Consider the following 142,996-nt stretch of genomic DNA (forward strand, 5'->3'; position numbering starts at 1 on the left):
CTGTCAGAGGCCATAAGAAGATCATTTGTAACCTTCACTAAAACTGTTTCTGTACTGTGATGAGCTCTGAAACCTGACAGAAGCTCTTCAAATAAGCCATTCCTCTGCAGATGATCTGTTAGCTGTTTGACAACTACTCTTTCAAGAATTTTTGATGTGAAAGGAAAGTCAGAGATTGGCCTATAATTAGCTAAGACGGTTAAGTAACGGTTTTTATTACTGCCAGCTTGAAGGCCTGTGTTACATATTTGATTAATAGAGATAGGTTGACCCTATTTAAGATTGGAACATTAATTAATTCTTTGAGCAGTCTTGTAGGAATGAGGCGTAACACGATGATGGTTTGGAGGAAGTAATTACTGAAGATCTCAGGAAGATCAATTGGAGAAAAAGAGTGTAAATAAATATCAATGGTATTAAAGCAGCTGTACACAGTGTTACTTCTGTGAGATGGTTATGGGTAATTTTTTCATGAACTCATTATTAGTTAAGGTTAGAGGTTGGCTCAACAGAGCTCAAACTTTTTGTCATCCTGGCTACAGTGCTGAAGAGAAACCTATGGTTGTTCTTTTTCAGTGTTCTTCAATCACTAATAAATAATATTACTCCGTTACATATTCCATATGACCCCCCGCCGGTTGTGGATGTGGATACGTGGCCATGCCCCATAGCTTACATGCCCTGGCATATTGCCCATGGTCTTGCAGGTTCATGCAGCCAGTAGCCCCTCGTTGCGGCTTTCTGGTTAGTTTTCTCCAGCCATCATCGGTAATTTACATTTACATTCCAAGTTGCTGCTGCAGGCTGCGTTCCCCTGACGTATTCACACCGGCCCACCACTCACTGACATGTCTAAGGCTAAAGTGAGGAGAGTGGCTGCCTCACAGGCAATGGGGAGCGTCCAGGCCCGTGGTCTTCTACAAGCACGACATCCCAGTGTACTTCAGACCCAGCCACACACTCAGACAAAATCTGGTTCATCCCAAAGACAAAACTCCTAAACACAAACTTAACAATGTAGTATATGCTGTACAGTGCAGCGAGGAATGCTCAGACCTCTACATCAGCGGTCCCCAACCTTTTTTGCCTCACGGACCGATTTATGCCCGACAATCTTTTCACGGACCGGCCTTTAAGGTGTCGCGGATAAATACAACAAAATAAAACTAGTACCGGTACCGAAAAAAAGAAGATTTATTCATAACACACGTGAAAAGACCCAGGAAACCGAGTTAACGATAAAAAAGATAACAAAATAAAGCTGAAAACCGATAAAAACCCTGAAAACCATACATTTCACACCTGAGCCTCAACTCTCGCGGCCCAGTACCAAACGTCTCACGGACCGGTACTGGTCCGAGGCCCGGGCGTTGGGGACCGCTGCTCTACATTGAAGAGACCAAACAGCCACTTCATAAACACATAGTAGAACATAGAAGAGCCACCTCGACGGGACAAGACAGGGCTCTCCATCTGCAATCCTAAGGACAAAGGTCAGTCTTTTGAGGATGCCAGTGTTTACATTTTGGACAGAGAAGACAGATGGTTTGAAAGAGGAGTGAAAGAAGCCATCTATGTCCACTGTGAGCGACCATCTTTGAACAGAGGCGGTGGTTTACGACATCAACTGTCTACCATCTGTAATCCAGTTTTGAGATCCCTTCGCAGATGTTTTAACGCCCACTCTCATCATGGGTCATTTGACCTCAGTAAATCACATGATAACGTGGGTCTAGGCTTCACAATGGGTTCACCTAAAACCATGGCTGATTGTGACCCACACCCGTTTTCATACCTTGGATCGTGTGATTAGGTAGAGGATCAACAGGGGGTCCATGACCCTCTTGGGGACACTCCCATAGGGCTTAAAATTTAGGACTCTCCACCAATTGCTCTTAGAACTGAAGAAGCTTCTTCGGATGAGAGGTGAAACATCTTCAAGGAAACTTGAACAACATTTCAGCTTCTTGTTAAACATAATCAAAATCTTTTAGTTCTCCCTTATACAAGACTGAAGAATGGGGGAACAGAGCCTTTCAGTCAGTGGGCTCTGGAAAAGTTTACCACTCCAGCTCCATTTAGCTGAGTCTGTGGACTCTTCAAAAAAAAACTATTGTACATTTTTCTGGCCTTAATCAGGCCTTCAGCTGACATTCTGTTGTTATTTATATTTTTATTTATTTTTTTTCTGGTTTAATATAGTTCTCTATTAACATTGTGATTTATGAATTTTATTGTGACCCTTATGTCTGTGAAAAGGGCTATATAAATAAACTTTATTTACATTACTTTATATTGAATGGTAAAAACTGCTATTGAGAAAAGTGCAAGAAAAAAATCTGGAGATAGAAATGAACACAGTGGGTCCTCTTTGATTGTTGTCAGTCATTTGTATTCTTGGAATTTGTTGGTGGAGTTAAATAGAACCTATTACAGAAAATGAAACTTGCTCACATGTCCTTTGTCTGCTACATATGACTTACGGAACATCTTGGATTTTTGATACAGTCATTTTCTCATGTTGAAAGAAAATATTTTTGTGTATTTAGGAAACCTACTTCAACAATATGTAGATTATGTAAGTTTGAATATTTCTGCAGCAGATGGCTCCGTTTAGGTTTCCAGCCAGACCTTCAGTGCTCTAAAAGAGGAAATACTAGAAAGCAGGGGAGACGCAAATGATGAGAACAGAAAAAGACGACGTGAGGAGAAGTGGAGAGAGGTGGAAAATAATAGGGATTTGAGGGCAGCAGACAAGTAAAGATGAGAGATGAATGAGGGGAGTAAGAAAAGCAGACAGCAGGGAGAGCTAATGTGTCCCCCAGGCATTACGTTACAACATCTGGTTTGTTACTCTAAGCTTCTCAGACAGACTGAGAAATACAGCCAAAGTACTTGCAGGAATAACCTTGTTGTGGTTGTGGTGCGGTAATGGAGACAAGACAAAAATAACAAGCAGCTTAGGTAGCTTATGAAAGAAAAGATCTTTGAAGAACAGTCTGAAAATAAGAAATTGTTGGAAGCAAGAGGATGTTAAATCACACATCAATCACTCGGAAAGGAAAATAACTTCGTTTGCCGTGTCTGTCTGCAGCCAAAGGCAGAGAAGTATAAATGAGGCAGAAAGACAGAGAAATAGCTGTAGTTCTTGCACTAATCTGCGAAGATTTCACTTTACAAAGACTCTTACTTCAGTGCCAAAACAATTGTTTGCATAACGATAGCCTAAGTCGCCTTTCCTCTAAGCCCAGTCAGAGCAGCAGATGCCTGCTGAGTGCTTTCTAAATAGACATCCTGCTCCATGAGTCCAGACATACAGACCACAGGGTCACATGGTTGAAGTTTGAATGTGACTCACATCCTCCATCATGTCACTCCTTTGCTTTTCCTGGAGGTCCTGCAGGTCTTGGATCACATTACACGAAGTAGGTTAATGGAAGTAATCTTGTGATTTTATAGCGATAAATGGCAAAAGGTGACATCCACATATATTCTCTGCTTATTTGTGTATCTCATCACGATACATCTGCTTTATTAGTCTGTGGTCATTTTCTCAAAAGAAATTCTTCATTCTTCACTTCTTCATGCTCAGTTGTGGTTTTTCTGTAGGAAATCCTGTGGGTCTGGAGTTATAGAATGACTGTTTATCATTAGCCAGGTTTATCTTTAAAGGATATTAAACAAAATGCTAATGCATATAGTTGTGTTTCTATTCAAGAGCGATTAAAAAAAAAATTTTTTTCTTTTTGTAATCGTAAAAGTACCCCTATAAATGTCTGCCCCTGTCTAAATCAATAAAGAAATGACAAATGAACTTTGGACTACTGCAGAATACTGCAGCAGTGTCCTGTGCCTTAAGCCAGGTATAGAAACAAGTGACTGTGAGGAAAAGTTCTAACGGTGAGGGAAGTGATCAATGCGGCAGGTATACTGAGGCCTGAGACAACTGATAGTTTGCCAGAATTGCTTCAGGGCTGACCAAAAATCATGTTTATTGGCCTCAACAAACTCCTACCACATCTGAATTTTTGGTTCAGCTACTGACAGTACTGCAATCCAGTTGGACTGCTAATACCAGTCACTTACCTCTGGAGTCCCACAGGCTAATCAAGCCTGATAGCATTCCTTTAGCTTGGTGGCTCCCTTCACCTCTGGTGTCCATCATCTGGTGGACAGACACCAACCACCTTTCACCAACATCTTTGTACTGCAACATTAGCACTAGAGATGCTCAGTATGGTCCACTCAGACTCAGTGTCCCAAGCCTTCCTCTTGAAAGATGTTGAAGAGCAGCATTCTCTTGAGCACCCTCAGCAACCTTGGACCCAAGGGCTGATGGACATGATTGGGAGGAACAGCCAGCTTGATCTAAGCCTGAGTAGTGCTTTGTTATTGAAGTTCTGTGCAAACCATAGTTTGTCTATAATGAACAGCATCTTCAAGCATAGATGTGTCCATAATTGGATGGGACCCATGGCACCCCATAATTTTGTAATTGTATCATCAGATCTGTGATTGTATGTTCTGGACATCTGGATGAAGAGAGAAGCTGAGGTGTCAGATGATCACTAACTGATGGTGAGTTGGATCAGGTGGCAGGGAAGGATGCTGGAAAGGCCTGGCACACCTAAACATACAGTGAGGGTGCTCTGGGAGTGCTGTTAAGAGGTCCCAGACTGTGAGATCTTTAGCTCCCAACTCCAGCAGAAATACAACAGCATTCCAAGAGAGCCTAGAAACATGCAGTTCAAATGAACCATGTTCCGCACCTCCATTGTTGTGGCCACTGCATGGAGCTGTGGTTGTAAGGTAGTTGGTACCTGTTGTGGTGGTAATCCTCAAAGCAGATGGTAGGACATCATAGGTGTAGGAAGTCATTGGTTGACAAAGCAATCCTATCCACCTTGATTATTATGTGGGACTTCTGAGGGAACTGATGTGTAAAAGCAGGGCCTGCAGCATAAGCAAGACCACAGAAAAAGACTTTTGTTCTGCCTCAAACTGTCCACTGACTCAAAAGAGGAAAGTTGTGCTCTACTTACATGGTGTGTAGTGTAGGTGGGGCGCTGCTGACTGCTGGCATAGATCACACACAATAAATAGCCATATACGTGACAAGTAAGAGTCGAGACAGCAGGGAAACACAGCTAAAACAAATTAGAGACAGTGACAGGGGCAGCAAAACTAAACAAAAGCACATGAGGCAAGAACTATCAAAATAAGACAGGAAACTCACTGAGATGCAGACCAAGACTAAGACACACCACTTGACGTGGGAAGACAACAGCACGCACAACAGACAGACATGACAGAGCTGAAAGACAAGCCAGGGAGCTAGAGACAAGAGAGAGAGAGAATCTCGCAAGCCACAGCTGCCTCCTATAGTAGGAGTGCTGTACAATAAAGGAAATGTGGAAGGGAGGATCCATCACCAGGGAGGCACCACTGCTACTGTGCTACTGGCTTATCCTTCTGGAGCCAAATCCAGGAACTAAAAAGGATCATACAAGATAATTTATTAATTATTGGACTTTATTGTTATGGACACACGCAGCCCAAGACCAAGTGCTTAACAGTCATACATCCAATAAAATCGCACACACACACACACACACACACACACACACACACACACACACACACACACACACACACACACACACACACACACACACACACACACAATATATTCATCTTGCAGATTCACACACAGTAAACTTAAAAAGATGGTCACACATGCACATCAAATATAAAAAAAACTAGATAATAACAAGATAAAGTAAAACACAATATTAATAAACTTAATAAACTTTCACAATAAGGCTGTCACCTAAGCTGTGTAGCACCAGTTTCACCCACAATAGCTCTGGTACAACAATCACTCCATAAAGGGAACCAAACTTTCTATGGGAAAGAAAGTCTCCAGGACAACTCCAGGAAAAGGTCCCACACTTAGCCACCCAAGCTGCAAGCACGTAATTTATTCTGCTTAGGCTATCTAAAGTGCAGAAAAATGCTGCAGTCAACCACTGTAAGCGGAACACTGTAGGCAAAACAATACAGGGCAGGCTAAACTCTGATAGTAAGCGACCTGTGCAGACAAGACAACAGATCTCAGAGAACAGACCGTCACAATTGTGGCCACTGCCGGTTATACATTCCTAACTTTAATTATGGCTGGAATGCCAGAAGGCATCAAACATCAGCTGATGCTGGAGACAGAGCCCTAAAAGTAAAATAGTAAAATTTGTATATTTAACAATTGGCATTTATTAAGCATGCCGTCTCCAAAGACACTTTCCAGAATGAAAGGACGCTGTATCATAATTATGGTAGTTGCGTTGCTGTTTGCAAAGGAGTACAGAGTGAGAAGCAAAGCCTAGATGACTTTATGCTGAGGGAGATGCTGACCCCCAATTAAACTGCAGGTATGCAGCACAACAACAATAGGGAGAGTATTTGATTTTTGTCCTTCTTGTGAAATGCTGGTGCGCCTCTTTATTTGCTCATAAAATCTGTGTGTGTGTGGAGTTCACCCATCCAGTCTACTTTGTTTTGTGGACTTGGAGAAGGCATTCAATTGTATCCCTCAGGTTAACCTCTGGGTGGTGCTTTGGCAGTACAGGGTGTCTGACCCCCTTTCTTACGAGACATTTCAGTCCCTGTACAACTGTTGCAAGAGCTTAGTCTACATTGCATGCAATAAGCTGGACTCGCTCCCAGTGTGTTTTGGACTCTACCAGAGCTTCCCCTACCACCAATTTCTAGGCGTGGTCAATTAGTGGCATGGCTCCACCTTGGTGGCCTCAGAATCTCATCCTTCCTTTTGTAGATGAAGTGATTCTGATGGCTTCATCAGGTGGTGGCCTCCGGCTTGCATTGGGGAGTTTCGCAGCCTAGTGCAAAGTGGCAGGAATGAGAATTAGTCCTCACACAGAAAAAGGTGGGGTGCTGACTCTGGGTTAGGGACAAGTTGCTGCTCCAAGTGGAGTTTAAGTAACTTGGTATTTTGTTCACAAATGAGTTGAGAGGGGAGTGGGAGACAGATAGTCTGCAGGGATACTCAGGCTGCACTGGTCTATCGTGAAGGAGAAAGTCAGCTCCACTTCTTGGTTTTCACTTTGGGCTTCCCAGTACCAAGATGGTGACGGCAAAAAAATGCGTATTTTGAGGCTTCACAACAAGACTTGACTAAATTAATGAGTGATGTCAGTGTGGTTGTATTTTATTTTATTTTACATATAAGGTCCATGGTTGAAAAAAAGCTGTTTAGGTGAATTACCAAAGCTAGTCATTTTTATGGAAGACTTTATGGACCATAATTGTGTTTATAAAGTCTTATTAACAGAGTTGTTATGGTTTTAGAACAAAGACATTTGATGAACTGTAGAAGATGTGGTTGCAACACGACTCTTGAGAAACACTGAAAAACTACAATTACTGTTATGCTGAGTGTGGGATGTGCTTTGATAAAGACAGTCTAATATTATGCATAATTAACTGTGGGAAAACTGTAACTTCTTTGTAAGGTAAACTTCCACTCAGACTGGCTGCACTGAACCTAAAACTTTGTCAGTTAAATCAATATAGACCTGTAAATTTTAGGAAGGACTATAGTTGATAGATTTCTTAAACCCTGCACTTTATGTTTTGCTCTCGCAGGCCATAAAGATAAAGAAACCATCTCAGCAGACAGATGAATGACACTTTTTTGATCAGCTGAATTAGGTATAGTAATAAAAACAAACCTGGAGGTTTTAAAGAAACAGCAGTGCCTGGTATTGTTCAGTGAGCAAATATTTTATCTTTCATTATTTCCACTGAAATAATGAAAGATGAAATATTTAGAATTAAACATTTACTATAGGTGCCATTTATAATGTAAGTCATTATAAATGGAATCTAAAATTTAGGAAGACATTATACACTGTCTTAAGTGGGCATAAAATGTCAACTTTGAAGAAGTTATTGTAACTTTATGTAAGCATTCTGACCACAGCAGGTTCTCCCAAGTACATGTGCCTTGTTGGGACCTTGCAGGTGCTGCAGGATTTCTGTCTATTACACATGTTACCATTGGTGTTCTTATTAACTATGGCCCCAACTGCCTTCAGAACATTAACAAGCTCCTCCTGTCCAAATAAATTTAGAATTATTATTTCATAATTATATAATTATTATATAATTATTTTTCATACTTACCATCCATCTTACAATCCAATTACCACCCAACTTGAATGTAATGTTGGCTTGCTAGAAGGTTCAGTGTACCACCTTTGTGAAGATTTTTTTTAAAAATCTTTATTATGTACTGTAAACTGTCTTGCGATCTTCCTTGCAAAGCACCTCCCCTCCTCCTTTGATGCAGGTTCTGCATTAGTCACAGTCATAAGTCATATCTTCATTCTGTGCTGGAGCCTTACATCCATACATGTAAGAGAGCTATACTGCCATCATCTAGTGCTACCATTAGCTCAAATAAACAAAATTAATTAGTTCATTTGAAATCATTTTTCTCTGCAAGAGCCTTGAGGTGCCTGTTGTTGTGATTTGGTGCTATATAAATAAAATTGAATTAAATTGAATTGGAAGCAATGCTAACATTGCTCTGCCACAGCTTCGGGCTTATTCTTTTTTCTTCAGTGTAGGTTAATGTTAAAACATGAAAGGATGTAATCATAATTTACATAAAAAGAAAAAAAAGGTTGTTTTATTGTGATGATATTGATTATGTGAATGTATTAAACCAAACTACATGTTCTGTTTGATTTTGAATTACAAAGTGGCTATTTATTCAAATGAAAGTGGCAAAAAAAAAACCACCAAACTTTTCACAGTCAAAGTCTCTTTATTTGTCTCCCCTGGGAGAAATTTGCTTTGGACTGTACAGGCCTATTGCACTCCTCCACATAATCATAGAAAAAAAAAAAAACACCCATCTCACCCCCTGCGGGCGGTTTATCCTTCAAGCTCGGGTCCTCTACCAGAGGCCTGGGAGCTTGAGGGTCCTGCGCAGTATCTTAGCTGTTCCCAGGACTGCGCTCTTCTGGACAGAGATCTCTGATGTTGTTCCCGGGATCTGCTGGAGCCACTCGCCTAGCTTGGGAGTCACCGCACCTAGTGCTCCGATTACCACGGGGACCACCGTTACCTTCACCCTCCACATCCTCTCGAGCTCTTCTCTCGAGGAAGAGCTCGAGAGGTATTTCTCTTGGTATTTCTCCAGCTTCTCGTGTTCCTTCTTCCTGATATTGCTGTCATTCGGAACCGCTACATCGATCACTATGGCCGTCTTCTCCTGTTTGTCTACCACCACTATGTCTGGTTGGTTAGCCACCACCATTTTGTCCGTCTGTATCTGGAAGTCCCACAGGATTCTCTAGATCTTGTTTTAACATATGGCATAGAAACTGAACATTTAACAGTGTTTCCTGAAAACCCTCTGCTGTCTGATCATTTCCTGATAACATTTACATTTACAATAATTGATTACACAGCAGTGGAGAGTAGACTTTATCAAAGTAGATGTCTTTCTGAAAGTGCTGTAACTAAGTTTAAGAATATAATCCACCCACTGTTATCATCTTCAATGCCCTGTACCAACATAGAGCAGAGCAGCTATCTGACGCGCTACTCCAACAGAGGTTGATTATCTTGTTAATAATTTTACCTTCTCACTACGCATTGCGACTCTGGATACTGTAGCTCCTGTGAAAACTAAGGCCTCAAATCCAAAGTCCCTGACTCCGTGGTATAATTCTCAAACACGTAGCCTAAAGCAGATAACTCGTAAGCTGGAGAGGAAATGGCGTGTCACAAATTTAGAGGATCATCATTTAGCCTGGAGAAATAGTTTGCTGCTTTATAAGAAAGCCTCCGCAAAGCCAGAACATCTTACTATTCGTCACTGATTGAACAAAATAAGAACAACCCCAGGTTTCTCTTCAGCACTGTAGCCAGGCTGACAAAAGTCAGAGCTCTACTGAGCCAACAATCCCTTTAACGTTAACTAGTAATGACTTCATGAACTTCTTCACAAATAAAATTTTTATCATTAGAGAAAAAATTACCAATAATCATCCCACAGATGTAATATTATCTACAGCTACTTTTAGTACCATCGATGTTAAGTTAGACTCTTTTCTCCAATTGATCTTTCTGAGTTAACTTCAATAATTACTTCCTCCAAACCATCAACGTGTCTTTTAGACCCCATTCCTACAAAACTGCTCAAAGAAGTCCTGCCATTAATTAATGCTTCAATCTTAAATATGATCAACCTATCTCTAATAATCGGCTATGTACCACAGGCCTTCAAGGTGGCTGTAGTTAAACCTTTACTTAAAAAGCCATCTCTAGACCCAGCTGTCTTAGCTAATTATAGGCCAATCTCCAACCTTCCTTTCATATCAAAAATCCTTGAAAGAGTAGTTGTCAAACAGCTAACTGATCATCTGCAGAGGAATGACTTATTTGAAGCGTTTCAGTCAGGTTTCAGAGCTCAGCACAGCACAGAAACAGCTTTAGTGAAGGTTACAAATGATCTTCTTATGGCCTCTGACAGTGGACTCATCTCTGTGCTTGTCCTGCTAGACCTCAGTGCAGCGTTCGATACTGTTGACCATAATATCCTATTAGAGCGATTAGAACATGCTGTAGGTATTACAGGTACTGCACTGCAGTGGTTTGTATCATATCTATCTAATAGACTCCAATTTGTACATGTAAATGGAGAGTCCTCTTCAGACACTAAGGTCAATTATGGTGTTCCACAGGGTTCAGTGCTAGGACCAATTCTATTTACATTATACATGCTTCCCTTAGGCAGCATCATTAGAAGACATAGCATAAATTTTCACTGCTATGCAGATGACACGCAGCTCTATCTATCCATGAAGCCAGGTATCACAGACCAATTAGTTAAACTGCAGGAATGTCTTAAAGACATAAAGACCTGGATGGCCGCTAACTTTCTGCTTCTTAATTCAGATAAAACTGAGGTTATTGTACTCGGCCCTGAAAATCTTAGAAATATGGTATCTAAGCAGATTCTTACTCTGGATGGCATTACCTTGGCCTCCAGTAACACTGTGAGAAACCTTGAGTCATTTTTGACCAGGACATGTCCTTCAACGCACATATTAAACAAATATGTAAGACTGCTTTCTTCCATTTGCGCAACATCTCTAAAATTAGAAATATCCTGTCTCAGAGTGATGCTGAAAACTAGTTCATGCATTTATTACTTCCAGGCTGGACTACTGTAATTCTTTATTATCAGGATGTCCTAAAACTCGCTGAAAAGCCTTCAGCTAATCCAAAATGCTGCAGCAAGAGTACTGACAGGGACTAGAAAGAGAGAGCATATTTCTCCTGTTTTGGCTTCCTTCATTGGCTTCCTGTTAAATCCAGAATTGAATTCAAAATCCTGCTCCTCACATACAAGGTCTTAAATAATCAGGCCCCATCTTATCTTAATGACCTTGTAGTACCATATCACCCTATTAGAGCACTTCGCAGGCCTACTTGTTGTTCCTAGAGTATTTAAAAGTAGAATGGGAGGCAGAGCCTTTAGTTTTCAGGCCCCTCTTCTGTGGAACCAACTTCCAGTTTGGATTCGGGAGACAGACACTATCTCTACTTTCAAGATTAGGCTTAAAACTTTCCTTTTGCTAAAGCATATATTTAGGGCTGGACCAGGTGACCCTGAATCCTCCCTTAGTTATGCTGCAATAGACGAGGCTGCCGGGGATTCCCATGATGCATTGAGTTTTTCCCTTCCAGTCACCTTTCTCACTCACTATGTGCTAATAGACCTCTCTGCATCGAATCATATCTGTTATTAATCTCTGTCTCTCTTCCACAGCATGTCTTTCATCCTGTTTTCCTTCTTTCACCCCAACCGTCGCAGCAGATGGCGCGCCTCCCTGAGCCTGGTTCTGCCGGAGGTTTCTTCCTGTTAAAGGGAGTTTTTCCTTCCCACTGTCGCCAAAGTGCTTGCTCATAGGGGTCATATGATTGTTGGGTTTTTCTCTGTATTTATTATTGTGCTATCTACTGTACAATATAAAGCGCCTTGAGGCGACTTTTGTTGTGATTTGGCACTATATAAATAAAATTGAATTGAATTGAATTGAATTGATCTTAGCTCGGTCATTCTCCATCACCCTTGGGGGCATCTCCCATTTTGACCTCGGGACTTCCAGGTTATACTCGGCACAGATGTTCCTGTACACTATGCCGGCCACTTGGTTATGGCGTTCCATGTATGCCTTGCCTGCTAGCATCTTGCACCCTGCTGTTATGTGCTGGATTGTCTCAGGGGCATCTTTACACAGCCTGCACCTGGGGTCTTGCCTGGTGTGATAGACCCCAGCCTCTATGGATCTTGTACTCAGAGCTTGTTCTTGTGCTGCCATGATTAGTGCCTCTGTGCTGTCTTTCAGTCCAGCTTTGTCCAGCCACTGGTAGGATTTCTGGATATCAGCCACCTCCTCTATCTGCCGGTGGTACATACCGTGCAGGGGCCTGTCCTTCCATGATGGTTCCTCGTCTCCTCGATGTTTCTTGTCTCATCCTGGACTGTGGTGCTGACACTCACCAGTCCCCGGCCCCCTTTCTTCCGCTTGGCGTACAGCCTCAGGGTGCTGGACTTGGGGTGAAACCCTCCATGCATGGTCAGCAGCTTGCTTGTCTTTATGTCAGTGGCTTCTATCTCCTCCTTTGGCCAGCCTATTACCCCAGCAGGGTACCTGATCACGGGCAGGGCATAGGTGTTGATGGCCCAGATCTTGTTCTTACCGTTCAGCTGACTCCTCAGGACTTGCCTGACCCCCTTGGTGGTTGCAGCTTTCCTAGCGGCCTCTTCATGGTTCCCATTCTTCTGCGGGATCCCCAGGTACTTGTAACTGTCCTCTATGTCTGCAATGTTGCCTTCTGGTAGTTCGATCCCCTCAGTTCTGACTACCTTCCCTCTCTTTGTTACCATCCGACTACACTTCTCCAGTCCGAACGACATTCCAATGTCATTGCTGTATAGCCTGGTAGTGTGTATCAGTGGATCGATGTCTCGTTCACTCTTGGCATACAGCTTGATGTCATCCATGTACAGGAGGTGGCTGACAACCGCTCCGTTTCGTAGTCGGTATCCGTAGCCAGTCTTGTCAATGATCTCACTGAGGGGGTTCAGGCCTATGCAGAACAGCAGTGGGGACAGAGCATCTCCTTGGTAGATCCCGCACTTGATGGTGACTTGTGCTATGGGCTTGGTGTTGGCCTCTAGTGTTGTACGCCACATCCCCATTGAGTTCCTGATGAAGGCTCTTAGGGTCCTGTTGATCTTGTACAATTCTAGGCATTCCAGTATCCAGCTGTCGGGCATTGAGTCATAGGCCTTCTTGTAATCAATCCAGGCTGTGCATAGGTTGGTCAGTCTGGTCTTGCAGTCTCGGCTGACTGTTCTGTCTACCAGTAGCTGGTGTTTTGCGCCTCTGGTATTCTTGCCAATCCCTTTCTGTGCCCCGCTCATGTATTGACCCATGTGCCTGTTCATCTTAGCCGATATGATGCCTGACAGGAGCTTCCATGTAGTACTGAGGCAGGTTATTGGTCGGTAGTTGGATGGGACGGTCCCTTCTTGGGGTCCTTGGGGATCAGGACCGTCCGACCTTGGTTAGCCATTCCGGTGTCTCTCGTTAACTAGCAGCTGGTTCATTTGTGCTGCCAGACACTCGTGGAGTGCAGTCAGCTTCTTCAGCCAGTAGGCGTGAACCATGTCGGGCCCTGGTGCTGTCCAACTCTTCATACTGGAGACCCTTTCTTGGATGTCTGCCACTGTGATGGTTACTGGACCCTGTTCAGGGAGGTCGCTATGGTCTGCCCTCAGATCCACTAGCCACTGAGCATTGCCGTTATGGGTTGCATCCTTCTCCCATATGCTCTTCCAGTATTGCTCCGTCTCCAGCCTTGGTGGTGCTGTTCTCTTATTGTTCCCTTGCCACTGAGAGTACACCTTTGCTGGTTCTGTGGAGAACAGCTGGTTTATTCTCGTGCCTTCTATCTCTCTGGTGTACCTCCTCAAGCGGCTGGCCAAGGCCATACACTATGTATACATATATATATATATATATATATATATATGTGTGTGTGTGTGTGTGTGTGTGTGTGTATATATATATATATATATATATATATATATATATATATATATATATATATATATATATATATATACAGTAGTGTTTTTGACACGGGCGGTTGCCGGGGCAGCATAGTGGTGGGGGCGGCATCACGGGCATCGGCAAAAAAAAAAAAAAAAAAATTGCTTCGTACTCATGCTGCCCCGACATCATGCGCATTTAGGGAATGTCGAGGCACCGATCGGTTTTCTATCGCCCATTTGCTGGGAGTAAGGGCGCCCTCCGTTTGCGAGGTGCGCCTGCTGCTTGCAGCACAGGGAGGAGAGGGCGGGGCCGGGAGACATGCTGCTTCCAAATAGAGCACATTTCATTCATAATGTTGTAAATCCAAGCCCATTATGTATTCATGATTTGAATCCTGGGTTGTGCGAAATCCCAGAAATAAACCCTAGACAAAGTGAATCTGTGAACTAAGGTGTAGGTCTATTAGGTTATGATTCTGGGGTTGGGGGATGGGTGTTCATACTGGAGTGCAAAATTAAAACCAAGATGGACAAGAAAAGTTCAAAGCCATCAGTTTAGAAAAAAGAGAAAAGAGGAGGAGGAGAAACGAGCAAAAGATACAGGTAAGCAGATGTGTCATTGGATCATGGCAGGTCATGTATCCTGAAACAATCAGAATCAGAATACTTTATTAATCCCTAAGGAAATTATATGGGTTACAGTTGCTCCAGGAAGAAATGGTAAAAATAGTAACAGTAACAGACTAAACTCCAAACAATACATTATGTTACAGATTTTAATATTAATTAGTCATTTTCAGTTGTTGATTTGTCCTGTTCTCATTGTATGACGAATTATGATGGCTGTCTGGTAGCCGTTTGCATACTATGCATACTCTCTCTTCATATGTGTGTGTGTGTGTGTGTGTGTGTATGTTTCTCTGGTGAAATTCAGTATGGTTCCGACAACAGTTTTATGTTAATGTACAATCCTTAATATGTTTTGTGTGTGTGTGTGTGTGTGTGTGTGTGTGTGTGTGTGTGTGTGTGTGTGTGTGTGTGTCTTGGCGGGGGGGGTAGAGGGAGTGTTCGCCCAGGGCACCAAACAGGCTAGGACCGCCACTGTACATATATATATATATGTGTGTATATGTGTATATATCTATATACACACTGTCAGGTTTTGTGTGGAGGCGAGGAAGAAGGAACCCAAACGCAGGACTCGCAGGTAGGTGAAGACTGGTGAAGGTTTATTATAAGGAATGGATGAACAGATGGTGAACTGACACTGACTGGCTGGATAACTGAATGGCTGACTGAACTGAGGGAACATACGGAAAGGACAACGTCACACGAACATCAACATTAACATCAATGCAAAATTATCAGACTCTCAAGCAATGGCACTGGATTCGCCACTGACATTAGGTGAACTCCAGGAAGCCCTGATAAGTATGCCCAATAATAAGGCTCCAGGTCCAGACGGCTTTCCTGCAGAATTCTACAAAGAATTCTGGACGATTCTAGCACCAGTTTTTTACAGAACGTTGTTGGAAATCAAAGAAAAGGGCAGACTTCCATCAAATATGAATTCTGCAAACATTAATCTCCTGCTAAAACCAGGCAAAGACCCTGTATATCCCTCAAGCTATCGTCCAATATCCCTTATAAATGTAGACCTCAAAATTATCTACAAAGCTCTCTCGAAGAGACTAGAGAAAATAACCCCCTCTTAATTCATCCTGACCAAACTGGTTTCATAAAGGTAGGCACTCATCAACAAATACACGTAGATTACTTAATTTGATAGACTACTCATACAGTAAAAACCTTGAAACTACAATATTTTCTTTAGATGCAGAAAAAAAGCGTTTGACAGAGTTAACTGAAATTTCTATTTACAACTTTAAACAAATTTGGTGTTGGATCTTCTTTCATCAGCTGGTTAAAAATATTATATAATTCCCCAACAGCTTTTGTCAGAACAAATGACCAGACATCCTCCAGCTTCTGTCTCCTGAGGGGCACCAGGCAGGGATGCCCACTCTCCCCTTCACTGTTTGCAATTTTTATCGAACCACTAGCAGCAGCAATTAGACAGAATTCAGTAATTAAGGGCATAAAATGCCTACCTTTTATGAAACCAGTCACTTGCCCCTCCCTTCCTTCCCTCCCCATCTCCAGCTGCCTCCCTCTTCTCGCTCCACCACAGTCACCCACACATGCAGGGCCTTGGGGTAGGGGTGTGTCACCAGGGTGCAGGGAGGCATCCCCCCCTCTGTCCCCTTCTGGCTGCCTCTGCCTCAATTTTATCCCACAACTTAGACATTCACATTACTCACACTCTCATTACACATACATATAGGATCTTGGGGGTGGGCACGCCACACAGAATCCAAATTACCATCAGGGTGTACACCTCACCCCTGGCGTCGTTGCCCACCTCTCAATTTTAAATACACGTAGACATTGAGGGCTAGCAGGAGGGGCTATGCGCCTACCTGCTGCTCTGGCAGGTAGCTCCATGCCCTCCTGGGTTTTAAATGCACCTTAGAACACACATACATCAACACTACATATGAGCGGGTGGAGGGAGGTTTGAGTCTTCACACACCCCCCGTTCTCTGCGGCCTGCTGGAGCGGGGGCTAGGAGGAGGAGTTGGCCGTCCGACTGGGGTCTGGAATGTGGGGCCTCCTGCTGCTGCGGAGTCGGGGCGGTCTGCTTCTCCCCACCGCAGGGAAAAGGGTAACACCACCTGGGTCTGGGTGCAGTTTCCCCCTCCAGGGGCAAGGGTACCCGGACCCGGTTCTTAGAGTACGCTTGGGGAGAGTGATTGTGTGTACAGCGTCTCTTTATGTCTGTCTCCGCGTTGGTTGAGTGTGGAATAATTGCCTATGAGAGCATGAGGGTGGGAATGGATGTTTGTATCTGTGTGTGCCTGTATGTCTGTGTCTATATGTCAGGTTGGGTATCAGACGCCACCTCTCTGGGGACATCTCAGGCCCTCCAAGGTTTGGAGGCCTATCTCCCCCCACCACTTCCCCTGCCGGTGGTGGACGCCCTCAGACATCGGTGCGTTGGTGGTTCTCTGTGTCCGGGGGTGGGCGCCCAGGTACACACTGGCTCACTCCATGGCGGCTGCTTATCGGGGCCTGGAGCCTGGGGCTCGCTCGGGCCACTTCGGAGGCGGGGTGCCCTCGGCCTCTCGGCCCGGGGCTCGGTCACTCAGGCACAGCTGGCTGCCGGCGGAGCTCACGGGCACGTCACTGCAACCCCCGGCTTCTGCTCGCGGCTGCTGAATGACCCCTCATCTGGGACTCTCCTCAGCTCTTTCTGGGATAGTGACGCGGCTGCCCCTCTGTTGGTCTTCCTTGGTCTCTTGTGTTCTGGGGGCCTCTGGATGTCTGGAGTTTTGATCTCCTCCATACCTGCTTCATGCCCTGGAGGACGGGGCAGTGGCCCCCCACACCCTCTAGCAGATCATTACATGAAGGAACCTTTTAAAAACAAGCGCGTCCATGCTCACAGGTGCACACACGGGTGATCACGCACAAACTACACCCTTTTTGGCTCTTACCTCAAAGCACACTGTGCGCTGTCGATCTTACGTGCTGCACAATAATGTCTAACATTTAGTATTTACTGTCATATTCCCATAGATCATTGTGATGTTCTTTATTACCCTCGTTTTCTTCTGCTTGCTTTCTCTTTCTTTCTCAACAGGTGAACCAGATGATCAATATATGTATTTTTTTGTCTGCTTATTTTGTTGGTTTTTGGTTTTTTGCCCTTTTTCCCCGTCCCTCTTCCCCGCTGTTTTTCTTTCCCTCTTTCTTTCTCCCCTTTCTTTCCCCCAGTTAAGTCTGTCCCGTATTCAGCAAGTGAAAATAAAATAAACAATAAAAGGTGAATCAAATGGACCATTACGGCAAGGCTGGGATGGTCCATTTGGTAAAGTAAATCCGTTGGGCATCTTTCTTCGCCTTTAGACAATAATTCTGATGGCAAAAGAACCAAACGGGACAGGTTAAAAAAAAAAAAAAAAAAAAAAAAATCAATGACACGACAAAGAACTGGTGAAACCGAGGAGCTTAAATACACAGGTTGAATGATGACAATGATTGGAAACGGGTGAGTACAGGGCTGAACATAATCTGACTAATGACACAAGCTGACATGGGAAAAAACAGGAAGTGAGAACATTAATGTGGCAAACTAAACTGAACATGAACAGAACTGAATCACTGGGTCACCGACCCAGGAACCCTGACACACACACACGTGTGTGTATATATAAAAACAGAAGATTGCTTAAAATAAGTAAATAAATAAAATAAAAATACATTTGTCAGTTTTGTCAAGACTGAAGAGAATCTTTCTCCTTATGAACAGCTAAATTATAGAAAACAGATAAAGATTGTGGGTAGAGCAAAGAGTCTCGGGTTACCATGACACTTTCACGGTACTGGGCCCACACAGTTTTTGTCTAAGCTCCCTTCTTGATAGTGATGGTGGTAGCATGAATGATCGAGTGTATGACCTTTTTAAATTGTTTCATAAAGTAAAAAGTTAAAATGGAATAGTATAATGCTTTAAAAATAGTTTACCCCTCTCCATGTGGCTAATAATCAGGCTCAGTCATATCTTAAAGATGGTACCATATCACCAATAGAGCTGTAGTAGTGTTGGGGGGAGTTGGGTGAGGGAGGTTCAGGCAGCAGTGGTAGGTAGAACTGAGTGGCACAGCTTTAGTATATTCAGCTGAACTGAACTGATAAATCATTTTCCTTCACAGAGAAGCAAATTTTTACTTTTTATGACCCAGATGATTGTACGATTTTACATTTTTAAAAAAACCTCTCAGGCATAGCCAGATTGTGCATGAAGCTCGAATGGATTCCCAAATACAATGCTAATGAGAGAATGGAAAACTCAGACCACATCTCCCTTTCATTCCTTTCAACTCTTTTCATTTTTTCATTTCATTCCACCTCTTTTACAAAACCATCTCTTTTTTAGTGTCATTATTATTGCTCCTCCTGCCCCTTTGTCTCTGCACCAAATTTCCAGAGTGTGTGTTCCAGTTTTCCAGGCATCTGTTGGATAGGATGGCTGAGTCCAGTAGTGGTTAAACAGTCTCACTTAGGACTACTTGCTGTAACAATACACGTGCTGTAGTTTGAGTTTTCTCAGGCACATTATCACTTTCACATTATAACCTTTATCGTTATAGTCAGTTGCTTTCAGTATTGCAAGCAGTGTTGTGCAAGATCACACTTTTTTGGGCTTTTTTGTTGTTGTTGTTGTTGTTGTTAATGAGGTGCTTTCCAGCAGAAGTTTCTCTCTTCTGAATAATAACCTAAACAGCCAAGACAAACTGAATTCATGGGCTAAAATTATTTGGAAACATGGGCCATGCTGGTTTTTTTATTAGTATGTATGGAGGTAAGGTTGAAACTATCAGAGTAAATGGACAGACTTGTTTAAAAAAAATAGAATAAGACTGTGTTCTCACACAAACAGAAAGGCCTCATATACAATGAGGTTATGTTAGTGATGATTTCTTACTCCAGTGAATTTTGCCATTGTCAGAGCACTGTGATATTCAGTCTAGTAAAGAATCAGTGGAACAGCTGGAAGATGTCACACATTTAGAAAATGTAAATCACATACTACCAGAAGCAGCTGTTAACTGCTCAGCAACCTCCTTGAAATAGCTCAGAGCACTTATTCGAGCAGTTACTTCAAAGCAGTATATATCTTTTAACCAGCTCAAATCTGAAGTTAAAAAAAAAAACATCCCAGGATTTTTTCAATTCCACCACCATCTTTGCTGTTGCAGGATTCTCCCATTGAGCTTTGTAATTTCTCTCCTACTACTGCAGGTAAGCATAAAACACAACGCAGCCAAAAGTTTATGTAATCAATTAGCTCCATCTAGTGGACAGATAGAAAAACTTCACCATTTGAGGTTTTAGTGTCGTGGCAGCTGTAGCTCGGGTGCTTAATAAGGTCCTCTACTACTAGGAAGGTCAGTGGACTGATCAACTCCATTTGTTGACGTGTCCTTTGAAAAGATACTCGGAATGAGTGGTGTGTGTGTGTGTGAATATTAGATTAAAGGCATAGATACAAAGCACTGTATGAATGTGTGTGAATCTTGTACACTTAGAGTCTGAACTGGATGTGATGCCGTCTTACAATCAAATAAACACAGACACCAGGTTTGGTCAGGTTCTGGATCATGGGCGGGGGGGAATGACATTTGTTATGTGTAAAAAGCTCTTACAGGTTACTCCAGCCATTTCGATGTAACAGTCCCTTGAGGCCTACTGTCCTGGTCCCTAAAATTACAGATCTAGGGTCTGTAACAGGTGTGACTGGTAGAATATGTTAGCTTCAGTTGGGTTTTTGTGTGTTCTACCCCTTTTTGTATTTTGGGGGGCTGATTTATGGGCTCAAGATTTTGATTGTTGTATAATTTAACCAAGTTTGTTTTGGGGTTAAATAAAAAGCCTTTCTATGGACTTTAACCTGTGCCTGATGTTCCTTCATTGCTCGTTTCATCACATCCACATTGGCTCCATCTGAACTCTGACCCACAGGCTCAGAGGATAAAACATTTTAAAAAGAGTGCCGACCCAGACTTCCTGTATTGGGGTCCAAGGTTCTGAAGATGTAATAGGCCTAGGCTGCTGGGGGCTTCCATGATGCACTTAGTGTTTCTTCTTCACTCAACTCTTTTAAGTTACTGGGTGTTTTATATGCCATTTTGCATTTAATCATTAGTTATGATTAATCTCTGTCTCTCTTCCATAGCTTGTCTGTTGTCCTGTCTCCCTCCCCTGACTCTGTGCTGGAGGTTTCTTCCTGTTTTTCTTTTTACTGTTTGTGTTTTCTCTCAACAATTTTAGGGTCTTTACCTTACAAGATAAACCAATTTGAGACAATTGTTGTGATTTGGTGCTATATAAATAAAATGTAAATGTTTTCAATTATCAGTTTTTCTTCAGTGTGGGCTCATTGATCCCATGATAACTCATGCTGCGATTAATCTGTATAAAAAGCTTACTTTAAGACTTTCAACTAGGACAGAATGAGACAGGTGATTATCAATGTCAGGAAACAGCATAAACGATTCAGTGCTGCAGCACACGAATAAGTGCATTTGCTTACACATTGCTCCTTTTAATAGCTTAAACATGAAATATTCAAATTCAAAAGAAACATATGGTCCACTTTTTGTGTGAAAGGCAGACATTTTCTTCTTTTTTTTTTTTGTTAGTTTTTGGTAGGAAAAAAAAAAAACAGATACACACATAGTACTGTTGTATACTAATCAGTGAAACATAAAAGTACCTGCAACAGTTCTTAGATAATATTTATTTACATTATGTATTTCAGATAATCATCCAAATCAGTCATTCTAAATTGAATCACTTTTTCATGTTACAAACTGGAGTATGTCTTTATTCGTGATGATTATTCCCTTTCTTACAGACTATATGGAAGTGCTATTTCATTATGTTCAGCTGCCGGATCTCATCCACTCTGTTGTGGTGCAACTGGAAGGCGGGAGTGACCCAACGGCCGCACGAACACTGATCTCCACACCAGCTGAATGAGCCCAGCTTACAGTTACACTTAGGACACAGCAGCTACACACACACAAAAATATATAAGAGAAAGGAAGAGAGAATGAGCAAGAACTGTAAATTAGCAAAAGGTGGTCATATCAAACATTCATATTTGCTCAAAAGTTGTTGGGCGGTCAAAAACAATGATGCAAGAGAAAAATGACAAGTTTTTTACCTGTCCATCCATCACTCCAAGTAAGGCTTGCTCCATCCATTGCACTGGCTCAATAAAGTATGATGTACACTGGACCTCTCCTGAACAACAACACATCAAAAGATTACAAGTTCAGTAAGTGCGATTACTATGTAGTCTTTTTATGGATGTATGGATGTACTGTGAAGCCAGTTTGAAACAGTCAAGCTTTCTTCAGTTTAGCCATGTCAACACAATGTAAAATCATTTCAGAGATAACAAGTAACAACAATGGTGATCAGTTTTCTTTGCTAACTCAGACTTTCTGCTTTAAGATATGTGCAAGCTCAAATAAAAGAGTCTGTTTAATGCATTACTTCACTCTTTATCCTTTCACAAAATGACCTAATCAAGAGCCTCTGACACCACCAAGAGAAATAAGTCATGGCTTAAAAAAAACAATAAACAATTACAACAAAATTCAACACAAGTGCTCCAAACAAGACTTAGTGAGGGCAATATTGCAGAAACTTAAATACGATTAATACTCAATGCACTTCTGGTGAGGCTGTTTATTCAGCTGTCCCTGTCATAAAAGTAAGAAAACACAAATATCTTAGAAACTTTTTAAGAAATCAATCTGAAACTTGCTTAAAACTAAAAAATTATATTACTATTTATTAGATGAAAAACAAACTGAATTCACATTTTTAATGCCAAAATTTGAGCCGTCACACTTCTCTGACAAGTCATAAATTAAATTACTCAACATTCAACCACTAGAATGTTTTTTTAAGGAATGCAAGTAAATAAATAACTAAAATTAAATCTCTGGAAAAAAAAGATAATGTGCTTTACTATTGTTTTTCAGCTTTATTGCAAAAAAGTTCATTTGAAAATTCCTGGATAACATCAGTAATTATATTTTCTGATTAACTAGCTTGTAAATATAGGTGGGGCATCTGTTAATAGAAATATGAAAAATGGTAATATTAATACTGTTAATCTAGGGCAGCTGTATCTCTGTAACATAAAAAAAGAACATGTGGGTGAAAAAAAGTCAATGAAATGTTAAAAAAAAATACCCAGATACTATTAAAAATGACATTGTCAATAATTTATTGAGTGAATGTTCACAGTATGTGTTCTTACCAGTAAGGTTACTGGCCTTTTTGTGACTAAAGGCCGAAGCTCCTTCTCCTACTAAATGACTGAGAATACTGGAGCCACGAAATAGAGTTCGACTGCAAGGAGAAAGTGGAGGTTACTGCCTGCAGAAGCTGTAGCTCAAACTGGCACACACACCAGGCTGAATACCCCCTTTTCTCCATTCAGAAGCAGAGTCACTCAGTTCCTTGGATTCCTTAGATTACATTAGGAAATTACATATCCTATCCAAGATGTACAAACTTCAAGACAAACTTTAACAATACCAGGATACATTGGTGTGAAAAGTGATTGCCCCCTAACCCTAATAACTGGTTGGGCCACCCTTAGCAACAACTGCAATCAAGCGTTTGCGACAACTGGCAATGAGTCTCTTACAGCGACGTGGAAGAATTTTGGCCCACTCATCTATGTGGAATTGTTGCAATTCAGCCACACTCAAGGGTTTTGTCTCGTCAGTCCACAGAGTATTTTCCCAAAAGTCTTGGGCATCTTCAAGATGTTTTCTGGCAAAACTGAAATGAGCATTTATGTTCCTTTTGCTCAGCAGTGGTTTTTGACTCTGCCACGCAGGCCATTTTTGCCCAGTCTCTTACTTATGGTGGAGTCATGAGGTACATGTGGCCTGCAGTTCTGTGAATGTTCCTCTGGGGTCTTTTGTGATCTCCTGAATAGGCCATTGCTGTGCTCTTGGGGTAATTTTGGTCGGCCAGCTACTCCTGGGAAGTTTAACCCCTATTCCGTGTTTTCGCCTTTTACAGAGTTGTGTAGGAATTTTCCAGACTGAGAGTCACTTTTTCACACAGGGCCCCGTACGTTTGGATTAGTTTTCCCCTTAAAAATAAACACCTTCATTTAGAAAATGCATTTTGCGCTTACTTTAAACATTTAAGTGTGACAAACAAAACCAAAAAAAAAGGAAATCAGGAAGGTGGCAAACACTTTTTCACACCACTCTAAGTAGTTTGCTATGATCGGCTGTGAGTCATAAATTAAACTGTGGACTGTTGAGCTAAGAAGTAAAATCATCAACTTAACAAAGTGTTTTGTTTTTTTTGTGTGCCATCAGCTTCTTCCTATTAAAGACAAGTAATTTGAAGCATTCAGGTTCCATCTCTCACCTGCACTTCCTGCATCGATAGGATGCTTCAGAGGAGCTGGAGTGGGCAGGGTCAACAGCAAACACCTCCCTAGGCACCCTCTGTAACTCTGCTCAAACACATGCACACATACAGAAAGGAAACATATAATTTAAGAACAAGAAAGCACAACACAAATAACAAGAAGAGTTCAAATGTTTAACTATAATCTCAGAACGTGTGTGTGTGGTTACCAGGGTATTTTTCAGTGATCTTGGTTAGTCTGTATTGTTTGTACAGAGGACTGGAGGTATCCACCTCACACTGCATTGCTTCGTACAGACACAACTGCTCCTCAAAACCACTGTTGACCCTAAAAGACATACATTTCAGCAAGTGTGCTTTGGAGAATTAAAAAAATATATATATAAATTTTATGTGTGGAGTAAGCAATATAATCTCTGCAGAAGATAAACATTAAATACAAATAATAGTACTTTAAAGTGAAACACACACTTACTGTACATCTGGTTTGAGGCTCTTTAGTCTGTGATAAGCCTCAGTGAATCCCAGTTTGTATCTCTTCATTAGATAAGCAGTAACAATGGTGGCACTGCGACTCCGACCAGCCTGACTAAAACACACACAAAACCATGTTTGCAGTTTGCCACTTAACACGATTATTTCACATTTCATGTTTTCACAAGCTTGAGTATAATAAAAGGAGCATTTTTTAATCACAATATTGAAATTTGATATATAAAATTGCCTTACCAGTGAACCAGTGCAGCCCGGCCACCATCCACAGCCTCTTTAATGAACCCGAAACTGGTGTCCATGTAACTGAGGAGGTCAGAAGTCTCTTCATCTAAGACATCAATCCACTTCCTAACAAAGGCTCTATCATCAGGAAACAGTGGGTTGGGGTCTACAGAATCTACAGACAGGATGTGACTGATGTTCGCACTGACCAGTTCCTGGTGGTCGTTGAGGTTAGCTGCAGTGCCGATGTACAGCCCAGGGTCCACCAGAATCATGACTGCAGAGACATATAACCATGTCTATAACCATTTTTGTAGACCACATTTACAGCTTTAAACATTCTGATCACTGCCCAATTTCTCAAATCAAACCTTTATATTTTTTCCCCCTTTGGATCATTTTGGCATTTCATTTGTTAGATACCGATTTAAAATTAGAAGATTAAAATGTGAACATAAAAATATCAATAAGCATCAAAAACAAAAAATACTTTTTATACATACATACATACATACATACATACATACATACAAGTATAGGAATAGAATACATTTATGTTTTAATCTTAGAAGCAAATTTGGACCGCTGTCTGAATTTTAATTTCAAAGGTCACCCGGACATAAAAAGGGTCGAATCATCAAACAGTTTGCTGTCTTTGGCTTAAAATACGGTTTTTATTAAAAGCTTTTCCTCTTGGAAGTCACTGCTGCCACCATCGTTGCTGTTATTCATCAACTGATTACCATTCAGTGCCATGTTTCTCTATATATTGTCTCTGACACAGCAAAAGATTAAAAATAGGATGCTTTAGTTCAAAGAAACCGTCATTAGTATTATTTTCAAGTAACTACTTTTGTTTTCTGTGTCGCAAGTAGTGATCGTGTTCGGTTCAGTTCAGTTGCCAAAATATCAATCTGAACTTTCACTTTAAAATCTACTCATTCTGACAACCCACACACCCTCACATCGTTCACTCACTCGCGATCTCTCGCAGTCGTTTTCGCCTTTTTGCTGATTCTCACCTGCTTTGCCTTTTAGTGTGTAACGCAGCTACTGATTTAAGAGAAAGTGAGTGCAGTGAAATACGTTACAGACTCAAATAAAATCCCAAAAAGTTAACGTGTAGTCTCTGTATCAGCATTTGGTTCCTGTTTTAAAATGCTCGGTCGGAAACGTAGATGTCAACACAAACACGCGTCGTTAGTTCCGACCTCGATACTTTCAAAATAATTTCAATAACTATAATAAGAATGGCAGAAAATTAAATAGTCAAAACGTATTTACATATACGCTCTATGTACAGCCAGTATCTCTGACGTTAAACAAAGCAAGAGGAACACAATTGCGAATACCAAATTTGGGTCATTTTATTGATAAAGGGTTTTTTTTACTTGTTTTTCCCACCCACCCCTATCGATCATACCCCAGAAAAGTATTAATTGAAGATAAACCAGACAACGCTCGGAGAGCAATACAAAAATTCCAATAAATAATCTGGAGACCCTCTTGGCTCTTGGTTAGGGTGAATTTTTAATTTCTCTTAGCTATTTGTAATTAGCTGAACGTGAAAAGTATGTTAACTACATTTAATTTTCAGTTCAGTTCATTTTTATTTCAAACATATACATTCACCAACATTTCATAATATCATTCCATGCAGTTGTTTGAAAAGGAGTAGGCAGAAGTATATACTTATTTAGCCTTACCCCCTTATGTTTACATCTTAATCATTTCCTCATCATCTAAATTGAAAGAGGAAGTCTTACTTTGTTTGATAGTTCTTACATCATTTTAATAACTTTTCAAATGGGAACAATGCATTTAATTTACAACAAAGATAAAGTCAACATCACTTTACACTTCATTCTGTGTTTTACATCACTTTGTAAAGTGCAGAAAAGCCAAAATGTTATGTGAGGACACAGGGTCTGGGCAGATTAAGTAAAAAAGGGGAAAAGCACTTTGAAGTATTTACATATGGGATTTGATCTAGGCAAATATTTTCTGTCACTTAGGAACTCTCTCCCCCCCTCCCCCATATTTTGAACCATATTTTGTGTCCTGTCTGCTCTGTATTCCAGTTACTTGAATGACTTGCAGATGTCAGAACAGCTGCTGAATTCAATAACAGACAGAAAAGCAACATTTCAAACTGTGATTTTTCATTTCTGCTCAAACCTTTTTCCACTTCATGTCAGACCGATTAATTTCTGTTTCACGGTCCTCATTGTCTTCCACAGAAGGCACTTTCTGTGCTAAAAGCAGGGAAATTAAAAATACATTACAAGCCTATGTTGTGCATAATATGTGACAACATTCAAATAAAATGATAGGAAAACACGTGAACTCACAACCACTCAACCTGGGCTGTCCCCTTGATGTACTCATTTCTGATCCTGTCCATCTTGCTCACTCCCGGTGAAAACCTTCAGCTACCAGCTCCAGTTTTGGTTCCAGACGATTTGTCAGAATCACAAGATGCTGGCAGATGTGTAAAAATAACTGCTTGGTGGTGGCTATGGCGGAACCTCCACAGAGGCCAGCAGGTGGATGAGGGAAAGGGGAGGAAGGAGGGGGAGAGACCCGTGGCGGCCGCCGGGCCGGCCGCGTTTCGTGTTGAGCTGAAAAGGAAGCGATTTGTCCCGTACTTCAGCTAGAATGAAAAAAGACACAAAGTTGGAGTTATTCTGTGTCTTTACGCTGCGCTGCTGCCTCTTCTTCTCTTATTCTCTCCCCCTCCCTCTCCTGCCGCTACTTGATGTCGGTTTGGATATCCTGGTGAGAGGGAAACATGAAGATGAAACCAGGAGATGTCCTTACTGAATCATCAGAGCTGAACAGGTGATGGAGAAACAGGTTTACCTTTTAGGTGACATGAATGAGTTGAAGGGAAGTTATGAAGTGTTTCTGAGAGACAAACACCAGGATCCTTTTCTACGTAGCTGACAGCTGGTAACTGTGCAGGGGCGGGTCTAGCAAAGTTTTGCCAGGGGGCCAGGTAGGGCATTAACAGGGAAAGGGGGGCACGAAGAAATACTTTTCTTTCTTATTCCATTTAAAATGTCTAGCTTTTAATAAATAATTATCTGGATCTTACAAGTAAAGTTTTTATCTGATGTAAAATGTATAGAAATCATACATATATACCAACAAGACAGTGTACATCACTGGCACTGTCACTGACAGCGTTTGTTTTCATTCAAAGGCTTTATGGCTTTTCCTATAATACCTGGTGGGCTGGTCTCTAGTCAAAATGCCCGGGCCGATTTTTTGTCCCAGTCAAGCCCTGCTCACTACCATGTTGTAAATCTTCCCTTTTAATGTTGCTGCTGTCACAAGTCACCCTTGACACTTGTCTCCACCCACTCCACTGCCCTGCACTCTCTTCTTGACTGTCTATTGTATTGAATGGGTTACCCCCCAGGTATGTAAACTCATTTGTCTCCTATATGTCTGCTCCTTGCAGCTTTACTGTTACACCTGTCTCCTGCTTATTCACATATATCTACAGTGATCCCTCGCTATAACGCGGTGCACCTTTCGCAGTTTCGCAGATTATTTTTTGTGCAATTTTGCATCCGTGTTTTTCATTTATTTATTTTTTTTAACAGCGCATTGTGTTCTGCGTTCTGATTGGCTGTAGACCATTGTCAATCAATCCCGTGCCGTGTCTCCTGTACAGTACAGAATGCGTTCAGCTTGTCAAATTTATCAAAATCTTCTATCGCTAGCAGTGTGACTCTGAAGTGCTGTACTGTATGTTTGTAAGTTTTCTCCAGCAAACACAAAAATGTCGATGAAATGTTTTGCACCATCAAAGGCACCTGCGGGTTTTATTCTATAATAGCCTACTGGACTTATTTTTCTACGAAGGTTTGAACTTTTAGAGTGTTTAAACAAGATAGAAAAGTGTGAAAGTGTTCATGCCTGTTGGAGAAAAGTGTACAAAGTGTGTAGTGAGGGGTTTTACAGGCATAAAACATCTATAATAATTGTAAAAATTAAAGTTAGCGACTTCGCGGATTTCACCTATCGCGGGTTATTTTTGGAACGTAACTACAGTGATAAACAAGGGACCACTGTATTGTGTCTTGCTTCTACAGACTTTCATTCCTCTTCTCTCCATATCTCTCTTCTCTAATCTCACTATAGATCACAATGTTGTCTGCAAAGATCGGGGACTACTCCTAGACCTTATCTATCTCTCGGTTTGCAATCAAGAAGGGTCATGCAGGGGCATGCAGCCTCCATCTCCCTCCATCATCACTGTTACAAACGCTTTTTTAGTCTGAAAAGTAAACTTTTTGGCTTAAAATGACAACAGCAGACCATTATGAATGATTCTATAGTCCAGTTCTATCTCAAACATCCTATTCATCATCCTAGTCCACATTTTTGGGGCATTTGAGTATTGATTATTACCGAGTTGTGACATATCATAATTTTACAATATTCATAAAAATTATAACTGTCATAAGCATTTATAACTTCCTAAGTCATAAATCCTTTGACAGGGGGCCATAAATCAGTGGTTTGAAAGACAGGGCATATTATCCCTTCTTCAGGGAATTAAATAAGCTTGATTTCCCTAAGGGGAAATAATAAGGCATATGACAGCAACTGAGAACAAAACAAACAAGTTTTATCAAAAGGAAAACTGGATAACAAAATAAAACAGGAAATGACTAATCAGTAATAAGAACAGCACATGGACAGACAGAGTCACAGACATGGAACCACCGGAGACTTTAGGAAAGCGCAAAAGCTGAGAAATAAGGAATCACAAAAACTAGAAAAAATAAATAGAAATTTTATAGACCAAAACACTAACTAAACCTCAAAACCATAACACCCACTCCCCTTTGTGACTAGTCATTAAAGGCTCTCCTTTTCCGAGAATGATGTGTTACTGGGAAAAGCATTAAGTATTAAGAAGTCTTTTGATTTAGACAAACCAAAAGTCATTAACTTGTTTTTTTAGAAAGTGCTTAACAGATCAATAACTGTGGAATGTAAAAACTCAAATTTATCTGAAAACATAAGATATTGTCATACAAGCTTTTCACATTGTGTTCCTAATAAAGCTGAAGTTAAAAGTTGGAATGAGCTAATCACACTAAGTAAACAAAGGAACACATTCCTTTCCCACTACTAAATAAACTTAAGCATGTAATTGGCTCTGACTATAAAAATGAAATAACAAGTAGGAACAAGTGAAGACAGTGAGAGGATGATACCAGGAGGGTGAGGTAATGTGAGCAGACACTGGTCAGCAGCCCACGGTCCCACCAGAGTCATTACCACTGACAGTAAAACTGAACAAAGTGAATGTGAATGGACAGGCACGATGTTGTGTCCCATGGCAGCTACAGACAGCAACAGGCACATTTCTCAAGTGAACTGTCTGACTTGTATATTGTATAAGTGACAATTACATGTGCTGGATGAATGAATCGGTTATTTCTACTGCCAGATGCTCTTTAAATACATGTTTCATGATGTCTGTCTGGACTCTTGTTTCTTTACACCTAACAAGTGTGTGTGTGTTGCTCTGAACTGCCCGCCAACATGCATCCCACAGTCTGTACATGGTCACAATGTGGGGTGCTAATAAAGTTTTACGAGCTGCTTTAATCTGGCCATCTCGCCAATCACAATACCCTGAAGTAACCACAACCATCCTTGAGGGCTTATTAGAGGGCTCCCCATCACACATAATTGACTGTTCAAAATGAACCATATGAAGACAGCAGAACACATACACACATATATTCAGTGAAAAGGCCAGCAGGTGACTGTGAGCAGTGTGGGCGTGTTAATAGTGTGTTTGGTCTGGTGGAGTGACTCATTGACATTGTGTCCATCTCAGTATAGTCAAACAGAGCCTTTCTTCTACTTGAAAATAATCTCATATGTCGTTTGAATAAGCAGCTTCTTATGACCATAACACTGTACATATAAAGAGATGGCTTCAAAAAAAGAACTGATACATCAATTGCCTACCTGTAGGGGCTGTGTACAGAACTGACCTTCAATATATAATTGTATTTTATGCCTGATTAATCCCGTCCATAAGCGGGGACTTGGTCCCTGGTTAGGCATGTTTTTTGGATAGATATGGGCAAATGAAAACATCAGTTTATGTATTGTCAACATTTTAGAGTAGATGTTTGCCAGTACAACAAGTATAGTTGTTGTCAGTCATAAATTCTGAATTAACAGAACAGCTAAGCACTGTGGAAATTACAAAAATCATATATTTATTTATTATAATTATTATTATTACCACAGTTAATTTTAAATCAAGACTCAAGACTCAAGAAGTTTATTGTCATTTCGTATGGCGTTACACAGTCTGAAACGAAATACTGTTTCTCACCAGCCTCTACAGTGCAATAAGCAATACAGATTAAAAAGAATAAATACAGTTTAAAAGAATAAGTTTAAAAAAGAGCAGCGAAAAAAGGCATAGCATGAAATCTAAGTTCTAAAACAAACTCCAGTCACATTTGTTCAGGTAGATAGCAGCAGTCCTTTCACAGAAAGGGATGGTTAAATTAGGTAGTGTGTAGATCTGGGGAGTGTACTGTGTGTGTGTGTGTGTGTGTGTGTGTGTGTGTGTGTGTGTGTGTGTGTGTGTGTGTGTGTGTGTGTGTGTGTGTGTGTGTGTGAGCGTGCACGTGTAGATAGGGGCAACACAGTCCACTTGTTGATAAGCAATCAAGATGGAGTTTAACTAAGGTATTGTGGTAACCTTTTAGTATTTACAGCCCTTTTTATACATAGTGCCATATTTTGTGAGGTTCAGAAATAATTGGACAATTGACTGATAAGCAGTTTCATAACCAGGTGAGGTTGGTTTCTTCTTTATTACATGACAAATTAAAGCAATAAGAGATGTGGAGTTTATTCTGAGTATTGAAGATACATTTGGTCTCTGTTCGCTGCAACTCTGAATAGGAAGTTTAGAGAAATATATGTGCAAGTCAAGACAATCAGAAATAAATCCACAGAAAGATCCAACATTTAAGAGTGGCCAAATCAACCGCTTGTCACCAAAAAAAAATCCTTTTAAGGAAAACAACTTCACAAAATTTAAACAAGTCAAGAATACTTTCAAGGAAGGAGGCATATCATTTTCAAAGTCTACAATCAAGAGATAAACTGAAATACAGAGTGAAACCACTGATTACACAAAGGCCAGATTAGACATTGCCAGAAAATCTGGTATGCTTTTTTGTTTTTTAAAAAAAGAAAAAGAAAAAGAAAAAATATCTTTACAGATGAAATAAAGATGAACTTGTACTTGGGAAGAGAAAAATATGGAGAAGGAGGGAAACAGCACATGATCTGAAGCATACCATATAATCTGTCAAAAATGATATAGCTGCTACTGCTATAAGCAGTGACATAATCAGTTAACACCAGTAACCTGGTTCCTTTGGCATCCCCATGCTATAATTTTGCCTCCACCTCCACCCAAAAAATCTATTTGACTTTTATCCATTTTGTTTTAATGTAGAGCATAAATAAATAAAACTAATATGATGCAGTGCATATACATCAAACTTTAGTAAATGCCTCACTGGATAGACCCCTCTCATTCATTTCTTCTTTTTGCCTCTGTTCATCTCCTCGTTAAAGTCACCCATATGTAGACACTTTTTATGACCCGTATACCAAGTTGAACTATTTAAAATCCACCATAAAAGATTATAAAGCCACATGACATCAGTTTTGGATCAAGTACCTAAGTTGGTTGTTTGGAAAAATGTGGCCAAAAGGTCAACAGGTAGGAGTGGTATCACACGGAACCAAACATCCCTACAAATACTTGTAGTAAATATAGCTTCTGATTTAGTGCTCCTTTTTACTTTCAAAGTGCTTTACGGCACATTTGATCTCAAATACGTAAATATTATTTATGTTACTAGAGTAATTAATCTAATTACTTTTTACTTGAAGTCTTGAAATATGTTACTCTGTGTAGGAGTTGATTTACTGACAATGTAGGAAGTTTAAATGCATGTTGGCAGTTTTTAATTAGTCTGTGGGTGTACTGCCAGTGTGTGTTTGTGTGTGCTGCTAATTAAAAGTGTCCTGTTCGTGTGTGCTTTTGTCTCATATATAAGACCAATAGACGGCAGATGACAGACAGAGTAGAAGAGGCGAGGTGACACACTGAGGAGGTAACTAACTACTGATTATCTCACTTAGATCTGATCTGATATTGCTTACGGATAAAGGTGAAGATGGTGATGATGATTATATCACTGGGGCTTCTCTTTGTTGGACTTGGTATGACATCAGCTGATGCTGGCCCAGGTATGCATCAACATTTACATTCAATCTGTTTTTCTACAATATCGTGCCTTTCGCTGTAGTGAGCCTATACTTCATCCATTAAGCACTGTGATGTCTAAAAATTATATATATTCTTTGATAATGCACTTGCTAAAACAGTTAAGATCCTCTGATCTCTAGTTATGTACCCTAGCATGCCATGTTTATCTGTCTACAGTTTTCTAGCTATGTACCTAAAATACCAAATCACTACACTGGCAATTCCTTCGATGCATCCTTTTTGATCTTCTAATATCCAGTAATGCATTTGTCCTGTTTTGCGATGTATCATGTTGCATTTTACAAACAGAAATCTTAAATAATGTCTCTACTATGCATAATATAAAAACGCTAATATTGAATACTGAACCCAATAACCATAAAATAGATAGAAATTAAATTATGACTCAAGTCACATTTCCTCTGTCTTCAGGCAGCTGTGTGGGTCGATGCGGTGAGGTTTTCAACAGAGGCCGGCAGTGTAAGTGTGACTTCAGCTGCCTGCAACATAAAGAGTGCTGCCAGGACTTTGAAGCTACATGCACCATCGGTGAGACAGATACAATAACACAAAGCTTAAAAACATACAAGTCTACACATCTTTACACCTCTTCTTTTTGGCGACCGTGGTTCAGGGGGTTGGGAAGCTCATCTTGTAACCGGAAGGTTGCCGGTTCGATCCCCCAGCTCTGTCTGTCTTGGTTGTTGTGTCCTTGGGCAAGACTGGTGATGGCCAGAGGGGCCGATGGCGCGATATGGCAGCCTCGCTTCTGTCAGTCTGCCCCAGGGCAGCTGTGGCTACAACTGTAGTTTGCCTCCACCAGTGTGTGAATTTGAGAGTGAATGAATAGTGGAATTGTAAAGCGCTTTGAGTGTCTAGAAAAGCGCTATATAAATGCATTCTATTGTTATTATTTTGTAGACGAGTATTAGGATACAACACAGATGAATAAAAACCGAAAAACTACTCGATGTGGAAGCAATGAATCTATTATTGTTGTTGTGTTAGATTAACTCACTTATCTTTAAGTTATCTGTTTCTGTAAGCTGTTTTGATTTTCTTTTTTATGTTTGCTTTTCAGAGTTTAAAAGCTTTTTTTCTTAAAATATGATCATGTTTCTTTCTGAAGCCCACAAACGCTTCAAGCTTGTTTTGGGCTCTATGGATCTTTTGTTTTTCCTGTTGTCTTTCTTCTGTTTGCTGTATTAATTACTATAGAACACAACTATTTGTGGGTTTGTTTGGGTTTATTTTATTTTGCTATATGTCCTCCTCTTTTTGTTTGTTTAGTAGCTACTTTCATGGAAACATAATGTTTCTAATTGTTTTGTTCTAGAGTTTTCTTCTATTGTTACACTTTACATTTTGCTTTGTAATTTGTGTTAAATTGTATAGCTGTTTAGAGGTTGCTTTCCAAAGAACTGTTCTTTTCAGCCAGTTGCTTCAACTTTGATGATTTCTTTTGTCCCTCTATATATGCTTATCAATATTTTTAAGCTAATTGTACGGGTTTCTTTGATATGATGTTTATTTGGACAACAGGTCCAACACTGACACCAGCCAAATACAAAATATAGTTATCTGTTATACTGGCAGTTTATTTATTTATTTTTAAACCAAAAGAATAATGTAATGAAAAAAAAGCTATGCTGCATTTTGCTGTAACTAATGGACACTCAGCATCTGTCCAGCTGCTATGTTTGACCTAAATGCACAAACAGTGATGAGTTTTTTGTGTGCAGTCTTCTATTAAATATAATTCCCTTATTATTGAAGTGAAACGTACTTAAAAGAATGCGTGACAGAAAATGTGATATTTTATATGACTTCAAATGGTTGAAAAGTTTACCAGTTGGAAGACAAGTGCACGATTGTCAGAAAGTAAAACACGAGATGATAATTTTTCAGTGGTGTGTCTTTTTCTTATCTTATTAAATCCCGTGGCGGACAGAATATCACGGCTTTAAATTTCAAGCCAGTTGAAGCAACGTGCTGTCCTGTGATGACACGCTCCTCTCTGTCTGTGTTTTCAGCCCAGTCATGTCAGGGTCGCTGTGGTGAGGTCTTCCGACGTGGTAAGCTGTGCGAATGTGATCCACTGTGTGTCCTCTACAACACCTGTTGCCATGACTACAAACTGAACTGCAGTAAGTATCCACAGCTACGGGTGCAGTTGCATAGAGAAAAAACAATGTCCCATTTCACAACTCATCTAAACTTGTAGGCCTTTAAGGACAAATGTTATTTCACATAAGATTTGAGCAGATGGTTTAATTTCTAGTTTTTAATTTCTCTCTGTGTTGACAGACGCCACAGTGCCACTCTCACCAGAGTCATATCGTAGTAGGTTCCAGTCTCTAAGGGCCACAGCTTCAGGTATCACTGCAGGAAAATGTATTGATGCCTGTAGTCAGTTACTACAGACATCAATACAAGAATGTTCCTAATGCTTTCATTACAGTTCCTGGTATCTAATTTTAAGCTTTTCTGCTCTGTTTTATCGACCTCAGGAAAGCGGAAATCACAGAAGAACAGGAAATCCTCCAATAGTGAGAGTGAGGAATATTTCACAGGTGAATATAGTTCAAATATTACTGAATATTTACCAGTACTGAATCTGGGAACAGCACTTACTCTGTCCAAAACTAACAAAGCACTAGCAATGCTAAATCCATCCATCATTAGCTTCCTTTAAAAGAGTAACAAAAATGAATAATAATGCTACATTACCGCTGCTGTATGTAGGGAGAGGTCGCTGCCCAGAGCACCTTGGGGATCAGTGTCAAGGTTCTTCAGGCCTCCTCAACTCACTGACTGTTGGCTCATCTGACTCCACCCCTTCCGCTGTACCAGCCAATCAGCTACAACATGGTTTGCACAATTTTCTTTCTTTCGTAACTTAGTTTTTATAATTGCGCAAAATGCAGGTTTGATTAATGGTCATTAAAGGTAATGTCTCTCATTCCTCCTGTAGGTGTGAGTAGCATGCCTGTTGGCCTGCTGCCTGTGATAGTCCCTTCTTCTCACAGCAGAGCTCCATACTCACCAGCACCTGGCTCATCTCTGCCCATCAATAATGCTCCGTCTCTGGGCAGTGGTGCTCCAGTGAGCCCCGTAGCTCATGGAGCTGCTGGCAGTAAACTGAATGCCCAGCTTGTGTTGTCCCCTGGGGGAGCTGCTTCATCTATGCTTAGTCAAGGTTTATTTAACAGAAATTATTTCATAATTGTAGATGAACCAAGATTTGTGTCACTTGTGTTAGGTTCATTAAAAGAAAAACAACTCCCAACATACTACAGTACACAGCAATGCCGTTCTTTGTGCTCATAGGTCTTGTTGTTCCAGCAGGTTCCAGACCCAGCACTCTTCAAGATGTATTACAGGGCTTGGGGCATGGAGGATCTGAAGGACCAGGAACAGGTAAGCAGCTGAAGTTGCCCTGTGGTTGTGGGTGTGTTTAATAAGCTTCTTCTAAATTACATAAAAATGTATGTGTGCGTGCAGGGGTCTTTGCTGATGTCGACCTATGCAGCGATTCTCCCATCAATGGACTGACAGCGCTCATTAACGGGACCATTCTGGTATTTAAAGGTGAGTGTTGTGACTGTCAAATTACGGCTAGGCGTGAGGGGGTTAGGGTTAATGTGTTCTGTAGCTGTGCTGGACAAACTATATCCTCTGCCAATATATGTTGTGAAGTTTAGTGACTGCAGGTTGTTGCAAGCATCCAACAGTTTTTTCATTTGGATTAATGTTAGCATATTAGCTATAGACTGTCCATGTATATATCATACATTGTGATGTTATCAATGCATTTATAGGTTCTGCATTTTGAAGCATCAACATTAGCATTTTTAGCCATGTTGCTCTTTGGAGCAAGAAAGGACCGTTCTTAGAAGAGAAGGCAGAGTGTTTGCAAGTTGGTTAGCAGGTAAAATCAAATAACTGTGTGTGTGTGTATACATCAGTTATACATCTGTGTTAGTGTGAGTTAATTAGTGCCAACTAACAGACTGATTAAATATCTATACTATTTTCTGAGAAATTCAATTTAAATTTCTCCAAAAGGCACAAACATGGCAAACAGCAGCCTCGTAGACAGGTAGTGACTACAGCTGACTATGTTGACACAGCTATCAATCAAAGCAGCCACACCTCCAGCTTTAACTCTTAGCAAAATCCAGATTCTTAAACAAACAAATAAAAAGATGTACTAGGTTGTACACCTGCTTTGTAATGCTTTAAAGTTTGGTGTTTTAAAACAAAGTCACTGAGCAGAGTGATTTACTTCTGGAGTTGGCCTCAAGTGGCCAGAATTTTATTTATTTTGATAATTACAGGTTAGCACTTGGACAGTGATATTATGTAATGTGATTTACAGATTATGTGATGTGCAAGCCTGATATGTGTGTATGTTTGTGTGTATTGCAGGCAAGTTATTCTGGTCTGTTGATCCCATCAGCCGCTCTGTGGGTCAGCCACAAAGTATCACAGACACTTTGGGCATCTCATCTCCCATCGACACCATCTTCACACGTGCCAATTGCAAAGGAAACACCTACATTATCAAGGTATAGATATCGCTAGAATCCATCACAGTATCACAACTACAGCTGCCCCTGTATGTCACCTTTTCTTTCTTGTTTTTTTTTTTGTGTCTGCTAAATGTATAAAGTGCATGTTGTTATTAGTGATACCACAGCATCAGCAACAGCACTGAGAACACAGTATGGAACAGCATAGTCATCAAACAATATGGCATTAATTATAGTGTGCACAACATGAAATGAGGAGCCCGAGTGCAAGTGGGTTGCAAAGCAGTTTGTATAGGCACAGTAACTTTGAGCAGACTAAAACTGCTTAATCAAAGCACTCCATACGAGATTAGATGTGTAGAATATCAGCTGAGCCAGACCACCTCTTTGTGGATAATCTATAAGCATCATCGTGGACGTTTTCATTAAAGATTTGAGGCCTAAAACGTCAGATTCTGACTTTTAAACTAAATACAACAGTTGCTTACCACATTGAAAGGGGATATAGTTTTCAATACTGGATTACTGTACCATGACCTTTTACAGCAACTAGCTATATGAATACAACAAGGAGTAAATCATAGTGGAAGATCAGTCCTAAAAGCAACCTCTGTGCTGATGGATGTTGGATGTATTAATCACTCTTTGTCTCCAGGGGGACCAGTACTGGCGTTTAGATGGGAACATGGTGATGGAGCCGGGTTACCCCAAACCTCTGGTCTCAGAATTCCCTGGTTTGACAGGACATATCAGTGCTGCACTGGCAGTCCCAGCCACCAGGGGCAAACCAGAAACCGTGTACTTCTTTAAGAATGGTGAGGAACAAAGACAGACCCAAAATAACTGACTGACATAGCTCTTCTCCACTGTCATGGTGCCATTGCTAGTGCCCAATTTAACAGTTTCCACAAAATGTAAATCCCCCCCCCCCACCACCACCACACCACACCACACCACACCACAAAATTGTTGGTCCCCAGAAATGAAGCCAATGACATCATTGGTTATGGCAGGGGCTACAGCAACAATGTCATTATTTTTTTGGCAGATTCAACCTTGCACTTAGATTAAATATAAACACAGTTAGACAGTATATACAAGTCTATATAAAACTGAACAAAACATACAGGTAGAATGAATCTATAGTAATGATATCTCTGTGTTTGTCCACTAGGAGAAATTTTGCAGAGCTTCACATTCCCACCAGACAGCATTCCTTCCTGCAGCAAGAAACCAAGAAATTCCATGAATACTGGTTTGTAGCTCAACAAATTATTTAAATTCTGTTCCTTTTACCTTTAAAGAGGCACCAAAGAGCTGGTAACTGATTTCTGACATTCAGGAGTTCTTCTGGGTGGAGAGATCAACATCAAAGTGTCTCTGAAGGGATTCCCCACCCCCATCACCTCTGCTCTGTCCATGACCAGCCCTCAGGGGAGCGGCAGATACCATCACTACGTCTTCTCTGGACGTAAGAACAATCAGAGCATTTTATTTATACACATTAAGTTTTAATAGCGGTAGAGATTACACATCATCTCATCTTTGTAGGTTCAGTCCATAGCCTGTATATAAAAGTTGGACCTGGCCACCATGAAATCATCCAGTGAATATGATGTAGTGCTAACAACATGCCAAAAGTTTGGGGGACCATTATTTCTCTTTGTGTGAATCTTTTCTAAAACATGGTTTGTCCTTCCCCTCCTTAAAAGCAAGACATTACATCTGTGTCCACTGTGAATGACCACTATTGATCAGAGGTGGCCTACTACACCAGCTATCAACTACCTGCAGTCTTAAGATCCCTACCCAGATATTTTAAGCCTTACTTACACCCCGCCACATGGAACCTTAATGATGACAGGATAAGGTCTCAAAAAGAACCTTGGCACCTGTGAGATTAGAAATGTCTTACTAGAACCAATCATTGTCATGTGATGTCATAACTTTAGATAAAATAATAAATGAGGCTCCAACTGTACTGGAAGAAGGGTAAAGCATAAATACTCAACAGCAATAAATCAGAACTTCTCCTGGTTGGCACTAAACTATCGCTATCCAGAATTAACGTTTTTTTCTCTCACTATCAATAATTCGTCGGTACCCATCTCTCCCTCTGTGAAAAGCTTGGGTGTCATTCTCGACAGTACATTATCCTTTAATTCACATATCAATAATGTCACACGTGTAGCATATCTTCAACTCCGTAACATCAATCACCTCCGCCCCTTCCTCACGCCTCATGCCACTGCCATTCTCGTCCATAATCTCGTTATCTCTTGAATTGACTACTGTAATTCACTATTATTTGGTCTTACACAAAAATCCATCAACAAGCTCCAACGTGTCCAGAACTCTGCTGCCCGTATTATTACTAGGACTTCCTCTACCCATCACATCTCCCCAATCCTGAAGCAGCTTCACTGGCTCCCGGTTAAATTTCGCATTCATTTTAAAATAATCCTTTATACATTTTTTAAACAATGTCTTTTTATTAAGAGGTTTTCCTTTTATACTTATAAACATAAACATATATATTATACATATAAACAGAAAGAAAAGGGTTACAGATGATCTGTACATTCAGGTTAAGTAGTACATTTAGGCTGTGAAATGAGTTCAGAAATGTATCTTCAGCTGTGAAATAAAAGGGAAAAAAAAGAAAAAGAAAAAAGGGAAATATAGAGAACAAAGAAAGAGAAATATAAACATATGTATGATATATCCCAAAGTAACATAATCCCTGCAAAATAATCCCATTCATTCTCACCCAGGTCACTGCCCTAGACCTGTACACTGTATTTCCACACCTGACATTAGAGAGTTTGCTGAAAAATTCTTATAGATTTTGAAATGCATCAAGGAAGGGACCCCACATGCTTTGAAATTTCCCAGTAGAGTTCTGGAGTGAGTGTCTTATTTTTTCCAGTTTTAGACATGCCATGAAGTCATATAACCACTGTTTGTGAGTGGGAGGGGCAGCGTCCCGCCACCTCAGTAGGATTGCCAATCCTTTATACATTTAAGGCTATTCATTCTCTCTCTCCACCATACCTTTCTGATTTGGTACAGATGAACTTCCCATCCCGGTGCCTCAGATCTTCATCTTCTCTTTCTCTTTCTGTTCCTTCCGCTCGTCTTGTTACAATGGGGGGCAGGGCTTTTAGTTGCTCTGCCCCTCAACTTTGGAATTCCTTACCCCCTGACCTCAGAAACATTACTTCATTCCCTCTTTTTAAGTCCACCCTCAAAACTCACCTGTTTAAAATTGCTCGTTTAAACTTCTGCATGCTCTTAACATTTATCTGTTACTCTTATTCTTGGGTATATTTCCAGTTTTTCTGTTTTTTAAATATATATCTGTTTTATTTGCTGTACAGTGTCCTTGGGTGTTCTGAAAGGCGCTATTTTTAAATAAAATGTATTATTATCATTATTGTTATTATTCCAAAAGAAAGAGATTGTGGTGGAATTTTACAAAGTAAATGTTGAATTCATAATTGCATCTTAATGGACTTTAGATGATTTCATTTATAGTTTTGTAGCCACAGTTTTATGTTTATGCAACAAGACCTGGTCGGTGTTAAAACAAAAATGTAACTACTAGAGCAACAGACTTGGAGGAACATCACCATGACACTGTGATAAGCAGTATAAGTTCATATGTTAATTTTGTATTCATTATCTCCTCTACTGCCCTGATGTAGGCAGATATAGCCATAAATACTGCATCAGCGAAGTAACTAAACTCACACCTGTTCTGTCATCTCTGCAGCTCTCTTCTTCAACATCCAGATTTCGGGTGACCTGCCGGTGCTGGCCAAGCCTGATCCATCTGCATCCTTTGCACCTTTGCCCATCCTCAGCCCAACTATTGTGGCAACCAGTTCTGCAAACATGGCTGGCCAGAGCACAGTCCTTCCCCAGGCAGCCAACTCTATCAGAGTTTGGCTGCGCTGTCCTTAGGAAAGTCCTGCAGGAGACCTGTTGTAGTGTTTTCTTCGTTAACACGCACAAAAAAGCCTCCTAATAAATAAGTCTGCTGCTGATTTTCCTCGTACATTAATATGACATTTATAATATCTGGAAATGCCAAATAAATACATCACAATTTTTTTACACTCTACACATCCTAACCATATGAGTGTATATCCAGCACAACACCACATAGTCTATGGTGGGTTTAAGTTAATCTACCCATCATGAACTGCAACATAACCTATAAGGATTATCTAAAGCCAACCCACAGTTTGAGGAAAAAGAAGTGTAATTCACAGCTATTTTCATTAAAAGTAGATTCCAGTGATTGTCTCCACTGATACAAAACAAAAGCAAAAGATGTTGAGCAATTTTATTATTTGATCAATTCAACAGAAATATTTTGTCATTGTTGACAAAATGTTTTGTCATAATTGATCTTCGTGTCCTCCACTACATCCTACCAAAATATTCTTCATTTTATTAATAAAAAGCATCCCATGACACTGCTGCTCCTCATATTTCCACTTTATTATTAAAACACATGTATAAACAACCAAAGATCAGAGGACAAAAAAAAGAAAAACTAACAAAATAACACAATCAGAAGTTCACACACCTGTCAGATCTCTCCAGTAATAGTCTGATTTTAAGTGGACCTAAAATGTATTAAATTTGTTGCCTTGTTTATGTTTTACTGAATAGGATGACTGAGCCTTCACTGGTGATATCTTCATTAGGAGATTCCTCCTCTTCCCAGAGCTCCTCCCCTCCCTTCTCGAGGGAACGTTCCTGAAATATTAGCGAAAGACGAGGAAAAAAAACAATGTGTGAAGCGATCAGTGAGATACCATATTGTCACTCTTCTTGTTCCCTGAGTGTAATGCTGCTCTCTGCTTAATGCACTTCAATAAACTGCTTTATCATTTAAAACTACACGACTTGAGTCAGTCCTGTGAGTGTACACTATATTCTCACAGGCAGAGGTTAACAACCATCCCAGAAGGACAGTCCTTTAAAGCTTTGACACCTTACCTCTGCGGCTGATTAGTCTCACTCCTCGAGGTCCTGTGCTCGACAGGCTGCTCACCAGAGGCTGACTGGCCACTGTGTGACGCTGCGTCATATTGCTTGTGTCTGTAATCAAAGAAGGAAAAAAAAAAGCATCACACAAGAGTTTGTGCACATATGAACGAGTAAAAGCTTTAGTTGACGAGTTCAGTTTAGCTAAAATGTTGCTTGCTTTGCTTTTCAATGTCTTTCATTAGCAAAATAATGGAATTCCCTTTCAGACTAATGAGCTAATGGCAGCTTTTATATTAAACATTTAATTACATTGACAGGAAAAAAAAGGACTGGTAATGGTATTGTTTAAAGGTTCTTTAAGTCTGCACCATGGATTATATATGGTCTAAGCATGGAAACAGACAGAACGCCCTGGGCTGAAAAATGAAGGCAGTGCTGATTCACTTTTGAAGTCAGCCACTTCAGGCTGGTCCTCATAGATTCCCAATGTTCAAATGTCCAATTTTACAGCATTAAAAGTACATTATCTGAGGACAATTTTCACCTTTATAACAACTGTACAGGATATGGTTGCTTTGACATCTATCAGTCAGTAAACAGAATAAGTTACCAGGGTCTTGGCTGGTAGATGGCAGTGACGCATCATCACTTTGCTGTCCTGCTGATTCCATGTCTGTCTGACTCTCCAGGGTAGACTCAATTCCAGGGCTGGAAACACATGCACAATCAGAGAAAACTTCCAGTGGTGTCAGGTTTAAAATAAAAGTCAACATTTTTCTCACAAATCTACTTTAACACCATGTGAAATGTTTCTTTTTTAGATTTTTATGAGAAGTTCCAAAAAAAATCCTTTGACAGTAAATCCTACATAAATTAAAACTGAAAACTTAAAAGAGGAGATTAAAAAAAAAAAAGGCCTGAATGAGGTTGCTCACCCCTCCACTTCCTGCTCCATGAACACCTCATCTCCATCATCTGTAGCAGCAGCCATTCCAGTAGAGGCAGTTACCATGGGAACTGACTGGGACGCCATGTTGTCACTGCTGTCTGAGGGCAGGGATTCAGTGAAGACTGTCACTGATGAAACAGAGACACAGGGAATACTGAGCTTTTGAGCCCAAGAGCTGGACAGCGCCGACTGAGGAAATCTTATCTTCGGGGTTTGTTTTTCTCACCTGGTGCAGCCACTTGTAAAGGTGTGGTGGGGACACTCCTTCCTCCTCCATCTTCATCATGAGCAGCCAGAAACAGAGGAGATTCATACATACCGAGACCTACATACAGATTTAGTTTGACACAAAAAATGAGTGTTTTAACTCGAGTATCAGACTGCATGCACAAGTTACAATTAAGTGTTTGTGCAGTACCTCCTTGAGAAGCCAGCTGTCCCAGGTCAGAGTGTGAGGCTGAAGTCTGAGGCAGCAGATCTTCAGGGGGTCCAAACCTGAACCTGGTGGACAGACCTGCTACCTGAGGCGAGCTGAGGAGACCAAAAACATCTGCTTAAACACGTGTTAAAATGCATCTTTTCAGGAGCCCACATTTGTAGTCTCCTTTGCCTTCTCTGTATGTTTCACTCAAGAACATATGTTTCATCTGCAGCTTCCTTCTAGAATTAGTTGCTGCAATTAGAGAAAGAAAAAAAAATCCCCTACAAAATTGCTAAAATTGGCCCCTTGAATTCTTTTCTAAAAGGAAATCACTTCCCACTGCCATTTTAAACTAGTTTTGTACCAGGTTGCAGTTTTCCCCTCTAAAAGGTTAAATTGTTTTTAACTCATTTACCTGGTTGCTAGAAATACGGACACTGTAACTGACAGGTTTCTCTACACACCACTGTCTGCTCGGTCTCCATGAAAATCTCACCTCAAAACTCCCTGAGTTAATAAATCTATAATGTGTCTGAGATCATATGATACCACTATGTCTAGTTAGTCCAGTTAAGACACAAAATAACGGGGTGAAGGAAAGTTAAAGTGAAGCAGTGGAGTAAAGTATGGGAATTTTAAGTGCGTAGAGTGAGTACATCATAAAGGCCTGATGGACTATCATACTGATTCATACCTTAAAAACAGTAGATTGTGTGAAGTTGGTCTTTGACCCTAAACTAGATTATTCTTTATTTTGCTTTAAGAAAACATAGGGATCCTAATATTGTTTCCATTCAATTAAAATATGAGATCTAATCAACAGGTTCTGGGAACCACCCTTGAATCAATTTATATTTGTCCCATCTCCTCTTAAAGATCAACTTATTGACCAAACTCTAGATCCCTTCTGACTCTATAAAGTAGTCCCTTTATGACTTGCACTTTGAACTTCTCTGTCACGGTAGAGTATCATCCAGAGCTCAACTGAAATATTTTGAAATAGTTTCCTTACTTTAACATCTTGAGGCATCGGAGGCCAAACAACCTGAACTTGTGAGTTTCTTCCACACAAACACAAAAGTCACCTTTCAACCACTCTATTGACTAGATTTGCCTCTCTGAAACTTAATCCTCTTTAAAAAAATAAAAATAAAATAAAGTTCCAGGATCATATACAGAATCTTATACAGCGATCTATAAACATCAGCCATGATGGAAGACATCTGTTGGTGCATGAGAATTGGCTTTATGAGCCAGGTTGGTGTGTGTGTGTGTGTGTGTGTGTGTGTGCCTGTTTAAACATCTTTGTGGGGACGAAGAATTGGAAGTTTACTATACTTACGAGGACCAAAATCCCAGTCCCCACAAGTTTGAAGACTCAAAATGTGGTTTTAGTGTCAGGGTTACCATTAGGTTATGGTTAGGTTTAGGGCAGGGGTCTGCAACCTTTTACACCCAAAGAGCCATTTGGACCTGGTTTCCACGCAAAAGAAAACACTGGGAGCCGCAAATACTTTTTGACATCTAAAAGGAAGATAACACTGTATATATTGTTTTCTACCTTTGTGTGAACAACTAAGGTGTGCTGCTTAATGAAATCCATGAAGTGCTACAGAGAAAATTACATTTTATTCATGTAATCAACACATTTTGAACTCTTAAAGAAATATAACAAAAGCAAAGACACCCAGCTGAACTAAAATGATCCATGTAGCAAAAACAAAAACTGTTGTGAGCCGCCTCCCTTATATCTCCTTTGGGCTTTTGGAGCCTTGACCTGACTTTTAAAAATAATTGGTAAAAAGCTCTATGCTGCTGAAAATGAAAATAGATATTTGCAAAATTCTGCCTAAATATGTATTTTACCTGGTTAATGCGTGCGGCGGAGGCGTGGTCTGCAGCGCTGCTGCAGGGGAGGCGGACGCACCTGAGCGGCACCCGCAATCATGCCTCGCCGCCTTAAAGTCTGTGCTCTCTCTGCTGTTGTTGTTGGTGGTGTGTGTCGGGCTGTGAGCTGCGGTTACAGCCGGCTGTATGCGTACAGCAACCGTGTGTGAAAAGTGGTCAATAAAGAGATGCTGAAAAGCGCGTTCATGCAAACATCGTCGGGTCTGCCGTGATGTGTTTACAATGAGACTTCTGATCCTGAACCTCTGCTCACAACGTCTGCTAATCAGTGCTGTGCGAAGTCAGTTTACGCAGGACTGTAAGCTGTCATCTGTCGTCTGTGAGGCGTGAGCAGTGTTTGTCTTTAACATAGTTCACGGTGGAGCTGCTGACATAATGTGGATCTGAAGATCCATAATTGGCCTACCTGGGGTTGAAAGTCTCGATAAATGCACGGTGTTTCGGCGGGAATACCGGCTTCCGCGAGTGTGACGCTTATATTGAGCGAGGAAAAAAATAATAGAATATAATTTTTTTTTATATTTCAATATCACAATAATCTTCCAATTTAGAACTACAAGTTTAAAAGAACTAACATAAATAAAATACACTTCAGCGAAATACTTCTAATTTATTTTCCCAAACCACGCGGAGCCGCACTATAAGGACTAAAGAGCCGCATGCGGCTCCGGAGCCGTGGGTTGCTGACCCCTGGTTTAGGGTAAGGGTTACAGAAAGCATTTTGTCAATGAGATGTCCCCACAAGGATATGAATACACACGTGTGTGTGTGTGTGTCTCTCTCTCTTACTGTATAGCCTCAGCGAAACCATCAGTACGATGTGGAACAACCAGAGTGGGAGTACTGGGAACCATTCTGTCATCATCATCAAAGAAAGGCTGCTGACAACACACAGGCACATTTAGGCTAGCTGATCCACAGTAAATCAAAATGAAACTGAATAATATTGTCAAAGTTCACAACACACATCTCTTACCATACTGCCTATTACAGGAGTCAGCTGAGGTCCACGTCCTGATGATGGTCTGCGCAGCTGAGAAGCCTGTCTCTGATTCACACACACACACACACCATTACTGTCAGAGTGCTGCTTTCTTCTCCTCTTATATTTTCATGTAACGATTTTACCATTCACTATTGATCGGTATTATTAATCAGTCTTTGCTGATTGGCATTGTGATTTCGGGTGGCTTTATATAACACCAAATAACTGGACAGTATATGTATTAATTTGACTTACTTAAAACTCCCAGATGAATCTAAACAAAATGCTTTTGGCATCTTTCTACTAAACTCTTAATTTGACTGCATCACTCATTTAGCAGATGTGGATAACAAACCTGCCTCCTGTTCATGATCACTAAGCTCACTCTAAATCCAAAACTTATATTTTGAATGGAACAACAAGGAAAAAAAAAAAAAAGAAATGTCTGTTAGATTATCACCTGTGTTTGTGGGGGACCCAGCTCAGGAGCAGGAGGCTGGATGTAGAGGCGAGGTGGGAGTGGGTGTGGGGGCCTTCGTGTGTGTGGCATCCGGGGTGTGAGGGAAGATGAGGAGGGTGAGGGGGCAGAGGTTGGAGGAAGGTGTAAAGGGTCTCTAGGGTGGTCGGACTCTGATGCGGTATCGACGCTGCCTTCACCTGGAAGAGATGTGTGTGTCAGGTTGTGATTTTGAGAGGAGCGTGCATGAAATGAGATGTAAGATGGCTTTGGTGCTCACCACTGGCTGTTGGCTCACTGGGGTGCTGTGAGCCTGAGGATGCTCCACACACACTCTCCTCAGTGTTAGTGCCTTCTGTCAGCTCCTCCCGACTCTGCTCTTCGGCCTCTCCGCTCTCCTCGTTACTTTCCTCTCCCGCCCTCACTCCGCTGTCAGCAGCATCGTCATCTTCATCATCATCCTCTTCCTCTTTATACTAACAGACAAAGTTAGAAGTTAACATTAGATTAAAACTCAAAACATTTGCATAAGGTAGTGACAAGCAGCAGCACCTCATCATCTTCTTCCTCCTCCTCCTCCTCCTCCTTCTCCTCTCCATCTTTACTCTCACGGCTCTCACTGTCGGTGTCGATCACAATCACATCTCGGATGATGGCAGAGCCCTGGGAGGACATCAGGTCAGTGGGAACAGACTGGGACACGCCCTCTTCCTCACTTTCCTTGTCGTCCCCCGCTAAGACTGGGAAGCTCTGTTCTGGGAGCTCCTACATCCCAAACATAAAAATCAGGTCTTATCACACACCTTTGCAGGCCTGTTTGTGGGCATATGCAAACAATCTGACAAGACATTTCAGTTGTGTGAGCCTTTTTATTTTTTTATGTGCATTTACTTCAAGTTTAACCACAAACACTGCATTTTACATTCCAACATCATAACAGGCATCATGCAAGTGTTTAAGGTAAATATTCTCTGCACACCCCATTTTGAACAAGATGTGCAAAATAGATGCAAATCACACCCACTGCATGTTACAACTTACACAAGACAGTTTTTAGTCACCCATTTCACAAATACGGTTTATAATTGTGAATTATTCACCATGCTGTACATTTGAAATCTTAAATGTAACTTGGCAGTGGAAATATGAACCAAAGGCCTGAATACTGTGCATTTGAAGAAACTATCCAGAAGCAGCCTTTTCAGTGGCTAGAGCTGAAAAATCAGGTAAAGTAGCTGCTTTCAAAAGCATCTCTGCAGTCAGAAATCAGCAGAGATAACTAGCTATCAGCTAGCCACTAACTTTAAGTTCTAAGGTCATATGACAACGAACATTTACTTGAACCAGAAGAGTTGACTTGACAACATACCTGACTATCATCTGGTGAATCCTGCCGTTCTTCATCCCTGAGCTCTCCTTCCATCTCCTCATCACCTTCCACCTGAAACACACCAAGTGCCATAGTTTCAGTTACATGTATTAAACACACTCACACAGACAACAAAACAACTGATAATGTCATGCCAAGCTTTTGAGGTTTTACAGATGTATTCTTGACACAACAGGTTAATATGACTCCTACTGCAGATATCGAATAGGAAGGTTTGGACTTTTCTTCGTGACATCAGTTAAAATTCCCAGACTTTCATCAGTTTGCAAAACTCAAGTGGCCTGGAACAGGTCTGTCTTTAATCAGCATTTCTGCATTTACACAACATAAGATACCCTAGAACTAACAGTTTCAGAATGACAGCACTTTTATTTCTAGTTTCTGGGTTTTCGTGTTTACCTGCATTGCTGCTGTTGCTTTGAGGCGTAGCTTTTTGGTGGTTGGAGAGGTGTGTGAGCTCTCGGGTCTGCTTTCTTCTTCCTCTTCATCATCATCTCTGCTTCGCTTTGAAGATGCTTTAGTGGCATCACAAAAACACACCAGGACCTCAGTTAAGAATCTTGCCATCAACATTTTCAGTACTATATTTTGTTTCTTTACTGTTGATGTGTTTTGTGAGTAAAGTTTCAGGCTTCTCTTTCTGACCTGTTACATTCAGAGAGGAGGGGGATGAGGATGTAGATGGCCGCTCCACCTCCACGCTGGGCCCTGCATCTTGACTGGCTGCCTGCTGTTGAGTGGGCTGAACAAACGCTGTGGCCTGAGTGCTGCTTGGCTGAGTTATGGAGGTGGGTGCATTCACCATACTGGAGCTGGTAGAGTGCACAGAGGCTGATGTATTCATCAGCACTGCTAGGAGAAACACATTTCACTTTGACATATACTGACACATACTGCTTTAAAATCTCAAAGCGCATCTCCAGCAGAGATCTACTTTTATTTCAGTTGTCTTCTTCTAGAAGAAAATTGTTGAATGGATGGCCTTCTTGTTCTTACCCTCTTGGCTTTCAGTCTGTGTGGTCGGCATTACTGTGGCCATAGGTGTTGGGACAGGGACAGTTGCCAGGGTAACCAAAGGACGGATGCTGGCTCGAGGCGTGGCCTTGCTGCCAGGAGAGGGACTCGGCTTGTTGCTAGGAGATGGAGTACTTGGGGTGGGTCGGATGTTGGCAGTGGGAGGCTCAGACAGAGTGGAACTGATGGAGAAAAGCGATTTGTTGTGTCTGTTCTACATTTATAAAAGCTCTCTTTCAGGCTTTGAGAGTTCATACTAGCTTCTTTGTAATGTGGTTTTTAAGTTCATCAAACTACAGCCTCATTACGGCCACTGACTAGACATTGTATGAAACGTTCACAATCATAAAGAGCAATTTATAGTTTACCTTCCTCTGTCTTGTGCAGGACTCTTCAACGATATCTGTCTCTGGTCTGCAGACCTCGTCTGATCACCCACCTAAGGACAAACAGGTGTGTTCTTGATCATTACCACAATCACATGATGGAAATAAATTTAGCAAAGCCAAGGCAAACTAATAAAGAAAAAACTGCAATTTTTTTACAGCTGCAATTTAGACAAAAAAAAAAATTCAATTCCTCCCCCCCCCAAAAAAAAACCTTTCTCAAAGTTGTAAAATACTGTTTCCAGAGTATTTTTAAAAAAAACATATTTTGAGAAATTTGCAAATACTTAAAGCATACAATTTGTAATTTTAAAAATATAACCATTTGTAAAATATCTGTATTGTTAAAACCTCAATTTTAAGACAAACAAGGTTTCACGTTTGAATTTTGGAACATTTTGAAAATTAAAATATTAAAATATTAATAGAAATACTATTGTAATAAAGCAAAATGATGTATATTGTGTCTGGGTTATGTTATCCATAATAAATGCTCTCTTTCTGGTGTTGGTCTAGCACAGTCAGTCACACTTTGCTTCTGTAATATTTTCATCTTAGCTTGTAAAGAAAGTTTTTGTTATACCACTTTGGCTTCCTTAATTTTGCGACATACAAACATACATGCACATTAAAAAAACAAATCTGAGTTTTAGCATACCTATAGACAATTATAACAAGAAAAGGGTGAGTTTTTTCAAAACATGCTCTATGTAATGTGTGCCTTCAAGTCCATCCTGTACCTTAGCTCCACTCTGGTCCTGTGTTTCTTCTCTGGTGTCAGAGTGCGTTTGTGTCTCTCTCCGTTCCCTAAGCTCTCTGTCCAGCCGAAGAAGTCGTCCTTCATACTGAGATTTGAGGGCATTCATTCTCACCTCCAGCTCCTCTTTACTCTGCTTCAGTTCTTCTACCTCCTGACTGAGCTGCTCTTTAGCACCTGAAGGTAAAGGAAGCAAGTCACAAATTTTAGTCACGCTAAGCATATTTGCTTGTTTGTTTGGTGATATTTGTCAGCAGATTTTCACATTATAGTGTTTTTCTGAGCTTACTGTTTAGTTGGTTGATTTTGGTCTTGGCTCCCAGGAAGGCCTTCTTTGTTTTTTCTTCTTTGTCAGCCATCTGCTGTTTGAGCTGCTCCTCTCTGACTTTACTCTCGGACAGCTGGAGAAAACATTCATTTTAAAAAAAAAAAAAAACTGTTTTCACGACATCTAATTTTAATTTAGTGCGTAAAATTCAACATAAGAGACTGTGCTTGCATTAAACGATTATGGAGGGAAATCAAACGACAGTTTGACTAGAATGTAGTTTGGAGTATGTAGGATTCTCAGATACCTCCTGTCTGAGTTTTGCAAGCTCCTCTTGCTGTGCCTGGTTAGCCTCAGCAGCTGCGTTAGCATCACTTGAGTGGACAGACTGGGAACTCTGGTTTTGGCTGGCCTGTGTGGTTCGGCTTGCTTCATTAGCTTGTTTGGCTTCAGTTAGCTGCTCCTTCAGATGTTTTACGTCTGCTTCACGCTCAACAACCGTCTGAAGGAGAGGTAAACGTGCCAAAAAGATTAAAATACCTTTTTATGTGAGACATTTGAATTGCCTTAATTTTTTTCTCCAAATTTCACTGAGAAAAAAGTATTATGTTGAATAAAATTTTAAAGGAAAGAAGAGGACATTAATTAATTCAATTCAATTCAATTCAATTCAATTTTATTTATATAGCGCCAAATCACAACAAAAGTCGCCTCAAGGCACTTTATATTGTACAGTAGATAGCACAATAACAACTCATAGTTCCTAATATAGTCTTCTTCCTCAGATTGACTACTTGCTTGGTTAGCGTTTAGATGATTACAGTAAAAAAGCAAAAAACAAACAAACTGTTTTGAGTATTCAGTGTCATGACTTTACAACTTTGGGAAAAAAGACTGCTCGTGGGAAAGGTTTCCCTTTAGGTCTGTCTGGTAGAAAGGCCTTTTTAAAATAACATTGTGAAGTGTACTTTAACACAAACTAGGACCTTTTCTCACAAATAGCCAAGTAGTTGTTGTAACCAAACTCTGACTGACAGTTGTTAAGTGTAAACCAAATAACCCTGTATTTACTAATGGTTTCACACAAACCACAGTCAATGTCAAAGTCTGGTTTTTATGTTTGTTGCTCTACCCTTTTTGGCCACACCAACAAAACCTTCACTCACTACTTTAACAATTTGTCAGATTCAGTCTTCCTGCAACTTTATCTGTTTAGCACAAACGGAAAACCACGTTGAATGATTGTTTTTTTTGATTGAAGACGATCACATAACAGAGGTAAAAATACAAGGGGACACGGAGAAATGACTGGCATTACTAATCCACTGAAAATTAATCGAATGATGTTGATCTCTTTCCTAACCTTCTGCAAGCTCTCCAACTGGCCTTGAATATCAGTCACCTGTTAGGAGGTAAGCACAGATACAGAAACTACTTGTTAGTTTACTGCAAATATGACAAAAATACTACATGTTAAAAGAAGAATGTTCATCACCAAGCTGTCTGACTGCAGAAGTAAACTGTCATTAGCTGTGATGTAAACTGAGCCTTTTATCATACTGGGACAATATTTACACAAATATTACATGAAGATGTGAAATGTGCAAAGAATTTGTTTTGGGATGTAAATATTTTTGGTGCATATCAGCACCAGAAAAAAAAAAAGATAATTCTTTGACATCACAGACTTGGGGGGGGGGTCATCACATGACCTCACATTGTTAATAATTGTTGCTCACCTTGCTCTCTGCTTGGCTCAGAGCAGACTTGAGGCTGGAGATTTCCTGGTTGTGGCTCTGTTGGTTGGTTTGGTGGGTCTGCTGAAGCTCTTTCTGACTGGTGAGGTTCTGCTGAAGGGTTTCTTTAGCCTGCTGAAGCTCCCTTTGGAGCTGCTGAATCTGGTTCTGACGGGCTTGAGCTTGAGACTGAGCTGTTTTTAACTGGTTCTGCACCTTTAAGAAAAAGGAAGCAGGTAATCTGGTTACTGTAGACCTATTCTCAAATACTGGCTGGGATTCTTTTAGATCTGGTGATGGAGCTCATGTGCATTAACAGTCTTTAGATCAATATTCCAAATAAATAAAAGGTCAACCACAAATCTAGCAAACAGGTAAAATCCCTGTTCCGGCAAGAATGCTCACCTGCTGGGTGTGACTCTTAGCTTGTTGAAGCTCTTTTTGATTTTGGGTTAGTTGGTTCTGATTCTGCTGCAGTTGAGTCTGGGTCTGGGACAGCTGGGACTGGAGCTGTAGAATCAAAGAGATGACAGAGCCAATGGCATGATGAATCTACACAGATAGCTATCTGAATATGGTGTTCATTTTTCCATCTTTGAATAAAGACTTGTAGGCAGTTTCACCTAACTTTGTCAAACTGTACCTGTGTCAGCTGGTTTTGGACCTCCTGGACCTTTTCCTTGAGCTGCTGGTTTTCCTTCTGGGCTCCCTCCAGCTCCTGCAGGGACTTCTGGGCCTGGTGAAAAACTGACAATTAAACTAAAAGAAACAGAACCACTATTGCATCTCTGTGTGTCTCAATACACATAAATATCACAGATATTTACAGTGGCTTGCAAAAGTATTCGTCCCCCTTGAACTTTTCCACATTTTGTCACATTACAGCCACAATCATGAATCAATTTTATTGGAATTCCACGTGAAAGACCAGTACAAAGTGGTGTACAGGTGAGAAGTGGAACAAAAATCATACATGATTCCAAACATTTTTTACAAATAAATAACTGAAAAGTGGGGTGTGCGTAATTATTCAGCCCCCTGAGTCAATACTTTGTAGAACCACCTTTTGCTGCAATTACAGCTGCCAGTCTTTTAGGGTATGTCTCTACCAGCTTTGCACATCTAGAGACTGAAATCCTTGCCCATTCTTCTTTCCAAAACAGCTCCAGCTCAGTCACATTAGATGGACAGCGTTTGTGAACAGCAGTTTTCAGATCTTGCCACAGATTCTCGATTAGTTATTTATTTGTAAAAAATGTTTGGAATCCTGTATGATTTTCGTTCCACTTCTCACGTGTACACCACTTTGTATTGGTCTTTCACATGAAATTCCAATAAAATTGATTCATGTTTGTGGCTGTAATGTGACAAAATGTGGAAAAGTTCTGATACTTTTGCAAGCCACTGTATGTATATCACAGATATTTATGTGTGATAAATAAAACTAGGAGATATTTTTTTGCTCTGAATTGACTTCAATCATTAAGTATCAAAGTTATTATTCGGGTGGACTGCTGATTAACTGGATAAGAATTGATCTAGATGCATAGAGCAGAACTATTGTTCCAAATATCTTAAATACTCCCTCCATGGCCTTTTTTATTTTTTGGTAAATATGATAAAAATTAAATTGGAAAAAAAATAAAGACTTGCGCTGGTCATGTTTAACTTTGCTCACCTCCTCCTGTTTTTTCTGCACTTCTCCTTTCAGGGCACTCAGCTCCTCCTGAGTCTTGCTGAGCTGCTCCTGAGCTTTTTTCAACTCCTGCTGCACCTCCTGGTTTGGAGCCACCTCGCTTCCTGCTTTAGTAGCTGTTTCACTGACCAGCTGGAAAAGACAAACAGAAATCCCCATTGCAGTTGTTCTCCACACTCAATGGGTCCAAACCGTTTCCACAAACCTATCGCCGCACCTTGTCATGCTGGGCTTTGAGCTCCTCGTACTGGGTTTTATAGCGTCGTCCAATCTTCTTCACCTGGGTGATGGTCTTATTCTTCTCCACAATGTCGTTGTTTTTTGCTTCCAAGTCTTTCTTCAGAGAGTCTCTTTCGGACGTCAGGCGGGCAACAGACTCTCTGAGGCCATGTAGCTGCGACTGAGCTAAATTTCCACTCGCACTGGATCTGATTCACACATAATCATCTGTGTAAGGTTATTTTGTTGGATGTATTGATCAATTTTCTACTGAGTTGCTGGAAATTAGGTTCCGATCACTCAGCAAAACTGAAAAAGTCTGGTACAAACCACACAAAAGAAACTAGAGTTGGGAAAGTACGTAGTAGGTATATGCACTCAGTTGCGTTCAGTTCACCTTTGTGGCGTTAGTGTATTTAACAGGTGTAAGCCTGTGAGTGTTGTTCTACCTGGCCAGCTCAGCCTTCAGCTTGGCCGTCTCCTCAGCCAGCTGTGTGATGCGCTTCTGTTGAGCCTCTCTCTCCGTAGTGAGTTTCTGTCTCTCCTCAACATCACCGTCTTTCTGTTGGCTGATCAGTTGCTGCAAAAATAAAAAACACAAATCTTCTGAATCTTTTGATTGTATTGTATAAACTACTACACTATGGAACCACTATAGTGTAGCAGAAATGAGAGAGAGAGAAAAGAAAAAGCATTTACACATGTACTCAACCTCCTCCATACAGTGGCATTACCTGATTTTTGGCCTTTAATCGTTTAAGGTCTTCCTCCAACAGCCTCTTGTCAGCCTGCAGGGAGCCATTCTTCTCTGACAGCACAGACAGAGAGTGATGCAGAGGGCTGATGTCTGACTGGAGTTTGGTGACCTGGTGAGACACAACGTTGGGCGTTTTAAAGCTTGCTGCATATTTGACACCAGACTCTCTGTATTTGTGTCACTTCAGCTGATGTGCACTTTTTGATTTCTGTAACTTGGCACTTTGCAAAGCTGGGTTGAAGACACAAGTATACGATCGTGTTGGTTTTTTACCACCATTTTAATGACATTCCAGTACAGAAGCTTAGAGATATATACAATTACAGTGAGATATTGCTACAGTTTGAAAACTTGAAACTTTGTGGAAAAAAATATTTTCTTCTGGTTTTGACTTCTTCCCTTCCTATACAAGTGCTTATGTGGCGATATTGCCCGAGCGGTGGTATCTATTGTTCAGGAGAACATAGCAGCGGCTTCTTGCCCCTTATTGACGGGTATAAATAGAAGTGACTGCCTGATAATATTGCAGCAGCACAAAAAGTGACCAACGGGGTATATATAGTACACAAGAGTAGTTGCAGTAGGCTTCCGGGTATGCTGTAGTGAAGATCTGTATTGTAATTGACTCCACAACATTTTGTTATAGACATTTGCTGCAACTGCTTAAGGTGAAGTATGTCAGGTAAAGGGGGGTATGTTATTTGAACTTGGTTCTAGTAGAAGAGCAATTTCTCTTCAGTTGTTTATTATTGCAGATTGAACTTTACAATCTCCCCCAATCTTTTTTTTTTTTTTTTTTTAAATATTATGCATTGAAGATAGGGCTGCACGATTTTGCATAAAATGAGAATCACGATTTTTTTGCTTAGAATTGAGATCACGATTCTCTCACGATTTTCTTTTCCAATATAAATATTTATTGCACTTATTAACTGCACATCAACTTCGTAACAGTTGAAACTGAACATAAAAACAATAAATGCCTCACATTTTGTGGTTGCCGCAAAATGTTGCACTGCTTGAAATTCCGTCTCCACCATTGCTTGACACTGCGTGTATAGAGCAGGTAGTGCAACAATAGAAAAATAGTTGCGGGACGGCACTGTGTAGCGTTTGTCTAGGGTGTTGATCATTTTCCTAAATCCCTCGTTTTGCACAGTGTTGATATATCTTTGGTCAGGTGATGAGTAATAGCCTCCGTAATTTCTTTGTGCCTGCGGGAGTTCGACGTGTATCCGGTTGTTAAGTGATGACTTCCTACTTCCGGGCCTAAAGTAGTCTGCGTTTAATATGGCTTTTGGTAAATTTATTGGTATCGTGGGAATACTCTGAAATATCATGTTTGGGCCATATTACCCATTCCTGCACCAAGTGGGTCCTCAGTTGGGCACTGATTTGGGATGCAGACGATAAAACACACGGTATAGGGATTAGTAGCAAAACCTGAATTAAGCCATCTTCAGGACTTTCAGCCATCTGTCACTTTCTTAGTGACAATGGCATACACAATTAATCATCTCGCTGCCAGTTAATGATCATTGCCATGACAGAAGAAACAGCTGATGCTCTGTTAAAGCATGTTTAAAAAGCACCTTATATACAGATGTGCAAATAGTTTTTGACTGCCTGGCTTATTTTTTCACGTTTCTTGTTGCCTTTGTATTGTACGCATGGTAGAATCCTGAAGTCGACATCGAGTCAACATTTACAGCTGTGGTCAGAAGTTTACATCATGGGTATGAATGTGATGGTAAATTTGACATACAGCATACATCTTTTAATGACGTAAAAGAAATCAACACAGGGACAAAATTATACACACAGGCTCAAATATATACAAACACTAACTTAAATGTTTTACAAAGTGGTGCCGAAGGTTCTACAACGTCTTTAAACTTGACACAGTCAAAGCCTATTTACTTCTCATTGGTGATCATGATTGATGGCTTTTGTGTTGTTAACATGTTTAATATTTTGTATTTTCTTCTATTTAATCTCAAAAAGCTCATAAAACAGTCAGTGATCACTGTTGACCTCCCTCGGCTTTTAATACCGCTAATCATTTATTTAAGCTCAGTTTTTAAAACCTTAGGATGTAACTACAGCACAGCCCATGCAGCAGTATATGAATGACTAACCTCGTATTGTGGATGGATTATCTCACTTGTTCTCCTGGCTGAGGTTTAGTCCTTTTACAGCATCCTGCCATGCGATTACATTTGTTCCTGACCACCGAGAACACTCACGTTAACTTTTATCGAGTGGAAAAAAAGTTAGCTTGTTTATATTATGCTAACATAGCTGTGTCGCTAGCGGTCACGTAGCACTTCATTATATACCAGCTAGCCAAACTTCAGTAACCCTACAAACGTCACTGCTGTTTAGTTTTCTGTCTTCATTTATGTTGGAAGTGATAGCAGAGCTGTACGTTTGAATTTGTTTCCAAAACCCCTCAGTCAGGACATGCTATATTGTATTTAGATAGAAGCTAGCGAGCTAACTTCCTGCTAACTTCTAACGCCGTTAAATGTCATAAATTCCATTTTCATGGATGCCTGGATGTTAAACTCAATTGTTACACCTGGTAGAGCAGAACACTGATCATTTTATTAAAGATGAAAGACTTTAGACAGTTTTTCAACTCTCAGGAATGCCACAGTGATCGTTTGATATATGAACCTGCAGCGGAGTTTAGGGCCAGACACGGCCAGTGACGTCAGACTGAACAACCGGATAGGGAAGCGCTGTAAGGTTCCCGTTATTGATGTTTGTGTGGTTGACCGGGACGGATTTTCTCCTGTCACTTTCTCGTCATCCCTGACGTGTTCTCCGTTGTTTTTTCCCTGCCAATTTGAGCATCACGGCACAGCTTCTGTATCACGTGGTATAAGGTTCCGCCCTTGTCATTTGTTGAGCAGGAAGAGTGAGCGCTTGTTTTCATGCAGATTACGTCCCGGATCAAAATGCGGCACAATCGTCTTTCTTTTTTTTTCTTTTTTTTTTTAAATCGTTGTCATTTGGAAATGAGATCGCACATAAGTATGAATCGAGATCGCGATTTTCTAACGATTAATCGTGCAGCCCTAATTGAAGATAAGTTATTTTTGTCAGTTGTAGCTCTTGGAGAGAAAGGTTACAGTTAGAAAAAAAAGGTGGAACTGGCCAAGACAAACATTAAGACAAATGGTGACATGCAGTGCTGCAAACTCACTTTAGCCTGAGCTTGCTGCAGTTCTTGCTCCAGTTTATCTCGGTCCATTTTCAGCATCTTGTTGGTTTTCTGAAGAGCACTGATAGTCTCCATCTTCTTCAGCTGCTCTTCCTGCTGGACTAGAGTTTTTGCTGTAGCCTGACAAAGAGGAAGAAACAGATACAGAGCAGTAACAAACAGTATTCTCTATTATGTCCTTTGCACATTTAAAAGTCACACTAGCATCCTACTTGGTGCTTATTTAAAAAAAACACTCTTTCTGGCTAAATCCAGTATGGATTTAGCCTACAATACAAGTTTTGTACCTACAATACAAGTTTCTGAACTGACTATCAACCTCACAGTGTTCAAGAAGTTGTATAATAACAAATTTGTGGAAGCAAAGTTTTACAAAGTATAATGAAGCTCTTCATTCTTTAGTAGATTCTCAAATATTAATCAAGGCCTCTTTTTCCTCCAAAAATAACTTGTTTTGTTTTGTTTTTTGAGCAAACTGATGTTATTTACATTTACTCAGCTAAAGTCACAGCATTATGGTGTTTCAAGTGAGGCAAGAGGTGACTCTAACGGCAACAAAAACCAGGACCTCCCACTATATTGGTGTCACAGCTTCACTAATCTAACTAATCTACAGTCACCACACCATATACACCAGCTTTTAGTTGACTACGTTATTTGATCCCAAAAGGTTGATTCTGTTCATCTGGACGTAGCGTTTTCAATTGGAGAAACATCTCATCACTCATTCAAGTGACTTCTTGGAATTTACTTACCTGGATGATTGAGCATGGATCAAGATACGTTATTTGATGAAAGGTAAAACAGATCAAACACTCCCCCAACTCATACCTGCATCTTCTCCCTCTCAGCATTCAGGGTTTCTTGTAGTTCCGTTAATTCTCTTTCTTGGTGTTCCACTCGCTGTTTGTAACGAAGAGCCTCTCTGTCAGACGCCTCACATTGTGCTATAGCGATATCCTTTTCCCGCCGCACAAACCTGCACCGCAAATGCACATTTTACACTCAGTTCTACTTTGAACAAGTAAAAGTTTTATAATGAAAGAATTATTACAATTTCATTTCATCATAAGGTGCTTCTGAGGTAACAATGTTTACATACTCTATTATAAAATAAACCGCAGTGTCAGCTATTTCAATACTTTCAATACACAATAACACAAACACTGATCAACCAGCTCGTGTTGCAGTACCTGAGTATTTCTAGTATTTGCTCAGTGGTCTTTCCTTCCTCACTGAATGACAAGTCAAGCTGCTGTGGTTGCTGTTGTTGTTGCACCTGCCGGCTCTTAGCAGCCATTTCATCCATTTGTTCGTGCAGGAGGGAATTCTGCTTTCCCAACTCCTCACAGCGACGACTCTGATTTGACAGATCCTCCTGAATGACAGTAATAGTAAGGACTGTTACGATCATTCAGAAACAGTCTTCTAATTACATTTTAATTTTCTTAAACTAAGATTCATAACGTGGTTTGTTTAACTTTATATACCTTAAACAGTTATTCAGACCTGTGTGAAAAGAGGGATGTTATCTTGCCCAATTAAGATTTTTGGGTTGTTGTCCTACCTTCAGCTTTTTCTCTGCTGTACTCCAGGCTGCAGTTTTCTCCTGCAGGAGGGAGGTGGTCTTCTTTAATTCCTCCTCTAACTCCATCTTTTGTGCTGTTCCTTGTTGGAATTTTTTCTTCAGTTCCTGTAGAGCCTCCACATCAGCAGCATGAAGCATTAGCTCGCGCTCATACTTAGCCTGTGCCTCTCCAGCTAGCTTAGTCTGACAGGAGAAGAGAAGGGGAGGGACCTTCAGTTGCATGTCAAGTGTGGTTTTCTTACTGTAGGTAAAAATTAAAAAGAAAATACTGGCAACCACCAGTGCTACCCCTCAGCCTCCTAGTAGACACACTTATGATATCATTTTCAAAATCCTACGTCACCTTGTTGTCAAGTCCACAAGAGTTTTAGAAAACTTACTCTGTCCTTGAGTCTAAGTGACCTTGACCTCAAACTCCTTCAAGAATTTTAGTAGATGCACTACTATCTAGATTTGCCATTTGAAAATCTAGATGACTTCTTTTATGAAATTCACAAGATTTTCTGAAAATTAGGTCAAGGTCACTGAGATTCAAGCAAATCCAAGATCTACGTTGCCTCCTTTATGAGTTGGTGGTGGGGTGATGACAATACCCCATCAGCTTTTTACGGCTGAGCGGTAGAAACTGGTAGGAGTACAGTAGAAACCAAGTATATTAATCAATGCACGTGTGTGTACCTGCAGCAGGCTGTCCTGTACAGCTTTCTGCTCCAGAGTTACAGCAGCAGCTGCCCTCTCCAGAGCCTCCTGTTGCTCTACCCGACTGGCCTTCAGACTGCGTTGTAGCTCACACACCTGTACAAAGAGAGTAAAGGAGATTACGATTACGGTCATTGCATTATCAAGTTGTCCGTGGATCTATATGTGCCTGAACAATTGAGCTTATTCTATAATTTGCATTTTAAAAACAAATAATTGTTGGTGACTAATTTATCATAATATTCATAATAATTACGCTCACGTGGGTCATGCAGCACAAAGTTATTTAAGTTGTGAAGGTGAAGGCAAACATGGCTGGAAGCGTTACTGCTGAAGATTCAATTCCCAAACGAGCAGCTACTTTAGTGGTGTGGAATTATTTTAGATACAAACCAGCATATACACAACAGACCACGATAATATGCAAGGAGTGCAAAAAGCCTGTAATGTCAAAGGGGGGAAATATCACTAACTTATTTCACCTTCTTAAGCATCAGCACCCAAGCCTGTATCAGGAATGTCTGAAAGCCTGGGAGGAAAGCTCTGCAGCTAATGCTACAAAACTAAAATAAAGTAAGCTAGTTCAGCATGGCATCACCAAGTCTCTCGCCAGTTGTACTCGGTATGACTTGATGCATTCTCAATGATCCAGGTAAGTAAATCCCAGAAGGTTGATTCTGTTCACCTGGACGTAGACGATATTACCCAAACTGTCACCATTTGTTTGGCGAAAGATATGATGCCAATCCAAACAGTGGAGAAGGAAGGCTTCATGCAGCTTGTTAGCAGCTAGACCTGCAATACACCCTAAGGAAAAGGACTTTTTTTTCAAGACGGCGCTCCCAGACTCATTTTTATCTGTGAATTACTATGCACTAACCACAGATTTATGGTCAAGTAGTATGACAGAGCCTTACCTCAGTCTGAGGCAAAGAACAGGGGGAGAAATTTTATTTTTATACTTCTTAAAGTTATTGCACTTTTTAAAATAGTTTTCATAGAATATTTCAAGTCAATGTGTTACGTTTATTTTGTCAAATGAATAACAACCAATTTTTCTGTATTTTGGCAAATTTATTGGTATCGTGGGAATACTCTGAAATATCATGTTTGGGCCATATTACCCATTCCTGCACCGAGTGGGTCCTCAGTTGGGCACTGATTTGGGATGCAGACGATAAAACACACGGTATAGGGATTAGTAGCAAAACCTGAATTAAGCCATCTTCAGGACTTTCAGCCATCTGTCACTTTCTTAGTGACAATGGCATACACAATTAATCATCTCGCTGCCAGTTAATGATCATTGCCATGACAGAAGAAACAGCTGATGCTCTGTTAAAGCATGTTTAAAAAGCACCTTATATACAGATGTGCAAATAGTTTTTGACTGCCTGGCTTATTTTTTCACGTTTCTTGTTGCCTTTGTATTGTACGCATGGTAGAATCCTGAAGTCGACATCGAGTCAACATTTACAGCTGTGGTCAGAAGTTTACATCATGGGTATGAATGTGATGGTAAATTTGACATACAGCATACATCTTTAATGACGTAAAAGAAATCAACACAGGGACAAAAATTATACACACAGGCTCAAATATATACAAACACTAACTTAAATGTTTTACAAAGTGGTGCCGAAGGTTCTACAACGTCTTTAAACTTGACACAGTCAAAGCCTATTTACTTCTCATTGGTGATCATGATTGACTCTAACTGCTAGTTTTTCTTTGCCAGCATAAAAATTTATTTGTCTGAAATGAAAATCAGATTGACCAATACACAACAATGGGAAAGTCCCAGAAATTCAGCAAAGATCTAAGAAATTGTAGATTTACACAAGTCAGGAAGGTTTAGTGGAGCAATTTCTAAACAAATGTAGATTCCAAATTTTGTTCAAATTCAAGTTATTCAGATGTGTCTTTTTCCAGACCTTGGCAAACTAACACAAGAACAACGCAAGAACCTCCAAGGCTCAAGCCCGGAAACTGCTGAAACACCACTGTCATGGTCCACATTGAAGCAAGTTTAATGTAGCCGTGGACTGAGTGGGTGCCATCCAAGAAAGAACCGCCTACTCCAAAATTAACACTTTCAAGCTCAACTTTGCAGCTGCTCACACGGGCACTTGTTTTTAAAGTCATTAAAGATGTATGATGTTCAATCGTTCCACTCTATTCTAAGAGATCAGTAAAAGTCTAAATTACTATAACATTCATCCCTGATAAGTGTATATATGCAAACTTATGACCACAACACTAAGTAAACGTGTGATTATATCAGAACACATATTAAATTATAACTCACTTGTTTCTCCACTGCACCCACAGCCTTTCTTCTTTCCTCTTGCTCTTGCTGCTTCATTTTCTCCAACTCTAAAATCCTCTTCTCCAGCTGCTTCTGCACCTCTTCTGACTCTTTCAGACGAACCTCCAGAGGAGAACGTAGCTAAGCATGAAGAAAGGTCAGTATGAGAGTATGTTAAAAGGTGTGCACAGGGCAAAGTATAGTATTTAGTAGTATTTAAGAGTTGTACCTCCTTCTCTTTCTCTAGACTGTCTTCCAGAGTCAGCACCACGGATCTATATTGCTCTACGGAGGCATTAGCACTCTTCAGCTGTTCCTCTAATTCACTCTTTTTCTCCTCAACACTGCGCAGGAGACCTTTCACCTCTAAGAGCTCCTGCTCTGATTGGCTGGTTAGCTGGGAGGCTGCTGGGACTGGAGAGCGCACTGTGGGAGACATTACTATTGTTTTACAGCTGACTTTGAGTATACAGGTACATTAACCCTTTGTACCGCCATAATGACTTACCTCTCAACGGTGCTCGGAGGCCTACGGCCCTGGTAACTGGCGTGGTGGTGGTGCTGGTAGCCTCAGAGGAGGTAGCAGAGGCCAGCTGGGCTTTCAGTGCTGCCACCTGCTGTTCAGAGCTACGCAGCAGCTCCCTGGTCTTCTGCTGCAGTGTGTTTTGAGTCTCTAGCTGCTTCTTAGCTTCTAACAACTGAGCCTGCAGAGCAAATGGAGGTCACAAAGGAACAAGGAATGAAACTCTTATAACACACACACACACACACACACACGATGGCTACAAAATCAGTCTATCAGTCTACTCGAGCCATGCGCTCTCATTTACAATGAAAGAAATAAACACACAAATATTATACATACGTCCATAGTACGCCCGAGGGCATGTCTCTGTGCCACTTCCTGTTCTAGTCTGGTCTTCATCGAAGTAAGTTCTGACTCCAGTTGTTCTATCTTGTTGTTCAGATGCTGGCGTGTCTCTGTTTCTGCACGCTCCATCGTCAACTGGACATGACATCCCAAGAAAGTGAATTTAACACTTTTAAACTTTAGACATGCTTTATACCTATACTGAAGGACAAAGAGATGACTACCAAAACAGGTGTTCAGAGTAGTCTAAAGCTTTGGTATATTTACATACACCTCATACAAGGGCTGGGCCGTATTATACTTCACAGTAATACCGGTATAATGTTAGGCAATGATAAGAATAAATAAATAAAAAATATATCGTGATAGAATATGGATAAAATGCGCAGTGCCTTTGTTTTCAGACGCACATGGCGGAAAAAGCATGGCGGCGACGGAGAACGAGAAGGGCAAAAGCGGATCGTTGAATGAAACAGATGAACAAAAATTGTTTTTTAAAAACGTGCAACTTCAGTGATGTGGAACTGGTTTGGTTTTTGTCTGTCAGATACCCACCAAAGCACATTTTTTTGTAGTACATGCAAGTGGACCGTCGTTATTACCGTATTTTCCACACTATAATGGGGCGACCGTGGTTCAGGGGGTTGGGAAGCTCATCTTGTAACCGGAAGGTTGCCGGTTTGATCCCCTTATCTGTCTGTCTTAGTCGTTGTGTCCTTGGGCAAGACATTTCAACTACCGCCTACTGGTGATGGCCAGAGGGGCCGATGGCGCGATATGGCAGCCTCGCTTGTGTCAGTCTGCCCCAGGGCAACTGTGGCTGCAGCTGTAGCTTGCCTCCACCAGTGTGTGAATGTGAGAGTGAATGAATAGTGGAATTGTAAAGCGCTTTGAGGGTCTCGAAAAGCGCTATATAAATGCAATCCATTATTATAAAGGAACTCTTAAAAGCCTTTAATTTTCTCAAAAATGAACAGTGCACCTTAAAATCTGGTGCGCCTTATGTATGAATTCTGGTTGTGCTTACTGACCTCAAACTCATTTTATGTGGTACACGGCGCTCAAAAAAATGTTTTAGTACGACTTTGGTAAGCTACGAAGCCACATCGCTTGATGGATTGTCGGAGCATTACAGCTACCGTAGTCAGGAGCTTAGCGGAGTAATACGTACTACACTTCAACATAATATTACCGTATTGTGTGTGTATAAGGACCCCAAAATGGCACCTGTTAAGAGACATGCGTATGAAGCACATTTTAAACTCAAGGCTATCAGTCGCGCAGTAGAACATGGGAACAGAGCAGCTGCGAGAGAATTCAGCATTAATGAGTCAATGGTACAAAATTGGAGGAAGCAAGAAGAATGAGTTGAGTAAAGTTAGACTTATCTGACTGCTTTATAATCCTGTGCACCTTATGGTCCAAAAAATACGTACTTGACTTATTTATTTGGCACGCTGCAGTTTCATGTTGCAAGGCACCTCTTTTTAACTTTTGTGGATATTATACATGGTTATGCTCAGGATATGTCAGCCCATTTCCACTGAAAATGCCTTTTGGTTAAACTATCAGCAAGGAATTTGCATTTGCACTGTTACATTTTTATATAGCTTTAGTGCACATAAAAAACAGCTGAGTGAAAATAAAGTGATGGTTTTTTTTTGCACTAATAAAGTTGTGGAATTATATCGATATCAGTTATATTGTCAGTTATATCATTATCGCAAATTTTCCAATATATATCGTGATAAATATTTTTGGTCATATTGCCCTGCCCTACCTCATACATATATAAATTACCAAAAGCATCATGTCTCCAAACCCTGCTGCTGTAATATGGTACCTGTATGGTCTTGAGGTTGGTGAGCAACAAGTTTTGGTTACGTTGTTCAGCAAGCATGGCTTCCTTCTCTCGACTCAGTCGACTCTCTGCTTGTCTCAACATGTCTCTCTCTTTAGTCAGGTTCTCCACACGCACCTACAGACAGAGGCAGGTTACTGATAAAATGACAAAGATGACAAAAGTGCCCATGAAACAACAAATATGACTACGAACTTGATCCAAATTCGAAGGATTGTATAATATTTTGTTCTTGCTCTCACCAAGAATGATTTTTTTTTTTTTTTTTTTGTCTCGTTCAGACCCAAAAGTACACATGATTAGAAATTTAACTTACTAGGGAACACATTCATTCCCTTTTTTATTCCGTTTATGTTTATGAAGCAGCTGCAAAAGCCACGTGAACATAAATTGCTAACTGGTTATGCCTTTATGGGGCAGTCTGGTTTTATTTTTAACATGTAGGTGTCGTGTGTGACTCAGCCATTAAACTGAGAATCTGCCAGTGCTAAAAGATGTTTGTAGTAAATATGGAATTGAAGCCTAAAATGCACACTGACACAGTCTACTGTAACCTTTCTTTCCAATCATTCATAATGACGTTTAATGTACTTCCAAGGTGAGTTAATATAAACTTTTCAGACATATCACACATGTTTAATAGACCAAACCAGAAAGAACTCTGGAGTATTGAAAATCCTCTCTTGTTTTGATCAACTCAGGCTGCTGAAACCTAATGTACAGGGAGGCAGATGTACTTTTGGGCCATTTCCATTGGAAAGAGAGAAAAGAAGGCGCGGAAACACAAAAATCTGTTAACCGGTCCTTTAGGTTAAAAAGCAGACAGACCCATTAGTCTAGCAAAATAAGATATAAATAAAAATCCTTGCAGTGGTCAACAGGCCCAGCTGTAAATTAAGTTGTTACAAGTGCAAAAAAAAAACATATGTGCCTAAATTAAGTTACTATGTTAATATTATCTTAGGAAAATATTGGTTTTAATGTTTAATGTTTTCACAATACTGTGGTCTCTGCTATATTTAGAATGACATCCAGTACAGCCCAATTGACTCCATAAGTCCTTTTATCTTTCTAGCCGTCCTGATCCTCACTGCTCGTCTTGCTCACCTCTTCCAGAGCAATTTTTTCATTAGCCTGTCTCAGGTCCTGGCTCATTGTGTGGATAATGTGCTCGTGTTGCTGGGCTGTTGCAGACATCTTTTGGTTCCTCTCCTGAAGGATAACGATCTCTCGGCGGTATGCTGATACAGCCTCCTGGAGTATTTCGTATCTGGTATTTAGAAACACACACAGATCTCAGCCTTTAAAAATAAATCCTGGCGACTCCCAGTACTCCCCCAAGCCTCCTGGTAGACACACCACTGGTATCAATGCTACATCACTTTGTTTTTAACTTATTGCATTCAAAAGATTGAGAAAAATTTCCTCTGACCTTGAGGTCACTGACATTCAAACTCGTACAAGATTTTTAATAGATGCAACTATTGTATCAATTTGAAAACTGAGTCACTGCATTTATGACAATACTCCTTCAGCCGTTTACAGGCGAGGGGTAAAAAAGCATAAACTGTCACATTAGTGTTTTGTGTCCTAAACCCACCGCTTGTTGCTGAACTCCAGCTGAGAAGTCAGCTTGGCGTGGCTGGAGCGGAGTTCTGTCAGCTGCCTTTGTAGCCGATCATTGGTTTCATTCAGTATCCTGTCGTTCTCTGCCTTCTCCTTCTTATACAGCGTGAAGGCGTCATTGAGCTGGGAACAGACACACATCACAAGAGCTTCAGGAATTTGATTCCTAACTCAACATTCGCTTTCATATACAGATGTGCTTGTGTGTACCTGTTTTAAAGCTGCTTTTGTCTGAGCACTCTGTGCCGACTCTGCAGCAGCAGCTCTCTGAGGAGTAGAGCGAGCAGCTGGTATTGAAGAGCGGCCGTGTGCAGGCTGGGGAGAAGAGTCTTGACCTGAAGTTGCAAACAAAAAATAAAAATAAAAATAAAAACTTGATTGTGTCTATTCACCACCAGAGGTGCTACATACAGGTCTTAGTATTTTTTTTGTCACCTTGAGGAGGCAGACTGAAGCCAGTGCTCTGTGTCAGCAAAACCTTGTACATGTCTCTCTGCCTGGCATTTGACTCTGCCAGCTGTTTCTGCTGGTTCCTCTGCTCTCTCAGTTGCTCCACCTCCTTATGAAGTCGATCCACACTGGACTCCAACTCTGATATCCTACAAGAAATCACGTGTACATAGTTCATCTTTAAAATAGAATGATGTTACATATGACTCACTTTTCTTACATTTTCCCTGATTAACTACGATAAATAAAGATATCAGCTGACTTCATAATTAACTGGTTACCATAACTAATACCAAACACTGATTAGTAGATATTTATTGAAAACTGTATGGTGAAAACCAAGATAAATAATGTACCATTATTAGCTAAAATGTTATTAATTTGCAATATTGTTAAAAACACTACAATAAAGTACTTAGAATCCCTGTTCCTAGACAGGTAGAATAGCTATAATTCAATTTGATAATTTGCAAATGAATTAAACCCCATATTTAATTAAAATAGTGCAAATGCAAGATTTTAAAGGTTGAGTGTGAGACATTGTTTACTTTTTTAAAATATTTGAGCTCATTTTGAAGTTTTAAAAGAGTACACTCTTAAGAACTTGGGTGAAATTTAAACAATGTTTAAATTTCAGCAGCTCAGTAGTTCATTGCCTAAAAAGTGCCAAAAAATATTTTCAAGGAGTGAGTCTGGACTACTACTCACCAGTTTAGCCATGCTGTTGCAGAATGTGTTTTAGCATTACCAATAACAAATAAATAATAATGCTGAATTCAATTGAAATCACTTATGCTCACCCACAGAGTGGCAGCAAGCCTCTAACCCATCTTTTGAGATTCCTTAATCAATCTTTGATCAAATTACCTAAAAACAAATGCTGACTAGTCCTACTGTGACTACCACACAGGACATTACAGTCCAATCTTTTGTCATCTCAGTGGCATGAAGACACAAAACTCCCAATGGTTAGAATGATTTGCTTCTGTACATCCAATTAAAATCACGTCTATTAGTTACTGAAAGTTCAGTGTTAAGACATTTGTGTCACTGCATTGTGGACACAATTGTACACCATTTATAAAAATGGCACTGAAAAACCAGGGCTAAATATAATAGTCCCATCACTTTTACCGTGCTGATGTTACTTGGCTCTGCTGTTTGTCCTTCTCCTCCTCCAGCTCCCTCAGCCTTCCCAGAAGGCTTTGGTTGTGCCTCTGGAGCTCCTCCACACTGCGGAAAGACAGCTGGTGAGGGCTGATCACCTCTGAAGTGCTAGAAATGTCAGCAGAGCTGCCGTCATCCTTGGTCACCTGGTTGCCCCTGGCTTCCTCCAACTCCACCAGAAGACCACACACCTGGAGAGAAATGAATCAGTGCAAGCTCTATTCTGTGTTTAACATTAATAATTTATTATTTCCCCACTCACATGATGGTCATTAAACCTAATCAGACATAACAGCACTAATGATAGAATTTCTTCTGTGTATTGCTCTAAATATCTTAGCATACCTGAGCAGATGTATCCTCCAAGAGTCTTTCAGTCCTCAGTTTCTCTCTCTCCAGGGTATCACAGTGCTGCTTTACCTCCTCTTTCTCTTTTTGCAAACTGTAAATTTCCTAACGGCAAAACATGAACAACATGTAAGTTTTATATGACCAAACAAATCAAAAATTGAATCAATCGGGTTTATAAAACAGCTGCCTTACTGTTCGAGCTTGCTCCAGTTTGTTGCACAGGGAGGCCATGGATCTCTGCATGCTCTCGTACTCCTCCCTCTGTTGTTTCAGGACAGGAGCTTTGGATTCGACCTCCTGAACAATCTCATCCAGCACACGGCTCACTCTCCTTGTCTCCTGCTTCTCCAGCTGAAGCTGTGTCTGACACTCAGTATACGCATTATACAGCTAAACACAGAGACAGCAAAGGAAGAATTCTTAACCACAAAAGTCTACACTGCACTCTACGCTACAGTAGTACAGATACACTACTGGACGGACGATTTACAGCACACTTGAAAATATCTAGAACCTTGCAATATATCAGAGTGTCTCAAGTAACAACCACAATAAACAAATTCATGGTTATTCTTGGTTAAGCCCTCCCTTTTTTTTGACGTAACATAGCAAAGAAATGCAATGCTCTCTAATGGCCTAAAATTTTGTTCACAAGAGGTGGAAAACACTCCTTTGAAAATCTGCTCCATGATGATGTGGTTTACGGCACAGTTTCTGGATATTCATAATACCAAATAGCCCTTCTACCACATCCCAAAGGTGTTTTATTGGATTCAGACGTAGTGTCTAATTCTCACTGACACCTTGGTAAAATCCCGTGAACTCACATCAAAGAACTTCATCCCAGGTTTGACAATCGCTGCAATGGAGGCTGCTGAAGGGCACATGGCATCCAACTGTTCTTCAGTCATAGAAGGCATGCCTGGAACACAATGTGCACATGTAAATACAGCTGTTATGGGTTTCCAGAGACATTCTCATAAAAGCAGACTTAGCTTGATAAGCACAGGTAAAACGTGTGTGTGTGTCTGTGTGTGTGTATATATATATGTTCTTACAGCAGTGTTTGCCTGCAGCCTTCACTGTAGCATTTTCCAACTCCTTTTCCATTTTCTTGATCTTATCTTTAAGCTCTTCTTCAAGCCGAGTCTTTAGCTCCTCACCCTCTGACACCTTCTTTTCTAGAGCCTTATTGGCTGCAAAGGGAGCAAAATCAAACACACAGAGGTCATTAGTAACACTTTGAATATGGAAAGCTACAGAGCAGGTTAAATATATTAAGAATACAAATTTACTACAAAGGCTTTGGGGTTCATGATGGCACTAGTTTTGTATTTGCATTATAAACTAATATTCATACTTTTAATTAATGACCAGGTGTGCAGACACAAAACTAAAAACATGGATACGTACCTTCCCCCGTTTCTTTCACTAGCTTGCTGAGTTCTTCAACAGCTCTGCTCAGTTCTTGGTTCTTTGTCTCCATGTCTGTTGCTGCCCCCTACAGGGAGGAAAAGGATGACTCTTAGAAGAACATGGCACTACAGTGTAACAGAAGGTTTTAGTTATTTAAGCAACAACTATCTTAGTGACTTTGTGACTTTTCACCTTATAGAGTGAAGACAACTTGACATGAGCATTGAGTTCGTTGCAGTACTTCTCTTCCATGGCGCTCTTCTCATCTTTGACCTGGAAAGATATTTAGAAAATAAATGCAATGCATAACATATGTGTATGCAATCACTGTATCATTGGCAGATTAAAAAAAATGCTGATCAATTGTTTGATCAATAAAACAATTAGTAATACTTGAAGAGATCTTTCAATAAATCCTGGAGCACAAAGTTTCCAAGGCATCTAATTAGGGTTTAAGCGCTTTGACGCAGTTCTGTAGCTCACCACTGTCACCATGGAAACACAAACAGGAGGGTTTCACCCTTATTTGCCACTAAAGTCAGAGCTCCAATAGAAATGTATGAGCAGCGCATAAAATGAAAAGTCTGAAAAAACACTGATAACACACTACAGAGACAGTGATGCTGGCACAGTTTAACGTGGAGGGAGTCTGTTTACACACAGTGAAGAGCAAAGAGGCGGAGCCATTACTAAGATGTTGAGTGAAAGAAAATATGTTTCTAGCATCCAAACAGCAGCGCTGTTCTTTTGATTGCATTAAAACCTTTCAGGGAAAAGGCTGGTGGGAGTCCTTTATCAAAGCACCTGATGAACAAACTCAGACATGAATAAAAGCAAACTTTGTAGCTGCTGGTACATGTTTAAATTATACAGCCTAATGACGTCCTATTTTACATAGAAGCCGTACCTGCAGCAAAAAGGGTTGGGTCTAAAGGGGGGCATGGATGTACAAGGCCTTGGTAACATTTTTCAGATTGAAAGTGACATAATATCAAATTGCATTAATATTTAAAAATATAAAAATTAAAGCTTTTTTCACAAGCCAATAAAAATGTACATGTGCCAGTAAAACTCTGAGCCACTTGAGGGTTGTTAGGCTGATCAGTGAATTATTGTTAATATTAATTAACATCTACAACATGTTTTCTGCAGTACAGAAACTTTGCATCGAAGCACAGAGCAAACTTCAGAATGCTGATATGCTTGCTTATCTTCATTGCAGCCACCACATTCTCCTTTAAAGGCTTACAGACACATTCACTGCACACTTAAACATGCAGAAACATGTACAAAAACTCATAAAGCCTTCCAAGAAGACAGAGTAAAGATGACATTTTTATGCCTTATCACATATTTATCTTATTTTATTTGACTTTTACTCTACTTGATAGCATTTATACATTTTTGCATTTAAGAAAATGTTTTCTCTAAAGACTCAAATTGAATATGACACATAAAAACAAAGGAGTTTTTTGGTGGTTTTTTTGGACAAATGAAACAGATGACCGACAAAACAAAAACACTGCAGTTTCTAAAATAGAAACCAATGAACAGTTCATTTTGAAAGACCTGTATTTTTTTCTCTTTTTAATATGTATTATTGCTCATTAATAAGTCAAAAGTATTTCTTATCCAATTAATCAATTAATATAATAATCAATTACTAAAATAATCAATAGCTGCAGCCCTACATAAGTGTTTCCATGTTACCTGTTTCAGTTTGTTGTTGAGGTCTTCAGCTCTTTTATTCTGACTTTCACTGGTTTCCTTTAGAACAGTGAGTTGACTTCCCAGTACAGCCACCTGTGGAAGAGAAATATTGTTACTAAAGACGTTAGCGCTGTGGCTAGAATAGCTAATTAATCCTACATATTCCACAACTACTGATAATAAAGGAGATTAAAACCAACAGGGAATTTACATTCAGTTTATACAGTACTGAATGCAAATACAGTACTGTATAAATCTTACCTTCTGCTCGCTGCTCTTCAGACTGCTCTGCAGCTCCAGGATCTCTTGGCCTTTCTCTCTGTTGGTGTTCAGCAGTTCCTCAGTTTTGGTATTTAGCTCTGCAGTCAACCACTCGATCTTCTTCTCAAGCAGCTCCTTCTCCTGCTCCATACGCTTCTCCCGGTGCTGTAAGATACATTTCCAGTAACACTTCTCTCTTCACGCCACAAAAATTTTCCACAGAAAAAAAAAAAAAAAAAAAAGGCATTTTAAAGGTGGACCAATTATCGTTTTTACTATAAGCTCAAAAATAAATAATTCGCAATCCTTATTCAACCTGAACAGGCCTCAAAGCATTTTGTCTGAAAGAAGCAGTTTCATTTTCTATCCCTTTAAGACTGTCGAACTAAAAAGGCCACTGTCTTCTAAAAGGCTGTCCCTTGTCTGGCTTCCACAAGTAGAACTCAGTCCCAGTAAGCACTGTTCTCTGCAGGACTGTAGGCCTTCTCGATTAAGTCAAAAGTAATGATTATTATGATCAGTCATTTTAGCCTCAAGCCCTTGTAAGACGACCCCAAGCCCGTTTTGCAAGTGCAGCTGCTGTTATTGGCAGACTGCAGTTTGAGCAAACATCTGAAACAGAGATTAAAGCAGAGCATCTGTTTGTGTGTAATATTATGCTTCTTACCTGCTTATTGTGTAGTTTATTTGGTGTGTTTAACATAAGGTGAACCTGTTGGTGAGTGTGTGTGTGTGTGTGTGTGTGTGTGTGTGTGTGTGTGTGTGTGTGTGTATAGAGCGCACCTGTACAGAAGCTGCAGACGACTGTATCTCGTCCAGTTTTAACTGCAGCTCCATCTTCACTTTGTTTGAGTCTGTCAGTTTCTCATTGAGACGTTTCACATCCTCTGCAAAGACAAATCCACAGACCAGAAAAAGAAGCGTAAACAGGTTTCCACTGAACCAAACATGCACAATTTATCGAGGTGTATAGCTTCTGTTGTGAACTTACCAGAGACATTCTCCACCTCCTGTGTTCTCTTCTCTAGCAACCGCTCCAGCTCTCTCTTCTCTGCCTCAATCTCATACTTGGTCTTGGTTTGCTGTATCCATACATACGTGCACAAACAGTACTTGAATTATACTACTACACTAAGAGTGTGTAGAAAATTGAAATGTGTAACAATTATCCAGTATCTGTAGCAGACTTCTAAAGGAATTTCTGTGTTAATGATGAGTAAAAGGTCTCTTTTTTATTAGCTGAGGTAATGGTTTTTCACTAATTCACACAACGTCAAAAACATACAGACTAAACACATGAGTACACCCTCACTAATATTTGGTTAAATGTCTCTTAGCAAGATGCACCCCAAACAGACAATTTTGGTAGCCATCAACAAGAGCTTCTGGTATAACTGGCTGGATATTTCACTGCTCTTCTTGGCAGAATTAGCACAGACTCGTCACTCTGGAGGAGTATGCAAAATTGTGAAAGGAATCCGATACAAGCCAGTAAGTCAGGGAAGCTCACTTCTGACCAATGACAGTGATACTGAAGTGAGTTGTTGAGAATATCCTGGTGAGCCCTGCTGTTTTTACAAGTGCTAGCTACTCTTAGCCAGTTTTAGTGAAGCTTTATTTGAAGAGGCTCTAACATTGCTGGACTCTGACACTTGGTGACTAAACTCTCACACAATGTAAGAATAAACTGTTTAGTCTGAAGATGCAGAAAAGGAATTATAATTTGCCTCCATATCAGACACCACGGTTCTCTTCTCCAGACCAGTCTCTAGCCACATACATAAAACCCAGGGTAACAGTGAGTACTATATCCAACATGGAGGGGCACACATGGTAGCTCCTAATAACTAGTGCCTGCTCCTGTGCGTTTTTAATGGATCAATTCTGAGTTTATGAGAATGCAGTAATTAGTTAGAAGATGTAATTACACACTAATCAATGTATATTTACAAGTACAATAATCCTTTTTTCTGTTAAATAATCTCAAAAGACTATGATGCTACCATTACCAAGCTTAAAGATGTTGATTTTAGTATAGGGTTTATATTTTTGGTGAGTCCACTACAGCATAAAATTCTGGGATATATGAGAAAGTGGGAAATCCCTCCGACCTTACCTCCCTAGAAATGTAACTATACGTCAGCATAGCCCATGATTCCTGTGATTGGCCTGTTCTGCACCATCGATTTCTCCTGTGCATTTCTAGCTATTTTTTCACTGCAGTTTATCAATTTATCAGTCACAGATAAACAATCATTGTCTATTAGCAGCAACCAACCAACCCACCCAGTGACATCATGCTATGTACTGGCACAAGATGGCAGTAAACACTAACCATGTTCAAAGATTTAGCTAGGTGTAGCACCGATAAATGCAGCATAATTGTATCAACGCAGCTTTTAAGTTATGTCAATATAAAGCCCTTATAGGCATGTTTACCTGTTGCGATGGTTTATCTTCGGTGCTCTCTCCTTCTATTCCCTTTAGAGTGCTCAACTCTTCATCTAAAGAGAGAAACATTATAACCCATGGCTTCACGAGATCCAGAAAGACAGTGCTAGACTACATTAAAACCTCGTGATTCATTTAAAAACAGTCTCTGGTAAAGCATAAAATGACAGTACAATGAATTACACTATATTTCTTTTAATAACCCTCATCAGGTGCCATTAGCAGCTGTAACCTCTGAAATGTCTAACTCAGAGTGTCTTTGCAGAAACATTTCAGCTAGTGTTTTAAACTAAATAGGCCTTGTTCTATCATAATATAGAACATCAACAAGGATGGTCATCTATAACAGCAGAATATCAGCATGGGCTAAAACCAATATCACTTGTTATCAGCCTTACAATACTGCGCAAACATTTCAAGCCACCCCTCATTTTTTCTAGGAAAAATGGGAAATGTAAGGGGTGAATAAAAACAAAACATTGTTAAAACTGTTCAGTTACTAAAGATCTATTTGATCTGAAACAACAAACAAATTTTAAAACTAAACAAATTGAGTATGTATATACACACACACACACACACACACACACACATATATATATACATACATACATACATACAACATATCAGCATCTAATTTCAACCTACATTTTTTTATAATCCTGTTTTTCAGAATTTCACAATCAGTGCATCATTAAACATCAGTGTAATTTTTTTCAAAGTGCACTGTACAATTAAGTTCTGTGCTGATCTAGACAACATGTAGAATAAAGACACCTGCTGATATGATATGGTGACTTACTGAGCTTTTTATTTTCCTCTTTGAGAGTCTGCAGATCTTTGGTAGCAGACAAGATCTGTTCCTGACTCTCCGCCAATCTCTTCTCCATGTCAAAGTACTGTTGCTCTATAAGGGGCAACAGTCAACAGGAACACAGGTGTGCACAGGAAATATACACTTTAGTACTTGTCCGGTCACAAACACAGAGATCTGCAATGCTGATCATTATTTATTTATATTCTATATATCTCTATATTCTCTCTCTCTCTCTCTCTCTCTCTCTCTCTCTCTATACACACACAAATATATATTTAACTTATAATTTGAGAAAATCCCCTTTTCAGTACTGACAAAAGTTAGTGCCAAACTCTGTTCGAATTTACAGTAACATTGTGTGCATTTGGTTAATGACGACAACATAAAAACACAGGCTGGTACAAGATGTTTTTCAATAATTTGGTAACTGTTTTTTATTTCGGCATTCAACACACTACACATCACTGCTTAATAATAAAATAACAACTTCAACAACTGGACACATCTCCCTTCCGCCAAAGTTAGCTTTAGCTTGATAGCGCAGCTAACGTTAGCGTGCAGGAGTTAGGGTAGTGAAACACATACAACATGTTTTATACCCAAACAGAGTGAGTACTCTAAATACTAGAATACTGGAATCTAGCAAGCAACAAAAACAAGTTACACGCCAAATAGCTAACCAATACGGACTTGTTCTAGGTACCCACCGCTGTCTGCTTTGAATCGCTCATGTTGCGTCTGGAGCGCCTCGTTAGCATTCTGCAGCTCCGTTACAAACTTCTCCAGCTTGTTCTGGATGCCTTTCGGGAGCTTATTCAGCTCCGTCCGCTCCAGAGCCTGAAGCAGGACGACCGCCATCGCTGCCTACTCGTCCCGAAGAATAACGGTAAACTCTTGTAAAATAATTTTAATCTGTGCACTGTCTACAACCAAAGTAATAACTAAAAAATGTCAAATTAGACCCCCTCGACGCGTACACAGGCAGGAAGTTTGCTTCATACTTTCAAAATAAGGTAATGAAGTTCGACGAGGTAAATGAAAACTACTTATTAAAGCTTAGATGCGATGAATCGATATACGCTCTTCGAATCTAAAAGTTAAATAGTTAATTTAATGTATATGGGCAGCTACAAAGTATTTATCTGGTCTTGCCTCCAAGCCTACCTGGCTCTCATTGCAGCAAATTTTATTTTGAAGAAAAACTCTCAGCGTTTAGTTTGCTTTGGTATACTGACCATTTCCATCCCGAGTCACCTATTACGACACAGACGTGCGACGGAAATCCGTCAATGTATATTTTTTTTGGTCTGCTGACGAAGCATTAGACCTGTCAAAATTGCCTGCTTTTTTGGTTGAGATTTTAGCAGCTGTTTTACTTCTTTTGAATATTTTCCATGGTACGTGGAAGCTCTTGACGTCCACACTGTATGTTATAGTGAACCTGAACTGTTATTTTAATGAAATGTAGCTAAAATATGAGCTAGCTAAAGTTAGAGGGGCAAACAGCTGTAAATAATCAATGAGCGACTACATATTTTCTGCTTTTAATTCGACCGTATTTATAGATTAGAAACACTTGTTGTAGTGCTCCATATCTCTTTTTCCTTGAACTGTTTATTTACAGACGCTCTTGGATAAAGTGCAATGTTTATATCACCTCTTCATTTCCCTGCCAGAAATAATGGGTCGTGGATATATAGTCCAAGATGATGTGGAGGGATATCTGTCGAAACTGTGTGAACAAAAGGCAGACCCAGTCACAGGACTGCTAATTGGACAGGTACCTTTGTATACTAACATCTGTCATATATTAGGCCATGTGTAAAAACAGAGGCTTTAGAACTTTGCATTCATTACACCTAATTTTTTTTATGTGAAAAGAGTGTGTCTAGCGGTGGCATATGTCAGATTTGTTCAAGATATTGAATCAGGGCTACAACCAAAGTCCTTTTAGAAGCAAGTAACAGTCACAAATACTTTGAATAGTATTCCAATAAATTTGTCAATTGTGTTAAACTTAAGAAGTGAAATGAGAGAAAAAAGAAAGTGAATCTGTCTATTAACCCTTCTGTCCATATAATATCAGAAAATAGTTGAAAAATACTAAAATCCTTTCAGGATGGAGTCCAGAGTTACTCAGTTTTCTGTGAGCTGCGAAATGGTGAAAATGATCCTATGTTCTCAAAGATTAGAATGAAATTAATGAAATGCGCTACATATAGTACTGTGCAGAAATATTCTGCCACCCCCCATTTTCTATGTTTTATTTCCAAAGATCCAAACATTCTTGTCATATTTTATCATGGTCTTGAGCTGCAGTTCTATTGCAGTATAGTCTCTGTATGTGACCATTTTCACTTGGAATGTTTCCAAGAACTGGACTGAAAATCCATGGCAGCAGGTCTTATGAAGTGATGAATCCAAATTTGAAATCTTTGGTTCAAACTGTCAATATGTATTCAGACAGTCAGGAAAGAGGTGCAGCAACAATTGTCTATAGCCATCTGTAAAACATGACGGAGCTTCTGTCAGGGTTTGCTTCTGCATTGCTGTCAGTAGTGTTGCACTCTCACTAAAGTGCTTGCTCATAGGGGGTCATATGATTGTTAGGGTTTTCTCTGTATTATTGTAGGGTCTTTACCTTACAATATAAATCATCTCAAGGCATTTTTTTCTGATTTGGCCCTATATAAATAAAATTTAATTTATTCATCTTGACAGAGTAAAAAACAGTCAACAACCAAAGAAGAGCTTTAGAATATCTTTCAGAAAGTCAAGAGAACAATTCATGAAGACTGCGTAAAGAAATTACTAGAAAGCTGCCTAAGAGAGTTCATGCTGTGTTGAAGAATAAAGGTGGTCATGCTGAATATTGACTTTCAAGCTAGTTAGAACTGTAACTGAGTTTTAGCCTGTATACTGTATTTCCATGTATATTTGCACATTTCAATAAATCACTGGACCTATTTCCAATTTTTCTGGCAAAATCTAAAGAAACAAAGAGTGGCTGAAGACTTTTGCACAGTACTGTACACATGCTTTAAAATTAATACGTGAGCACCATATGTCACAATACGATAGGACATGAACATGCTGTGTGTGGAGTTAAGAGAAATTAATCAATATTACTGACTAAATATTTCAGAGTTCAACCCAAAGGGATTTTGTTGTCATGGCAATTCGGACCCCCCAAAAGGAGGAGTCTGCTGCAGCAGCTAGAAACTCTGTGGACAAGGAGTGGGTCACCGAGCATGCTCGACAGGTAGTTAAAGAGAGCCGTGCCTCTCCTCCAGCACACACTGATTTGATTGCAGCATGTATTATGCTCATGTATTAAATGAGGAGTGCATTGTGCTTTGAAATGAGCTGTTCACCTAGGTAGACAGACTTGCACACAGCTAAGCTTCATGTTTGCTATTGATTTCCAGGTGTCCAGGATGCTGCCCGGAGGCCTCTCTGTGGTGGGAGTCTTCATCATCACTGATGCAGATGCCAAGGACGCACTAACTACACTCCGACAGGTGAGAGTCATGTTGACACTGTTTCCAGCAAAATCATTTCGAAATTCTTGTAATGTGCTATAGCTTGTAGTGTGAAGTGTAATCGAAAATCAGCTTAAATGATTAGAAACGAGGTCTCGCACCTGCAGCTTTTTTGCCCATAATCCAGTTACTCTCTGTGGCTTTGACCTAAAATTAATATATCAAAATGAGCATTGTCAATTATTTTACATTTTACTTTTTTTTTATCATTGTTTTAAGTGATTCTAAAAAATGTGCAGCCTATATGTCAAATTTAAAATAAAATGTTTTAATATGTCTGTCACCTGGCGCTTTATGCTCTCACTTTTGCTAAGCTCCAGTAGTGGTGACTTCCATGAATGTTAACACATAAGTGGCTGCACATAAATAGATAGTCCTACCAGCTGTGAATTCCAAAGCTTAAAAAAAAAGAAAAATCATGGAGGAAATTCGACAATTTAAGTGTGGGAAACTTGCCTCCAAACCTCCAGTACTTGGCCCGATGTGAAAAAGTAATTGCACATAAATCTAATACCTGGATGTGCTACGTGTGGCAGCAAGAACTGGTATGTTTTTCGGAACATTATCATAACAAGTGAGCTTCAGGGTACTGACTGATGGCCAGACGTTATCCTTCAGGAGTTTCTGGTAGAGAACAGAATTCATAGTTCTATCAATTATGGCAAGTTGTCTAAGACCTGAAGCAGCAAAGTAGCTCAAAACCATCACACTACCACCACCATGTTTGACTGTTGGTGAGATTTTCTTTTCATGAAATGCTGTTAGTTTTATGCCAGATGTAACGGGAATCAAACCTTACCTAAAACTTGAGTTTTGTTCTTTCCTCATTAGGCTACAAAATATTTTTTCAAAAGTCTTGGACATTTTCAAGATGTTTTTTGGGAAATGTGAGGCAAGCCTTTGTGTTCTTTCTGGTCAACTATAGATTTTGCCTTGCCATTCTCCCATGGATGCATTTGTTTTACCAGTTTTGTCTTAGTGTTGAATGGATAATGGAGTGTTGCATCAGCCAAAAATGTTGAAAGACTCATTTATACTTAAAGGGTGTGTCCGTTCACTATAAGTCTAAAATATATTTTACAGTTCAGCACAGATTTGTTAAAAAATGCTTTATTTAATATTAAAATTTGCTAACAGGGTTAGCTTAGCTCGTTCAGATGGAAGACATCATGTGACTTTCATGTGGTTCAAGACTAAACACAAAGTGTGTGAAGAGCTAATTCAGTTTGATGGTGGAAATATTGTTGGAGCATGATTTGGTTCTTTATGTAGCTATAAAAGAAAGAAAAATAATTCAGAGGTTTATTAGAAACTTTCTCACAAAAACACTGGCATCAGTGATCATCTCAACCTTTTTTTTTCTTTCTTTTTTTTTTTTTTTACCAAAATGCAAACTTTCTTTTAGCTGATGTTGTTGAACTAATTAAAGCTCTGAACCCAGTCAAGTATATCTTAAATAACATTGAGGACAAAGGCTTGCCTGAAAACCCTACAACTCTAAAAGGAGCTCGCTTAACTTAACTTTAATACACTGGAAACAGTCTTCTTTCAATTTGTCTTTATACAACTGAGGACATTTGCACTTCAGTGCTAGAAAAATCCCCAACTCCAAAAGGAGTGAAATCAAATGTAATCACAGAAAAGTAAAAAATTGGTAACATCATGCAGCGTGTGTGTGTCTAGCTGCTGTTTGCAGTGGAAAATCTGATCTCCTCTGAGCACCTGTGGGACCCTGCAGATGATGATGTCACAGACTGTGTCACGCTGCAAATCAATCCCAAAACCAGAAAGTATCCTTTTCATCAGCTTTGCCTTTGGCTCAGGTAGCTACCATACAGTGTTTGTGGATGTTCTTTAACCCAGTGGACTAGAACTGTCTGTAGAACCTTTGACATCAAAGACCCCAAGGTCAGTTTGCATCTCTCACATCTTACAGAAAAGCAGCTTCTACCTGCACAGCTCTAAAATATTACTCAAATGTGTACTGCCTTCAAAAAACATTCTTTGCTTTTTTCCAAAACATGTAATATCACAGTTTTGGAACACTATTTCAGTATGGTGTTATAAGTCTTATTCACTGAACAAGGAAATCTATTATGTTCTGACTTCACAAACACACCGGTAAAGTGCTTCCACGTTACATTTATCAGGGGTTGTGGATTAAACCTTTTAAAGTGAGATGTAGGCCACAAGGTTAACAGTCTTGATATATGTTGTCCTGTTCTCTTTCATACAATGCTGTTGTTGTTGTTTATATGTTTTCCCAGAGTGTGGCTAAGCCTGCAGACTGGAAGTACCAGTCAGGTTTGTGCTCCTCCTGGGCAACCGTGTCATGCAGTCTAAATGTAGACATGCTGCTACCACTACCAAACAACAGAACCAGCACAGGAAATATGGAGGAATGCCTTAAGGTTGGAACACACACTTATGCATGAGACCTTTTTTTTCTTCATGGGAACAGTTCTGACTTGATTTTCTGTTTCAGGAAGGACTGAAAGCATGGGCACACCAGATTGAGTGTGGACTGTGTCTGATTGATGGAAAAAGGCTACCCGAGGATTCGGAGCTCACAGTGATACAGGTTGTTAATGATACTTGAATGAATGAATGCTTGATAGCTGCTTTAGGATTGATTATTTGCACACTTTTATGTGCAAATCAATTACAACATAGACTGCTGTGGCTTGATGATAAATAACAAGTGATTTTTTGTTGAAAGGCAGCAAGAAAATTCTGACTTCCAGTGTTTTTCTCTAGAGGAGGAATCTGAGACAGACATACACAGCTCAGCTGCTCATCACAACGGTTAGAGACGCACTTTTCTACTCTAATTGAGCACTTAAAGCACTGTTTTTTTTACTACAAGCTTCATTCACCCAAGCACACACACATTCATACACCCATTTTTCTGTACCTAAACTCCATATCTAATTTTTGCACATACACTCACATTCCGATGGATCCATAGGTGGAAACTTTAGTAGGTTTCCACCTATGGATCCAGTAGGTTAAGTATCTTGCCCAATGGTACTTTGACATGTAGATTGCAGTAGCACGTAATTGAACCACAGACCTTGTGATTGGTAGATGACACGTCACACAAGTAGTGGCAGTGAAGCCATAAATGGACACACATGCTTGTGTTTGGTACATTTCTGTTAAAATTATACATATTTGCTGGAGTAAAGCTAAGTCAGGTTTTGAGAAAGTTTGTGCATGACCATGAAATAAAATTTTGCCTTCCTTTGTGTTAGGAAAACAAGAGGTTAACAGATGTGATCCAGCAGTGTGGCGGCAGCGTGTCAGTAACAGGAGCAATCCACAGCAGAGCTTATCTACACAGCAACAAGCCAAAGGCCAGACAGGCAGAGAAGGTAATTCTTTAGCATAAGGGTTGTTCCAGATAAAAGATCTGAAGTTCAACATCTGAGAAAAAGAATGACCCACAAATGAAATGAAAACAGAATTTATTATTTTCTCATGGAAACCTCTCTTGCGGACAGCTGCTGAAGAGGGACGTGGTTTCTACGGTGGCCACGAGAGTTCAAATGATGCTGGAGGAGCTGCTGGCATCAGACCAGGAGAGCAAGGGCAGCTGCAGAGACAAACAACAGAAAGGTGCAGACACTGTGTGCTCCACCAATCACTTGCTTACAGCTGTACATAGATAAGTTCAAGGTCATGGGTGGGTTTACTGCCAGCCAATGAAACCATAGAGGCAGGATTTGAACACAGATCAGACCTGACCTCAACAGTACAAGGTGAGCAATTAGTAATGGATGGCATACGCTATTGTTAATCCCAACCCCCAATTTCATAGTTGGTCTGGTATGAACACAGTGTATCCACATGTATACATGTGGCCAGTGCTTCTCACAGGAATGACACTGCTTGTGTATTGTTAAGGGGGATCCAGGCCTGTTAATCCATGTAAGTCTATGGAGACGAAACAGCTAAAATGATCATAACTCACTGAATTTTGAAGCAGTTTAGTTCATTATAAATGCTACAACTACAGCCCCAATTCCAAAAAGGTCAAGACATAAAAAACATCAAATGTTTAAACTGTGAAAATGTAGCATTTTAAAATGTATCAAAGCACTGAGTAGGATGGCAGCAACACATCTCAAAAAAGTTATAACAGGGCCATGTTTACCACTGTTTTCTCCCTAGTCATCTTTCAACAATACTATAAACATCTAGGAACTGAGGAGGCCGGTTGCTGGTGTGCTAACAAATTTTTTTTCTTAGTAATTCTGTGTGCACTCTATTCTTATTATCTCTGTCTGTAGCTTGCCTCCACCAGTGTGTGAATGTGAGAGTGAATGAATAGTGGAATTGTAAAGCGCTTTGAGGGTCTCGAAAAGCGCTTTATAAATGCAATCCATTATTATTATTATTATTATTATCTTTCTCCCACAATTCTTTAAATGAATAAGGAGTAATAAAGAAAAAATGTTGTCTGTCTACACCTGATGGTTACGTTTTCAAAGCAACTTTTTTAGAATGAATGAAAGTTAGATGTGAATAACCTTACTGTTGTGTCTTAATACATGAGCACCATTAGAAGAGATGTTAAAATCCACGACCTCTCAATATTAGTTACTGTACCTGCGCTTCTCTGTCTGTCCTTCAGAGCTGTTCTGCCTCCCCCATCGTATCTTTTGTCCACTAAAAGTGAGCGGGCCACTCTGTGTGTGTGACTACCAGTTCAGTGATGAGGATTTATCTGAGGTGCCTGAGCGGTTGAAGGAGATGCTGGACATTGATGCAGCGGAGGAAGACTTGGATACCAGACAGGAAATGACTGTTGAAATCACAGGGTGTGATGTTACACCAGGTGGGCACAGAGTTTGTGTTTGTAAAGTAGTATTTTCACACCAAAACCTAATTTCTAGTTTGGGTATCAGTTTTCACTTTCTCCTTTTGTTGTCACGGTATTGTTTAAATGGTAAATGGACACATTTTTTTATATAGCGCTTTTCTACTCACCTGGAGCACTAAAAGCACTACAACATGCCTCATTCACCCATTCATACAAGCACTTTTTTCCCTACGCTTAAGTGCTTTCTATCTGACACACACACACATCAGGATCGAACCACCAACCTTCTGATTACTAGATGACCTGCTCCACCTACCTCCAGACCAAATGTTAGTGCCATTACTATATGAATGCAAAATATGTAATTGTGACGTGCTGCTGCAGAGAACATGTGCCAAACTGCAGATGTGAGGTCAGATGTATATGAAAACAAATTAAAAACCATCATAGCTCATCTGTAAACATTAATGGATGGGTATAAAAAAAAAAAGTTCACTTCAATGGAATTTCCTGGGTTGGGAAAATCTCAATATCCCATCTGTCATCATTTGGCGATAGAGTCAGCAACCTCCTCAAAGCCTCAGCCTCAGTAATACAACAATAAATGGTTGTTTTTGTTGTTAACAGTGGTGCGATGATAACTATCAGTTTACAGTTTATATTAATGATGTCTGTTGAAAATTCCCATCGCAAAGTTAAACTGAAGCAACAAATAACTAACAAGTTACTTAATGAAATCATCCTGACTTCACAAACTTACTCCCTAGCTGCAACATTGTATGACACTAACAAATTCTAACCGTTAAAACAAGTGAACATCTGTATGTGCACACTGATGGTACTTTAGTTACGCCATTTTCACAATAATCAAGCAGGAGTTGGTGATGAGGGATGTTAACCTAGTTGATCCAAATGTGTGTTGTATGTTTTCAGAGCCCACTCAAGAAAAAGTCGAGGCGCCAGATCACAAGAAAAACTACATTGGTAAAGACCTCTCATCTACATTTAATAAATTGTGTTAGCAAGACGAATGATACATTTGCTTATTATATTTTTTGTATCATCCAATCGTCTTCTGTTAGGGCTCAGTATTCAAATAACTAAAGTCTACTGTGTAGTGATTTGATAATGATTAACTATCGAAAATATTTTTTTTTTTAAAAAAGGACATGCATGCTTGTGTACTCTGTTCTGACTGTCCTCCTTTCTGTTGTTTAGGTGTTGCCATGGCTACAGCTGTCGCCTTACTTGCTACTGCCGCCTCGATGCTGTATCTCAATGACATTTGAGGAAAATGAAATAAAGAAATAGTGTTTTGTTTTGATCTTTTCTGCCAAGTGGATCTTGGTTGAATCAGAAGATAACAAATAGGGCTGACTACAGTTATTTAAAAAATAACAAAATCCCCAACTGAAAACAGCGCCCTGGGGATTTAAGCTATCTGTACAATGCTACAGTAGACACACAACCACCTTCAGGGAACATATTTCCCATAAACAAATTTCCCACGTGTGGGACTAATAAAGGTTATCTTATCTTATCTTATCATAAGCTAGTCTTTCATAGTAAAGCTAATGTGCCTTCTCGGGTAGGGGTATTTAGTTACTTTCAGAATGTAAACATCAATATCTCTAATATGATCATCTCAGGCACACAGCTCTATCTGTGAACACAAAGGCACCACCCGTCTGCTGTTTAACCCCTCTGTTTGTGAAGGGCTGCCAGTCAGAAGACACTTGGTTTAAAGTTGGAATTGAAATATAGCAACTTGTTTCATACATAAAATAAACTGGGGGAGCGCACCGAGGCCTAGTATAAGACAAAGGATCGTTTTGAACTCTGAATTGTACATCTACACTCTATTAGTACAAAAATAAAAATCTGAGGGGGCTGGTTTAGCTCACTGGGAAGAACAGGTGACACGTGCTCTGTTATTCCATATGCCCAGGTTTTTTACTGTCTCCCCTGTGTTCCTTCTCCTAGCTTTCCTGTCTTCTCTCCACTGTGCATTTGAAATAAAAGCTATGTATATAGCACCAGAAATGAGCAGAATTCCTCTTCAATAAGGAGGTTAAGTTTGCCACGTGAAATCACAGCAGCCTGTGGTTAGTGTCCTTGGCTGTGTTAAAGAGCACATGAAACGCTAGACGTATAAAGGCTAATTTACACCTCTGAGCCCTGCTCTCAAAACCTGAAACAGATGTAACACTGTCTGTGAAGCTGGATTTAAGAAGTAAGTGTTTTAAAAACATGTTTAGCACCATCTTCTGTAAATGTTGGAGTCCAGCTTGCCGGTGTGGTGGCTCAAACAGGCTGTCCTCCATACAGTACTCAAAAGAGACAGACAGTGAAAGTGGACAGTATATCCTCTGTTTCTTAACATAAAACTCAGTGTTGCGGCCAGGGGTAGCACAAATGTGATCCCCTTAAAGTGATCTTTAGTTTTAGTGTCCTTATTTTTCTCTCGTTATCGATTCTGTCACTAGTTAGCTAACATAAACTAATGTAAGTCTATTAACTGCAACCAACCACATGACATCATGTTCCTTACTATCAGAAGATGGCGCTAAACTGTGTTACATCTAAACCAGTAGAGACTATGGAGGAAGAATCCGTTATGTTGCTACAGGAGAACTTGCTGATATCCAGTTGCTTGATCAGTCAAGTTTTGGCTGTCTTGAATAGCTGATATCTCCTCTGTATGGAGAAGGAAGCGCCCGCAAAGTAGAAGAAAAGAATAGAGTCCTTGAGACAAAAAAAGGGTTAACACAGAACTGTTTACCAGATAGAAGAGGAAAAATATGCAGAGCTCCACTCCCCTCTTAGAGGTGGAATTTGAACTTGACAGTTTGCCGTGGTCACTGTTTAGCTTACAAACTCGGGTGCAGTGGACCCAGAATCTGCTAGCTGCAGCCGAGTTTGTAAGCTGAACTTTAACCCTCATATGAGTGATAAGAGCTCTGTCTGTCAGTTCACCTTATCAACAGGTTAGCAGGAGAAAGTATGACGTTTGATGCCTTCAAGCTGTCTGTCTAAAATTTTTGTTAAGAGGGGTGACGCGGTCGTAAGCTCTCATATACTTCCACTTGTAAGCAGAGTAGTCCCGGACAGTGCTTCGGACCTCTAAACCACAACGCCAACCACAATCTGCAGAGGATAATTTTCAACCTTTTAAAAGCTTTTATTCCTGAAGCTGGGCTGAAGCACCATGTTGAGTAAAGCTCTTCCAGACATTGAGGTAAATTTGCTGTGTTATATGTTATAGCAGGATATTATGTTTTCTGTTGTTTGTCATGTCCAAACTGAGTAAAAGATTAGCTAATGTTATAATATCATCATATGATATATATTAAGTGGAAAATGCACTGTATAGCATTCTCTAGCAACACATATACAGATTTTCTGTGGATAACTGTGCTTCCAAAAATGTTTTCCATGCCATAGTAAAATAAAGTCATTCTAATTGTGTCCATAGAATTTTTATGAGTACAAATGGGGATTTAAAGATTATTCTCCACTAATCTAGAAGCTTAACAGTAGGCTAATTTGCACATGACTGGCCTCTAATTGTGACCATTTCACAAGAAAAAATTGAAACTATACATACAGCTGTGATTCTGGAATAACAGTAAGTCAGTCACAATCATCTGTTCATATACAGTTTCATCAGACTTGCAGGCATATCACAGTTTTCAAATGGACTTCCGCCATGCACAGGGCACTGCACATCCTTTGAGTCCATTAGGTTCTCAGCACAAAGAGTACTTCCCTTCCTGTGTGTGTCTTTAGAAAAGGCCTGTGTATAATTCAACATTCGGCTGCCCACAGGGTGAGACGTTTCTTTCTATAAGAAGCAAGCCTGACCGTAAAGTCACATGATGGAGATTCATTGGGTTACTCTTTTTACTAATGTAAAGTATTGACTTTAGTGTGAGAAGTGCCCTGGTGTGATTTAGATAATTAGGTGGTGGTACTGAAATAGAAATGAAAAGTATCCAGAGTTTTTGGGACAAAGTGAAAACACATCTTAGCTAACGCTGGCTCAGATTAGTTTCTTCCATGTCAGTCCCCCACTTTCATGGGAGTATAATATTAAATTGCTGGTGTTGCCCTTTAAGAGCTCTAAACCAAGAAACACAGGAAATTTAGAAATTGGCTTCACTGAGCCACCCACACAGTTTCTGCATGTCACACACTGATGTGTTCTCTGCCTTGTGGCAAAATAATACATGTCAAAGTGACATGAAAATAAAATGTTTTATAAAATAAAAATGTTTTTTATGAAATAAAACCGCTTCTGGAAAAACAAAACGGATAAATAGGAAAAAAAAAAGGTGCTGTCAAAGTGCCTGAGAACATGGGTGTCTAAATGCTTTTTAAAGGAATCTACTGAGTCACCTGATTTTTACTCTTTTAAAAGTCCTCTTGGGTGCACAGAGACATAGTAATTCACTGATATATTAAGGCCACGCAGGACACCTAAATTGAGAGTAAGAACCATCAGTTGGAAAGGGGAAAAAGCATCCATCAGGTCAAGGAGTACCAACATAAAAACGCTATGCCCTGTCCTATCCAGAGTACCATTTGTGGGTCTCAGTAAGTCAAGATAACATGCTTACAAGATGAATATATTTTAACATTAAAGACCAGTCGAGTTGGCAGAGATATACGACAGACCTATACATTGGCTAATCACTGTAACATGTTGCAACAGTGAGGATTTAATGGGTAAAATGCCACACGATGCAGTCTGAACATGATCGCCTGGTATTATGTAACAAGCCATGTGTTTGATTGTACAACCTATAGATATCTGACACATGGTCAAAGTGGAGATGTCAGTGTGCATATACATATATGTATTTATGTGTGTATCTATCTATCTATAGAGAGAGAGAGAGAGAGAGAGATACATATATATACATACACACACACACACACATCATGGATGTCATGGACACCTGTTCCCATAGCTGAATGTATTAGTGCACATGGCGTGGATAACACACCTGTCAAGTCATCTTTGATGCTAAATGATAGACAGGCAACATTGTGCCATGCAGACTTTTTTCTCTGAAGGCTTACTTATCCCAGCAAGGCAATGCCGAAACATATTTTGTGTTAAGTGCTGGATGCCTCTGTAGTAAATTATTCTGGGTGAACTGTTGACTAGCTGGATTTTCTCAGGTTTTAGCCCCATAGAAGTAGAAAATATTTTTAGTAGTACTTTTAGTTAGTCTTATGCAAAGCCCTCTCCAAATTGTTACCGTAATCAAATTAATTTTTTTAAATCAAATAAATTATTAAATTATTACATTTTTGAATGATTTGATGTGTTATCACTGTACTTCCAATCAAGTATAGGCTACAATTAACTTATTTTTTTAATCAAAATTTTATAAAATATCCCATATTTTTGGAAACTAATGATGGCGTTGATGTGCTGAGACCAGTTCAATAGATCATTAGCCACTAATGTTCAAATAGTCAAGGTCAGGTTGGATTAATACATTCAGTGATAATATTCTTTAATGGCAGGATTTACATGAATAAAATACTATTCAGTATTCCCTCATGCAACAAGGTGTCAGTGTGCGACAAGCTTAATTTCTCAATTTCTACTGTTATATATGAATGCAACACGTCACATTGGCTCAGTGCATCGACCTGGCACCTCACCATTATCTTATCATCTTGACCCTGACCATCAAAACAGCCAGACTTCCTAGAATGTTCCACAGTTTCAATGTTCTTGTCAGCAAATCTCAGCAAATGTGCTGTAAAGAAAGATAATGTTGTTACGGTCTGCAGATTATGCAGACTGTGCAGTGTGAAGTTGAGGACCCAAAATGCAGGCACAGAAGCAGGTAGGAATCAGAAGAAAGTAAGCCATTTTATTAGGCTGTAAAAAGTCCAACAAGCAAAACTTAATGTCTAAAAGGGAATTGCAAACTATAACAACAGGAACCTGGAATGAGGAAACACAAGAAACAAGAAAATAGAGACTCTGACAAGGAATAAGAGGAAGACAGGGCATTTTCTGTGGAGAAACTGTGCCTCTTTAAGATGCTCTTTTTATATTCAATCATATTACTGACCTTTGACCAGTTATCCTAGTTAGTTGCAAAGTATTTTTCCAGCTGTTTCTTTCTAAGACCACTTACTTTTCCAGTCTTTTGTTGCCTCCATCTCAACTTTTTTGAGATGTTGTTAACTTAATTATGATAATAATTATAATTGTATAAAGTAGCCTTTGAGATGGTCTGGGCATCTGACAAGGATGCCTTCTGGGTGAGGTGTTCTGGGCATGTCCAACCAAGAGGAGGCCCTGGGGCAGACCCAGGACACTCGGTAGAAGTTTATCTCTCAGATGGCCTAGGAAGCCTCTGTGCTACCTGGAAAAGCTAGATTAGGTAGTTTGCTACAGACTGGGCTTTTCTGCTTAGGCTGCTGTCCCCGCAACCTGACCCCATATAAGCAGAAGAAAATGGATGTATTATTATTATTAAATATGAGAAAATATATTTCATGAAATAATAAAAGGTTAGAAATATGTTTTATTGTGAAGAAAATATGGATGGGTTTATGAGATTTGCACATCTCTGCATTATGTTTTTATTTACATTTTACACAATGCCCCAATTTTTTTGGAATTTGGGGTTGTGGCATAAGACTTCTCTGAATATAATTATCTAGTTCCCTCTGCAACCATACCACTTTATAAAAGCAAACACACTGGATGCTTTTCCTGGCTCATCCCTAAAGCAAAAATGTGAACCACTACACTGTGGAGCCACTTGAAATGCTAAAACAAAGCCTCTGGAAAATAAAAGAAGATTCTAGTCATGTTTATTAGGGCGTGCAGTCTAAGAATCCAATCCTGTGTCTTTTTCTTTTCAGAGCATCCTAGCTCTGAATCCAAGGGTGAAGAATCATGCTCAGATCATATCCACAGCCAGTAAGAAGAAAGAAAAGAAACACTGGAAGAGGAACCCTGAAAGGAACTGTGGTGTAAGAAAAATACACAAACAAGACGTAGCTTCAATTAAAAGAGCATCTTTAGTCAAATTAGAGCATTTGCATAATTTAATGCTTGGAACATCATTCATCATCTTCACTCTTTTTTCCAGTCTTGTGTGAAGTTAGAGAACAACTTTGACGACATCAAGCATACAACACTAAGTGAGCGAGGAGCACTACGAGAAGCTCTCAGGTGAAGATTAATGAAGTGGCTACTTTATTTATTTGTTTTTAATGTAGCATATGTCACAAATATGATTTACATTCAACTTATGTTAAAAAAGATACCTAATTTCAGATGGTCACAACAAATGCAGGCTAAAGAAGAGTATTCTGATCATTGTCAGGCCAGTTCCACACATGTACTTTTTTTAATCACCATTAGAGAAAAAGGGCAGCAGTGCAGTTGGATGAATACAACTGTTAATTGAATAGCCATGACATTTGTACACACAAAATAATACTAATCCATGTCAAAAGAAAGTTTTTTTCCAGGACTTTCTTTATCTTTTCAGTTAGCTACACCATCGTGACAAAATGTACAAAATGAACAAAATGTAAATTTTATTTATGAGACGAAATCGTGATAGTGACGTACTGGCACATTAAACTAAGACACTGTACATGAAAAGTATCATCTTAAATGTATCCATCATAATATTAGACATTAGCACTACAAACTGTGTAACAGTTTAGTTTCATTACAGCCTTATGGAATTATAGGTCTTATCAGTAACCTTCCATAGTCACGACTGCATTATGTGTTAGTGCATTTTTGTTGGAAATTAATCTTTTGTGTGTGCATGTTTTTTGTCTAAAATGACAAAAATCGTCCAAACTGTTTGCATGCAATTTTTATTTTTTGTAAATCTTACTTGGTTAAGCTGCACAAGCAAATGAAAAATTTGTGTTTAGGTGTCTTAAATGTGCTGATGCTCCCTGTCAGAAGAGCTGCCCAACTAATCTGGACATCAAGTCATTCATTACGAGTATCTCCAATAAGGTAGAATCCACTCTGCACTCTTTCTTTCATGATCCTGAGTATTGAGCCCATACCCGAGTCTTGTACCCAGCGTTTCCTGTTTTGGACTTTTAGTTTTGGTTTATTTTATAGTCTGAGGTTGAGATTCTGTTCTTTGTTTGGTTACTGCAGTTTCTCTGTTAATTATTTGTATTCCTAAGTCATCTTTGTTTCTTGTCTAGTTTATGTTGTCTTGTCTCTGTCTCCACGTTTATTCGCCTGTTCCCCAGTCGTGCCTCTGTTTCTCTCACTCCCTCTGTTCCCTGTATTTAGTCAGTCTGTGTGTGTATGTTATCGTACTTCCTGTTTTACTTTGATAGTCTCCTGCCCTGTGTGCAGCATGTGCAGTTTTGTCCTCTGTCTCGTCAGTTAGATTATGTCCAGCTGTCTTCCCCAGGTTATTCCTCTTTGTCCTGATTCCCTCGTGTGTATATATTGTCTGCATCTCCCTCATTCCCTGGCTGTGTGTTCTGTCTGTTTGTTTAGTTTCCAGTTTGGTTTTGTATTTCATAAGTTCAACAATAGAGCTCTGTTTTTGAGTTAAGTTCCATATGAGAGTCTGCATTCTGGGTCCCCCATCCTGCCTTCACATAGCCTTATGTCTTCAGATATTCAAAGTAATACCAGATAGCACTATTCTGATGTCAAGTGTGTGTATTTGTGTAACAGAATTACTATGGGGCAGCGCGTGCCATTCTATCTGACAACCCTCTGGGTTTGACCTGCGGAATGGTTTGTCCCACATCGGAGCTGTGTGTAGGGGGCTGCAACCTGTATGCTTCTGAAGAAGGACCCATTAACATTGGAGGGTTACAGCAGTTTGCTACTGAGGTATGACAGTTTTCAGAAAACACATTTCTAATCAATTATATTGATTTAACATCAGCCATGATGTAAACGTAGTGTATTAAAGACTATTCTTGGCATGTGCATTTGTGTATGTGTTTCTTTACAGGTATTTAGTAAAATGGGCATCCCTCAGATAAGAAACCCCGAACTCCCACCATCCAATGAGATGCCAGAGTCTTACCACACCCCTATAGCTCTGATTGGCTGTGGCCCAGCATCAATTAGTTGTGCTTCTTTCCTGGCCCGTCTGGGATATGATAATATCACCATATTTGAAAAACAGAAGTACACAGGAGGGCTGAGGTATCTTAACATTATTATTATATAAAATATTATAGGACAGTGTTCATTTCCCTCAAGCTTTTTTATATTGTATTGTTAGTTAATTGGGAAGTAAAGGTTCAGTCTTTTTTAAAAGAATTTTAGAATTGCACATTGAGACATGGGTAAACCTTTTTTAATATGTCTGCAAATTAGAGAGAGAAGTTGGCACAAGGACAGATGAAAGACACAATATCAAACACGATAGCACTGGGGAGACAAAAATCATTCAAAGAAATATGTTCTTCTATGCAGCATGTCAGAAATCCCTCAATTCCGGCTTCCATATGAGGTCGTCCAGTTTGAAATAAACCTGATGAAGGACCTGGGAGTGAAGGTATGAAATGTGGCACAAGATACTGCTACATATTTTTAAAATAGCATTTGTAGCGTCCATTATATTAGTCTAATCTCTTTACATGAGTCAACAGTTCAGTTAAAACATTTTGTTTCTGTGGCGTCTACAGGTGGTGTGCGAGAAGGGCTTGGGTGTTAATGGAATGACTCTGAAGTCCCTGAAGGAAGACGGATTTAAGGCTGTCTTCATAGGGATTGGTGAGTTTCACTTGACAACCATTATGAATAGATACCAGTTTAGTTCCCTGTAAATTCATCTGGAATCTGGATGTGTCTGGACATTATGCACATTTGTAAAAAGTTGTAATAAACTGCTGAATTACATCAACCATCAAATTTGTTTTTCTGCATGTGTTTTAAGTCCTCATGAAGTCCTGTTTGCACGTGTCTGTGAATGTGTGTGTGACACCAGGTCTCCCACAGGCCAACAGAGCTGAAATCTTCAAGGGTTTAACTGTGGATCAAGGATTCTTCACTTCTAAGGACTTTCTGCCCATGGTGGCCTCTGCCAGCAAGAAAGGTACTACTTAATTTTTGTTCCTCTACCAATCCACAGGATTATAGTTCACATGGGCAGTAACAAAGTCACAATATACACATTATTTATATGAAGTCACGATCCCAAACATACAACAATAGCATCACTTCACAGCCTTTGATCAGCCTGTAACTGCACTCAAAGGTAGGGTAATACTCACACCCTCTGCTTTTCATGTGTAAGCGTATCCGCACATACTCATTCATTCATTCATACAGTACTTTTGCTGGTGACATGGTTTTTTAGATTTTGGGCTCTCTGTCGCTTTGCCTAGGTATGTGTCAGTGTCGCTCCTCTCTGCCAGAACTAAAGGGAGTGGTGATAGTTTTGGGGGCCGGTGACACTGCATTTGACTGTGCCACCTCAGCCCTTCGCTGTGGAGCCAAAAGAGTGTATGTCTGTTTCAGGAGGGGATTCACCAACATTAGGGCTGTTCCTGAGGAGGTACTGATGAGAGGCAGATGGATCAACTGATGCAGTATACAGAAAGATAACCAGATGAGTGTACTGATATGTATAACCTTTTTTCTCTCAGATGGAGTTGGCTAAAGAGGAGCAGTGTGAGTTCCTTCCTTTTCTGTCTCCACGTGAGGTCATTATGAAGAATGGGCATGTTGCTGGGTTACAGTTCTGTCGCACTGAGCAGACTAAGGAAGGTGACTGGGTTGAAGACGAGGAGCAAATTGTCAGACTGAAGGCTGATTACATAATCAGTGCTTTTGGATCCATGTTGAATGAGCCACAAGGTAATGAGTAATCAGCTGCGCAACACATTACCCAACATTTTGGTTCACCTTTAACTAGAAGAAGTAATAAAAAAAATCCAGATGTATTTGTAAAACTTTGGTTTCTGAATGCTGGTTTGTCTTTTTTAATTTTACATTTTTTTTTTTTTTAATATACATTACTGAGCAAGTCTCTTGACCAACTCCCAGTTTCTTCACATGGGAAATAGGTGCAAAACTTGTAATTTAAATACAGTATTAGTGCAAAAACTTTGTTCTCTGTTATGTGTAGACAACACTAGTTCATCTTTTGAGTAAGGAACCTTTTAAGGTTTGGTCAGTGTTCAGAGGCTTGACACACAAAAGCACATTTCTCTGAAAATCATCAGTTACAAAGACCTGGAGCACTAGCAGCCCAAAACAAGAGTCAATAGCAGAATAAGCTTCTTTGGTACTGACAGATGAGATTTTTCAAGTTTTTCCACATACTAAAGTTTGCTGCTCAACCCACAAATGCATTTTCCTTTCAGGTGCAGCACCATTTAAGGGGGAATTTTCCAACAGTAGAACATTTATTGCAAAGAAGCATTTTTACAGCAAAGAAAATTGACCAAACACAAATTTCCTTACTCTTTGTGCTAAATTTAGATGAGATATTAATCAGTATAGCTTGCTATATATTCTGTCAGACTAGGGAGCATGCAAATTCATCTAGATTTTGTATTATTATATAACAAAATTAAATCTGTAATGGTTTGAACGTTTGCAGGTGATGTTTAGACTGAGGCAGAAGGTGAATGCAGAGCATGAAACTGACTGATATGCTGGGTGCTTGTAGTGACTGAGGCCATGACGCCTGTGAAGCTGAGTCGCTGGGGTACTCCAGAGGTGAACACAGACACCATGCAGACCAGTGAGCCTTGGGTTTTTGCTGGAGGAGACATCGCTGGTTTGGCAAACACCACAGTGGAGTCAGTGAATGATGGCAAACAAGCCTCATGGCATATTCACAGATACATACAGGTAAGTCTGCCAAGACTCTAAACACCAATGACTTCAATAAGGAGAGATCATTTGGAAGAACCAAACAAGATTTACTGAGATGGAAAAATGAATGAATTTGGCGATTAGACTCCAATGACCCGTTATTGGAGAAAAGAATCCTAGTAGCGATTTAGAACAAGAAACCCCAAAGCATAGGCACTGGTGGTGTTGAAGATGGAGATGGAAGCTTGGATGGGGCGAGATGGAGATGGGGAGGTGGCTGGTTGCATGAATGAGAATCGGATGGAAAAGCACAGATTTTAAACCATTCAGAATGGAGGCTGATTGGATCAAAGAAGGCAAGCAAAAAGGTGACTGGGCTAGTAGAATGATGACAGCACTGAGTTTGACAGCATGGGAAAGTTGTAGTGAACATCTAGGAAAGCAGGCATATGAATGACTGCAGATCTTCCTTACTGAACTTGTGCCTATTAATGGTTTGTTTAGTGTCCATGTACAATTTTTGTACCTCATGCATAATACACAAAATATCATACCAATAATGTTGCCAAAATATGTATCCTTCTCTTTTACTTGTATAGTCTCTTCATGGACAAACCATAGACCCAGTTCCAAAGTTGCCATTGTTCTACAGTGCTATAGACCAGGTGGACCTCAGCATTGAAGTTTGTGGAATAAAATTTCCAAATCCGTTCGGCCTGGCCTCTGCTCCTCCTACCACTAGCACAGCCATGATCAGAAGAGCTTTTGAACAAGGATGGGGCTTTGCTCTGACTAAGACATTTGGACTGGATAAGGTACCACACGTGCAAACAATGTACCAAACCACCAGTCACTAGAACGACTATACTTGCAGGCATTAAAGAGATTTATTCACCCGAAGATGTACTGTATTTTACGATACCTTACAATAAATCATTGTAACATATCAATATTTCCTCCTTGCAGACCTTTGCTGTTCTTGCGTTTTTATATTTTTTCCCATGTCAATTTATTATGCAACCTCAGATTTATTCCTCAAGAAATTGTGAGCTTTAAAAAAATTGTGATGTGTTCATCTTGTAAAGAATCCTAAACAAAAGTAAAAGCTCCAGAAAGAAAAACACGAAAGCTTTGTTGTGTCTAGCAAGTTTCACTTTAAGGAGCCCCCCCAAGAAAAGAAGTTAACCTCATGAATGGGCTCTATAAATCTGTGTCTTTAGGATCTGGTGACCAATGTGTCTCCTCGAATTGTGCGTGGTACAACATCAGGCCCTCTTTATGGGCCCGGTCTGGGCTCCTTCCTCAACATTGAGCTCATCAGCGAGAAGACAGCAGCCTACTGGTGTCAGTCGGTTGCTGAGCTGAAAAAAGACTTCCCCAACAACGTAAGTTTGATATCACATACCTTTTCTTGGTGATATCAAACTTGTATGTTTTGGATGACCAGATTTTGTGTGTGTGTGTGTGTGTGTGTGTGTGTGTGTGTTTCTTGGTGATATCAAACTGTGTGTGTTTGTGATGTGTGTGTGTGTGTGTGTGTGTGTGTGTGTGTGTGTGTGTGTGTGTGTGTTTTGCTACAGATTAATGAAATGCATGTTTTGTTTTTATTTTAATTAAATAATGAATATACATATTTACTTATTTTTCTGGATTGTTTCTGTACCATATTACATATGTCTTACTTTCTATTTGATTTTTTTTTTTCCATGAGCTTCATTCCATTCCATCAAATGTGCTTTACCATATTTGAAATTTCACATCTCTAGTGCGTGCTCTCTAGCAGTGTCCATTTACACCACTGTACCAAAATTCACCCAAGTTTGAAGTACCAAGTTCTAAAATAAGTCTAAAATGCCATGTATGATGTTTTAGATGTTTAAAATCTAAAAAATTCCCTCTGTGTCCATCAGGTGGTGATCTCTAGTATAATGTGTGGTTACAACAAGGAAGACTGGACAGAGCTAGCCAAGATGGCTGAGGTGATAAAAACAATATACCACTATAATCATAAACACTTTTACAGAATATGTAGTCTGTAATGATGATTTAATTTAATTATAAAAATAACAAATGTATGTGTTTAGGAGTCGGGAGCAGATGCTTTGGAGCTGAACCTCTCTTGTCCTCATGGGATGGGAGAGAGAGGCATGGGACTGGCCTGTGGACAGGTACGCACACAACTGATAAAGAAAGAGAAAAAAAAAAAAAAAACCCCAACAAATATACAAGGATGAAATGGATGTAAGAACAATATTAAGTTTGAAGGTGTAACCATTTATTCATTTGTGTCATCAGGACCCAGTGCTGGTAAGGAACATCTGTCGCTGGGTCCGTGAAGCCATTTCCATTCCATTCTTTGCCAAACTGACACCAAATGTTACAAATATTGTTGACATCGCCAAGGCAGCCCATGAAGGTAACCACACTTCACCTTTTCATTTAGTATCATTTTACATTGTTCAGTACTAATCCACAATGTACGATGTAGCGAATGATTAGCAGATGCCCGTTAACAAGTCTGTAAATGTTGTGCTGTGTTATAGGTGGAGCGGATGGAGTCACAGCCACCAACACGGTCTCAGGTTTAATGGGACTCAAAGCGGATGGCTCTCCCTGGCCAAGTGTTGGTTTGGAAAAACGCACCACATATGGAGGGATATCTGGTAAGCGCACACACATACAGTAAAGTATAGTGCAGTGCTGAATAAACTTATTTATCACATTAATGGTGTGTTCAGGTAATGCCATCAGGCCCATTACTCTCAGAGCAGTGTCAGCCATCGCCAGAGCAATTCCAGGTTTTCCTATTCTGGCCACCGGGGGTATTGACTCAGCAGAGAGCGGACTACAGTTTCTTCATGCTGGGGCTTCACTGTTACAGGTGATAACCAATTTAATGTAACGGGTTTTGCCATTTAATAAAAGAATTACAAACCAATCACTTAGTCAATCTATAGTTAATAGTCATCTGTCTCACTCTGTCGGGATACCACAGGTGTGTAGTGCAGTTCAGAACCAGGACTTCACATTGATTGAGGATTACTGTGTGGGTATGTAACTGCTTTTTGGCTGAGCTTTACAGGCATTCATTTACGTTTTTAGAGCTTCAAAATATTTTCTTTTGTATTATTGTGTGACATTACACATGTTTAGGTCTGAAAGCCTTGCTGTACCTAAAGAGCCTAGAGCTAAAGGACTGGGATGGTCAGTCACCTCCAACAGAGAGACATCAGAAGGGAAAACCTGCTCCCAGACTCGAAAGCCTGGTTGGAAAGGTACAACTACAACAGTTATAGTGACTTTGTCTTTCTTGGCCTTATGTCAACCCACACCTGAATGCTCCAGACCAGCAAACTGCCAAAACCATCTGCTAGCTGCTAGTAGAGGTGTTTGCTGATGACAATGAGTTAATCAGCTGCATCTTATTATCACTGCCAGACTGGTACTTACCCTCTTAATTTCTGAGGAAGCAGTAAGGGTGCACTTAGTTTTGCTTCTGCATTCCAGTTAAAATTTTGTTAAACAAGTACTGAACCTGGGTAATGCGTGATGTGTTGTTTTCCTCAGGTTGTATTTAACTAATTTTAAAACATGCTAGAAACCAGATTATTTTTTTATTACGTCCTAACATTTAAAACCTTGAATCAAAAGAAGATGCCCATTCTTTTTCACATTAAATGGTTATTTGTCTAATAACCATTTGTCACCTCTTAATGGTCAATGTGCATTTGTTTAGAGTCTCCCTAGCTTTGGTCCGTACCTTCAGGAGAAGACGGAAGCCATTGCAGCGTGCAAGAAACTGCTCCTAGATGCTGGTGAAACCGATGTGGTGGAATCCAACGTCAGCCGGGTCAACGTGCCCCAGAAGCCTGTTCCTCCAGTCAAGGTGCATACACACATATGTGCTGCACGTTGAGTTCAATAAAGCTACATGTCACAGTCTGGCTGAGGCAGACTGTAAGGAGTGAAGAAGGTGGACCCAAGTGCAGACACGCAAAATAACGAAACTTAGTGTTAACTGAAGAACAAGCATGGACTTACAAAGCAAAGGGCAGAACTAAATCATAATCTAAACTGGGTGAGCTGAACATAGACATAGAAACTGGCATGAGTTCATAATCTTGGAAGCATGACATGGAAACAAGGTAAGGTAACAGATGCTCAGGCAAAGAATGAATGAATGAACACACACAGACTAAAAGCACACAGGAGGTGATCAGGGCAAGCGGAAACACATGGGGAAACAGCTGACACAAATGAACATAACGACTTCACAGTGGAAGAGTAAAATGAAACACAATGAATATAGAAACACAAGACCTCTTCAAAATAAAACAGGAAACATGAGACGCAGACATGACAATACAAACTTGACAACCTGAAATCACAGACAAGAAATACATGAGACTAACCAGAAGACGTAAGTGAAACATAACTAGATTAAACTTGAGGCAACTTAATAGTGAACCTAGAAGTTAACATTATCTTCAAAATACAACAAAAGAGATCAAAAGCCAAATGAAAGTGCCCCTGACACTGCATTTGGTTTTTAACCATAAATGTGTTTTATATGTATGTGTGTGGTGACGGATTGTGTTATAGGACGTGATAGCCAGAGCACTGCGCCACATTGGAGCATACCAGGAACTTAACAACATGGAGCAGGTACACAGTTTTCATTCATTCACTGTAACCAGGTAATATACTAACCATTGTAGTGATTTATAAGAAAAGATAAATGAACAAAAGGTCATTGCACCATATGTACAATCACTTTTTATTTTGTACATCAAGTTTTCTTCTAATGATCACAGATAGCAGTAAAATAGCATTTATCAATATCACAACAATAACAATGGCCTTTCCCTGTGCTCTCAGGTCCAGGCTCTTATAGATGAAGAGATGTGTATCAACTGTGGGAAATGTTACATGACCTGCAATGACTCTGGATACCAGGTATGTTTTTCTACTATATCCAGACAATCATCACTTTCTTGTTTTTTAAGAGATATATCTGCTTTAGTCCCATAATGTGACTCTTATTTCAAGGCTATAACATTCGACCCTGAAACTCATCTTCCATCCGTGACTGACAGCTGCACTGGCTGCACTTTGTGCCTCAGTGTCTGTCCCATCATAGACTGCATCAAGATGGTCAAAAGGAAAACAGCCTACAAACCCAACAGAGGTGTACCTATTAGTCCTGTCTACTAAAGGCGAGGATAATAATAAAACAAAGACATCCAGCTGGCTTGTCTTATACAGTAAATTAATTTATGTGAAGTATAATCTTAGTTTCAAAGCCCAGCTCCAGTGGCACCACTGAGCAGAGAGGCAGATATAACATCACGATAATTGTATAGTATATATACTAAGTGTATGTCAATAATTCTACTCTGATTTAGTTGGTAAATCTGAATCTGACTTTGTTTTTATTCTCTTGTAGAAAATCATGTCAGCGTTAAAAAGGCATCTATAGAATGTCAAATTAATTCAAGTCGAATGAAATGCTCCCCAAATAAGTTCTGTGATTTCAAATGTCTGTATTTTTGGATACAGAAAATATCTGTAAGATGGAGAACATTTTTCTACAAATTTGTGAGATTGTGTAAAAAAATTAACCAACATAAAAATATTCTGTTATACATGTGTTATCAGGAAAATGTTGTGAAATGTTAAAAATAAAAGCAACCATTACTTTGTGTCAAATTATTTTATCATCCTAATACATTATCTCTTTTCAAATATTTAAGTACAGCTTTGTTGTGTTTTTGATATTAGGTAATATTCTTGTTCCTATATATTCATATATATTCATGAAAGTTGCACTAGTGCATGTAAACAACATACATCCTGGGCTGGTTAGATTATACTATTTTTAGGTAGTTTGTCTCTATTTTTATGAAATTTTAATAAGTAATTTTGAATCCAAAATCTGCAAAGTCACTAATAATTTGTTCACATGAAATGTTTTATTTTCTATATAATGAAGAAAGTGTGACAGGATGCTCACCTATGTCTGTATTCAGGTTCTGTATGTGATTAGACAGTAGTGCTGTTTATAGCTTTAGTGTTTTCACATTACCAAGAGCTCAGTTAAGTCTCACTTGATTATGCAAAGTAAGACCAGGGAGTTAAATTTGCTGTTAGTAGACAGTTTATCTCTAATTTCTGTAAACGGTAAGAATTCCATGTCTGAAATAAAAGTCTGTTTAGAAGAAGAGTTTAGTTAGGCTGGAAGCTTTGTCTTCCTGAAACATTTTGAAACATAACCTTTGAAATGGTTTGAAAATATTTCCCTTAAGTATTTGGTTAGTTACTTTTTAAAATGTAGCATTAAATTCAGGAAAAACGTTGCCACTTTTCCCTCATCAATTCAAGAAGCTAAAAATCACTATTTTGGAAAACACTATTTTTTTTAGATTGCCTCTTTTTTGCACTAGGAAATGTGCTTTGTTCTCTTACTAATATTAGTCCCTTGTCCTTTTATCACCCTTAAAAAAATATTTTAACATGATCGTTAACTAGACTAACTAAGAACAATATTCATTTAAAAGATTTCATTCACTTTATGAAACTGGGGTTGTATAAAATACATTTTAGATATTTTAGAAAAGGTTTTGTTCTTCGCTATAAATCTGCACATTTAAATGTTTTTTTGAGTCTTTGACCTTGCCACTCTGGTGGTCCGTGGGAAATTCATCTCACCCTAGAAGCTGAAATTTACTATTTTTCACTATGTCCTGCTAGCACACTCTTTCTTTCATCTTTACTTTTTAACAAAAAAAAAAAAAAACCCAGTTCGCCTCCTCATCATCATCCTGCTGTGCTCTGGTAATTTTTCAGAAATCATCCCATATAAAGCAGATTTATTGGTTCTGATGTTTGTTTGTTTAAAAAAAAAAAGATATCCCTAATATATTCTTGTGTCTGTCTGTTCAGGAAGACAAAACAAACGTTCAAGTAGGAGCTATGTCTGTCAAGACAACACAGTACAATATGATCCACAAGTAGCTTCACAAACAAACATAGTCATTTCTGTAATTTATATCCCTATCCATTCCACTGTAAAGGATCTGACTGATTATGATGTGAAGACGATGCTCACCTCTGACACCTGGTCAGTGCTGGGCCTTTTTGCAGGTGCACAGGGGCATATATTCATATCATTGTCCCACACTTTCATTATCACCCGTGTGACATTTCAGGTATGCAGTCTCCCAATGGCTTTCCTTACTGAGCTCCACGAACATTTTCTGTCTATGTGAACAGTAAATTCGCTATAACCTCTGCTGCTTACTTTTACTTGTATGCAGAAAGAACTTCTTTTTCCTTTTGGCTCCACCCTCCAAATTGTCAAAAGTTACACCAATTTAGTCAAAGGAGTTTGCAAAGAAAAGCGTCTGGACTTCTTTAAGTTGCTTGAAGACGTTTCACCTCTCATCCGAGAAGCTTCTTCAGTTCTAAGGTCAAATGGCCGAGAGTCCCAGATTTAAACCCAGTGGGAGTATCCCCCCCAATGAGGGACAAAGGACCCCTTGGTGATCCTCTAATCACATGCGCCAAGGTGTGAAAGCGGGTGTGGGACCTAATCAGCCAGGGTTTCGGGTGAGCCCATTGTGAAACCTGGCCCCACCTTGTCATGTGAATTCCTGAGGTCAGATGGCCCAGGATGTGAGTGGGCGTTAAGGCGTCTGGGAAGGGAACTCAAAACTGGATTATAGATGGCAGACAGTTGGTGTCGTAAACCACCGCCTCTGTTCAAAATGGTCGCTCACAGTGGACATAGATGGCCTCTTTCACTCCTCTTTCAAACCATCTGTCCTCTCTGTCCAATATGTGAACATTGGCATCCTCAAAAGAGTGACCTTTATCCTTAAGATGCAGATGGACTGCTGAGTCTTGTCCTGTGGAGGTGGCTCTTCTATGTTGTGCCATGCGCTTGTGAAGTGGCTGTCCTAATTAGGACCCTACACCACCGGGCAGAACATGTTCCCTCCAAGCCTGAAGGGAAAAAGAAGGAACACACACATGTAAAGGAAGCACTGAAAACATGCGGTTATCCTAACTGGGCGTTCATAAAGTCAGCAAAGAGGCACAGAAAAGAAGATCAGACACCAGCGAGGGAGGATAAGAAAGACAGACGCAACAACATTGTCATCCCCTATGTAGCCGGTGTATCAGAGAAACTCAGGAGAGTTTTCTCCAAGCACGACATCCCAGTGTACTTCAGACCCAGCAACACACTCAGACACAAACTGGTTCACCCGAAAGACAAAACTCCAAAACACAGACTGAACAACGTGGTGTATGCTGTACAGTGCAGCGAGGAATGCCCAGACCTCTACATTGGAGAGACCAAACAGCCACTTCACAAGCGCATGGCACAACATAGAAGAGCCACCTCCACAGGACAAGACTCAGCAGTCCATCTGCATCTTAAGGATAAAGGTCACTCTTTTGAGGATGCCAATGTTCACATATTGGACAGAGAGGACAGATGGTTTGAAAGAGGAGTGAAAGAGGCCATCTATGTCCACTGTGAGCGACCATCTTTGAACAGAGGCGGTGGTTTACGACACCAACTGTCTGCCATCTATAATCCAGTTTTGAGTTCCCTCCCCAGACGCCTTAACGCCCACTCACATCCTGGGCCATCTGACCTCAGGAATTCACATGACAAGGTGGGGCCAGGTTTCACAATGGGCTCACCCGAAACCCTGGCTGATTAGGTCCCACACCCGCTTTCACACCTTGGCGCATGTGATTAGAGGATCACCAGGGGGTCCTTTGTCCCTCATTGGGGGGGATACTCCCACTGGGTTTAAATCTGGGACTCTCGGCCATTTGACCTTAGAATTGAAGAAGCTTCTCGGGTGAGAGGTGAAACGTCTTCAAGCAACTTAAAGAAGTCCAGACGCTTTTCTTTGCAAACTCCTTTGACTACGATGACCTGGATGACTGAGAACCTTCACAGACTTACACCAATTTACCAATTCAATTCAATTTTATTCAATTCAATTTTATTTATATAGCGCCAAATCACAACAAAAGTCGCCTCAAGGCGCTTTATATTGTACAGTAGATAGCACAATAATAAATACAGAGAAAAACCCAACAATCATATGACCCCCTATGAGCAAGCACTTTGGCGACAATGGGAAGGAAAAACTCCCTTTTAACAGGAAGAAACCTCCGGCAGAACCAGGCTCAGGGAGGGGCGGCCATCTGCTGCGACCGGTTGGGGAGCATTAAGAGCATAGCTTCCTGTTAGAGCTGGAATCTGCTACAGTGCTCGCCAAGCAGACAGTCTCACAAGCATGCTGTAGACTTCTACAGGACTGGGTTGTTCAGTGTGCAAGTGGCAGTGAATGAATACATGTGTCTGTGAAATTTAATTATTTGCTCATGATTTGATGTTTTTACCTACGCAGGGATTTTAACATAAATATAATTCAAGCATATGAGTCTGTAGAGATTCATTTGCTTTTGGAGCCAGCTTCAAGCAGCCTCTAAAATTCTACAGTTTTTGGCACTTGCATGCTGGTTTAATTTTTCAAATCCAAGGGTTTCCCTTTGATAAATATTAAAATAAAGATATTAGAGTAGTACCATGTAAGCCTACATGTTGTCACAACCAAGTCAGTTTAAGGACAAATGCTGAGTACCTGACTTTACACAAAGCTGTGCAGGATCCAGCTTAAAGAATTAAAGGTTGTTTTTGAAGAACAAAATCACTCTCAGAAAACAGAAAACATTTCCCACTTAGTTATAAACTTGATTATAAATCAATTATTGAATTATAATAATTGTATATAAAACGGTCGATCTCCCTTTCCCCTCCTCAGCAAAGGTTGGCAGTAAAGCACCTGATGTTACTGTTGTTCACCCTTAAAAGACACGAAGAGGAAGAAGAAGAAGAACGCCCATTTTGCTCAGAGTGTCCGCATCGAAGAGTACAGAAATATCAACAGACAGAAGAGGACAAAGAGCTGCAATGGACGGGTAAATGTATTTATGTTGCAGCTGGTGCTTTTGGGTGTGCCCTCCACAGCTATGCGTGGGCCGTATTCAGAATAAAGCATTTCCCCTGCTCGGTTTGACACAGGCTAAATGTTAGCCCTGCAAATCGTGAAGCTGTATAAAGCGAAGTGCACGACGTTAGCTAGCTAACATCACGAAATGTATTACTGAAATGTCTTGATTGTGTGGGGAGCATTATTCAGCAGTATGTTTTATGTGTCATTTTCTAACGTGATGGTAATGCCTCGAGTTAATAACCTAGTTAGATTAAGACACTTGTGCGTTTCAGCGTAATAATGCATTGTTTTGTGTGTAAAATAAAATTGAACTTTTGCTAGCTACATTAACAAAGCTGCCGGTAACAGTGGAATCAAAGTGGTTTTATGGCATTGGCGACTATTACTGTCAGTTATTACAATTTTATCAAGCGATTAGCTAACCCGGCGTTAATGAATCATGTCAAAGCCCACATGACTTGACAGTTGGTGCTGCTCGCGCATTAACTGAAAGCAGGCTCCTTTGTCTGGGATGATGTATGCTACACTAACATCTGTTGGGGTATTGTACATTAAGGGTTTTTAAAAAAAAAAAAAAATATATATATATATATATATATATATATATATATATATATATATATATATATATTATTTCACTGTGAGAGTGCGTCGCACAACAGTTTGTGCAGTTAAGTATATGCAAAATAATGCAATAAATAAAGACGTCTTTTTGGATTTAGGTTTGTTTTAAAACACTTGAGCATCAGTATCAGGTGCTCATACTGCTCGGACTGTACATTTGGAAAGAAAAGGGATAAACGAAAGGTGTGTAAGAGGAATATATATCAGTTTAGTAAATATGGCCATATTCAAAGCAGGCTGTAAAGTTGGTGGGTGTGTTGAAACAGAACAAATGTAACTTCTGTTAAGCGGCTGTATTGTTTTTCTTCAAGTATTAATATGATTTAAGGGAATATTAGCACCAAAACTACAAATACTTTGTAATTTTTGTTAATCGCCTAGACAGTACAGTTTCTACTTAAAGCTCTGAAATAAGAAAATCAGTTGTTTTGCAGACTGCATTGCTAGTTGTATCTGTGCAGTCATCAGAGCTCCAAAGTATCAACAGTAATAAATGAACACAAGTTAAATTCTCACCAGCAACATAATCATTTCCAATTTTACTAAGCAATACTTCAATTTTGGTTTTAATTATGAGAACAATTACATTGTTTCAGTGCTCAAGAGATTTGCAGTTTATCCTTAATCTCTTTTCCCATTTGTTTTTGGCAGTGATGTTGCGGTTGGTGTGAAAGTAAGTTGTATTGCTGAGTTTTGCTTTTTTTTCTTCCTCTACTCTTTACAGTTATGTATTCCCTGACTGTTTGACATGATCTTTTTGATTTTTCTTTGTATACCTTTCAGATTTTGTTGAACACAGAAGTTTAAACTTTTTTTCTTTTTTTGCTTGTTTTACTAGAGAGGCTCAGATGAGCTCAACATGTACGGTAGCAGCCCCAACTCTATGACCGGTGAGTTCAGTTGTAGCTTGAATGGAACCCACAAGCGTCTCCTTAAAAAGTGTTTTACGTACATATGATATGTGACCTAAAAGGTAAATTCAGTGGTCACGGTTTCCGATATTTATTTTCTCTGTCAAGTCATGATTTCACATTACAAGTTCATAATAGTTCTGTTCTTACTTATTTGTTACAGTGATCCTTGAAAAGTATGCCCAATAACATGACCCAAACTGTGTGGTTTGATATGAAAAGCTATTGATCCTTAATGTTTGTCTATATGTGCATATTCAGCGAATGGCAGTGACAGTAAGAAACAACGCCTGGACGAATCACCTCCCTCCAGAGTCCTCCACATCAGAAAACTTCCCAATGAGGTGTCAGAAACTGAAGTCATCGCTCTGGGGCTGCCCTTTGGAAAGGTCACCAATATACTGATGCTAAAGGGGAAAAACCAGGTGAGCTACAGTGAAATATTTTCTCGCTTCGGCTAGTGCTAGGATGAAAATAAAACATTCAACTTTTACACAGAATGGGAAATTAACTATTATGCACTGGGCCTAATGCAAGGAAAAAAGGCTATTTTCAGCCACTCCTTTATTCCAAAGGTGTCACAACAGCAGTGGTGTGATTTGTCAGAATCCTAGAACTGAACCTAATGTGAACCTGATCATTGACTACTGTAAATAGATGATGTTACATTGTAAACTGCAAAAGAAGATGATACTAGTTATCACTTTACCCCCAAAAGCAAATGTTGAAAGGACAAAACTTTCCTAGCGAGTACTCTTGTAACAGTTAAGTTTCTCTGTCAAAATATGCTAATACAGCAAATTTAGAAAAAAGTTCTCTCACATTATTTTAGTCATGGAAATCCATTACTAACATAAGGTGAGCAGAGTTTATTTCCCCCCCAAAAATTCATTCCTATATTGAATGAGCGTCTGGCCAGTTATGAAAACAGGTGGACTTACTAGTTGATTAAGTCCAGTGAGACTGTCTGTTCCCCGGGGGCTTTCATTGGTGTTATTGATGCTCTGTGAAATTAGCCATTTGTGTTAATTTTTTCCTGGATTTTTTGTCACCTCAACTGTAGCATTATCATTCTTCAAAAGTTGAACATGGTGTACTTTTCCAGGCTTTTCTTGAGTTGGGCACAGAGGAAGCTGCTGTAACTATGGTGAACTACTACACAGCTGTCACACCACAGGTCTGAAGTACAGCTCTTTCTATAAGCATTAATGTTTTCCGTTGTTGCTTTAATTCTTAGTAACTAATGTGTGGATTTGTATTGTATTCAGGTCAGAAATACTCCAGTCTTCATCCAGTATTCCAACCATAAGGAACTGAAAACAGACTCTGCTCTTAACCAGGTAGATGGATTTGTTTATTTGTAGTTGTACACTAAAGACTGTCCTTCACCCAGTCCTCGATGAATTCATCTTATATCACCTTATATTGTTGTGTCTTTTCTCTTTCCATTCAGAGGGCCCAGGCAGTTCTGCAGGCAGTGTCAGCGGTTCAGGATGGAAGCTCTCCGTCCTCTGACCCAGGAGTTTTGGACTTAACTCCACCCCCCAGCCCTGTCCTGCGAATTATCATTGACAACATGTTTTATCCTGTCACATTAGATGTTCTACAACAGGTAAAACATGAATACTAAATTTGGCATTATGTTTGGTATACATAGTCTGATATTTTCTGATGTTTAGACTACAGGTTAGAAAAAGAGCACAGAAATAAACTAAGGGTGCATATATCCGATATTTTGATCAGATATCCAGTACTGACCCAAAAACTGGATGGTAAAAATGGTAAATGGACTAGTTGTTATATAGCGCTTTTCTACTGAGCACTCAAAGCGCTTTACAAGATGTCATGACAATGGACTGATCTATAGTTTGAGTCCTTCCTTTCAGTTCTGTGTTTGTGCGCTATCCAACAGCTAGCTGCAGAGCTAAGGTAGCATAGGCATTTCTCATTGCCAACAATATATATTCGAGTGTGTTTGCAAAAGTTTTCTTGCTCAACTGTAAACTGTGGTCAGAGTGAGCTGACATGACTGAAAACAGGATGACACAACTTTGCTTTTTCTCACTTTGTCTCCCTTGTTCACTTTCACTCTTGTTATATTCTTTCGTAGAGGCATTACATCAGGTACAAGTTGGAAGGACATTGGTTTGGTTTAACACTTCATGGGAAGCTTTTATTATGGTAACATAACATGATGTTGTCAACTCACTCATATTATTTCCCTCCAGATCTTTAGCAGTGCCACACTTCAAGTGTGTGTGAGGAGAAAAAGCATTAATTACTGTGACTGTAATTGGTAGCACTATGTAGGCAGGTTAGCGACTTATTAATTTAAAACTGGTATTGCATCATACTCAGCATTGGCAGATATCCGCAGCCAATGTATTGGATGTTAACTGGAAAAAACTGAATCGGTGCATCCCCACATTGATCATCATCCCCATAAGACTTTTCAAAAGCTGTTTTTGCTGACTAGTCATTTGTCTACATAGTTTGAAACTGTTATCATAACAAATCTAATTGGTGGGACACTGGTTTAATTCACTGGGTTGAGCATGTGACCTATATATAGCTTTAATACAGAGTCCTTGGTTAGATCTGCCTCGAGGCCATTTACTGTACATTTTGCACCTGGTCTTTCTCCCAGCTTGCCTGTCTTGTCTCCACTGTCCACCATCACAAATAAAGGGTAAAAAGACCCCAAAATACATAAAAAAACAAAACAAAACAAAAAAAAACAAAACATTGTGAACCTTTCCTAGTTTAAGTTTGCCGCTCATGCTTTTATGGTGTTTGTTATTTTTTTCTTTCTTTTCTTTTCCTCTTCTCAGATCTTCAGTAAGTTTGGGACCGTAATGAAGATTATAACCTTCACCAAGAACAACCAATTCCAGGCTCTTCTGCAGTTCAGTGACCCCGTCAATGCACAGCAAGCTAAACTGGTGGGGCCACAAATACACAAACTGGAGCTAACACATCAACAACACATAAAAGATCTTGAATAATCAGGCCCCATCTTATCTTAAAGACTTCATACTGCTGTGTCACCCCAATAGTATATTTTGCACTCAGAATGCAGACTTACTTATTTCAAATTAGAATGGGAGGCAGATTCCAGGATTCCTGGTTCTATGGAACCAGCTTCCAGTTTTAATTGAGGAGCCAGACATCCTCTCTACTTTTAAGATTAGGCTTAAAACTTTAATTTCGATAAAGCATATAGTAAGGGCTGGATCAGATAGCCCTGAATCCTCCCTTAGTTACACTGCAATAGGTCTTTGCCTTCCCATTGTTGCAGAAGCACAAATAAATTATGCAGGCAGATGTATAAATGGCTGACAAAACCAGAAAAAACAATGCTTAATGTGTTAAGCCACTACAAGCTGACAGAGTGGCAACAGTGTCACTGTTTTCAGATCACTTTCTTTTCTCCAGGGTTATTAAAGTATATCTCTGTAGGCTTCAGATCTGTCTTTCTATCTGTCGAAATCTATGTACCAAAATACAGTTGTACAACATTGTCATTGTTGTTGTTGTTATTATTATTATTATTATTATTATTATTATTATTATTATTATTATTAATAATAATAATGATAATCTGGTACTGTCCTCAAAATATAAGCTAGGAAGTGCTTTGCTCTATTGATTTCGTCTGACATCTTAAAAAAATTTCAGTATTTGATACCACAACATTGACTGCATGAACAGAATCAACTTTTGGAGACTATTGTACAAGCTTTTATTTCTCTTTTGTTCCTTTTACTTCAGTCTTTGGATGGACAGAACATCTATAACTCATGCTGTACTCTGCGGATAGACTTCAGTAAACTGGTCAATGTTAACGTCAAATACAACAATGATAAGAGTCGAGATTACACCAGGCCCGATCTTCCTACAGGAGATGGAGAGTCAACCAACAAGGATCATTCTTTACTGGGTAAATAGACCACCTCCTGAATCCATCTACCAAACATCAACTTATCTGTCCCTCCATTTATCCATGACCCTGTACTGTCACATTCATAACTCCATTCGTTTGCTTTAGATGGAACACATCCACAAAGAAATTCTTTTGCCAGTCATGGGTCAATTTAAGGAAGTGAATTTGAAGCCATTTACCGACACAGTTATTACAGTTACACTGAATATGTCGTAATCCTTTCCGCTCTGTATTTGTTTGTGTATTTAAGAATAGAGAATAAAGAATGCAGTTAGTCAGAAGGCATTGTAATAATCAATCAATAAAGGCCAATAAATGCAAGTAAGTACATTGTTTGACCTACAGAGGGATACATTTAAAATTAACTTTGAAAATTAAAGTGAATAAATGATCTGGCAGACATGTGTGGGTCCCTTCATGTGTATGCCTCCCCAGACAATCATGACCATCCAACTGGAAGCATAAAGTTCTCATTGGATTCTCCAGACCCTTTTAGATCGGTCACATGTGCTCATGATGAACCTGCTTTTTCTTATCTCTGAAAAACACAGTGCACAAGTGGTTGACCTGCCAATTCTGGTATTCTGTGGCAAATGCCAGTTGGGCTCCACGGTGCCAGGCAGTGAGTCCAGGGCCCACTAAAGAACATTGGACCCTAAGCCACCCTCGTGAAGTCTGTTTTACTTTGTTTGGTCAGTTTGGACATTTAAACTACTGGTCTCCTGGAGGTCATTGTGTTGGGCAAGATTTCTGTCTCCCATCTGTCTCTTGGAATCTCCTGAGACTGTCCTGTGAGACATCGGACACTAAAAAACCTTCTGGCCGTGGCACGTATTGATGTGCCATACTGGAGGAGTTGGACTACCTGTCCAATCGCTGTAGGGTCCAGGTATCGCGTCTCACTACCCGTAGAGACACTGATAATAGCAAAATGCAAAACTAGTTAAAAAACATTAGAAAAGATGAGGAGGAAAACATGTCAGTGGCCGCCACTTGTAAACCGTTCTTGTCACATTGTTGCCCCACTAGTGCACCTGTTGTTACTTTCATTAACACCAAAGCAGCTGTACCTGATTAGCCTTCCCCTCTGCTATTTACCTGACCAGATCAATATCCCATAAGTATAACTGACTTGGTGCTAGGGTCTGGTCTGAGGCGTTTAAAATTTCTGGGTAATATTATGAGTTGTCCACTTTAGCCTGATAAAGTCTAGCACGAAACAGTTACAAAGAAATATATTGCGCAAGTCGTTGTTGGTGCATGGGAGTCAGTTAGAAATACAGGGAGTGCAGAATTATTAGGCAAGTTGTATTTTTGAGGAATAATTTTATTATTGAACAACAACCATGTTCTCAATGAACCCAAAAAACTCATTAATATCAAAGCTGAATGTTTTTGGAACTAGTTTTGTTTGTTTTTAGTTTTAGCTATTTTAGGGGGATATCTGTGTGTGCAGGTGACTATTACTGTGCATAATTATTAGGCAACTTAACAAAAACAAATATATACCCATTTCAATTATTTATTTTACCAGTGAAACCAGTATAACATCTCCACATTCACAAATATACATTTCTGACATTCAAAACAAAACAAAAACAAATCAGCGACCAATATAGCCACCTTTCTTTGCAAGCACACTCAAAAGCCTGCCATCCATGGATTCTGTCAGTGTTTTGATCTGTTCACCATCAACATTGCGTGCAGCAGCAACCACAGCCTCCCAGACACTGTTCAGAGAGGTGTACTGTTTTCCCTCCTTGTAAATCTCACATTTGATGATGGACCACAGGTTTTCAATGGAGTTCAGATCAGGTGAACAAGGAGGCCATGTCATTAGTTTTTCTTCTTTTATACCCTTTCTTGCCAGCCACGCTGTGGAGTACTTGGACGCGTGTGATGGAGCATTGTCCTGCATGAAAATCATGTTTTCTTGAAGGATGCAGACTTCTTCCTGTACCACTGCTTGAAGAAGGTGTCTTCAGAAACTGGCAGTAGGACTGGGAGTTGAGCTTGACTCCATCCTCAACCCGAAAAGGCCCCACAAGCTCATCTTTGATGATACCAGCCCAAACCAGTACTCCACCTCCACCTTGCTGGCGTCTGAGTCGGACTGGAGCTCTCTGTCCTTTACCAATCCAGCCACGGGCCCATCCATCTGGCCCATCAAGACTCCCTCTCATTTCATCAGTCCATAAAACCTTAGAAAAATCAGTCTTGAGATATTTCTTGGCCTAGTCTTGACGTTTCAGCTTGTGTGTCTTGTTCAGTGGTGGTCGTCTTTCAGCCTTTCTTACCTTGGCCATGTCTCTGAGTATTGCACACCTTGTGCTTTTGGGCACTCCAGTGATGTTGCAGCTCTGAAATATGGCCAAACTGGTGGCAAGTGGCATCTTGGCAGCTGCACGCTTGACTTTTCTCAGTTCATGGGCAGTTATTTTGCGCCTTGGTTTTTCCACACGCTTCTTGCGACCCTGTTGACTATTTTGAATGAAACGCTTGATTGTTCGATGATCACGCTTCAGAAGCTTTGCAATTTTAAGACTGCTGCATCCCTCCGCAAGATATCTCACTATTTTTGACTTTTCTGAGCCTGTCAAGTCCTTCTTTTGACCCATTTTGCCAAAGGAAAGGAAGTTGCCTAATAATTATGCACACCTGATATAGGGTGTTGATGTCATTAGACCACACCCCTTCTCATTACAGAGATGCACATCACCTAATATGCTTAATTGGTAGTAGGCTTTCGAGCCTATACAGCTTGGAGTAAGACAACATGCATGAAGAGGATGATGTGGACAAAATACTCATTTGCCTAATAATTCTGCACTCCCTGTACTTCATACTTTTGCAATTTATGCAGTATCAGACACAAAAGCAAGTTTTCGTGTTAATGTCTTCATAAACTTGGTGTTCTTTTCTACTGCCCTTGTGCTCTTCCCTTTTACATTAATGTTATTCATTAATCACTCTGAATATATTCTGCAAAACAATACACTTTAACACCATGTTACTGTATTGTGTGTTAGGAAGGGGGCAAGTATTTGAATTGATCAACCAATCAAGAGTGTCACTTTCAAACAGACCCAGCTTTTTGCAGTGTAGTGCACATTAGTCATTTTGCTGTTTATACAGGATATTGAAAGCTTATTTTTCTCACAGGCTTCCTAAATATCCGTCTTCTGGGTCAGTACAGTAGGTGCACTGGGTCATCTCAATGAACTGCTTACGGTTGGGAAGCATAATGCTTGTTGCCAAATCCAGTTGCGGCAAACGACACAAATTCTTACAAGCTTACATTACAAGATTACAAGTTTGTTGTAGTAGCTACAAATTAAACTGTAAACATAGAGAACTATCTTCCATCTGTTGAAGCAAAAGAGATCTTACTTGCATTTATTTCCATCAGGTTGTAGCTGTGGGTCAGTTTGTTACATTTTATTTGAGAAGTTTCTTTCTCTTAGACAAGTACATGTTATTCATGGCAAATGACACCATTTGTATACTGACTTTTGGATGTCAGTAACTCGTCTCTGGTCATCCTACTTGTACATAAATCATCTCTGTTCCTTTTTGTGAGGTGTCAGCTTACAGGTTGCTGGTGTATTGCAGCCATGCTGTAATGCTAATATATTTTAGATCTCATTTAAGCACAGAGTTCTTTTTTTTATGTTAATTTTGTCTCTTCTAATCTGGTGACGATGCAGTATCTGAGTAGTTTTCAATAAATATTTACTTATTGACTGTAATAACTCATTAAATATAATACTGTTATTTAGGCCAGTATGGATTTTTGTGATATTTGTACTCTTTGGTGCTAGGTTAGCTAAGTGTTGTGTGGTATAAATCTAGCTGTTATTGTCTTGTAGGTACCCCATCTGGAGCACTAGCTTCCTACTCTAGTGGAGGAGGTTACTCATCTTCTCTCTCCCTCTCGCAGGGTGGAGGTACCTATACTTTTTTTTTTCTTATTTTTGTTTTTCCATCACTCTGCCTCTGTTACTGCTGCCCTGTCTCCTGTCATGTCCAGCTATGATTACTATGAAAGCATAGTGGTTACGAAATAGGTTGGTTGATATTGGAGCTAAATATATAAATGAGGCAAATAGTGGCCTTAAGAAACTGCTGTTTACCATCTTGTAAATAGTTGGGTTCTTTGCAGTCCCCTGTATTATTATAGTTCATCACATAATAAATGTTTTTTCCCAATAATGTGCTGGCGTTGATTGACCTGAACTATTTTTATGAGCTTTTTTAATCTTATTTTTAATATTTAAATATATGTATAGGTTGTGTTAAATTAGCTGAACTGTTTAAACTGTGCTTTTTCAGCTTAATGTAATAGCAAAACTGAGAGTTTCAGAGATTTAAAGATTGCTGTGTTTTGAAGTCTTAAAGAATTTCTCTTTGTTGAATAACTTGTTCTGTTCACCCAAACACTTAAATGGTTTAAATGCAGGTTGTATGTTTTGGGCGTTGATTTTTGTAAAAAAATAGAAATAATATTCAGTCAGATGTGTGAAAACTGTTTTTCTTCCTCATGTTTTAAAATGAAGGGACTTGAAAGTGTAAATCTGTGTTGATTCAAATGGCCCTGTTAGTTGAATGCAGTGAGATTTTTGGGGGAAATGTTATGTGTGCTTCATTGTTGTCGACCGGGGGGGTCGACAACTACACCCTCCCCCAGCTGTACAGGTACAGCTGTTACCTGTATCCACTAGCATATTTTTATTGTGTTAAACATATTAAAAAAAAACTTGGAAAAAGCTTTAAAGGTTAAAAAATTTAAAAAAAAACAAAAAACCCCAAGCTCAATAATAATTTGTATTATTTACTGTTGTTTTAACTGTTTAGCTGTTATCCATCCACATATGTCCCCCAGTTACAGATTACAGCAGCCTTGATCACTCTTTGTTGTATGAATGATGTTGACTTTTGAAGGTTATGGGGCTAACAGCTTTTCTAGTGGAAGCCCTGCTTCTCTATGTGGTTTACCTCTATAGAGAAGAAGCAAAACTTATAGTGGAGGTAATGTTCACTTTGGTGACCGTTCCCTGTAGTGCCAACAAGTACTACTTTTTTTTTTTTTTAAGTTGAGATAGCTAAAGTTAAATGGCAATTGTCATACCACCATAACCTCAATCATGTCAGACTCTACCCTGAATTGGTTAGGTTGTCCATTTTGATTTCTTTTCATGTCTTTTTTTCTTTTCACATTTGAGGAATTGTTATATATTTCGCATTTCAAATCACAGTAGTTTTTTCATTTAGAATCTGTTAAACTGATTAAAAATAATAGTCCTGCCAAAGTTTCATGCAGTTAGCTGACAATAAACAAGTGTGTTGGTGTTTCTAGTTTTTGTAGTTTAGTGTCTAATTCTGAGATGTGCCTTCTCTTGTGCTTTCCGAACAGGAGCCATCAGCCCACTGAGTGCGGCAGCAGCGGCAGCAGCAGCTGCAGGTCGCGTTGCTCTATCAGGATCAGGAGTGTCAGGGGTCCTGTTGGCATCCAACCTAAATGAAGAGGTACACAAACCATGCGCATAATGTTAAAGTAATATTTTTAAGTTCTGTAAAATGCACTTATTTGAATTGTTGGATGCTGCTGAAGTTGGTAGTAGTGTAAATTCCTGTGTGGGTTGTGGTTGGATGTGTGCTAAGTCTTTTGTGTGCTAAATTTTTCCCATATCTTCTCCACTTAGCTAAAGTATAATACATCGTCTTGACCCCTAAGCTGTTTCAGGGTTTTCTTCACTTAGCACCAGAACTTTTTTTCCCAGTTAAATTGTCCAGAAAATCCACGCAGGAAAAATATGTCTTTTAGTGTGGATTGGCCAATTTATCTTGTTTTCAAGAACTTTCTCAGATTCAGGAATGACTGTTAGGGAGTGGTGTGAGGGTGTGTGTGTCTGTATATGTGTGTTTTTGTGTCTGTGTGAGAGAGAGAGAGATGAATCCCCAGATTGATTTTGTTCTCCAAGACCCATCACAAGTCCTAAATTTTACTGTCTTAAAATATTTTCAACTACTTCATGTTTGATCCCATTGTGTCTGTCAGATGGTGAGAGGTTTCTCTGTAATAAACACCTGCATACTTGTATATTTTATATCATAGCATTCTGTTTAGTCTTTCAATTTTTTGTTAATTTTCTAAGTGTAAATATGCAACTATTCTGTCATTTGTTTTTCCAGTATCTTCTGTATCTGTTATCTTTTTCTGTGTTCCATCTCTCTATCAAACTCCTTCTCTTTTCCTCTCTCTCTGTCTGTCTTTGTCCCTCTCTGTGTTGAAATGGACTTCTTAGTAAAATGGTAGTTTCACACTTCTACCCTTAGTGCAGGAGCTGTATCCTGACTGTTTCATAAGAGCACACAGTTTTCTCTGGTGACCAATCCGCTTGAGAGCAACAACTTCCACATACACTTGGGAGTCTGCTCAATACAGTCCATTTGTTAAGTAGTGTTTGGGTGTGGTGTGGCCATTCTTCTTCTTCATTGTAAGTGTTGAACCCAAGTGATGTTTTTCAGTCACTTGCTCATTCTTTCTCAACTCTGTCATCAAATGTATGGATGGATTTTAGCTGTTTAAACACAGTAAACTTGAGTTTCCAGTTTTCATAGTAAAAGAAGTCCCAGACAACGAGCAAAACTTTAAAAAAAGCTTTCATCCATCTTGAACATTCTCAAATTTTTCGACTAATTTTGAGAGTAGTAAAATGTGACAAACTGACACCCTTGTTTTGGCAATGGCCTCTGTTAACACAGAGGATCTCGTTCCAGGGTTGGACTACTATAGTGATGACACAAGGACTTATCTGAAATGTTAGATTATTTTTTTTAATAGGATGAAATTTGTAAAATTAATACACGTTCTTTTATGAATAGCTTGTTAGATCGTCCTGGTTTTAAATTGCCGTACATGGGAATGCGCCGACCCAATGCCAGTCCAATCATGACTCTGAAAGCTATATTGGGTATCAGTGACAGCGGGCCAATGAGAAACCAGTGTGACCATTAATGACATCACAGCAGTGTCACACTGAGCTTAAATGACACAAATGCATTCTTTCATTGTAGTTTGGTTTTACAAACAATGATTCCCAGTCTCCTCCTCAGAGGGATGGAAACAGCTTTGTATTTTAGTACTAGTGGACTATTGGATCGGTACTCCGTATTAGCAGGTATATTACAGGTGTTATTGCCTTGGATTGGTGCATCCCTAGTAATGTATCATTAGGAGTGTTTAAATGAATAATTTATTGCTTTGCATTTAGGTGGTCTAGCTGCATTGTTTGTATAAAGCTCCTCCACACTTGTCAGTTTGATCTGCTAGACATGGATGGTGGTTCTTGTGGCGCTCGCTGCCTCCAGCCATCTGCTTCATGGTACTGCGTTCTTTTGGTTTGATGTGTCCTGCTGCTCACTCTTCCACTCACTCTTTGTTTTTTTGTTTATTATTCTACCTGCCTCCCATTGTTTGGTTTTGTTTTCCTTGCTGTTAAATGCATTCCAAAAGAAATGTTTGCATATGTGTGTAAACAAAGCTGGACTGTGTGTGTTTGAAATCCAGCCAGCAATCAATCAGACTCCGTTGATATTCCACTGATGCTCTGTTTACTGACCTCTGCTTTGGTTTTTGTCCTCCTCTCCTCCTTTCTCCTTTCCCTGCCTCCTTTTTTCCCTCCTCTGCTCCCCCTTCACACATTTATTTTCTCTCCATTTGGCCATCCATTCTTTACTGCCGCACACTTCTCTTAACCCACAACCAATCATCTACATTTGCCCTGAATTATTTTGCCTCCTTTCTCACTTTTTACTCTTCACTTTTCTCACTCTTATCTAAACCCAATTTGGTTTTGCCATTTTGACCCTCCTCCTCTCCGAAACTCCCACTCCCCTATGCCCTTCATCTTTGCTCCACCCCTCACCATCATGGAAACCACCACCCCTCGTCCAACGCTGGGCGGTCTGATTTCTACCTTCGTCTCTCCTCTTCCTCCTCCTCTGCTCCTCCTCTTCCTGTCCTCTGCTCTGCGGTCTCTCTCTCTAAAGATGGTCACGCCTCAAAGTCTCTTTACCCTCTTCGGTATGTTCAACCTCTACTATTCTATCTGTATATCTCTCTCTGTTAATCCAGTTTTGTTCACTTTCTTCAGTGATGTCGTGGACTTCTGTATCTTCCTGTATTTCCAAGCCTTTCTCTATTATATTGTGTACTCAAGAGTTCAAATATACTTCTGTCACCACATTAACAGTGCAGTGAGTCTGACAGATTGTCCATTTGGTCAGCTTATCTCTAAACTCAAGACACCAAAACCACTGGCATATATACCCTATAACGCATAAGAACTACGCCTGGTCCACAGTTGGTGTAGCAGGCCTTCAGCCAAAAGACAAGTTTCTGTTTTGTTTTTTTGTTGGTGGTGTTTTTTTTTAACATGTACAATTACAGAAAGCCGAAAAAGCCACACTGTCAACTGCATATATGTATCTAAAATACTGCACCATATTTTCTTCAACTTAAGAATTTTTTCAAGTCAATAGTCGGGTGTCTCTGTGAACACTGAGAGAGCTTTTAATTGTTCATACCGAGCATGGAAATGTATGCTATATGGATAAAAGTATGGGGAATCTTAAAATTTAGGTCTGTTTAGACTCTTTGCCACAGGAGTATAAAATTAAACATCTAGCCATGCAGTCTACAATTTGTGGAAGAACTCATTGAATTGGAGCATGGTACAAAAATAAGATGCTGGTGTTGCAATAATTCAAATCATAAAATTTCTTGTCTTAAATACTCCACAATCAACTACAAGGCATATTATTGCAAAGTGAAAGCATTTAGGAACCATAGCAACTTAGTCACAAAATAAAGTAAAGGTACAGAGCGGGGTCACTAATGCTCTGCTGACCCAAACATCCTCTGCCATTAACATCAGCACAAAAACTGTCCACCAGGAGCTTCTCAGCATGGTTTTCCATGGCTGAGCAGCTTCTGTATGTGTAGCTGGCATTGACAAGGTTTCAGACTGAGCTTAACAGTTTATGATATATCTTTAGTTTTGCATGTTTCTCGTACCACGGCACACACAGGCCAGTAAAAACAAGAGAAAATGTTTTTTTTAATATCCATGGCCATTTAGAATCACCAGTTAATCTAACATGCATGTCTTTGGACTGTGGGAGGAAGCAGGATTTTTTTTAGAGGAAATCCATGCAGGTACAGGGAGAACAAGCCCCAGCCAGTGCTTGAACCATCATGCTGCCTGTTAGTGCAGTATTTGCTTTAATCACCCAAACTTTTTTTCGTCTTCTTATAATTTTAAAACTGTACCCTAAAAATACACTGCCATACATATCAGGTTCAGTAGGGTTGTCCTATAGTACTTGCAGAGGAAGTGCATTAGGAAAGGGATTATTTAATGACTAGTATTAACTGGGAACCTGTTTCAGTGTTGATATGAACACCTGACTATTGTTTTAGGACTAACCTTTAAATACATAGAACGTCTGCCTGTGAAAATGTAATTCAGCTGCTTCATTGTAAAAGTGAGTGCTGAAAGATTTTAGCGCCAGTAGAAGTAATAGAAGCATTGTTAGAGCCACACAGCGACCACAAATGAGATAAAATTTGTTTTAGATAAAATGGCAAAATAAATATTTGCTCCACTCTCAAGTTTATTAGCAAAGAGCACTGCAGAAAGTATTGCATCCCTGCAGATTTCTGCTATCTTTCTCCTTGTGCCTTGGCTACCATGTGTCTTTTAGTGTTTTTTTATTTTTTCCTTCCTTACTGATAATCAGGTTGATCACGACAGTCCTGTGTACTCATTAAGACTCATTCTTGCGCTACTTTTCTTTCTATCCTTTTTTTTCTAGATTTTGTTTTAAACAAGTGCAGTCAGTTTGCAGTTGGAATTTGCAGCCAATCAATCCTCTGAATAAGTTATGTCACAAAGGTCACATTGGACTGTTGAGTAGCACGAGAGTTTCACGCCTTTACATTCATATAAACTAGTTTTTAGTTTTTGCAACTCCAAGATGTCTCCAAAAGTTGAATCTGTTCATCTGGACGTAGCGTTTTGTGGGAGAAACGTTTCGTCACTCATCCAAGTGACTTCTTCAGTCTCAGCTGACTGCAGGTTTCCCCAAACCTTATAACCAGTACATTTGCATAATGACTGAAACCAGCCCACTGAAGGAACAATGGGCTGTGAGGTCAGTTCCTTAATCATAATTATGCAAACTCCAAGATGTCCACAGTTCAAAATATCTCCATTCAAAATCACTGGAAAGATATCAGTCGTTTTGAGTTCTAACTAAGTCATGTTCCTGACTTAGTTTACTCTATATCTGTTTAATGACGTGTATTTTTGACCATGTCCGTGTCTAGTTTTCCATTTTGAATTGCATTATTTGGCTGGATTTGTGAATCCTGCATACACTGCTCAATAATCAATCAGGTGTTATTGCTAAAGCTCAGCCACGATTTTCTCATTGGTTCACAGTCATGATATAAAACTACTCAGGTTCACAGAGGCATTTTATTGAGTTTCAAGTTGAAGTCAAATGGGAAGATTCCATCTTTTTCATTTGTCTTTCTAGCACTAACTTTATTCCTTCCATCCTTCACACTTCTCCTTTTTTTATCTTCGTCGGCTCCATCTCTCCTGCTCTGTCTGTCTTCTTTCTCTTCTCCCCTGCTCTCTTTCTTTCCTATTGATCTCCCTCTCTCGCTCGCGCTCGTTCTCTCTCGCTCTCTCTCTCTGTACCTTCAGGGGTCTATGGTGATGTGCAAAGGGTAAAGATACTCTACAACAAAAAGGACAGCGCTCTGATTCAGCTGTCAGATGGCAACCAGGCTCAACTTGGTAAGTTTGAGATCATTTAAGGCATGATGCTTTTATTTTTACAATCACTATTTCAGGCTTAATATAAAAACTTGTCGGTTGCACTGGTTGAGATATTTTGAAAAACTCTTTAGGAAATATTCATTTATTTATTTATTTATTTAGTTATTATTTATTATACATTTATTATTTCAATGAAAAAAATGTTCTGTTAAAGATTCTCATTGATATGAAGAAAATGGTGCTTTTGTTTTTGTAGCGCTTGAGATTTGCATGTACAAAGTCACTCGAGTAGTGGTTTTGATCATTACAGTACAGTAATGATCAAAATCACTGCATCAGAAAATTTCATGTCAACATTTGTCAGATTTCACGTTTTTTCCCCTTGGTTTGCATTTCTGACCTGTAGCCATGAGTCACCTGAATGGTCAGAAGGTATTTGGTAAAGTGATGAGAGTGACACTGTCCAAACATCAGACTGTGGCTTTGCCCAGAGAAGGACTGGATGACCAACTATTAACTAAAGGTAAGATGATCCTGGAAGGCAACAAGGCAGTATCTTTCACGTTGCTTGTTGTGTATCAAAGGAGAAACCCAGCCACAGGGGGCCACAGTACAATGGCTTGTCCAAAATAGTAGCACTTGTTCCTGTAATCATCATTAAAACCTTTACTGGAAACAGCTGGTGGGAGTCCTTCATCAAACCACCTGTTTAACAAACTCCGATTTGAAGAAAAGCAAACTTTGCAGCTGCTCACATCCACCGCCACTTTTTACACAGTGAAAAATCTGCAGTAAAGCTACAAAGGTTGTACTGAAATATACAGAAGTTAAAATGAAACATGCAGATGAACTGTTAATGTAATCCGATTTGGTGTTTAAATTAGACAACTGGCTGAAGGCTGGAGACAGCCATTCTGTTTTACATGGCGGTGATACCTGGAACAAGCAAGGGTGAATTTAAAGAGGGGCATGGGGTGTACTACACTATATTTATTTCAAGGCTTTAGTTACATAATTTTTCAGATTTAAAGTAAAATAAAATATTATAATTATGTTAATTAAGTTGTAAAAAATATGTAGAAGCTTTTTTTTAAAGGTCAAAGAAACATATATAGGCCAGTAAAACTCTGAGGGACTGACCAGGGGCCGTTATGTTGGACACTCAATTATTGTTAATATTAATTCTTAACATCTTCACCGTCATAACCTCTTTTTTTGGCAGCACAAAAACTTTGCGTCAAAGCACAGGGCAAACCTCAAAAGGCTGATATGCTCCCTTTTCTTACTGCTTTTAAAGGCTTACAGACACAACCTGATTTTAAAAAATGTAATGAAAATTATATTTAAATAAGGGATGTAAAAACAATCAAAGGGTTTAATTTTTTAACAGTGTACAAACTTAAAACCTTCAATTTCTAAAACGGAAACTAGTGAAGTTTATTGTGAAAGACCAGTGTTTTTGCACCTTTGAATATTTATAATTGCTCATTAATGAGACAAAAGTATTTCTTATCCAATTTATCGATGGAATAATCAATGAAATACATAATTACTAAAATAAGTGATAACTGCAGCCTTACTCCAAAGCTGGTGTCAAGCCCTGCTAAATTGGGAGGGTTGCATCAAGAATAGCTGCTCCCTATAGGTGTCGCCACCGCAGCCCAACTCTCTGTGTGTTCTCCTTCACTACACTCCAACAAATCCTGTATGGAAATCTCGTTCTTTATGATCCACATGTTTGACTTTACCAAAATTTTGTGTTGCATACTGAAAAGATGATTGTGTGTCAAAGGAGAGATTTGACTTAAAAAAAACGTTTGCTCACTTTGTCCGTGGATGTTACACTTCTATCGCCAACTTCATTGTTTTAAATAAAGAACATTGAAACAACTGTTATTTGATGAAAAACCGCTGTGGCCTCATCTAGTTACATAAGTGCATAAAACAATGTGTAGTTTTATCGTAAGACCCGTAAAGTTAATTTAAGATGCTAGAAAGTTTTTTCTCTGTCTTAATGGCAGCACTGTCCTGCTTGGGAGAACCAGATGCCATATTCAAAGATTGTTCACCTAGTCCATGAGTCTAAAAATATTTCTAGTTTCTAGATTTGGTTATTGAATGTGCTTATTAGCAAAACTTTTTAGCAGGTGTTTTTTGTCAAGATGTGGATATTTTGTTTTCAATACACAGATTTTTCTGGCTCACCACTCCATCGCTTTAAGAAGCCAGGATCGAAAAACTTCCAGAACATCTTTCCACCCTCGGCAACGCTTCACCTCTCCAACATTCGGTAAAATAGCCACGGACACATTGTATTATTTATAATTCTTTGCTTCAAGGTTATAACGGTTGCTGTTTTCCTGTTTAGTGATGGGGTAGGAGAGGATGACCTGCGTCTTCTGTTCTCCAACAGTGGAGGGACTGTGAAGGCCTTCAAATTTTTCCAGTAAGAAACCTTTCAGTATAAAGTTATTTAAGACACTACAAGTGGTATTTGTCCTACTTTAAGTTAAAAGCAGTACACTTTGAAACACTTCAGATAAGTAGCATGCAATTCACTGGGGTAACTTACAAAAGAACACTAGAACCACAAGGGGATCATTTTGACCCTTTGGAAGTTTTAAAATTATGTAGCTGTGGTCAAATTAAAACACTATCATTTCATATTCCCAAACTATTCCTATAATGGGTTTTTTCATCAAATGGGACATAATTTTGTTCCCATAGAAATTAATGAATAACAATAGAACATGCTGGGTTGCCTAGCAACACATATTGTTTACACACATTTTGATATGCATATTGCTATGACATGAGGCAGAGCTAGCTGGATGTGATGGATTGATAAAAGATGATTAGTTACTCCGGGATTGAAAGGTCGTAGGTGGGATGCTAAGTCGTGTCAGAGCAGGTTAAAGAAGGTGGAGTGTATGACAGAACACGTGGAGAACCTGGTGGCTGTACAGAGCAGTGAAATCCAGAGCTGAGCAGCCAAGTCGGGCGAGTTTCAGGCCTGAGCTGGGGAGGTGAAGGGCTGAAGACTGTGGCCCTTCACCTCCTCCAACTGTTTATTGATTATCAATAAATTCTAATATATATTTGAACTTTGCAGCCTGTAATGAAATAATCAAATTATCGAACTCTGGCAGTTGTAATGTTAAAGACGAAGTGAACATGAGTGAACATGTTTTTGTTGCTTCCTGTGACATTCAGCTTTTCTTTGTTTTCTGATTAAGGGACCGTAAGATGGCTTTGATCCAGATGTCGTCAGTTGAGGAAGGGATCCAAGCCCTGATGGATCTTCACAACTATGACATGGGAGGAAATCACCATCTGAAAGTCTCCTTTTCAAAGTCTACCATCTAATCCAAATCCTTGTCACATTTAGATCTGTGACAAGCCAACAAGTCACTGTCAGTGGTCCCCTTTTTGAAAATTTCCTTGGAATAGTTTTCAGTGAAAAAAAAATGAGAAAATCAGAATTTCACTACAATATATTTTCTCAACCAGTAGAAGCAGTGCTTACCTCAGTCTCAGCCCAGAGGCAGTCCTGCTTTGATCCGTACAACATGTTAAAGAGCAACTAAACACCAGCTGAATGTGTTATCTTTGTTTACCAGGGTGTGCGAGTACACTGTGACATCACAGTTGATTGGGGTTACAGGTGAAAAAGACTTCAAATCTGACCTGGTGTTGAGATCCTCTTTAGAGCAGTACAGACTGGTAGTTTTCATTTAAAGTGCGATCTGTGGTTTATTTCATGTTGAACTGTCTGTCAGAGTTGACCTCTCCCCGAATTTATCTTTGAGGTCTGAGTCACTTCTCTATGTATTCCTTTCTGAACCACCTACTCTTTCAGCAGATACCAGTTTAAACATCAGGCTGGCATTGTTCTGAAAGCCATTTACATCATCTCTGATCCTCTTTGGTTGTCTGTTATTTTAAGATGTTTTCTGGACTGTTCCGCTTCTTCAAATCTCATCTAGTTCATTGCCAAAGTATGACACATTCAAGGGTAAAAGAAATCAAGCAGTGAGCATACAGGAGCCGAAACCAATGTAAATATGACCAGTATTACATTAGAAGCACTCGTTACTTGGAGGGGGATTCTTTACCTACACCCAGTCATTTTTAAATGTAGTCCAAACACCAGGTGTAACAACAGTTTTTAACACTTAATGCACAAGAATCATTGTGTCGCAGTTTCACTATTTCTGTTTTTTTTCCCTTCACTTGCATACTTTCTTGCTGGTTATCCTGTCTCTGAACAATCATTTTGGAAATTGTTTCTACATTTAAAGACCATTAGAAAGTCTATCGTACCTTTTTTCTATATGATTTTAAAAAGATTTGTAGGAATGACAGTCATTGTTTGAAGTGAATTATGCTTGTTTCGGACATGTATGTCCCTGAAATGTCCTTCACAGCACAACATAGAATGTATCGACTCAGTGTAATCATATTAAGGATGCAAAGGTGATGCCATCTGTTTCCTGTTTAAATCTCAGTCATTGGAAAAGCAGCCGTAATTGGACACATGCACAGGATTCTTGCTAATGCTATCTGTTTAAACAAGGTTTCAACATGTCATTCTGGTCTGGGTCTCTTGGTATTTGGAGCACCCATCGGGACCTAAGTACATGTGCCTTTAGTTTGATTTTACTGTTGTGTTTTTAAACAACATGTGTATTGGTAATGATTGCCAATCTTGTGTTGTAAACCTATGTTTGGAAAAAATGTCTTGTTAATTTTAAAAAGAAGCAAACCTTGTCTTTCAGTTCTCTTTGACAGTCTGAGGTTATTTATCAAAGTGAGATGCACAAAACTTGTCACTGTTTCAGCTGAGGTCGCCTCATAAGTTGGTTTTATTTCTCTCACCTCTCGATCTTGTTTCCAGCTGCAGAGTTTATTTTTAGACCGTTTTTAGATTCTTGTAAATTTTCTACCTGAGTTCAGTTTCTTTTGTGATAAGATTTCAGATTAGCACAAATTAAACACGTCTTTTCTACCAACCAGCTCAAGTAAAATTGTGTTTGTGTATGTCTGGGTAGTTTCAGGCCTCTGCTCTCATCTGTACCTTATCTATAATAAACGTCTCTCACTCTGTTCACTTCTCTCTGCTCTCACTTCTTTCTCTCAGCTTTTCCCTCTTTTGGCTATTCTCTTCTTACCACACTTGCAGAGAAAAAAGGCTGCGCCTCCAAGGAACATCATTTGTTCTGCCTACAGTCTCATTTAAAATAGAAAATAAAATTCTTTTAAATATGAAGACACCTCCAGCAGAACAAGGCTCAGAGCGGTCAAATCATAGAGCTTTACCTCTGCTGTGTTTATAGCCTTTTGGAGCTTATATTAATCAGAAATAATGCAACCTGCTGTGAGGTACAGTCCATCCAAGAAATTTGTGCTTTAAATGAGTGAAATTCAACCGGAGTCCAGTGAGTGATACCATGGCAGCTATATCTAGCTTTTATATAAAGTGAAAAGGTAGAACACCTCAAACATTTGAAGACCAAAGAGTACTGACTGCCAGTACTGACTATTGTCACCTGATCTGAAACCTTTTAGGAGACTGAAAGCAGGTAGACCAGTGTTAACCTGAAAGTCATGTAGGCCAGAAGTTATTGGACTTGCTTTTTGTTTGTTTGTTTTCATTGACAAACTGGGATAAGGTTTCAGAGCTCTAAATACATATACTGCTATGATAACACCTGTTATAGTCTAGCAGGATTCAGCCAGAGTTACAAAGAGTTTCACTTTTCTTAAACATCATCATACATCATATCTTCTGCTCTCTTCTGATAATTAAATAATGGATGTAGTGAGCCCTTGGCATTCTGACTAATTGTCTTCAATTGTATTTCCGTTTAGTATTAACTCATGAATATTTGTTTCCATACATGGAGTAGCTGTGAATCAGGAGCTAGAGCAGGTGCTGAAGTATCTCTGAGCATGATACTGAGACCCCAGTTGTTCCTGCTTTGTGTGTGTGAGAGAGAGAAAAGTGATGTACACCTTAGAGTATGGGGCTTGTAGTGAGTTTTGAGTGCACAGTATGGGTAGAAAAGTGCAATATTAGTACCAGTTCATTTAAACATGAATAGTTGAGAACCATCAGGCTACTTTTTGGTCTTCTGGTTCGGAAAACCAGTGGTTAATAGTGATGTGTCACTATTAACAGCTTTGTAGTGAATCAGAAGAGTAAACTCCCATCAGTGGGAGCCGGCTCCCCAATTCTTTTTTATGAGGTTTGTTGTGTTGCCACAGTATTCAACTGTCTTCCCAAATACATCGCACACAGCATAATTTCTATGCTGAACGTAAACACAGTTACGATCTGTGAGCAAATTCAAGATTGCGTGTTTTGTGGTCTAATGTTTTCTGCCTTGGGTTTCTCATTGGCTCACACTCTTGCGGAGCCGTAACACCCACATGAACGAGAGGCGGAAGCCGATTGTAGTTCCTATTTACAGGGTATTGCCAACTATCCCGCTAATTGCCGAGTTTACTTTTGTCTGTATGTCATATTTATGATTAAAAATTTAAGAAAGTTTAAAAAGTCTAATGAAATTAGATATTGATATTTCATATGAGAATTGATCCTGCAACATGAAACGCTGGTAATGGAAATATCAATATTTCAGGATCGCTCCGCACATCACTACCCCCTCAGTGAGTGAAACGGTGGACAGCGGAGAGGAAGAGCGTGCGAGTGCGTCGCAAAAACACTGACTGACACCCGTAAACGAAGCAGCATCTGATTCCCGTTTAAAGAAGAAGCAGATACTAACTAAGAGAAGAAACCAAATCAGCCCATCCAACCTGAGGCATGTGATTTTTTTGAATGTCAGCCTGCACTGAGGACATACTGTTTGGCTACCGAGTTTGTTTCTGTTCTGGGGATTTGTTTGCAGTGTTTTGTCTTTGTGTTAAATTAAAATTAAAAAGTTTGATTGAAATATTAAAAGTAAGAATGCCTGCTTTTGTAACAGAAGAAATACACAGAATTAGGCAGTTATAGGGTTTCTCATAAAAACACTAAATGCAAAAGTGTTTATCAACACACAAAGCATTCATATTTGCCAAGTAAAGCTAAAATATGAGGCTACAGATGATAATAAACTAAGAAGCATTTGGGAGCCAAAAGATACAGCTCTTCTTTGGGAGGGGTGCCACAAGAGCCGGCTCGCCGAAAAGAGCCGGACTTCCCATCACTAGTGGTTAATGGGTCGCCGCCTGATTTTAATACTGACATTTCTGCACACATATGAAGCCCCCCCCCCCATGCCACAATAATATCAGACCTCCTTTCTTTTCCTTCTGCCTCCTTTATAGTTTTATATATTTATATATTTTATATATTTTATATTATATTTATATGAGCTGGAATCATAGCAGGGCGTGGCCCAGCTTCAGCCACGCCCTACAGCTTAATCATAAAACAGCTGTGCAGCTGTGAAACCAGTGATAGTTTGAACGAAACGCGTCTCTGAGCGGCCTGAAGCTGGAGAGATAGTCTCTCACTCAGAGAAGCAAGGTTATAGAGTAACCATACGTTCTCTATCATATCGAGACTATCTCTCCATTCTGTTACATATTCCTTAAGACACCCCGCGAGGAGACAGTGCAACTGAAACACCATAGTGACTTTGTAGCAAACATATATACACGGCACCTGGTCAAGGCCCCACCAGACGCAAAGGCCGAGCGGCTCGGCCACAAGTTCTAGAGCCCATGGTTCCCTCTGCCCTTGTGAGCTTTTTCCCTTAAGAATTAAACAATAAAATTACATTTTAAAAAGTGCATTTTGTATTTATTCTGGTCATCATTGCCTAATATTAAAATTTGTTTGATGATCTGAAATGTTTAGGTGTGAAAAATATGGAAAAGCCTAAGAAATTCAAAAGGGACAAAAACTTTTTCCTATCCTAAGGATTCACTTACAGTTGGAAATGACAGATTTAAGAAGAATGGGCTGAATTAAAGCACCACAGGCCTGGATACCCTTAATAAACTTCCCAAATATCTTAGTCCCTCCCAATCATTCCACAAAATGAGGCTTTGTTGCCTTTGAGCTTCACTTTAAAGCAATGTAGGTTAAGTATAATGTATTGCACAGCCACATCATCTATCCATGGTTTTCTTACAGTCTATTTCTGTATTTATGATCTCAGATGTCATATAAGAGCTACAGTGTTCAACCTCTGTCTTTAGGGTTACTTTTCAATAAAAGTTTGTGGAGCACATACTATTTGATTTGAGTCTAAAAAAATGTAAGCAACTTATTAATGCAAAGCACTAGTTGTTGTTGTTTTTTTTTTTTAAATTGAGTCATCCTCCTGTAACACCTGCTTAGTATAGTTAGGCTAGGCTTATAGACTAGATTCGAGAGGAGTAAAATAAATTTGGGAGAATTGAATGTTGAACAGGCGGCAGATTTATTACAATGTTACAATGGTGCAATAAACCAATGTAAACAACAAGAAAATTACACAGAAGATCAACAGAGAAGAGCGCTCTTTTGGACAAAACAACAAAATAAAATAAAATAAAATGAGCAGTCTCTTTAGACCTGACTCCTGATGAACAGGATATTGTGAGTTCAATAGTTTTTCAGAGAACGATCCGTATGGAGTAAGTGAGTTTTGCTCTTGCTTATCTGAAATCCTGCGATTTGAAGTAATTCAGACTGTAGATCTACTCCTGCATCCAGAACAGCTGGCCACACTGCTTTTGGATTCGCCAAGAGTTTTCACAGAGTCTGGCTCGCCATCCATATTCTGAACCACTTCGGGATCAGATCCAGGATCACAAAAAACCAGTTGTGTAGCTTGTTAATTGCTCTCGGTGTCTTGCTCCGTTTTCTCTACCTTAATGCAGCAGCGTGCTTATGTTGCATCCAGTGAACTACGGAAAATCAAAGTGTGTTCAAGACGTGTCGGAAATAATAATAGGTACAAGGCAAAAAAAAAAATTACTACTAACCATGTCTATAGGGGTTACACTCCCATCATTATTTGTAAAACCCGGCCAGTGTGTCATGCCTCTTTCATGAGTCACTGGTAAAAACACTGCAAATGCCCTGTGCAGTCTTGATTATGTCTCCTTCAGGAAGCCTTTTCTCCTCTCCAGATGTATTTTAGGAATTTGATCCTTTAACATGGTGTACTGAGATTGATATCTGGGTGACAGGCACATGAAGATAGGGACAGAGAAACTGAGGCACAAATTCTAAAATCGGAAGCCACAGATCTTTCCAAAGTAATTATTTCTGTAGGGAATGCAGCCATCCATAAGGCCAATGCAGAAATAACTGTGATAACACAACGCTGAAATTGTCCACCAATTTCAGGGTCATAAATTTTAGTTCAGTCTTTCGGTGCAATGCTCCACAATTTTTTTTTTTCATTTTTGCATTACTCTGCGGTTACAGTGATGATATAAAAATGATTAGCAAAAGTCTATTATCGCATGTCTCAACCCATGTCAGTGAGAAAAAAAAATACCGTTAATATTAAATGCAGTTTTAATGTCGTCCAGTAGAGGTCACTGTGAGCCAAGTCCCGCAGGCACCAGTCACTGTCTGCAGTGGAAAACCTTAAACTCAAAACGATATTTTACTAGTAACTCAAATGTACGAGTCACTCTTTTTGTCTGCATCTCATTAAGGATTGTCTCCTAATGTGTGTCATAACTGAGCCTTCATTGCATGATGCAGTGGATGCATATAAGCGTGTGTATTTATGAAGGAGAATAGAGAGGGATAGACTTACAGTACGAGTGAGCGTATCCAGGATGAGTTCATTAGACAACTGTTGCCCAGTGCAGATGGTGAACGTAGCTTTAATCCAGGTGCTGCTTTAATGAACTCTACAGGAGGCGTTCAGCTAATGTGGCAACTCTGTTAGCCATATTGACGCTCTATGGGCTGCTCGTTAACCAGACTTTATCATTTCATCACTCACCCATCAGACTCTTACGCTTTATTTAGCTTTAAACCACGACTTATAACTTCAGATGTCAAATGTAGTTCATTTTAGTATAAAATCAGGATTCACAAATGTGTTTATCAATTTCTTGTCTAGTGATGTTTTTCGTGCTAGTTACACATGAAGAGCACAGCACTCTCTAGAACTGTAGCAATATCAAATGTCATTTGATATCAATAAATGTTTACTTCATTCTTCTTTTTGTTATAGCGTTTGTATGCTCAGTTTTCTCAAAATATTATAATTTAAGACTCTGACATTCAGTCTGGCTGTATCAACAACATTTTGCTAAATGGCCAAAAACGAGCATTAAAAATAAAGTTCAAAAAGATTTAGAAGCGAACTGCTTCAGCCTTGAACATCAAGTGTACCTTTTTACCTTTTTAAGTTTACCCTTTGGATTTGGAAAAATGTTCACTACTCACTGAGTATCAACATGAAGTCTACAAATGCAGTATTAGAAGCAATCCAGTGACTAGTGACGAACTTTAAAAAAGAGTAATACATCATGCAAATTTGAAGGTGCAACTCCCTTTTAACAGGAAGGACTTGCCAGTAGAACCAGGCACAGGGAGGGCAGTCATCTGACATGACTGGTTGAGTGTGAGGGGAAAGAGAAAAATGCAAAGGGAGATAGGATAAAAGATACACGTGGGAGGCAGCCCCAGAGTTTAAAATGAAATACTAATATATAGTGATTATATGCAGTTGTGATGCATAAACACATCGAGAGTGAAAAAGGCGTGTTCTAATCTCTGTAGTAAAATATTATGGTCAATGGTATTAAAACCGGAACGTAGGTCTACGAGGACAAGCAAAGAGGTGAGTTTACTGTCAGAGGCCATAAGTGGGTCATTAGTAACCTTTACAATTCTGTTACTTTACAATCATTGAATCCCTTTAAACTTCATTACAATACATAATCTTAGTATATAATATGATATCATATGTTTCAAACAGCTGTTTTGAGCTTTTTTGGTTTAGGAACTATGCAGCTAAATTGAACTCATCCAGCATTCATTTTCTATTTTAGTCAGCTAGCTTGTCAGTACTGAGGGTAGTGATATACCCTCAGTGCTAACAAATAAAACCAAAATGGCAAACCTAGAGCAATTATCTTTTGAGTAAACCTGTCCTTTGAAATTCAGGCTGATGAGCCCACATTAACATATCTATTGATACATTGGGTTGTTTTATGATAGGCCCTTAGTTTCCTTCAAATAGGCTGACCACTCCCTCCTCAGTTCCTCTTTTTTCAGTATGATCTCCTGCCATTATATAAATGAGCTATTAAACATAAGGAGTAAGACCTGCTGTACACTGTGACCAATCTGACACTGAGTCTTTGAAAAAAGCATTGAAAATGGAGCATTTATACAAAGCATTTGCCTTAAAAATGACAGCCAGTCCGCTTTTGTCTTTTCTTTTTTGTTATCCAATGCAGAATCTGTCCATCTTAATGAGTTAAACAACGTCAGGTGGACTGCAGATGCTAATTTCTCTAGAGATACATGTCTATCTGTGTTAGCTCTGTGTGCCTGAACAGTGGCCTTCCTGCCTGTCAGTGCATGCTGGGATTGATTTAAGGTCCAGGAAATGAGTGAGGCAGGGAGGGAGAAAGAAAGAATTTTCATAGAGCTGTATACTACATTTCCAGCTGACTGATAACATGTAGCCTTCGTGATGACCTCAGAGCCCCTCCCTCCTTGGTATGTGTGCTCAGTGATGTTGATGATCCACAGATCTGTGCCTGATCTGTTCCTCCTCCATTTTCTTCACCCAGTCCTGGGGTGAGGGGGAGGGGACACATGGTTGGAGGGTGAAGTGGGTGTAGGTCATTAGTCAGTGAGCTAAAAGAGAGCAGGAGAACCGGCACACACACAGCCCATATACATGAATGCCAATGATCAGTGACACTCATATCAGTGTGTGTGATGCTGTCATACTGGATCCCAGTAAAAACCAAAAAAACCAAAAAAAAAAACCCCCGACTCTTTATATTAGAAAACAGTTCTGGAGAAGAGCCGATCCTTCAACTCTCTCAGTTCTGCATTGTCTATTGTACTGGACTCCAGCTCCCCTAGACTGATGCAAACCCATATAGAAAATGTATGTATATTACCTGCATTACATGTCTGTTCCCATTTAAGCCACCAATGCCCAGAGATGTACTTACTCATTAAAAAGCTGGCTTGAACAGGTAAGGGGTCTATGAAAAGCAAGGACAGAGAAGAAAACTCCTTAATCAACAAACCACATAGAAGCACAGTCAATGGTACCTCTGGATAGTTGGACGTCCTTTAAAATTTTAACTCCACAAAAGAAGTTGTTTTTTTGTTGTTGTTATTTTTGCCCTTTACAGCTGTTTTCTCCAAAGTAAGGGCAAAGCTTAAAGAACTAATAACTAATAACAGCAGAAACTTAAACAATAATAGTGCACATTACTGATTGTTCCACATATTTTCAACACTGCCCCCTTGTGACAGTACACAGCTATAATATGCAGACATATTGTTCTGCAGCTGAAAAATGATATGCCTGCTGTGAAGTAGTCTGTGCTTCAGTCTTTGTGAGCGAAATTCTAGTACTTTATTACTCAGCACTAATTAGCGGGTATGTTTCTGTGTGTACAGCTTATGGATGCAGCTTACTAACCATGCTATAGCACTTCACCTACTTCCAAATATGTGGAGTGATTTTGAGGTAAGGTCACATTAGCTACTTCAGTCTATAATTGTAAAATGACAGTGATTGTTATTCAATTATTCTGTGTTGTTGTAGTTAAGTATAGTGAATGTGTACTACATCTCACGTGCCTTCAACGTCACATTTAATGCTTTGCCTTCGTAATTATCTATTGAACTGCAGCACTGATGAAGTTATATGTAATGACCAAATTATATGAATGAGATTAACTCCACCTTCAGCTGGCTATCCATCCATCCATCTGTCCATCCTTCCACCTGTGTACTCTTTCATCAGTCCATCACTCCTCTTTCAGCCAATCGATACTTGATGTCAGGATGAGGTAAGTGATGACCTCAGAGTTATTAAGTGGCAGATTGACATGGTGCCATCAGCAGCCACTGTTTGAAATGGATGGACCCCAGACACTCTGGGTCATATTTCTCCAGTTTGTGGTGATCAAACATGTGTGTGTGCGCGCGACACACACACACACACACACACACACACACACACACACACACACACACACACACACACACACACACACACACACACACACACAGACACCAGCCCAGTGAGAATCTTGTATTCCGCTGCAGACCACCCAGGGCTGACTCATATCTCTATTGATTCAGATGAGGAGATGAACTGAATGGAACAAAATGAGACCGGACTCAGAAATAAATGAGGAATTAATCAAATTGGTCTCTTCGAGATACACACACAGATACAGTTACATATATATAACATATTTAGTTGTGATGAGGAGACATTAAACAGTGTTCTGTTTTAATCTAAAATGAATTATTAGATAATACTGCTGAAATGGTCATGAGTCACCGCGGACAGCTGAAGGTCATCACAGTAAAAAACTGTGGTAATGCAGCCAGATGAATGTTTCCAGGAAAGCACTCAACTGTTTCACACTGGTTTGGCTGCTCGTCTTACCAGTCCATTTACGGGAATTTCTCAATCGGGACACAAAACTCCTGAACTGGATCAAATTAGAGCACAAACTAGAATAACGAGACTGCTGTGTGAAATATAAGCCCTGAGCTCTGGTGTCAGATGCATATACCATCATCCATACTCGTCTCTAATTTTTATCACCTTTATTTGAAAACCAGCTACTCAAAACTCTACAAATGTAATACAAATCTCACTGTATTGAACACATTTTTATCCAAGCTATGAGCACTACTCAGAAATTACAGTGGTCCTTCACCCTCCATCAGAATGAAGTTTCTCAGCAACTCTTTAATTAATTTTACATGGGAGAGGAGAGGACCTCAGTATCATAATATCACAACTCCAAACTCACTACTTCACAAAACCTTCTTGTTTATGACATTTTGCTTCCATTTCTGGTGTATGAGTATCTTAGAAGTCCTACTCCCTGGCAGCATTTTACAGTTCCTCCTGGGGAATGCCAGATGAGCTATCGAATTTTTCTAGCAAGCTCTGCCTCTATCCCAGGGTCTCCTACAACACAAACTAACCCTTCCTTCCAGTGGCGACAGTGGCTCAGGGGATTGGGAAGCTTATCTGTAACCGGAAGGTTGCCGGTTTGATCCCCCTGCTCTCTCTGTCCTGGTCGTTGTGTCTTGGGCAAGACACTTTACCCTACCGCCTACTGGTGTTGGCCAGAGGGGCTGATGGCGCGATATGGCAGCCTCGCTTGTGTCAGTCTGCCCCAGCGCAGCTGTGGCTACAACTGTAGCTTGCCTCCACCAGTGAGTGAATGAATAGTGGAATTGTAAAGCGCTTTGGGTGCCTAGAAAAGCGCTATATAAATGCAATCCATTATTATTCAACTCAATTCAATTTTATTTATATAGCACCAAATCATAACAACTGTAACTTCAAGGTGCTTTACATTGTAAAGTAGAAACACTACAATAATACACAGAAACCCCCAAATATTAAACAACCCCCTCTGACCAAACACTTGGTGACAGCGGGAAGGACAAACTCCCTTTTAATGCGAAAAAACCTGTAGCAGAACCAGAAAAAATTTTCCTTTTACATAATTTATACCTTTTGGATAAGAAAATCACTGTATCTGTAACATGACTTGTTCGGTCGCCATACATTTCATCTACATGAAACCACTGCATGTCATTAACATTTTTCTACTTTTTTTAGTACTTTGTGTTTTATCCTTGTTTCTCTATGCCGTCCTCTTCTTAATCTCTTTCCTCTCACCCTCCACTCAGTTACAGTACATGGCTGACCCTGCCTGAACTTAGTTCTTAGGTCTCTTCATTGTCTAAGGAGCTTGGAAAGAAAAGCGTCTGGATTTCTTTAAGTTTCCTTGAAGACATTTCATCCGAGAAGCTTCTTCAGTTCTAAGAGCAATTTGTGGAGAGTCCCAGATTTTAAGCCCTATGGGAGTGTCCCCAAGAGGCTCATGGACCCCCCATTGATCCTCTACCTAATCACATGAGCCAAGGTGTGAAAACGGGTGTGGGTCACAATCAGCCAAGGTTTAGGGTGAACCCATTGTGAAGCCTAGCCCCACCTTATCATATGATTTACTGAGGTCAAATGGCCCAGGATGTGAGTGGGCGCCAACTCTTGGTTGATTGTGACCCACAACCGTTTTTACACCATGGCTCGTGTGATCAGGAAGAGGATCAATAGGGGGTCCATGACACTTGTGGGGACACTCCCATAGGGCTTAAAATCTGGGATGCTTGCTCAGTGACTCCACTCACCTTGCCTCCAAATTTGGTCCATGACCACAAACAGCTACAAATTGCAAATCAAGTAGTGATGTAATGTGTTGTATAACATAGGTGGTTATCACTACCTATCTTATACAACAGCAGGAAGATGAGAATCATTAAGCAATAATCAATTAACTGTCACGGGTTAATAGATTATTCTAAATTTGCTGTAAATCTGCTGTATCATTAATGTTGTCCCTGTGTTATCCCTGCGATAGACTGGCAACTGGTCCGAGCTGGACCCTTTCTCTCCCCCTCTGACTGAGATAGACTCCAGCCGACTCACGACTTTGAATTTGATAAGTGGAAGAAAAATGATGGATGGATTAATCGGGAAACATTTTATTTTTGACAGAAACATTTTAGAACTCAGAAAAAACCTGTTCGTTGCACAAAACTGTCATTATGTCAGACACAGACACGAGGAGGAAGTGAGGTTCAATGCACACCTTTGTTCTCCATGCACATGTGTATGTCTGTGTGTTTGCACAAGGACCAGTTTGAGTTTTCGACCATCAGAGGAAGGACATTTTGGTTTAGACTTGGTTTGGGGACTAAGGTTAGAATTAGGTTATTGTTAGGGCTGTGCACATGGTTATGTTTTAGGGTTAGTAGCAGCAAAATGAATAATGTCAATGAGTGTCCTCACAAAGATACATACAGTCATCTGTGTGTGTGTGTGTGTGTGTGTGTGTGTGTGTGTGTGTGTGTGTGTGTGTGTGTGTGTGTGTGTGTGTGTGTGTGTGTGTGTGTGTGTGTGTGTGTGTGTGTGTGCACGGGCAATTGATGCACTGGCTCCCAATGTCACGTTTCAGCCATTTGTCTCCCTTGGAAACAGAGAGAGAGAAACTTAATACCCCAGAGCAAACAGGGGGACATCTGGACCTGTCTCTTTCTCTATCCTCCTCCTTCTCCCTCTTTTTCTTCTCTCTCCTCCTCTCTCACCCCCCTCTGTCTTTCACTTCTTTTCTCCCCCTCCTCCCTGCTTTCCTCACTTCTCTCTCCTCCCTTTTTATCTTATCCTCTCTCCACTCACTCTGTCACTCTCTGGGGGCTATCAATCACGGTTGCTGTGATGGCGGTTGGGCTGTAGGTGGTCATGCTGACGGCAGATGGCTCTTTATCGCTGGAGGCCTGGCCTCTCCATGACAACCGCAGAGAGCAGGAAGTGACACATCCAGCCGAGTGGAGAGAGATTCATCTGGACAGGGCACACTCACACATGAAAGAGTAAGAAAAATAAAAGGGCGAGGACGGGAAGCTTCCAGTCCATGGCTTCTCAAGTGTATTTGTTTTGATTTTTTACTTTATTTACTTTTAGTAGTATAAAATTGATGACAATGCTGGTTTTAAATGCTCACTATCCCCCACTTCTTTAAAATGTTTTGTGACCTGTTTAGATAACAGTATGTTTTTTTGCTTTCAAATGTAAAAATTAAACAGTGTCAGTCCACGTAAGATCAGTCAAATCTGAGAAGAGTTCTCACCATACCCCTCACACACAATATCTTATTCAGTGATTTCTTGGGCATTTCGTGGGCTTCACAGAAATGGAATCTAAATCAGTGATCTGTAGAGCTGAATCAAACTGGATCATTTCTGGATCTTCAGAGTGTCATGCTTTTCAGAAATGCTTCTTCTCTAACATTTCAAAATGTTTTTTCCAGATACATTTTTAGTTTTCACTGCTTCACAACACAAAAAGGAACATCCTACGTGATAGAAAGTATTATGCTGAAGAAGGAAAAAGTAGGAACCCTTTTTTTTTTTTTTAGGTCTGCTAAGTCTTTAAAATTATTGCTTTGGGGTTGCCAGCTGTGCAAACAAGAGCTTTGACTTTCAATTCAATTCAGTTTTATTTATACAGCGCCAAATCACAACAACAGTTGCCCCAAGGTGCTTTATGTTGTAAGGTAGACCCTACAATAATACATACAGAGAAAAACCCAACAATCATATAACCCCCTTTGAGCAAGCACTTTGGCGACAGTGGGAAGGAAAAACTCCCTTTTAACAGGAAGAAATCTCTGTCAGAACCAGGCTCAGGGAGGGGCGGGGCCATCTGCCGCGACCGGTTGGGGAGAGCGAAGGATTCCATCCTTCAACTGAGTACGGTAAGCACATGGAGTCAATTTTAAACCTCACCTTGCCTCTATTAATATTGTCTCTATTGAGTTTTTGCTTGTTTCCTTGTTTTTTTCTCTTCCATCACTTTGAGAACTTGTCCTCACCTCACTTTTGTGGATTTTGCAATTTTCTGCAAAAATCTAAATTCAATCCTTGTACAGAGCTGGACAAGAAAAAAATCTCAGACTGTAATCATCACATGGCAGACCCATCCACATTTTCATGCTTTTCAGCATCATCTTTTATTCTCCACAGTTGCTGTACACAATACCCAGCTGCAGCTTTGCAGCTCGCAGATAAACACATCAACAACAACCACGACAACGGTCCAAGCACAGACTTTACATGATTGTGGATGCCGCTGAAATTCTACTGCATGTGCATAAAATATATTTTCCCTACATTTTGGTTAAGTATTTTGTGGACAGGAGAGAAACCAGTCATTCACCTTAACCTCCTAGGACCTGGCGTCCACATACGAGGACATCACATTTTGGGTCGTCTAGACCACGATACAAAATTTTTCTCTTTCTTCCAAATGAGCCATATTGCTCAAAGGAGCACAATTGTTGTTTCTCATTTTGTTTTTGTACTTAGGAAAAATGCTTCTGTGTTCAGACACTAAGTAAAGAGTTTTACTCATCATTACTCAATTGAGAAATTATAGTGTTCTATTGAATATAGCCAAGAGTAATTTAAAATGCATGCCACGAAAAAGTTTGGGTCTTAGGAGGTTAAAAACTACAGCAGAGCCATGACAGTTTAGCACATTTTAACAAGACTTAAGAAAACATAATTAGGGAAATTTGGGAGGTCAAAGATATTAAGTAAGGCTCCTTTTGTCATGAATTTATGTGTTACAATCTTCAAAAAAGAAGAAAAAAGATATTAAAACACAGTCTTAGTAATCTCCTAAAACAGCTGTGCTATGAAGATTATTGCAGGAATGACACAAATGAGAAACGGTTGATTTGGATTGATATTTTCAGTTATGGATTAATATACCTTTGGTGCGCTAGTGACTATTAGGGAGGTATGGGACTGAATAAAAAAAAGAAACTACAGTGTGTATACTCAAAATAATAAAAGTACATTTCTTCATCGCAGGAGCACACACACACCATAGATCATTTTCCTTCAAAAAATTACTAAAGGAACATTTTGTGTCTGTATAGCTCATCTTTTAAAGGATATATTCAAAAACCACAAGCCAAGATATTCTGACTTCCAACCTCTCGCCTCCAACAACCCTCAATCCTACATCCTAACATAAGAAAAAAGAACATTTTTTGTCTTGTTTTTGTTTCGCTTTTCCCTCCTGATTTGATATCTGGATTATGACTAGCATGTTGCGCGGTATGTTAGACAGATATTCGGTAATCTGGGCAAATTCACTGGAAATTTGCTGGCAGAGCAGAACCTGGCAAGACAATGACAAGTGATATAAATTGAGACAGAGCCACGATGACAGCAGAGCTGCTTCTGGCTGAAGATCCCTCTGAAATCACTGCTTAAAGTGGGGATTTCCTCAGTTGTGCTTATTGATAATGTAAAGAAGCAGAGTCAGAAAGCAGCAAGTAAAGTTATTTCATCAAAGCTTGAAATGTGGTTTATGCATACAGTAGAGTACATGCCACATGCATCAAAATGGATGCATGCATTTATTTTTATCTTAAAATCCTGCTTGATAATTTTCATATTTTAACAGTGACCTTCAGTAAGTGGACAGAAAAGAAAACACTTCCCCCCGATTTCCTGGAAGGAGAAATGAGGAAAGAAGACAAGACTGCATGCTGACTTGGTGATTCAGTGTGTGTGTGAGAGGGGCAGGGGGCATGGGACGGCTGGTGGATTTCACGTCCCACTTCCTCCTGCAAGGCGATTAAGCCAGACGTCTGTCACACAGAGAGAGAGAGAGAGAGAGAGAGAGAGCGAGTGAGAGACACACACACCTCTCTCTGCCCTCTGCTAGAGTAAACACATCCTCGTTTATGTTTGCATAACTAAAAATGTGATGATATCCTGTTGACTTTCATTCAATCTAGTCTGGACAACTTTTTAAAGAAGTGCATGAGTGATTTTGATTATGTCAGTATTAACTCTGAGATATTGGTATGGAAGTACTGATGTTTACTGTAAAGGTCGCATCAAAAATCATATTGTCGCTAAAATTTTCATCAAGCGGCTGAAAAGTGAAAAAGCTGTAGTTTCTACTCATGGCTGCTCCAAAAGCCGTTCAATCCCCACAGACCCTCATGTCAAAATCTCCAGTTTAACAGCATTAAATAGCATATTTACAGCATACAATGAACAGTTTGGACTGCTGTGGATAGTTTAGCTTTCATGACTGGCTGTGT

The 142,996-nt window shown here is 39.7% G+C and overlaps 6 protein-coding genes across 19 annotated transcripts; 4 read left to right on the forward strand and 2 right to left on the reverse strand.

The window, feature by feature from the left end:
- Window positions 1-21,294: 21,294 nt before the first annotated feature.
- On the reverse strand, window positions 21,295-36,078 carry dusp12 (dual specificity phosphatase 12). 5 transcript variants are annotated; one of them, XM_031735427.2, is made up of 10 exons: window positions 35,994-36,078; window positions 27,271-27,572; window positions 27,098-27,174; window positions 24,932-25,196; window positions 24,678-24,791; window positions 24,412-24,530; window positions 24,200-24,287; window positions 23,064-23,155; window positions 21,954-22,033; window positions 21,295-21,799 (listed from the first exon to the last, which is right to left on the reverse strand). In XM_031735427.2, the coding sequence occupies exons 4-10, from the start codon at window positions 25,192-25,194 to the stop codon at window positions 21,656-21,658; spliced, it is 900 nt and encodes a 299-aa protein (XP_031591287.1). In that variant the 5' UTR covers window positions 25,195-25,196; window positions 27,098-27,174; window positions 27,271-27,572; window positions 35,994-36,078; the 3' UTR covers window positions 21,295-21,655. The 5 variants fall into 5 exon arrangements, with proteins under 5 accessions (XP_031591287.1, XP_031591285.1, XP_031591286.1 ...); XM_031735425.2 differs by lacking the exons at window positions 27,098-27,174; window positions 27,271-27,572; window positions 35,994-36,078 and adding an exon at window positions 25,942-26,097; XM_031735426.2 differs by lacking the exons at window positions 27,098-27,174; window positions 27,271-27,572; window positions 35,994-36,078 and adding an exon at window positions 25,898-26,090.
- Window positions 33,650-42,435, forward strand: prg4a (proteoglycan 4a). The gene is made up of 13 exons (XM_039602089.1): window positions 33,650-33,812; window positions 35,297-35,410; window positions 35,571-35,639; window positions 35,774-35,836; window positions 36,009-36,134; window positions 36,238-36,462; window positions 36,612-36,683; window positions 36,768-36,854; window positions 37,695-37,834; window positions 38,454-38,613; window positions 38,973-39,053; window positions 39,141-39,269; window positions 41,574-42,435. Exons 1-13 carry the CDS (start codon window positions 33,665-33,667, stop codon window positions 41,762-41,764), a joined length of 1,605 nt encoding a protein of 534 aa, XP_039458023.1. The 5' UTR covers window positions 33,650-33,664; the 3' UTR covers window positions 41,765-42,435.
- LOC116316798 (nucleoprotein TPR-like) lies at window positions 42,290-77,538 on the reverse strand. Of its 5 annotated transcripts, none has more exons than XM_031735435.2 (55): window positions 77,258-77,538; window positions 76,536-76,640; window positions 75,722-75,786; window positions 74,274-74,364; window positions 74,066-74,169; window positions 73,283-73,447; window positions 73,022-73,114; window positions 71,504-71,584; window positions 71,309-71,396; window positions 70,954-71,091; window positions 70,723-70,817; window positions 70,088-70,285; window positions 69,890-69,997; window positions 69,512-69,735; window positions 68,363-68,526; window positions 68,138-68,262; window positions 67,902-68,050; window positions 67,409-67,571; window positions 66,284-66,418; window positions 64,435-64,575; window positions 64,078-64,273; window positions 63,799-63,995; window positions 63,570-63,710; window positions 61,241-61,357; window positions 60,542-60,745; window positions 60,168-60,352; window positions 59,806-59,953; window positions 58,957-59,094; window positions 55,723-55,854; window positions 55,438-55,568; window positions 54,987-55,197; window positions 54,752-54,901; window positions 53,717-53,809; window positions 53,479-53,583; window positions 53,077-53,289; window positions 52,701-52,739; window positions 51,645-51,839; window positions 51,359-51,470; window positions 51,053-51,246; window positions 50,295-50,365; window positions 49,909-50,108; window positions 49,558-49,764; window positions 49,312-49,427; window positions 48,892-48,963; window positions 48,075-48,287; window positions 47,803-47,998; window positions 47,526-47,722; window positions 47,057-47,128; window positions 46,870-46,961; window positions 44,170-44,282; window positions 43,978-44,028; window positions 43,738-43,879; window positions 43,413-43,510; window positions 42,812-42,913; window positions 42,290-42,568 (listed from the first exon to the last, which is right to left on the reverse strand). In XM_031735435.2, exons 1-55 carry the CDS (start codon window positions 77,406-77,408, stop codon window positions 42,513-42,515), a joined length of 7,482 nt encoding a protein of 2,493 aa, XP_031591295.1. In that variant the 5' UTR covers window positions 77,409-77,538; the 3' UTR covers window positions 42,290-42,512. The 5 variants fall into 5 exon arrangements, with proteins under 5 accessions (XP_031591295.1, XP_031591294.1, XP_031591290.1 ...); XM_031735434.2 differs by having other exon boundaries at window positions 43,738-43,849; window positions 43,978-44,076; XM_031735430.2 differs by having other exon boundaries at window positions 43,978-44,076.
- Window positions 77,539-77,809: 271 nt separating this feature from the next.
- Window positions 77,810-86,241, forward strand: odr4 (odr-4 GPCR localization factor homolog). Of its 4 annotated transcripts, none has more exons than XM_039602090.1 (14): window positions 77,810-77,947; window positions 78,227-78,330; window positions 79,696-79,812; window positions 79,979-80,071; window positions 81,776-81,882; window positions 81,964-82,000; window positions 82,360-82,503; window positions 82,578-82,673; window positions 82,850-82,897; window positions 83,347-83,466; window positions 83,596-83,710; window positions 84,729-84,932; window positions 85,851-85,901; window positions 86,136-86,241. In XM_039602090.1, the coding sequence occupies exons 2-14, from the start codon at window positions 78,232-78,234 to the stop codon at window positions 86,204-86,206; spliced, it is 1,302 nt and encodes a 433-aa protein (XP_039458024.1). In that variant the 5' UTR covers window positions 77,810-77,947; window positions 78,227-78,231; the 3' UTR covers window positions 86,207-86,241. The 4 variants fall into 4 exon arrangements, with proteins under 4 accessions (XP_039458024.1, XP_039458026.1, XP_039458027.1 ...); XM_039602091.1 differs by having other exon boundaries at window positions 77,842-77,975; XM_039602092.1 differs by lacking the exons at window positions 81,776-81,882; window positions 81,964-82,000.
- Window positions 86,242-87,160: 919 nt separating this feature from the next.
- Window positions 87,161-102,447, forward strand: dpydb (dihydropyrimidine dehydrogenase b). 3 transcript variants are annotated; one of them, XM_039602087.1, is made up of 26 exons: window positions 87,161-87,904; window positions 88,014-88,155; window positions 91,818-91,928; window positions 92,048-92,130; window positions 92,853-92,940; window positions 93,628-93,789; window positions 93,914-94,110; window positions 94,384-94,465; window positions 94,596-94,683; window positions 94,898-95,005; window positions 95,298-95,467; window positions 95,559-95,769; window positions 96,587-96,771; window positions 97,335-97,550; window positions 97,956-98,120; window positions 98,646-98,714; window positions 98,820-98,903; window positions 99,031-99,151; window positions 99,279-99,398; window positions 99,474-99,616; window positions 99,731-99,785; window positions 99,889-100,010; window positions 100,472-100,621; window positions 101,338-101,400; window positions 101,614-101,691; window positions 101,785-102,447. In XM_039602087.1, the coding sequence occupies exons 2-26, from the start codon at window positions 88,126-88,128 to the stop codon at window positions 101,947-101,949; spliced, it is 3,066 nt and encodes a 1,021-aa protein (XP_039458021.1). In that variant the 5' UTR covers window positions 87,161-87,904; window positions 88,014-88,125; the 3' UTR covers window positions 101,950-102,447. The 3 variants fall into 3 exon arrangements, with proteins under 3 accessions (XP_039458021.1, XP_039458020.1, XP_039458022.1); XM_039602086.1 differs by having other exon boundaries at window positions 87,161-88,155; XM_039602088.1 differs by lacking the exons at window positions 87,161-87,904; window positions 88,014-88,155; window positions 91,818-91,928; window positions 92,048-92,130; window positions 92,853-92,940 and adding an exon at window positions 93,415-93,497.
- Window positions 102,448-106,617: 4,170 nt separating this feature from the next.
- Window positions 106,618-128,214, forward strand: LOC116316795 (polypyrimidine tract-binding protein 2-like). The gene is made up of 17 exons (XM_031735424.2): window positions 106,618-106,740; window positions 108,051-108,072; window positions 108,238-108,289; window positions 108,572-108,735; window positions 109,416-109,487; window positions 109,579-109,650; window positions 109,764-109,922; window positions 111,142-111,252; window positions 112,082-112,250; window positions 116,123-116,200; window positions 117,667-117,779; window positions 120,306-120,339; window positions 123,032-123,124; window positions 123,513-123,629; window positions 125,297-125,396; window positions 125,475-125,552; window positions 126,343-128,214. The coding sequence occupies exons 1-17, from the start codon at window positions 106,733-106,735 to the stop codon at window positions 126,470-126,472; spliced, it is 1,572 nt and encodes a 523-aa protein (XP_031591284.1). The 5' UTR covers window positions 106,618-106,732; the 3' UTR covers window positions 126,473-128,214.
- Window positions 128,215-142,996: the final 14,782 nt, after the last annotated feature.

Source organism: Oreochromis aureus, linkage group 18, assembly GCF_013358895.1.
Source record: "Oreochromis aureus strain Israel breed Guangdong linkage group 18, ZZ_aureus, whole genome shotgun sequence".
Classification (NCBI taxonomy): Eukaryota; Metazoa; Chordata; class Actinopteri; order Cichliformes; family Cichlidae; genus Oreochromis; species Oreochromis aureus.

Coding starts and splice junctions, on each gene's coding strand:
- odr4 (XM_039602090.1), top strand. CDS start 78,232: ATGGGTCGTGGATATATAGTCCAAGATGATGTGGAGGGATATCTGTCG. Junction 79,813..79,978: donor TCACCGAGCATGCTCGACAG/GTAGTTAAAGAG, acceptor ATTGATTTCCAG/GTGTCCAGGATGCTGCCCGG. Junction 83,711..84,728: donor CAGAGACAAACAACAGAAAG/GTGCAGACACTG, acceptor TCTGTCCTTCAG/AGCTGTTCTGCCTCCCCCAT.
- prg4a (XM_039602089.1), top strand. CDS start 33,665: ATGACTCAAGTCACATTTCCTCTGTCTTCAGGCAGCTGTGTGGGTCGA. Junction 35,837..36,008: donor GAGTGAGGAATATTTCACAG/GTGAATATAGTT, acceptor TGCTGTATGTAG/GGAGAGGTCGCTGCCCAGAG. Junction 39,054..39,140: donor AAGAAATTCCATGAATACTG/GTTTGTAGCTCA, acceptor TCTGACATTCAG/GAGTTCTTCTGGGTGGAGAG.
- dusp12 (XM_031735427.2), bottom strand. CDS start 25,194: ATGATTCTGGTGGACCCTGGGCTGTACATCGGCACTGCAGCTAACCTC. Junction 24,288..24,411: donor GATCACTGAAAAATACCCTG/GTAACCACACAC, acceptor GTGTTTGAGCAG/AGTTACAGAGGGTGCCTAGG. Junction 23,156..24,199: donor TATCGATGCAGGAAGTGCAG/GTGAGAGATGGA, acceptor TTCTCCTTGCAG/TCGAACTCTATTTCGTGGCT.
- LOC116316798 (XM_031735430.2), bottom strand. CDS start 77,408: ATGGCGGTCGTCCTGCTTCAGGCTCTGGAGCGGACGGAGCTGAATAAG. Junction 55,569..55,722: donor GATTAAAGGCCAAAAATCAG/GTAATGCCACTG, acceptor TTATTTTTGCAG/CAACTGATCAGCCAACAGAA. Junction 42,914..43,412: donor ATCTACCAGCCAAGACCCTG/GTAACTTATTCT, acceptor CTTTGATTACAG/ACACAAGCAATATGACGCAG.
- dpydb (XM_039602086.1), top strand. CDS start 88,126: ATGTTGAGTAAAGCTCTTCCAGACATTGAG. Junction 94,466..94,595: donor TGAAGGACCTGGGAGTGAAG/GTATGAAATGTG, acceptor TGGCGTCTACAG/GTGGTGTGCGAGAAGGGCTT. Junction 101,401..101,613: donor AACTTAACAACATGGAGCAG/GTACACAGTTTT, acceptor CTGTGCTCTCAG/GTCCAGGCTCTTATAGATGA.
- LOC116316795 (XM_031735424.2), top strand. Junction 123,630..125,296: donor TGACCAACTATTAACTAAAG/GTAAGATGATCC, acceptor TTCAATACACAG/ATTTTTCTGGCTCACCACTC. Junction 125,397..125,474: donor CTTCACCTCTCCAACATTCG/GTAAAATAGCCA, acceptor TTTCCTGTTTAG/TGATGGGGTAGGAGAGGATG.